The 144,179-nt window shown below is 44.4% G+C and overlaps 2 protein-coding genes across 4 annotated transcripts; both read left to right on the top strand.

Annotated features, from left to right (window-relative positions):
• Positions 1-10,882: 10,882 nt before the first annotated feature.
• SPSB1 (splA/ryanodine receptor domain and SOCS box containing 1) lies at positions 10,883-40,877 on the top strand. 3 transcript variants are annotated; one of them, XM_030185850.1, is made up of 3 exons: positions 10,883-10,965; positions 36,910-37,731; positions 39,561-40,877. In XM_030185850.1, the coding sequence occupies exons 2-3, from the start codon at positions 37,038-37,040 to the stop codon at positions 39,686-39,688; spliced, it is 822 nt and encodes a 273-aa protein (XP_030041710.1). In that variant the 5' UTR covers positions 10,883-10,965; positions 36,910-37,037; the 3' UTR covers positions 39,689-40,877. The 3 variants fall into 3 exon arrangements, with proteins under 3 accessions (XP_030041710.1, XP_030041711.1, XP_030041712.1); XM_030185851.1 differs by lacking the exon at positions 10,883-10,965 and adding an exon at positions 11,010-11,092; XM_030185852.1 differs by lacking the exon at positions 10,883-10,965 and adding an exon at positions 20,856-20,877.
• Positions 40,878-71,901: 31,024 nt separating this feature from the next.
• On the top strand, positions 71,902-135,675 carry SLC25A33 (solute carrier family 25 member 33). Its single transcript, XM_030185647.1, is given in 8 exon segments — positions 71,902-72,273; positions 110,411-110,516; positions 110,518-110,594; positions 120,863-120,940; positions 123,547-123,647; positions 128,684-128,750; positions 132,375-132,658; positions 135,244-135,675. Coding segments are annotated over 8 exon segments (960 nt in total). The 5' UTR covers positions 71,902-72,229; the 3' UTR covers positions 135,447-135,675.
• The last annotated feature ends 8,504 nt before the right edge of the window (positions 135,676-144,179 follow it).

The raw sequence follows: 144,179 nt of genomic DNA, 5'->3' as shown, positions 1-144,179 counted from the left end.
TAGATTTGCAAAAAAAATGTTACTTACATCTTTCAGTATAGGTTTGGTCATATGAATATTCTCCTTAGGCAAACAACCTCAAATTGAAACCATACAGCCTCCATGAACCCTGTTTCGCAATTAGCTTCTCGAGGGAGGCACTGGCCAGTTGTATAATGAACATAGATGTCAAACACAATATAAACTACATTCCCTGGACACAGTGAAGGAGTTTGGGGCTGCTCAGCACCTGCTGGCTCATATGTTAATGACACGGAGGAATTATTATTAAAATTAATGTTTGGCAGTAGACATGAAACTTGTAAACAATGCAAACAACTGCTTTCCAAACTGTGTGGGCCACACTACATTTTTAACACATAACTAACTTGTATAATGTGTTCACATTATGCAACTGAGATTTAGCTAGTTTCTGGAAAGATGTAAAGATTAACGTACACAATACCACAGTTACACTGCTTGCTCCTAATTCAAAGCAGCCAGACAGTCTAAGGTGAACTGACATGGGGCATTCTATGATAATATGGTGAGATTAGGCCCTCAGATACTAGGTCCAGTATTCAACCAGATGTTGGTGGAATTAGGTGGTTAGTTTCTGTGGAGTATTTTGCAGTATATTAGCAATTTCATTACCCTGCTGAACTTGAGTTGATTTTGTTTGTAATCACTTCATTTGTTGCAGCTCTATCTTACACATATGTTGGAAGTTATAACTGAACCCTCTGCAAATAAGTACATCTGGACCTTGTTAGCCTAACACCTGGGTATATAAATTGCCCCTAAGCTTTTCTCTCTCATGTCTGTGGGAAGTTTCAGACTTGTGCTCATTCAGTCCCTGTTGGTGTCTCTATCTATGAGACCAAAAACTGAGTGAACCAGGTCCCAAATTAATCTAATAAATTGCATCTTTTTGTTAATCCTTCTGCTTATGAATGTAATTCTCAGGAAGCTACAATCTCTCCAAAATACTGCGTTGAAACTCTTCTGTCATGCCCGCCGCCATGATCATATTTTCCCCTTATTCAGATTCCATCACAGGCTCCCCATTGAGCAGTGTATTAGTTTCAAGCTTGTCATGATCACTTTTAAGGCTTTTAGGACTGGCTTACTACTCTACCTGTCTTCTCTCACCATTCCATACTCCCCCTGCCATACTCTTCGCTCTCTAACTGACCATAGATGTGCCACTCTGGAATCTACCAGCCGTCAAGCATTCTTCTTTGCTGCCTCTTACTATTCACTGTGAACTGTCCCTGAAAAAAAAATGCCAAGACTTTGGGTAAAACATGGCTGTTCCAGCAAGTCTTTCCATCATCATCATTCTAGGTGTTGTCAGTTTTTTGCAGTTTGGAGCAGCCCTCTCCCTCTTGTTACCTCCTTATTCTCTCTTCCCTCCCTTCTGTTGTTGTAATGTCAGTTAATGTTGTCATATGTGCGAGGTTTCTCTTGTTCTTTCTTATCTACCTTTGTAGTTATTTCTTTACTTTTGACTACTGTTTTTCGAGTATTATAAACCGCTTTGAACTGCTCGTTGCAAAGGCGGTATTAAATAAATATAGATGGGTATGACACTAGATGGCGCTCCACCAGCATGGAACATTAGTAGGCTAGAGACCAAGCTCATCCAGTATGACCTAGAAGCTGCCAGACTGCACCTTAAAAATGTTTTCAGGAAATCGGAAATTAGCAACCCACAAAAGTATGATGAATTATATTTCTGGGACGAAGCAAATGCTGGCAGATTTGGCCAAGTTGTTTTGTAAATGAAATAAACATGGAAGACCTGGCACCAGAACTGGGGCTATATTAAACACAACTGACCTCAGCACTGATTCATGAGGGGGATCCACTTACCACCAACAATATCTAGGTCTGACTCTGGCATTTGGTCTCCAAAATCTGGAATTCTAAATTACAAGCATTTGTTTACTTCAAGTACCTATCCATATTACCTGCATCTTGAAGTTGAAGACCGACTTTGAAGCTAGTATTTTAACATATGAGTTTCAAAGGAAAGACTTTGTCAGGTGCTTAAGTGCTTCCCTTAATTTTTTTGTTTGTTTGTTTTTGACACAGCCATTTCCTCTTGGTTCTTTGGCCTTTCAGTTCAATTAGAACCAGTACTGGGATTTGGAGCCATGAGCCTTCATTTACAACACCCCGGGGACTTTCCTCTGTTTTATAATCCCTTCCCAGCAGTTAAATTGTAACACAGGGCTGTACCAAATATTCATATTTGATTGGTCCCAAATACATTATTCGTAGTCTTACAAATGATTTAACTTCAAATGCAAATCTGGGGCTGTACTGTGCTAAACCCTACTGAAATAAACACTTGATCTCTGATCAGCTCTAATTGTAATGAAAAAAAATGTAATGATGTATGACTTTGTGAAGAGAGTTGATTGTTCTGATGAAATTATTGCATCCTTTTGTTGTGATTTGGTTTGATTGTTGTCAATAAAAAAAAGATGTTAAAATAATCCCCTTCCCAAATTCAGTTCAATCATTTTATAACAGTGGCTCCCAAACCTGGTCCTGGAGGCACCGCATCCAGTCTGGTTTTCAGGATATCCACAATGAATATTCATGGGAGAGATTTGTGTGCACTGCCTCAACCTCCTGCAAATGTCTCTCATGAATATTAATTGTGAATATCCTGAAAACCTGACTGGCTTGGGTGCTTCCAGGGCCAGGTTAGTGTAATGGGCTGAGATCCTAGGGAACCAGATTTGATTCCTACTGCAGCACCTTGTGACCCTGGGAAGTTACTTATCTAATCTAACATGAGCGCTTCTATTGCGCTTAACCCAAGTGCGGCTCAAGGTGGATTACAGGAGACTAGTAAGAAGAAAAGTTGGGTCAATTTCCCAAAATTATAACATCATAATCTTATACCACAAACAATTAAATATAAACATTCATTTGTCTGATTAAAGTAGTAAAAATCAAATAAGTGAGCTTTAACCTACTTCCTAAGCATATAGTAACTTTTTATCCCTCTTAGGCAACGCAGTAATTTGTTCCACAGATCAGGGCCACAGCCTACAATACATTCTTCCTAGTGCTAGACTTTTGGCAAACTGAATTCAAAGGAATTATTAATCTAATTTCTTGTGGCGAACATAGCAGTTGAATTTAGTGAAATTGTATCACAAAAATAATACAGGGCTAGACTACACAGAATTTTGAAAACAAACATGAATAACTGAATATGTATTGTAGCCTTTAATGGAAGCCAATGTAACTTAACTAGGAACGGAGTAGCATGATCAATAGAATCCCCCCCCCCCCCGATCAATTTGGCTGCCTCATTCTGCACCATCTTTGTATTAATGAGTCTGGCAAACCTAACAAAACAATATTACAGTAATCTAGTTGACTCATAATCACTGCTAACAAAACAGTTTGTAATTGAGAAGGATCTATAAATGGATTGATTTGGTGCAACAATTGTTTAGTAAATGCTTTCCTAACTGTTTCAGTCATGTTTGTCCATACTGAGTGCAGAATCTAGTGTCACACCAAGAATTTTAATATGTGACTGGAAGAGAATTTCCACCATAGCTAACTTAATTTTAAGCTATGGTACTTCCACATCTCTACCCCTACCCACTCTTCAATACCTGGGAACAGATATTCCCGTAGACTTGTATCAGTTGTTCCAAACACTATGCAGCTTATTTTCGAAAGAGAAAGACGCCCATATTTCAACCCAAATCGGGAGATGGGCGTCTTTCTCCCGTGGGCGAACAAATCGGTATAATCGAAACCGATTTTGGTTGTCTTCAACTGCACTCCGTCGCAGGAACGAACAAAGTGGACGGGGGCGTGTTGGAGGTGTGGTGAAGGCGGGACTGGGGTGTGGTTATCGGACGAGGAGAGATGGGCGTCTTTAGCTGATAATCGAAACAAGAAGGGTGTTTTGGACGAGAATTTGGTCCACTTTATTTGGACCCTTTTTTTTCAGGTCCAAGTCCCAAAAAAGTGCCCCAACTGACCAGATGACCACTGGAGGGAATTGGGGATCACCTCCCCTGACTCCCCCAGTGGTCACTAACGCCCTCCCACCAAAAAAACCCCACTTTACAAACTTTTTTTGCCAGTCTGTATGCCAGCCTCAAATGCCGTACCCACCTCCATGACAGCAGATTGTGTTCTATCCTCTGACAGCCTTTCCCTGGTTCTGATGTGGCTCTCGGGTGAGTGTGACACCTTTTCTGTTATGCGCACTTCAGAGTCACATCAGCAATGCATTGTGGTGGGTGTAGGGTATTGGGCTCCGTGATTCCACTAGTTTGTGTTAAATGCTCACGATGTTGGTAGTTGGTAGGTTCTACTCCCATGGTGCTTTTCCCTCTGCTTACTGGGTCAGAGTGTGCCAGGGAGACTCTTTGCCAGTGGGGCACAACCTCTGATCTGCAGTTAACTGTGAGTAAACGTGCTTATTCGAATAAAGGACGTTTTCAGAGACATTAGTCTTCAGGTGTCAACTGGTGTGCCAAGGTTCTATAGCAGCAACAAGTCCTAGAGGCCTGGAGCACTTTTAGTGGGTACCGCAGTGCACTTAGGCAGGCGGACCCAGGCCCATCCCTCCTACCTGTAACACTTGTGCTGGTAAATGGGAGGCCTCCAAAACCCACTGTACCCACATGTAGGTGCCCCCTTCACCCCTAAGAGCTATGGTAGTGTTGTACATTTGTGGGTAGTGGATTTTAGGGGAGGGGTTGTGGGGGCTCAGCACCCGTGGTAAGGAAGCTATGCATGTGGGAGCTGTTTCAGAAGTCCACCACACTGACCTCTAGGGTGCCCAGTTGGTATCCTGGCATGTCAGGGGGGCCAGTGTACTACGAATCCTGGCCCCTCCCATGACCAAATGGCTCGGATTAGGAAGTTTTTGAGCTGGCCGGTTTTAGTTTCCATTATCGCAAAAAAAAAAAAAACGCCCAGCTCAGAAACAAACAAATCCATGGCATTTGGTCCGTACAAACCGTATTTTTGAAACAAAACAAAGACGTCCATTTTTTTTTTGAAAATACGGTCTGTCCCTCCTCTTCACGTACCCGTTTTCGGACATAGACGCCCATGGAGATAGGCGTTCGTGTTCGATTATGCCCCTCTATATCTGTCACAACTATTACATATTGCAACATCTTTATTAGATATTATAAACTATTCAAAATATTTTTCTTAAAGCCAATACATACAAATCGCTCACCACTCCCATAACATGAAACACCTACTGTTATTAGGATGTGTTTTGGTTTGTTCTTTTAAAATAAAGGACAATAGGTGTTTCATGTTATGGGAATGGTTGGTTGAGTGGTGAGCAACAGTGTGATTTGTATGTGTTGGTTTTAAGAAAAATATTTTGAACAGTTTATAATATCTAATAAAGATGTTGCAATATGTAATAGTTGTGATAGGTATAGTGTACCCCCTACCCAAAAGATATTAGTTTTAGCTGGATATATCTTCATAATTTAGGGGTCCTTTTACTAAGGTGCACTAACAGCTTTTAGCACACCCTAAATGATAGGACGTCCATTATATTCCTATGGGTATCATCATTTAGCGCACCTCAGTAAAAGGAACCCTTAGTAACATCCATTGGCTGACTTTATCAAATACCTTTGTCATCTCTATTTCTGTGGATAACACTCTCATCCTTCCTGTCTCATCAGCTCATAAGCTTGGGGTCATCTTCGACTCCTCCCTCTCCTTCTGTGCACATATTCAGCAGACTGCTAAAACCTGTCATTTCTTTCTCTATAATATCACCAAAATTCACCCTTCCCTTTTTGAGCACACTACCAGAACCCTCATCCACACTCGTATCACCTCTCGCTTAGACTATTGCAACTTGCTTCTCACTTAGCCATCTTCTCTTCACTCTGTTCAAAATTCTGCTGCATGACTAATATTCCACCAGTGTCGTTATGCTCATATTAGCCCTCTCCTCAAATCTCTTCACTGGCTTCCTATCCGTTTCCACATACAGTTCAAACTCCTCTTATTGACCTATAAGTGCATTCACTCTGCAGCTCCTAAGTACCTCTCCACTCTCATCTCTCCCTACTTTCCTCCCCGGGAACTCTGTTCACTGGGTAAATCTCTCCTATCTGCACCCTTCTCCTCCACTGCTAACTCCAGACTCCGTTCCTTTTATCTTGCTGCACCATATGCCTGGAATAGACTTACTGAGCCGGTATGTCAAGCTCCATCTCTGGCCGTCTTCAAATCTAAGCTAAAAGCCCACCTTTTTGATGCAGCTTTTAACTCCTAACCCTTATTCACTTGTTCAGAACCCTTATTTTATCATCCTCACTTTAATATTCCCTTACCTCTTGTTTGTCTGTCCTAATTAGATTGTAAGCTCTGTTGAGCAAGGACTGGCTCTTCATGTTCAAGTGTACAGTGCTGCGTACGTCTAGTAGCGCTATAGAAATGATAAGTAGTAGTATCAAGAGGGAGGATTCGTATAATGATTTTTCCACAGGGAATAGTAAAATATCAGCATAAGAAAAATACCTAATCTTAGAAGAGTTAAGTGCTTGTTTCTGTCCATTCAGATACACGTTAAAGAGAATATGGGAACGCAGAGAACCCTCCGGTACCCCCTGCGACATACGCCAGGCATTAAAGATGGATTTATTCCATACAACTTAGAGGGTTTGATGTTGTAAGAACCAGTAAACCATCTAAGAACTTTGAAACAAATAGGAATCTTAGATAATCTATGAGAATCTCATGGTTTACCAAATTGAAAGTGGCTGATCTAGTTGCATAATCAAAATGAATACACCCTTGACTAAATTGTTCCTCAAATTAATCATTAATGCTAGTAGGACTGTGTCTGTTCTATAATCAGGATGAAATCCTGTCTGTAGGCTCCAGATTGGAACCCTCCAATAAAGGTGTTACCATAATGTAACCTAATTTATTTGGCATATTTCCTTCCGTCAAAAGGTGGTTTATTAGATGGGTAAGTTTGGGTGGAAACTGTTTTGGAAGCTCTCTCATAATTTTGGCTGGACATGGGTCTAATTGGCAAGAGCCTTGTACAAATTTCTTTAAAAGTGTACTTATTAGTTCTTAATTTACAATTGTAAATGAATTGAAAACAAAACCTGAAGGGATACCTACAGATTGTTGAAAGGCAGTGTTCTCTGCAATAGTTTCTGAGAACCTCGGTGGGTCTTGTTCCATATTCAATTCTGTTTGAATTTTCAAAATATTTTCTTTGAAAATATAATGCCATATCATTCTGACTGATTCTTAGATTTGAAACATGTTTGATGCTTTAAATAGATTAACTGTGTTAAAAAGTTCTTTTGATGAATTACAGCTTTCAGATATTTTTCTACAATAATAGACCTTTTTCTGAGATTGAACTGCTATTTTGTACTGGTCAATCTGCTCTCTTCATAGTTGTTTGAGTTCATCAGTTGGTGAGAGAGTTCAAGCTCTCTCCAATTTTCCGCATTCCTTTTTTTTCTGCCTAATCTCTGTATACCATGAATCTGTAATTGATCTTGTTGTGGGAGCTTTCTGAAAGGGGCCACTTAAACTATGGCAGTATTTCCCAAGTCAGTCCTGGAAAACTCCCTTGCCAATCAGGTTTTCAGGATATCCACAATACTACTACTTAACATTTCTAGAGCGCTACTAGGCTTATGCAGCGCTGTACAATTTAACAAAGAAGGACAGTCCCTGCTCAAAGGAGCTTACAATCTAAAGAACGAAATGTCAAGTTGGGGCAGTCTAGATTTCCTGAACAGAGGTATAGTGGTTAGGTGCCGAAGGCGACATTGAAGAGGTGGGCTTTGAGCAAGGATTTGAAGATGGGCAGGGAGGGGCCTGGCGTATGGGCTCAGGGAGTTTATTCCAAGCATGGGGTGAGGCGAGGCAGAAAGGGCAGAGCCTGGAGTTGGCGGTGGTGGAGAAGGGTACTGAAAGGAGTGATTTGTCTTGAGAGCGGAGGTTACGGGTAGGAACGTAAGGGGAGACGAGAGGTAAGGAGGGGCTGCAGATTGAGTGCATTTGTGTACAATGGAGGCAGTATATACAGACTGATCTCATGCATATTCATTGTGGATATCCTGAAAACCTGACTGGCAACGGGGTACTTCACACTGACTTTGGAAACACTGATCTATGGCTATCTGGAAAGAATCATTCCATTGCTTCAGTAAAGTGTCTGAAGAAGTTGCCACTGGTTGAAGTAACTCATGCATTGATGATCAAAAGCCCTGCGCTGTTCCAAACAGTGCTATAAAATAGCGCTGGAACAGCGCGGGGCTTTACCGCACCGATGATCAGAGATAATTGCATGCACATTTAAGCACGCAATTATTTCTGATCATGGGGTAGAACTGCGGGAGAATTGTGCCTGAGCATGCGCTCAGCACAATCCTCCCGCACTTGTTTTGACAGGTTTGAGCTGTCAAAAGCCCAAACCTGTCAAACATGGGCTGGAGGTCCATGGGATCACGCGGACCTCCGGTCCCCCCCCCCGATGATCCCCCCCACAAGTGGGTGACCAACCCCCCCCCCCCCAGTGACAGGGGCCCTGGAGGTCTGTTGGACCTCCGGTCTCCCCCCCAATGATCTCCCCCCACCCCAGGTTCAGAGAGGGCTGGAGATTTGGTGGGTCTCCAGCCCCCCCTTGGTCCCCCAGCAAGGGGTACCTGGTGGTCCAGTCCCCCCTACCTTGTGTGTTGGAGGAGGGAGGGTAGCCTGCTTCCTCCTCTGCCTATGATGCCACAAAATGGTGGCGCCCTGCCCAGCGCAGCCCAGGATACACTGGGCAGGGCTGGGTGCTGCCATTTTGCAGTGTCGCAGGAAGAGGAGGGAGGCAGGCTACCCTCCCTCCTCCAACACACAAGGTAGGGGAGGCTGGAGACCCACTGGCTCTCCAGCCCTCCCTGAACCTGGGGGGGGGGGGGGGATCATCAGGGCGACCTGAGGTCTGCTGGACCTCCATCCCAGTCGCTGGCAGGTTTGTTGTGGGGGGGGGGGGGGGAATGGGGGCCTGCCAGCATGCAGATGCACGCTGGACAGGGCTTACCATTCCTCCCCAATGATCTACAAACCCTAACGCCAGCTTGGAGCTGGCGTTAGGGTTTGCCGCAGCCAGCGACCCAATCTTTGGCGCACTGGCCGCTGATCATTGGGGATGAATATGTTTAGCATGCATTTGCATGCTAGTTGCATTCAGAGCCCTCGAGCGCGTTGTTTCATGTGCTCAAGGGCTCTGATCATGGGGTGTTAGCAAACGCTGGTGCTAGTATGGTGCTAAGAGCCTCTAGCACCGGCGTTTGCTTCTGATTATCCCCCTGTCATTGCCTACTACTGCCCATAGGTGGGGAAGATCAATATTACCTCAGAAAAAAAATGATTCTTTTTCATGGTTATAGTGAGGGTTGTTTGCCTGTACATACAATATAAATTCATGTGAAAAATGATCGGACACAAAGATTTAGAAGTGGACCAGTGATCAATCAAGGCCCTTTATCAGTGCAAGTTATAATAACATCTACTTTATGTCCTGCATCGTGAGTGCTACCAATGTTAAATATTAAGGCTGAATTTCTACAAAAATTCCTAAAAAGGATACCACCTATCTTCAAAGTCCTCCAGCTGCTAAATTAAAAGCACCAGCAATTATAATTGACTGAAACAGACTTCATTAACAACATATACAAAACGTCAATGCATTTTCCCCAAGTCAAAGGGGCCCTATAAATCACGAGGGGGTTCTTTTACTGAGGCAGGCTAGCGTTTTTAGCGTATTAAACATGTCCATATATTCATATGCATGTCTCTGTTTAGCGTGCACTAAAAATGCTAGCGTGTCGTAGTAAAAGAGGTCCTAGGAATCCCACAACTGAACCTTTTGTTGGTATCCTAATTTTAAACAGATTAGCCTTCAACTCATCTTAACCCGCTATTGCCCCAGATTAAAAAAAAGTGAGCCCACTAAAATGTGTACACACACACACACTCTCTCTTCTATTTCATAAACCCAAGTTATGTGTTTAGCTGTCTTTATACACAGAGGCAACTACAATAATCTGCAGTAGCCAAGTGCTATCTGATTCAAAGAAAGAGCAGCTACGTGCACGTCATGTACCTTTAAGGCGGGCACATGCCAATTTTATAAAATAAAATACACGGGTCTAACAACAGCTCTACCCAAATGCAGATCTCAGGATTACCTATAAGCATACCTCTTAGAAATATACTCCTTATACATGCATACGTTTTTGTAAAAGCAATTTGTACATGTAGAATATGACCTACACCGAAAGTGCTGTATTAAATTATGTTCGAAGTGGTTAAGAGGGAAAATCCTCTTTCAAAATTGCCACAAGAGGAAAATAAAGCTACAGTGCACAGGAATGTCTTGCATGTGCAGATTCAAAGACAGTAAGTGCATATGCAGGTCCATGCAAACGTGCATAAACTTGAGTGCAATGCAGAAGTCTAGGCGATACTTCGCAGGCTCCTAAATGCCCTTTACTAGACACAGGCAAGACCTATGGTGAACTGCGGCTCGGGACGAGCGCTCTCGCTCGTGCGTCCTTCTTCCCGATAGCACCAAGACAACCCCAACACAGGGACTCAATTAGGTCGAAGCGACCCTAAGTATCAATGTCTCAAGTGCAGTAAGAATAAGGGTTAAACAACCTCCTTGAGGAAGAAGGTACTGAACAGTTCGGCCAAGCTCAAGGGAATATTCCCCCATCCCACCTCCCTTCCAACTTGTCTTAGAGATTTAAGATCGTCGTCAATCACGTGACGCCCATTGCATTCTTTCCTGGCGTCCCGCGGTTCCCCTCCCCCTCGACGCAACTTCCTTTTTCTGACAGGGCGTGGCGCGGCATTGCGTCAGAGGGGGAGGGGCGCTGGAGAAGGAACTCGGCGGGGCAGATGGTGAGGATCTCAGACATGAGTTTAAAGGTAGGATGGGGGAGAGAGGAAGAGATGGCAGACCTTGGGGGAGTTGGGACTTCGATCCCCGAATGTATGTGAAGAAGGGTGTTCGGCGTGTGAGAGTGTTCAAACGCGTGTGACTTGATATGTCTAGGTATTTTCTTAGACGTTGGTCATGTGAATTCTATGATTCCTTTTTTTTTTTTTACTTAAATCATGGTTTATGTATGTTTGCCAACCAAAAAAAAACCAAACAAACAAGAAGGGAGACAAAATACTCTACCTAAAGATATCAACAAAGTCTTCTAGAGTAGGGTGGACCATGGGGAAAAAAAAAAAAAAAAAAAGGCACTAGAGGTGAAAGCTCCAATAGAGCTTTAATAAAAAGCCATAACAAAGACAGTTTCTACTGAATGATAGACAAAAAGTCTAACTGTGCTTTAGTGCTTCTTGCTGCCACCATAGAGGTGTTCTTTGCACATTAGATCTAACACTATACTACTTATCATTTAGTGTCACTATATCTGGACTTTATAGATATAGTACCACTTGAAGCAGGTATTCGTGCCAAAACACGGATCTGTGTTGGGTCCTTCTTGTTTGAATGTTCTATCCTCTAGTGGATTTTCATAGCAATCAGACATTGTCATAACACTTGGAGCTTTCACTTCTAGTGCCTCTTCTCTTTTTCAGGGAACCCCATGGTCCATCCTTCATGTATTTTTGCACCAACTACATTTTTTGATATTTGTGGTGTAGGACTCCTGTTCCAAATTTGGGGTTGATCTGGTTCCTTGAGTCCTAACAGACCAGTGGGATTTGCCTTCCCTATAAATATGTTGATGCAGCTGGGAAGCCAGTCAGTATGCTATTGGCAAAGTTTCCTTCCTGTGACTTGAAAACTCATTGTTAACATAATACAGCACTTAAGTTCTAATATAGCTTCTTTTTTTTGGTGTGGGGGGGGGGGGGGGGGGGGAGAGGGTATATCACCAAATACTATTCCGTGATTAAAAACGCACACTTCTAGTTGATGCTTTAGAAGTTCAAGTCCAGATTCTCAGTCTGGCTGACACATTTGTGAAGGATTGTGGACTAGTTTTGCAAGGACTCAAGGAATGACAGCAGATAAGGCCTCCCTTCTTCCTTTTCTTGTCTATTCCAAATTTTGAGCTGGACCATAGCTTCCCCACTAAGCCATAATTGCCTTTTACAATACTCAGCCTTTTCCACTGGTCGAGACACAGGTTGTCTTTTCAATCCCAGATGTACAGGCACCTTACTGGTACATTCTGGCAGAATCTCTTTTTCAGACATGTAGCCACAGATGTTTCTATTTGGCAGTCTCATATTGCTTATTGACCTTTGGTAACGCAGGTCCCAGTGCTAAGTGGCTTCGTAGGTCTGAAAATGGGAACTTCCAACACCAGTTCTCTTTTCTGAAACATCAAGACTAGCAAGGAGCCCTTGCTTAGCCTGGGGTACTTTGTCCTTCAGCTAAAGCATGATATCCTCTATAGCAGTCCCAGCTCCTTCACAGTGAGGAGCAAGACCAGTTACCTGAAATGACACAGAACTAGCTCTAAGAGGGGGCAGGTGCAGAGCTGCCAAATTACCCATTCCAAGAGGGAGACATTTTGGCCGGGCCTGGTTTTAAATTTACATCCCAAAGCAGTGTAGTATCTTTAGTCCATGATTCTGTCAGTTGAAATCAGTTCTGCAGGCAGAAATCCAGGAACGGCAAAAAAGTCTCCCTCCTGGAATGGGTAACTTGGCAGCTGTGTAGTGTCTTCTTTCAGGTTTCCCTCCATGTACCTGCTGATCCCAAAATGGCCATGGCTCAATCTATAGCCATGATCAAGAGATCTAGCAAAGATATCAAGTTAGCAAGAGTTGGCTTGTTAGGCCCTGAATTCCAAGGTCGTGAACTGCCTGACCTTACATAGTAAAGCTACACTGGGAATGTAATCAACAGGTTTTAAAATGTGATCAAGCCACAGCTTTTTCAGCCCCCTGTGCAAAGGATGCTATGGTTGTTTCTCATTGCTGCTAGCACCTGTTTCTATTTATTAGAGCTGCCAAAAAGGCAGGTCTTAAAGAGCACATCACTTCCAAAGTAGACTCTTCCAAAATATGTTGGTAATAGTATTTTAATGCCTTAATATAAATGAAGTGCAGTCTGAAAAATTCTTGAAAAGGGTGAAAGTTTCTCTGCTGACAGCAGCAGTGAAGCTCTAACTACTATCAAACAGAAAGCCTGAAGCCTCCTTACGTACTTAAGGGTCTCTGGGAGTAGCGCTTGTTACTGGGAAGCAGCATTAACAAGCTGCTGTCAGAGGCCTCCACACTGCAAGAGAGAACACAGGCCTCGCCTGGCTGTGTTTCTTGTTCTTCATGGTGTGATTTGTCCTTGCCAAACTGGCCTGTGTTTGATATACCCCAGTTGCCCACCGGTCCTTCCAGAGGGGAGGCTTCCGCCTCTGGGGTCTTTTGGGGCCTGCAGCTGCACTGTTTTTATGTTTTCTCTCTCTCTGTTTTTTTTCGCATATATTAACAAATTGTATGTACAAAAACTGTAGGCAGAAATCTTCTGAACCTAAGGGTTAACGGTAATGGGATTTGATATACCTCCTTTTTGTGGTACAATCAAAGCAGTTTACATTTATTATATGCAGGTATTTCTTGCTGACCTCAAGGGCCCCTATTGAAAGTGGCCCCAAGGAGGAACAGCCCACCATTTGGATGACTTCTGGAGGGAACCCCCTACAGTCCCTGGCCCCTGTAACTGCAGAACAGCTTGAAAGTCAGCCCACAATGCTGGATTTTCTTTAGTCTTGCTTCACCAGCAAATGTCTCTCACTTGTAGGAGACAGAGCACTACTGATGGGCTTACTGGCTGCACCAAAATGTATGGGGAAGGTGAGCAGATTTGCTCTGTCTCTCGTCTACTAGGAGGAGGGCAAATCCCACTGGTTTGACAAGGATGAAAAGGAACCTAACCTGGCTGAAGGAGGCAAAGGTAGCTTCCAGGCTCATACATAACAACAGTGCCCACATGAGCAAGCACTTAGCATGTGGGCATTAGAAGCTGCATATAGCACATTCTTACTGGCCTTCCTCCTTCAGTGAATTCCCTAAGGCTCCCTTGAGATTGAAAGACACAGGGGTCGATGCAGAAAGCTACTGCGGGCCTAACCACACAGTTACCGAGGGTTGTATGCATCAAGCAATGCAGAGGGGGACTGAGCACGGGTGTTAGGAATAATGGCTGCACATTGCATTAAAATGAATGCCGATGAGACTTGCGTATTCCATGGCAATACAGAGAAGTAAATGAGGGCTTTGGACGCACGATTGCTGTGAGGACTTTCACCAAGTCTGGGGCTGCGTACAAGGGTTTGTGGCGAGGATTTCATGATGGTTTTTGAGATTTAACTGCTGGTTTTGTCTCCTTTTGCAACCGGAAGGAAGCCCCTGCTAGGGTCAGAGGCAGACAGGAGGTTACAGACAGCTGCACGTGTCTGAACAAAACTGAAAGTTAAAGCATACATGGGTGCACGTTCTGCACCTAAATATGAGCCTCGCAAAAATTACTTGCACATAAATTAGTGCAAGGCACAGAAGACAGGTGCCCATGTGTGCTGGTACTTCTGTTTTCTTTCAGACATGCACACAAGAGCATCCTCTCTAGGCATCTGGCACACTTTTCTCCCCCACCCCCACCCCATTAGCTGTAAGTTCTGCATGACATGGTATTATGTTTGCGGGTCAGACCTCTGCGTTTTTCTACCTGAAGCCTCTATGTATGGGTCCCACAGTGATTCTACACTTAGGTTTTGAGCATCTGGGCCAAATGCTGGCAATAGGAACGATTAGCACCAGAACTGCACGCATGTTAATATGCACAGCATGCACATGACCCTTCAGTGCGCATGCTGATCTGTGCGCTGAAGATCAGCACAAATTGCATTTAAATGCATTGAAATTGATTCAGATCAAGTGATTTTATATTCACTCCAGTGCTCAGAAGGCAGCACAAAAACTAACACTAGCCTTAATGTTGAAAACACACTGCCGGGTCAGGGATGGCATTTGGGTTTTGAGAAGAGAATTTCTTTTGCATTTTTCTCATGACATTTTTGGCTTCTTTTGAAAGGAGAAAGAAGTCCGTGCAGCCTGTAGTGCTATTAGAAAAAAAAACATGTCTGTGAGTCCATGCAAAGCCGGGGTGGGGTGGGGGGGCATTGGCGCCTGTTTTCCTGTGTTTTGTGATGTGAGTCTCTTAGGGGATTTAAACTGCAAAATTTTGGGAGGGTTTATATTTCATGGTGTGAGGGAAAGGTGCCGATGTGCTCTTGCACTTCTGTTTTTGCCTGGCACATGCGCACAGGAGTTTCACGGTGTTTGCATGTGTCAGTCATGTTCCTTCCCCTTGCTTTCGCTTTTTTAATGTGCATAATATGTACATCCAGTTTGCTTTGGGCATTGGGGGAGCTAGTTTTCAGCGCTGCTTTTGCGCTTTGGGATGCGCGCCCTCGCCTCTAGTGCTGAAGTTGTGAGCATCGGGCCCTTTGTAAACAGATTACAGCCAGGGGACTTCCCTCCACTGGCACAACAGCTTGGCTGAGTCTGTATTAGTTTATCAGAAGCAAGTTAAGATAAAGCAGAATGAGGAATCTGTAGAGGTCCTTTGGGGTATCAGTGCTACACTCCAAAAGCAAACACTGATTACCTTATCTTGAATACTTTATTTCTTCAGCTTTCCAGTGGAACTTGCATTCCATTGACAACACCAGACCTTATTCTTCAGTACTATAGTATCCACTAGCCTAGCACTAAGATGGGGGTGGGCAACCACAGTTTCTCGTGTGCCACAACCCAGTCAGGTTTTCAAGATTTCCACAATGAATATTCATGAGATCTCTTGGTTTTGGTCACTTTTTTTTTTTTTTGTATTCTAAAATGTTATTTCAAATTTTAGACCGGCACATTTTAATTTTTTTGTGCTAAAACAGCCCTGTTTTAAAATTATTTGAAATCACTTTTCACTTGTTTGTGCTGTATTCATGCATGTGTTAGTGTGATATCTGCATATGGCTCTGCGTGTATGGTCTGCCCTTCAGCTGTCTGTGCTGTATCTCACTGTGGGAGGAGCTGACCTGGCAGAGCTTTAAAAACTTTACTTTCCTCAGGAGTGAAAAGTATATAGACTCTCTTTACAACTGCATAGGTATCTTTTATTGATGTATTGTGGTATATCAAGAACAATAAATAATATATGGACTCGATTATTAACTGATAAATGAAACATGCCAACATTTTTTTCCTCTATCTGCTGCGTATCTGCCTTGGTTTCTAAGGCTTGGGCTTCCTGATCTCTCAGCGGAGAGGGTTAGCAAAAGTTTTACAGTACATATGGCTTTTCCTTAGCTCAGAGAAGGCACACAGAAGGTTTTTACTTGGCTAACTAATGTTGGAATTTCCTTCCCTTGGTGGCATGGCCTTGTGATACCTGACATAAGATTTACTACTGCTACTTCTTACCATTTCTATAGTGCTACTAGACATATGCAGCCGCTGTACACTTCAACATGAAGAGACAGTCCGTGCTCAAATGTACTTACAATCTAATCAGGACAGGCAAATAAGAGATAAGGGAATTACTAAGGTGGAAATGATGAAGCATACGTGGATACTGTACAAGGGAATAGGGGTTAACAGCTAAAGCTACGTCAAAAGGCGGGCTTTTAGCCTAGATTTGAAGACGGCCAGAGATAGAACTTGACATACTAGCTCAGGAAGTCTATTCCAGGCATATGGTGCAGCAAGATAAAAGGAACAGTCTCTTGAGTTGGCAGTATGATAAGTAGTAGTAGTAGTAGAGGAGAAGGGTACAGATAAGAGATGAGTGGAGAGGTACTGAGGAGCTGCAGAGTGAAGGCACTTGTAAGTCAATAAGAGTTGTTTTAACTGTATGCGGAAAGGGAGGCCAATGAAGTGACTTGAGGAGAGGGCTGATATGAGCATAGCGACACTGGCGGAATATAAGTCGTGCAATAGTGAGATAAGAGTGTGAAGGGTTTTGGTAATGTGCTCAGAAAGGAAAGGATGAATTTTGGTGATAGAGAAAGAAATAACAGGTTTTAGTATTCTGTTGGATATGTGCAGAGAAAGAGAGAGAGGAGTCAAAGATAAGGTTACGAGCTGATGAGACAGGGAAAATGCGAATGTTATGTACAGAGGTATAGAATGGGGGACAAGGAAAGGTGGGTTTATGGGGAAAGACAAGAAGCTCAGTCTTGGCCATGTTTAGTTTCAGATGGCGGTGAGACATCCAGGCAGCAATGTCAGACTGGCAGGCTGATACTTTGGCCTGCATTCCTACTGAAATTTCTGGTGTGGAGAGGTAGTTCTGGGAGTCATCAGCATAAAGGTGATACTGAAAACCATGGGATGAGATCAGAGCACCAAAAGAAGAAGTATAGATAGAAAAAATAAGAGGTCCCATGACCTAGCCCTGAGGTACACCAACTGATGGTGATATAGAAGTGGAGGAGGATCCGCCAGAGTATATACTAAAACTGTGATGGGAGAGATAAGAAGAAAACCGGGAAAGAACAGAGCCCTGAAATCCAAGTGAGGACAGCGTATCAAGAAGTAGGCGGTGATCAACAGTGTCAAAAGCAGCAGATAGATTGAGAAGAATGAGGAGAGAGAGAGAGAGATCTTTGGATCAGACCAAGAACAGGCCATTGGAGACTTTAGCAAGGGCTGTTTCAGTTGAGTGAAGAGGGTGAAAGCCAGATTGAAGTGGATCAAGAATAACTTGAGATAAAGAAATTAAAGACAATGGCAGTGAACAGCATGTTCCAGTATCTTGGATAGGAAAGGGAGGAGGGAGATGGGGCGATAGTTGGAAGGACAGGTTGGGTTCAATGAAGTTTTTTTTTAAATGTAACTATGGCTTGTTTGAAGGCATCAGGAACAGTTGTAGTGGAAAGTGAAAGGTTGAGAACATGACAGATAGAAGGGATGACAGTAGGAGAGATAGTGCTAAGTAGATGGGTGTGAATAGGATCAGAGGAAGAGGTAGTTAGTTTGGAGGAGTTAAGAAAATGTTCAGATTCCTCTTCAGTGATTTCAGAAAAGGAGGCATAGATTGAAGGAGGGTTGAGAGAATGGACTGAGGGAATGAGAGGTGGAGGTGACTTGGTTGAGAATTCAAGATTAATCTTGTGAACCTTATCATGAAAGTACTCAGCCAGAGTGTGGGGAGAAAGTGAAAAGACACTTTGAGGAGTGAGTTCAGTGTGGCAAAGAGATGCTGAGGGGGTTTGAGCCAAGAGAGTTTGTCAACTGGATGTAGTAGTCCTGTTTGGCAAGTGAAAGAGCAGACTGGAAAGAGGCCAACAAGAATTTGAAATGTATGAAGTCAGCATGGGCACGGGATTTTAGCCAAAGGAGTGTAGCTAGCAGATTCTAGAGGTCAGCCAAGGCTGGGATTTGGTATGCCTTACAGAACTGGGAATAGAAGGAACAAGAGTATCCAGAATTCAACCTGTTTTCTGCTGTCTCCCTGTAACTTTCAGCATTCTGTAATGCTGGTGCTGTTTGGGCCTGGCCTAGAAATTTAGGAAAGACCAGTTGAGCTTGCTTTAGTTTTCAGGTTATAAGGTGTGGCTCCTGCTAACTGTTAGGCGTTTGTGATTCTGGGAATGGCTTTCCTCATTTCTGTTGGGAACTCTTGCCTTTTCTCAAACTCTGGCCTGTCCTTGCTCTGACTTTTGTTTTTGGGCAACAATTCTCAGGTGAGTTCTGGCACATATAGCTGTAGAACAGGAACACCAAAACAGAAAGAACCTCTACATCAAAATGGCCAGTCCAATCAGGCAAGAGTAGAGGCTGACCAAAAAGACAACTCCAATGCTGGAGAAAGTGCTTAAAAGACACTTTCTTGCTTGTTCATACAGAAGGACCCGATATGGTCCGTGTTTCGGTGTCAAAAAATGCCTATATCAGGGGTCTCATTTAGTATTCAGAAGTATATGCTGTATAAACAAAGCAGCCCAAAGGCATACTGCTCTTAAAGATATACAAAGGATGCTGTCCAAAGGCATTGATTAAGAAAAACAGCCTTCCCCCGATGGGGTCTGTTCAATATATAATAGCTATGGATCACTTGCAGTTCTGCAGTGCTAACCCCAAGGTTAATGTTTTCTGCACAGGGGGCTGCAATCTGACCCCTTCCCCCTAGAACTGAGACAGACCTGTAGTTCCGGCTTGTTTGAATGCAAGTGTTCCATCAGGAATCGCTCGCCAGTAGAGACCGTTTTCGTCAGCATTGAAAATGTCACGAGGTGCAAACTCATTCAAGATGGTAGGAAGAACTGAAACAACCCAATTTTCAGCACCAAAGTCATCAGCGTCTTGTTTTTCACCATGCTGTTTCTTGAATTTTATGTTGTTCCTCTCCTGCCATCTTTCCAAGCATCCAACAGTGGCCTTGAATTCAGTTAGTCCAAGACTTTCAGCTCGCTCGTTAGCTTTCTCCATAAGCAGTGGACCCCTGACAGGAAACTGTCTGCTCCTGACTTGAGAAAACCACCGAAGAAGAGCATCTTCTACCTCCTCAGCTTTTCCCGCCCCAAAATTGTAGCTTTGCTATTTTGCTCTACCTTTACTTTTATGATTTTTTTAATGATTTAATATTGTAAACTGCTTTGAGGGTCTATCTAGAAAGCAGTGTATCAAATGAAACGCAAACTTGATTATTGCTGTGATACAAGGGCTCTCTAAGCTGTCTCATTGCATCAGACTTTCATCCTCTATGCTCTTAGTTTTTTTAATTTAAATTAATTAGTTGCCGTTTCAAAGGGGATAGCTGCCAAACATTAGAGCATGTCTGGGAGCCAGACAGCCACTTGAGAATGAAAGCAATCTGCTGGTAAAGGTGCAGTTTTGGTTTGGATATTTTACGGTGTTATAAATGTTCTATTATGGAAATTCTGGCCCTTGAAGCCTCTGCAGAGAACAGGGCATCTTGGCCCGATGTTGCCAAGACAGGGCTCCAAAAGCTTTGTCCTCTGCCTGCTGGCATTAGGGGACTGGGTGATCTGTCTAGTAAAAAACTAGATGGAACAGGTAACCTTTCCTCTTCAGTGTCTGGTGTTTGTCTTCCAGTCCTTGGGGGGAGGGAGGGGGGTGTCTCATTTAAGCTGCCTTTTTCGATTCAGGTGTTGGTTTGGTCCGCTACCTCCTTCCTTGTGTGATCTCACACCTTGTTCTGATGGTCTGTTTCTTAACATAAGAATAGCCATACTGGATCGGACTAATGGTCCATCTAGCCCAGTATTCTTTTTCCAGCAGTGGCCAATCCAGATCACAAGTACCAGGCAGAAACACAAATAGTAGTAAGACCCCACGGTGCTGATCCTGGGGCAAGCAGTGGCTTCCCCCATGTCTATCTCCAATATCGGTCTGTGGACATTTCCTCCAGGGACTTGTCCGAACCTTTTTTTAAACCCATATACGCTAACCACTGTTAACCACATCCACTGGCAACAAATTCCAGAGCTTAACTGTTGAGTGAAAAATATTTTCTCCTATGCGTGTTTACAAGTATTTTCATGTAACTTCATTGAGTGTCCCCTGGTCTTTGTACTTTTTGAAAGAGTATAAAATTGATTCACTTTTACCCGCTGTATACCACTCGGGATTATAGACCTCAATCATGTCTCCCCTCAGCTGTCTCTTTTTTTTCCAAGGTGAAGAGCCCTAACCTCTTTAGCCTTTCTTCATATGAGAGGAGTTTTATCATTTTATCATTATGGTTACTCTTGTTTGAACCTTTTTTGTAGTTCAGCTATATCTTTTTTTTTATTATTATTATTATTATTTTTTTTTTAGATACAGCAACCAGAATTGAACGCACTACTCAAGGTGAGGTCACACCATGGGATCTTTTTCATTCTTGGGAGTCTCATAATTAAACAGTGCTGTGTGCTGAGCTGGTTGCTTTTATCCCCAGGAAAGAGCACTTCACCTCATGTAGAACCTTGCCTGAGTAAAGTTGAGATACTCTGGAATTTTATTTAATTGGATCTTGTGCACTCTGTGTAAGAAGTGGAGGCGTAGCCTAATGGTTAGTATGGTGGCCTGAGAACCAGGGGAACGAGATTCAGTTCCCACTGCAGCTCCTTGTGACTCTGAGCAAGTCACTTAACCCTCCATTGCCCCAGGTACAAAATAAGTACCTGTATATAATATGTAAACTGCTTTGATTGTAACCGCAGAAAGATGGCATATCAAATCTCGTCCTCTTTCCCTCCCTTTTGAGAAGTGTGAGAATCAAAACCTCCTCACGACATATCGTGTGATATTGCAGCGTCAACAGACTCCAGCTTTCAGAGGAGAAACCATGCTAGTCTGTAGTTGTAAGAAATGCCCCAGATGTCAGTGATACCTCTTGCATATTTAACCAATTTTATTGGGGCAGAAGTTTGAGGACAAGAGTTGAGATGCATCTGATGAACTGGACTCTTGTCCTCAAAGGCTCATGTGTCCATGAACTGCCTCTTCCCCATTCCCCCCCACCCATAATACAAATCTACTATTCTAGATTGTTTCTGACAGTTATATCTCCTCTCTCAGAATCTTTACTAATACATATCTTAAGTTTACAGTTGAAAAGTATGTTGAACAACTGCAGTCTGGCTTATGTGTGGTTAATGTTATTGTTTTGTTCTTTATACAAATTGTCAAAAGCAGCATACAAATAGTCTTTGCAGTGGTCTATGAAGATTAGCACTGGGAAACCTCTTTCTGTCTTTCTTGCTTTCTTTCTGTTCCTGCCAAGCTCTGATAAAGGGGAGGGGCATTTTTACATAGCTGAAACTGCTAGAATTATTGGCAATATCTAGATTTATTCAAAAAGAAAGTTATTAATATCTAGGGTAGTTTTAAAAGTTTAATAAACTGTAAGGTCCTTGATCAGACACTACCATTTGGGTCCATTAAGCTACAGAATTCCCTTGATAGCAGCACTTAAGCTGACCCATTGGGACTTAAGCACCCCCACAGCTGGGGGCAAGCAGGGTTGGACTCAAACTAAAGGACATACCAATTTTACTTCTAACTTCCAGGTACTGGGACTGAAGAACCAAGCTCCTGCAAAAAGGACAGGTTTATTCTGACCCCTAAATCCCATACTTCTCAAATTGGCTGGCTTAGGTGAGAAACTACCTGATATTTTGTCCTAAATATTTAAGGCTTGTTGCTTAATCAATTTAATTAGCACTGGGAAACCTCTTTCTGTCTTTCTTGCTTTCTTTCTGTTCCTGCCAAGCTCTGATAAAGGGGAGGGGCATTTTTACATAGCTGAAACTGCTAGAATTATTGGCAATATCTAGATTTATTCAAAAAGAAAGTTATTAATATCTAGGGTAGTTTTAAAAGTTTAATAAACTGTAAGGTCCTTGATCAGACACTACCATTTGGGTCCATTAAGCTACAGAATTCCCTTGATAGCAGCACTTAAGCTGACCCATTGGGACTTAAGCACCCCCACAGCTGGGGGCAAGCAGGGTTGGACTCAAACTAAAGGACATACCAATTTTACTTCTAACTTCCAGGTACTGGGACTGAAGAACCAAGCTCCTGCAAAAAGGACAGGTTTATTCTGACCCCTAAATCCCATACTTCTCAAATTGGCTGGCTTAGGTGAGAAACTACCTGATATTTTGTCCTAAATATTTAAGGCTTGTTGCTTAATCAATTTAATTAGCACTGGGAAACCTCTTTCTGTCTTTCTTGCTTTCTTTCTGTTCCTGCCAAGCTCTGATAAAGGGGAGGGGCATTTTTACATAGCTGAAACTGCTAGAATTATTGGCAATATCTAGATTTATTCAAAAAGAAAGTTATTAATATCTAGGGTAGTTTTAAAAGTTTAATAAACTGTAAGGTCCTTGATCAGACACTACCATTTGGGTCCATTAAGCTACAGAATTCCCTTGATAGCAGCACTTAAGCTGACCCATTGGGACTTAAGCACCCCCACAGCTGGGGGCAAGCAGGGTTGGACTCAAACTAAAGGACATACCAATTTTACTTCTAACTTCCAGGTACTGGGACTGAAGAACCAAGCTCCTGCAAAAAGGACAGGTTTATTCTGACCCCTAAATCCCATACTTCTCAAATTGGCTGGCTTAGGTGAGAAACTACCTGATATTTGTCCTAAATATTTAAGGCTTGTTGCTTAATCAATTTAATTAGCACTGGGAAACCTCTTTCTGTCTTTCTTGCTTTCTTTCTGTTCCTGCCAAGCTCTGATAAAGGGGAGGGGCATTTTTACATAGCTGAAACTGCTAGAATTATTGGCAATATCTAGATTTATTCAAAAAGAAAGTTATTAATATCTAGGGTAGTTTTAAAAGTTTAATAAACTGTAAGGTCCTTGATCAGACACTACCATTTGGGTCCATTAAGCTACAGAATTCCCTTGATAGCAGCACTTAAGCTGACCCATTGGGACTTAAGCACCCCCACAGCTGGGGGCAAGCAGGGTTGGACTCAAACTAAAGGACATACCAATTTTACTTCTAACTTCCAGGTACTGGGACTGAAGAACCAAGCTCCTGCAAAAAGGACAGGTTTATTCTGACCCCTAAATCCCATACTTCTCAAATTGGCTGGCTTAGGTGAGAAACTACCTGATATTTTGTCCTAAATATTTAAGGCTTGTTGCTTAATCAATTTAATTAGCACTGGGAAACCTCTTTCTGTCTTTCTTGCTTTCTTTCTGTTCCTGCCAAGCTCTGATAAAGGGGAGGGGCATTTTTACATAGCTGAAACTGCTAGAATTATTGGCAATATCTAGATTTATTCAAAAAGAAAGTTATTAATATCTAGGGTAGTTTTAAAAGTTTAATAAACTGTAAGGTCCTTGATCAGACACTACCATTTGGGTCCATTAAGCTACAGAATTCCCTTGATAGCAGCACTTAAGCTGACCCATTGGGACTTAAGCACCCCCACAGCTGGGGGCAAGCAGGGTTGGACTCAAACTAAAGGACATACCAATTTTACTTCTAACTTCCAGGTACTGGGACTGAAGAACCAAGCTCCTGCAAAAAGGACAGGTTTATTCTGACCCCTAAATCCCATACTTCTCAAATTGGCTGGCTTAGGTGAGAAACTACCTGATATTTTGTCCTAAATATTTAAGGCTTGTTGCTTAATCAATTTAATTAGCACTGGGAAACCTCTTTCTGTCTTTCTTGCTTTCTTTCTGTTCCTGCCAAGCTCTGATAAAGGGGAGGGGCATTTTTACATAGCTGAAACTGCTAGAATTATTGGCAATATCTAGATTTATTCAAAAAGAAAGTTATTAATATCTAGGGTAGTTTTAAAAGTTTAATAAACTGTAAGGTCCTTGATCAGACACTACCATTTGGGTCCATTAAGCTACAGAATTCCCTTGATAGCAGCACTTAAGCTGACCCATTGGGACTTAAGCACCCCCACAGCTGGGGGCAAGCAGGGTTGGACTCAAACTAAAGGACATACCAATTTTACTTCTAACTTCCAGGTACTGGGACTGAAGAACCAAGCTCCTGCAAAAAGGACAGGTTTATTCTGACCCCTAAATCCCATACTTCTCAAATTGGCTGGCTTAGGTGAGAAACTACCTGATATTTTGTCCTAAATATTTAAGGCTTGTTGCTTAATCAATTTAATTAGCACTGGGAAACCTCTTTCTGTCTTTCTTGCTTTCTTTCTGTTCCTGCCAAGCTCTGATAAAGGGGAGGGGCATTTTTACATAGCTGAAACTGCTAGAATTATTGGCAATATCTAGATTTATTCAAAAGAAAGTTATTAATATCTAGGGTAGTTTTAAAAGTTTAATAAACTGTAAGGTCCTTGATCAGACACTACCATTTGGGTCCATTAAGCTACAGAATTCCCTTGATAGCAGCACTTAAGCTGACCCATTGGGACTTAAGCACCCCCACAGCTGGGGGCAAGCAGGGTTGGACTCAAACTAAAGGACATACCAATTTTACTTCTAACTTCCAGGTACTGGGACTGAAGAACCAAGCTCCTGCAAAAAGGACAGGTTTATTCTGACCCCTAAATCCCATACTTCTCAAATTGGCTGGCTTAGGTGAGAAACTACCTGATATTTTGTCCTAAATATTTAAGGCTTGTTGCTTAATCAATTTAATTAGCACTGGGAAACCTCTTTCTGTCTTTCTTGCTTTCTTTCTGTTCCTGCCAAGCTCTGATAAAGGGGAGGGGCATTTTTACATAGCTGAAACTGCTAGAATTATTGGCAATATCTAGATTTATTCAAAAAGAAAGTTATTAATATCTAGGGTAGTTTTAAAAGTTTAATAAACTGTAAGGTCCTTGATCAGACACTACCATTTGGGTCCATTAAGCTACAGAATTCCCTTGATAGCAGCACTTAAGCTGACCCATTGGGACTTAAGCACCCCCACAGCTGGGGGCAAGCAGGGTTGGACTCAAACTAAAGGACATACCAATTTTACTTCTAACTTCCAGGTACTGGGACTGAAGAACCAAGCTCCTGCAAAAAGGACAGGTTTATTCTGACCCTAAATCCCATACTTCTCAAATTGGCTGGCTTAGGTGAGAAACTACCTGATATTTTGTCCTAAATATTTAAGGCTTGTTGCTTAATCAATTTAATTAGCACTGGGAAACCTCTTTCTGTCTTTCTTGCTTTCTTTCTGTTCCTGCCAAGCTCTGATAAAGGGGAGGGGCATTTTTACATAGCTGAAACTGCTAGAATTATTGGCAATATCTAGATTTATTCAAAAAGAAAGTTATTAATATCTAGGGTAGTTTTAAAAGTTTAATAAACTGTAAGGTCCTTGATCAGACACTACCATTTGGGTCCATTAAGCTACAGAATTCCCTTGATAGCAGCACTTAAGCTGACCCATTGGGACTTAAGCACCCCCACAGCTGGGGGCAAGCAGGGTTGGACTCAAACTAAAGGACATACCAATTTTACTTCTAACTTCCAGGTACTGGGACTGAAGAACCAAGCTCCTGCAAAAAGGACAGGTTTATTCTGACCCCTAAATCCCATACTTCTCAAATTGGCTGGCTTAGGTGAGAAACTACCTGATATTTTGTCCTAAATATTTAAGGCTTGTTGCTTAATCAATTTAATTAGCACTGGGAAACCTCTTTCTGTCTTTCTTGCTTTCTTTCTGTTCCTGCCAAGCTCTGATAAAGGGGAGGGGCATTTTTACATAGCTGAAACTGCTAGAATTATTGGCAATATCTAGATTTATTCAAAAAGAAAGTTATTAATATCTAGGGTAGTTTTAAAAGTTTAATAAACTGTAAGGTCCTTGATCAGACACTACCATTTGGGTCCATTAAGCTACAGAATTCCCTTGATAGCAGCACTTAAGCTGACCCATTGGGACTTAAGCACCCCCACAGCTGGGGGCAAGCAGGGTTGGACTCAAACTAAAGGACATACCAATTTTACTTCTAACTTCCAGGTACTGGGACTGAAGAACCAAGCTCCTGCAAAAAGGACAGGTTTATTCTGACCCCTAAATCCCATACTTCTCAAATTGGCTGGCTTAGGTGAGAAACTACCTGATATTTTGTCCTAAATATTTAAGGCTTGTTGCTTAATCAATTTAATTAGCACTGGGAAACCTCTTTCTGTCTTTCTTGCTTTCTTTCTGTTCCTGCCAAGCTCTGATAAAGGGGAGGGGCATTTTTACATAGCTGAAACTGCTAGAATTATTGGCAATATCTAGATTTATTCAAAAAGAAAGTTATTAATATCTAGGGTAGTTTTAAAAGTTTAATAAACTGTAAGGTCCTTGATCAGACACTACCATTTGGGTCCATTAAGCTACAGAATTCCCTTGATAGCAGCACTTAAGCTGACCCATTGGGACTTATAATCCCACCCACCCTCCCCACAACCCACCCACCCCAGGGTTTTCTACACCTTTATAGACAAACCAAATCCTCGTTAACTTTACTCCTCAGTCATACACAGGCAGTCTTGCAGGCTATTACTCCAACATAGTACACCTGTTCATACCCATTTCAACCAATCAGGATGACTTTTATTCTCTGCAATAATTGTGCTGCTTTAGTTTCAAGGCAAATCATCTGGAAACTTAAAGCTTGTCCTATCTGTCTTCAGATATCTACTTTAAAACAAGAGCTCTATAAAGTAATGCAAGAATTAGATACAATTAAACCAACTTATAGGACTTTGCAGAATCATAACTTCTCACCACTGCCTCAGAGAATAAAACCACAAAGGAACAGATGGCTCACAGTAGGCTCAGGCAGAATTAGTCATGTGACACAGAAGCATCCACCCGCACAAGTGTTGCCACTACAAAATTCTTTTGCTCCACTACAGCACTGTGATGTTCCTGAAACTAAAATTGAAGCAGAAAAAGCAAGGAAGAGGCAACAAAAAGAAGAGAAGGTACCCAAAGAGAAAAGACACTCACAATTCACTAAACCCAAAACACATACTAGGAAATGTAGTTGGAAAGCAATGACCACAAATGCTCACAGTCTAAGCAATAAAATTCATGACCTTCAAGCCCTGATGTTGGAGACTGACTTGGACATAGTTGCAGTCACAGAGACATGGCTCCATGGTTCCCATGAATGGGATGTAAACATACCAGGCTATAACCTTTTTAGGAAGGATAGGGAGGGACGTAAAGGTGGAGGAGTAGCTCTGTATGTGAGAGATGATATCGCAGCAACTGAAATGACAGGGAAGTGGGGAAAGGAAGAAGCGATATGGATCACCTTAGAAAGAGAGGATAGAACCTTGGTCCACGTGGGTGTTGTCTATAGACCCCCGACACATTTGGAAGAACTAGATAAAGATCTGATCGCTGATATTCAAAAGTTGGGGAAGAAAAGAGAGGTGCTGTTGTTGGGAGATTTTAATCTGCCGGATGTAGATTGGAAGGTTCCGTCTGCAAAATCAGAAAGAAGTAGAGAGATTGTGGATGCTTTCCAAAGTGCTCAGCTCAGACAAATGGTGAACGAACCCACGAGGGAGGGAGCCACGTTGGATCTGGTGCTCACGAATGGGGATAGTGTGTCAAATGTCCAAGTGGCTGCACACCTGGGAAACAGTGACCATCAAACGGTTTGTTTTGATATAACGGCTCATGTGGATGGCAGCCACTCTAAACTCAAAGTCCTGGATTTCAAGCGAGCTGACTTTAACAAAATGGAAGAATACCTAAGGAAGGAGCTGAGGGGCTGGGAGGACATACAAGAAGTGGAAGGACAGTGGTCCAGGCTAAAAGAAGTAATAAACAGGGCCACAGACCTTTATGTAAGGAGGGTAAATAAAAGCAAGAGAAAAAGGAAACCAATATGGTTTTCAAAGCAAGTGGCTGAGAAAATAAAGGCTAAAGAGTTAGCGTTCCAGAAATACAAAAAATCTCAAGTAGAGGAACACGGGGAGGAATACCGGATGAAACTGAAAGAAGCCAAGAGAGAGGTACGTCTGGCGAAGGCGCAAGCGGAAGAACAAATGGCTAGAAATGTACGGAGGGGAGACAAAAACTTCTTCAGGTATATTAGTGAAAGGAGAAAGACTAAAAAGGGGATTGTAAGACTAAAAGATACAGCAAAACGCTATGTAGAAAATGATGAAGAAAAAGCCAATTTGCTAAATAGATACTTTTGTTCTGTTTTTACTGAAGAAAATCCTGGGGAAGGACCGAGAGGGACTGGCAAAAGTACACCTGAAAATGAACTGGATAAAGCACCGTTCACGGAAGAGAGTGTATATGAACAACTTGGAAAGCTAAATGTGGACAAAGCCATGGGGCCGGACGGGATCCACCCCAGAATACTGAGGGAACTCAGAGAGGTTCTGGCGGGTCCTCTTAAAGATTTGTTTAATAAATCCTTGGAGACGGGAGAGGTTCCGAGGGATTGGAGAACGGCGGAGGTGGTCCCTCTTCACAAAAGTGGGGATAGGGAAGAAGCTGGAAACTACAGGCCGGTAAGCCTCACTTCGGTTATTGGAAAAGTAATGGAAGCCATGCTGAAGGAAAGGATAGTGAATTTCCTGGAAGCCAATAAGTTGCAAGATCCCAGACAACATGGTTTCACCAAAGGGAAGTCGTGCCAAACGAATCTCATTGAATTCTTTGACTGGGTGACGGGAGAATTAAATCAAGGACGGGCTATGGACGTCATCTACTTAGATTTCAGCAAGGCTTTTGACACGGTTCCCCACAGGAGGCTCTTGAATAAACTAGAAGGGCTGAAGATAGGACCCGAAGTGGTAAACTGGATTAGGAACTGGTTGACAGGCAGACGCCAGAGGGTGGTGGTAAATGGAGTTCGCTCGGAGGAGGGAAAGGTGAGTAGTGGAGTGCCTCAGGGATCGGTGCTGGGGCCCATTCTGTTCAATATATTTGTGAGTGACATTGCCGAAGAGTTACAAGGTAAAGTTTGCCTTTTTGCGGATGACACCAAGATTTGCAACAGAGTGGACACCCCGGAGGGAGTGGAAAACATGAAAAAAGATCTGAAGAAGCTGGAAAAATGGTCTAACGTTTGGCAATTAAAATTCAATGCGAAGAAATGCAAAGTGATGCACTTAGGGAGTAGAAATCCAAGGGAGGCGTATGTGTTAGGTGGGGAGAGCCTGATAGACACGGACGGGGAGAGGGATCTTGGGGTGATAGTATCTGAGGACCTGAAGGCGATGAAACAGTGCGACAAGGCGGTGGCCGTAGCGAGAAGGTTGCTAGGCTGTATAGAGAGAGGTGTGACCAGCAGAAAAAAGGAGGTTTTAATGCCCCTGTATAAGACGTTGGTGAGGCCCCACCTGGAGTATTGTGTTCAGTTTTGGAGGCCGTACCTTGCGAAGGATGTTAAAAAAATGGAAGCGGTGCAAAGAAAAGCTACGAGGATGGTATGGGAGTTGCGTTCCAAGACGTATGAAGAGAGGCTTGCTGACCTGAACATGTATACTCTGGAGGAAAGGAGGAACAGGGGTGATATGATACAGACGTTCAAATATTTGAAAGGTATTAATCCGCAAACGAATCTTTTCCGGAGATGGGAAGGCGGTAGAACGAGAGGACATGAAATGAGATTGAAGGGGGGCAGACTCAGGAAAGATGTCAGGAAGTATTTCTTCACGGAGAGGGTGGTGAACGCTTGGAATGCCCTCCCGCGGGAGGTGGTGGAGATGAAAACGGTAACGGAATTCAAGCATGCGTGGGACAGGCATAAAGGAATCCTGTGCAGAAGGAATGGATCCACAGAAGCTTAACTGAAATTGGGAGGCAGGGGGAAGAGGGGTTGGTGGTTGAGAGGCTAGGATGGGGGAGGGCAGACTTTTTATACGGGGTCTGTGCCGGAGCCGGTGATGGGAGGAGGGACTGGTGGTTGGGAAATGGGAAATACTGCTGCACAGATTTATACGGCTGTGCCCTGGAAAAGACAGGTACAAATCAGGGTAAGGTATACACATATGAGTTTATCGTGGGCAGACTAGATGGACCGTGCAGGTCTTTTTCTGCCGTCATCTACTATGTTACTATGTTACTATGATAAAGAAATTATTCAGATCTTGGCTTGTATCCTTGGAGAAGTCCACATGGCCGTGTGTAGATGGGTTCTGTTAAGGGCAGATCATGATCCAGTTTTTTGTTTCTTTCGGAAGAGAGGAGAGAGCGGTCTGCCATTGCATTGGGGTTTCCCTTGGGAAGGCTATATCATGTTTATGTTGCTATGAGCAGAGTATCTTTTCTTTGGATTTGGGTGATGACATTGGAGTGCCTGAGGAAGCTCAATATTCTACAGGGCTTTTCTTCAGTTATAACCGGAAACACCAAATTCCCTATCAGAAGTGGGTTTTGGCTTTTTTTCAAGGGGGGGGGGGGGGTCTGGTTATACCAAAAATCAGAAGCCCTAGTTATAATCAGTGTGTGTTTGAGAGTCATTTACAAGTGGTATTCGGAATATTGATGGTTGGCCTATGCAGCCCTGGTTACCATTGCTGTATTAGGTTGAAGCAAGTTAGGCAATTAGACTCTAGAAGACAGTCCTGTTCAAGTTGTTAGGTCTGGAGGAACATCCAAATAAAATTGCTCATGCTTTCAAATTCTACAAGACCTAGAAGACCATGTGGCAGCTTATCAGATTAGTGATCAATAAGGCAGTCGCCTCCAACTAATGCATTTCGAAGTGAGCACAGCAAGGCAATCAAAGCTGAAATTTTGGGCAGGCAGCCAGGCAAATCCAAATGGCCTCATTAAGGCAGGAATAGCTACAGTACCTTCTTGGTAGTGTGGCAGTGCAAATCTAAAACCAGATGTGTGACTGTTCTTCAGTCACTGAAGCTGATCCAAGTTCTCTCATCACCGAGGCTTGCTGTTTCACACCTATCTTTTGCTTACCCTTCAACAGAGATATGGTAACGCCCATTATTTCCATTCCACTGTTTATACTGACTGTGCAAGAAGTATTGCCAGCATCCAGACGGCAGGGGTGGACAACCTTGGTCCTCGAGGGCTACAACCCAGTCAGGGTTTCAGGATTTCCCCAATGAATATTGTAGCTGGGTCGCCCAACCAGGACCCAGCCAGGCTCGACCCTGTTTAGCTGCCTCTTCCTCCACACGACTGTGGCCTCCACTCCACAGCAATCTGGCTGCTCTGAGTCTTGGCTCCAGGCCCTGTGAACTCCCAGGACTACCTCCTCCCTCCATTCCTTTCACAGAGGCACATTCAAAGCCCAATGTTTATAAGTAAGAGCTTTTATTTTCTTGCTTCAAATCAACAAAACACCCTTCACTCCAGGTTGTTTAGGCTAGCAGCCCAGAGCACCATTCAGGATCAACACAGTCAAATTCAGGTTCAAAAACAGTTCATATAACTTCAAACTCAGGTTCAAAAACAGTCCATATAACTTCACCACTTTAGTTCAGATTACTTCACTTAGGGAACAGTACATTATCAGAGGAAAAACCAAATAGCTTGGTAGGTTGCAGCCCAGACCTTTTTAGTATGAAACAGTTTACACAGTCTTTCTTGCACCTTCTTACAGCACGGTTACACAGCTTTATTCCCACCTGGTTCAGGCTGGGGTTTCAATTGTGCCCAGCTCTCTTTCTCTCCCACAGGCTGCACCTGTTTCCTCTTTAGTAGAGATTTCCCCCAGTGCCTCAGCCTCTCTCCTCCGGTCTTCCACCAGTCTCTCCAAGGTACAGCTAGCCACCCTCTTACAGCAGCTTTTTGGGTTTGAGCCAGGGCTCCAATCTCCATCTGTTCCTCCCCTAGTCCTTCAGTAATCTCCATTTTATCCTCCTCTTCAACTTCCCCCGCCCCCAATCTCTCCAGCTGGCCCTCATCACCTTCCTCAGAGACCATTTTCCAATCTTCTATCTCCTCCCCTAACTCTTGCACAGCCGGGTGGGGAAGAGAAGGATTCTGGGACTGGTAGTTCCTCCCCTTCTTCCTTAACCCAGCCAACCTCTCTGCCTCCGGTAGCCCAGCTTTCTGAATGTGGGTGTTGTGCACATGAAATCTGCCCCGTTGGGATTCCCCGGCTCCCTGTACCCCTTTCTTCGTGCCTTCCCGGATCCCCTTTCACCTGCACTCTCACAATATGCATGAGATCTATTTTCATGCACTGCCTCTATTGTATGTAAATAACTCTCATGCATATTCATTGGGGAAATCCTGAAACCCTGACTGGATTGCAGCCTTCGAGGACCGAGGTTGTCTATCCTTGTTCTAAAAGGAAACCATTTGGCCCCTAGTACAGTGCTTCTCACCGAGTCCTTAGGCCACAACAAGCCAGTCAGGTTTTCATGATACCCACAATTAATATACTGTACATGATAGATTTGCATAGCAAAGAGGTAGTGAATGCAAAATTTATCACATGCATATTCATTGCGGATATCCTGAAAACCTGATGGAGTTGAGAAGCACTGTTCTAGTGCAGTAAATGGGGTCTGGATGCGGCTTCCTGCCCAGTGTCTTCTGGGTTAAACACCGATTCAGTTTGTGTCCACTTAGTACACCAGTGTCTACCAGTCTCAATACAATCCATAGCCTCCAGGCCCTTTTGGAAGATTAAAGAAAAAAAAATTAAAAGATAACCACTTCCTACTTCATGGGGCCTCAAATCCATGACCTTTTCCTCTCGTTATTTGCTCAGTTGAGCCTACTGAAAGGTTTTCATTGGAGTATTCATTCTAGAAAGCATTCATCAGTTCACCATACTCCTACTTTAAGCAGGGGTTGGGAATGGGGTTGAGTGAGTTTAACTTAGTGCAAGGACGCACTTTTAAAGGCCCCCAGAGCTCTTGGTGGGCAATGAATTAAACCCATAAAAGAATTTGTGGGAAGGTGTGCTCTATTCTAGACACAGCAGGTGTGTCCTGGTGATGTCGGTAATGCCAAAAGCTTGGGCTGGCGATGTTTGAGCAGTCTGAGCTAGAGCTGCTAAAATCCCTGGTATGTGGGCTACTGTGGGTGACACACCAGTGATTAGTGTAATAACTTCATACCTTGTATGTGACTGCAGTATTTGTGGTCACTGTAGTATTTTCCCCTGCCCTTACTCTGGAACCTTTGTATGTTTTATAGATTGCCTGACTTGACTTCTCTAGTATAGCATCAGTCTTTCATGGTACACTATGGAGTAATGAAAACAGCTGGGTCATGGCACAGAACTGGTTGAAGTATGTGCCCAGTGTTAAAGGTTCTTCTGCCGTCACACAAGCACTGTGCAGCTTGACTGGTCATTTTCTCCTGGGGCTTTGGGGAGGCCCTGACAATCTGTTGACTTTCTCTGATTGAAAGAGCTATGCAGGAAGTGTCTGAGAAAGAGCAGTGTTAAAGCTCCTACAGATGCTGTGCAGCAGATTTGCCAGATAAGGCCATGGAGGCCACAAAGAAGCTGGCAGGTGCTGTATGTTTGCAGGAAAAAAAAGTAGGCACTAAATCCTCACAGACACTACTGCAAAAGAACGCGCTAACACTTCTATACTTCCTCAACCTGGCATTCAGGCTTCTGCATTGTGCTCTCCTTACTCTCTTGAGTACTTCTGTGCATTGGAGTGGAATAACTAATAGCCTAATTACCAATTATTTTAATATGCCATACAATGTTGTGTAATGCAAGGTTAGTGCCAAGAAAATTGTACACAGATGTGCAGACAGTAGCATGAGGTTAGTGTGACAAGCATTTTACATTGGCCCCTGCTGTCGTCAGTTTGAGGGCATGAAGAAGGAATAAAATTTAGATTCCAGTGAGCTGTGGTAAAGAAGCCAGTAGGTCAGTGCCTCCAGGCAGGGCTGCCAAGAGACTAAGCCGGAGCAAGGCCGCCCCCCCCCCCCCCCAATCGCTACTCAGGCTGCCTGCACCACAGTCCCCAGTCTCCACCCACCCACCCCCAGCCCTGTCGACAGCCCCCCTCTGTCCGCCACCGGGGCCCCCTGCATTCAAATCGATTCGGCAGCGCCTCACCTCCGTGTTAAAGCACAGCGACAGATCGCCTCCCTTCGGGCCTTCCCTCCCTGTGTCCCGCCCTCGCGGAAACAAGAAGTTACATCAGACGAGGGCGGGGCGCTGCTGAATCAATTTGAATGCAGGGGGCCCGGTGGCAGATGGAGAGAGGCTGTCGACGGAGCCACGGGCGGGTGAGACCAGGGACTGCGGCGCCGGACTCCCCTTGAAGGCCCCGGGAATTTTGTCCCTCCTGCCCCCCTCTCTCGGCTGCCCTGCCTCCAGGTCACAGGACTGACACTACTCTGTGCCTCTGGTCTCAGGGTAATTTGAGGCCTCGTTTTCCAGCAAAATCAGGGCTCTTTTGCTGGTAACAGGGTGGGGCATGCAGGATTTAGTGTGACCTTTGGTTGCACACAAAGATTTTACAGCTTTCAGTTGGTGGTGTAATTCTGTTCTGGGTTAAATCCATTGGGTGAAGGGTGGACTATTAGTTTCAGACTGTATAAATTGGGTACCAGATGGCTCCGAGGGATCTGAACGTGAGATACTGGAGTATAAGGTGGTTGGGGCCTTGGGCTGCCTCAGGGAGGGGGACACAAGGCTGAAGATTCACCTAGGATGTCAGATACCCTTGGACCAGCCCTAGTTCTGAGTGACCCATGCTGTGATTTACAGAGACAGGCAGGCTTGTAAAGGTATTTGCAGAATTTGGGTTGCAGATGGAGTGGAGGAATAGCCTAATGGTTAGTGCAGGATCCTGAAAACCAGGGGAGTCAGGTTCAGTTCCCACTGCAGCTCCCTGGGCAAGTCACTTAACCCTCTGTTGCCCCAGGTATGAAATAATATGTAAACTGCTTTGATTGTAACCACAGAAAGATGGTATATCAAATTCCATCTGCTTTCCCTTTCTTGTCTGTAGGCTATTTGATCGATTTTGGTCTAAACTTGACAGAGGTGATCAAATAACCCCCAAACATGGAACTGTCCTCATTCCAAAGTCTACAAGGTACCTTTGCCTGTTGTTATAAGTCCTCTGTCATTCGGTTATAGAGAGGGGGCTATTGTGGTATGTTTGTCTTTGCCTGGATGCCAGCTTGACAAGGCAAGTACCAATCCATTTGGAGATGATTCAGACAATAGCAAGTCTGATAAATGCAGTCACAAGGAAAGCAATGACAGGAGTCTCTGACACCTTCCCACCCTAACAGCAAACAGGCCAAGGAACAGTGAATGTGGCGAGGAAGACTGTTACTGCAGAACAGGGATAAAAGATGGTTGTTTGTGGGTTTCAAATTTAAGCAGGTGACTTCTTGTAAAACGTTTCATTGTGTCATCCTACATCAGTGGCATAGCCATGGGGGGACTTGAGGGCTTAGGCCCTCTCCAGAACTGCAGCAGTCCTTTAACTGGCTGGCAGGGTGGCGAAGCCCTGCCAGCCAAAGAAATACAGTTTCCCAGCCACTCCCCTCCTTCTTGCATGCTTCTTTAATGCAGAAGTCAGCGTCGAGAACTGAGCATGCTTGGGGAGTCCTGGAGGCTTGCCACCGATTTCTGCATTAAAGAAGCATGCAAGAAGGAGGGGCACAGCTGGGGAACTGTATTTCTTTGGCTGGCCAGGACCTCGTCAACCCTGCCAGCAAAGGTAGGTTTAGTGCAAGCATGGGGAGGGGAAGAGAGGAGGAATGTATTGACCCCCCCCCCCTTTCCAAGTACACCCCTGTCCTACATTTAAAGAATCTTCTGTGAATGGCGTGTGCATTATGTAGCTTTCCTCTACCACGGGAAGTGGTGGAGAGGAAAACGGTAACGGAATTCAAACGTGTGGAATAAACATAAAGGAATCCTGTTCCAAGGGAATGGATCCTCAGAAGCTTAGCCGAGATTGGGTGGCAGAGCCGGTGATGGAGGGGGGGCTGGTTGGGAGGCGAGGATAGTACTGGGCAGACTTATACGGTCTGTGCCAGAGCCAGTGGTCGGGAGGCAGGGGTAGTGCTGGGCAGACTTATACGGTCTGTGCCCTGAAAATGACAGATACAAATCAAGGTAAGGTATACACAAAAAGTAGCACATATAAGTTTATCTTTAAGGGCAGACTGGATGGACCATGCAGGTCTTTTTCTGCCGTCATCTACTATGTTACAATGGTAACCATCAACAGTGTACAGTGGAACATCAGTGTGTAGCAGAAGTTCAGTGAGCTTCTGCAGTCTTGGGGTTCTGACTACTGCCACTGAATTCCAGCACACCTGTCCCTCCCCGTCTAAAGGAGGCTGATTGTCAGTGTGCTGGAATCCAGTGCATATTCCTTCCACTTTGAGCTGGCTGATACATTGAGTTCAGTTGTGTGCAGCTGTCCTCACACCTTGGTCTCCTGTAAGTAGGCTTCATGCGGTACAAGATTTGGGGCTAATTTTTAACTTGCTTTCTCTTTATCTCCATTAGGAAACCCTGACCTGCCCACATCCTGAGGGTCTCTGAACAGCTGCAGGAGCCCTGCGTACTGTTGGAGGGGCGAACTGGGTTGGCAGTTGTTTCCCCCGGGAACTATAAAAAGGACATTGTAGCAGAACATGGGCCAGAAAGTGCCAGGTGGAATTAAAACAGTGGATTTGAGGGATCCTACTTACAGGCCATTTAAGGAGGAGCTACAGAAGCTGGATTACTGCAGGCCACCACGGCTGGATGTGCTGTTAGACATGCCACCCGCATCCATGGAGGTCCAATTGCAGTACTCATGGAACAACAATGACCGTTCACCCAACATCTTTGTGAAGGATGACAACCAGCTCATCTTCCATCGGCACCCTGTGGCACAGAGCACAGATGCTATCCGTGGCAGGGTGGGGTTCACGCATGGTCTGCATGTCTGGGAGATCACTTGGGTAATGAGAGAGCGAGGTACCCATGCGGTTGTGGGTGTGGCAACGGCAGAGGCACCTTTGTATTCTCTGGGATACACAACACTGATAGGAAATAATAGTGAATCCTGGGGCTGGGACCTGGGGCGCAACAAACTGTACCACGACAAGAAGAACCAGCCCATTAGAACCTATCCTGCATTTCTAGAGGTGGATGAAACCTTTATTGTGCCAGATTCCTTCCTAGTGGTGCTGGACATGGATGAGGGGACCCTGAGTTTCATTGTGGATGGTCAGTACATGGGTGTGGCCTTTCAAGGACTCAAGGGGAAGAAACTGTACCCAGTAGTGAGTGCTGTGTGGGGTCACTGTGAGATCCAGATGCGATATGTGAACGGGCTTGACCGTAAGTAGTTTTTCTGGTGACTTGATTGGTTGTGCCATTCAGTACAAGCTGTTAATTCAGACAGAATTTGGAAACTTGTTGCTTATTTCTTCATCTACCAGATGCATTTCCCGCCCCCCCCCCCCCCCCAAACATTGGCCACATCATTGTGTTTTGACCCTGTCCAAGAGGCACATCATCTACTCAATCTGGTTTTCAGGATTTCTGTAATGAATGTTTACTGGCTCTCCAGTGTATGTAGACTTCTCATGCATATTCATTGACTGGCTAGGAGTGCCGCCAGGAGGGAGTTCAGAATCATTGGTCTACATGGTAGTGATACAAAGTAGCATAATGTATTAAATGATGGTAGAAAAAGATCAGCTGACCTGTCCAGTTTGCTCAGTTGTTCCTGACCACAGTGCAGGATGTAACCCAGCTGTAGAAGCTTGAGCACGTGAAGGATATTGCTTCTTATCTAAGTCCACTTTTGGTGTTGTCCTTTTGGTTCTTCACCATCTGGGTAGATGTGCATCCAAGTTTCATCTTTAATCCGGCCACAAGCAGCCTTTCAAGTCTTGCCACCAGGTGGCAGCGATAAATGGATAACCTGGCATGTAATTAAGCCCTCTTCTAGGTGTTAGGTTATGCATGGAGAAGACGACACAATCCCACTGTATGCTGCTTGGGAGCTCATGTGTGGTGTCCCATCTCTCCCATGCTCTGTGCTACCTGTACATGTCTTGCTGCTTTGTTGCTGCCCATAGAAAGTTGATGACAAAATGTGGATATTCCCTTGTATTTTCCCAAATGAGTGTTAAAGTTTATTGTAGGCATTAGTTACAACTACTGCTACTAATAATTTCTATTGTGCTACTAGACGTATGCAGTGCTGTACACATTATATACAGGTACTTAGTTCCTATAGTGCTGTAAGAAGCAAAAATGTAGACAGTAAGGGTAATCCTTCCCCACCCCATATATTCACGGAAAATATGGGATATAAATGTAACAAATAAAATAAATAAACAGAAGTTGACACAGACCACAAAGCTCCTCCAGTCTATTTTCCTCTCTTGTAATACCATAGACTCCACTTCATCTCCAACTCTCTCTTTCCGTCGTTAGAACTACAGATCCTCTGTGCTTAAATTGTTCATGTTTGTCCCTGCATAGGGCAAGAGGGGCAGAAGGTGGAGCCCTTCGTGTACCCACCAGCTGTTTCTGTGAAGGTGGCTTTCTTGTCACCTTTCAGCCTCATATCATGACACCTTGTTCGAAATAGTAGCTCCTGACCTGTGGTCCATGAGACCATTACATGGGTTCTACAAGAAACAAATCCAAAAGTTCGAGCATGCAGGAATCGGCAGCATGCCTCAAGAGAGATACATTGTCATTTTAGCTTACTTTGGTAATGCTTATAAAGTTATCAGTTGGGCTTGAAGGAGATTGTATGGAAGTGATGAGCTGGAAGGCAGTGGGTGGCAAGAAAAGAGTGGTCGGACTGAGATGGGGAGAAACGAGAGAAGAGCGATTGGTGAGGTTGGGGAAGGAATGCTCTTTCTTTTCTCATAATGTTTGTTTTGTGCAACAGATAAATCCCAGGTCAGAAGTGAGGCACTTTAACAGAACTGGGGAGGGGGATAACTGCAGGGTCCTGGGAAGTGGTGGGGGGGGGGGGGGGGGTTGGTACTGGGTTAAGTGTTCTGTAGGGGGAAAGCATTAATGGTATGGGACTTCATGCACACGTTACTTGGTTGTAGCTGGTGGCACTGGATTTGTGTTCATAGAAGAGTGCAGTCTTTTGCTTCTCTTTTCTGTGTGCTAAAGCTGTTTTTCATTTCTTGCAGCGGAGCCTCTACCTCTCATGGATCTGTGCCGACGGTCTGTGAGACAGGCGTTGGGCAAAGAGAGACTGACTGACATTTTTGCACTTCCCCTGCCAGTGTCCCTCAAGAGTTACCTTCTGTATCAATGACATTCTCAGGAGACAGGCTGAGCTGCTGGCCATCCATTGGGCACCTGTCCTTAATCTCCAGGCTAATGTCACATGTCATGTAGCTGGGAAAAACTGGGCCCTTTGCTCACTTTTGTTTACCTGCACTTTGCCGTTCACAAGACACTGTTACCAGAGGCTAAGGGAGCTGACTTTTCAGTCTCATCCAAATGGCTGTTCATAGATCAGTTGGGTCATTTCATACCTACTGTATCTACCTTTATCCTGGGAGATGATTAAAAAAAACTGCCTTCCAGAACCAGATTTAATGTTGCCTGTTTCATTGGTGCTCGGACACCATTGCCCTCGACTGATCCAAGACCATCTTCTTTAGGAGAAGGGACCACAAGAAGCCTTCATCACTCCCCAGGTTCCCTCTTTGAAGATAACTAATTCTTGTCTCTGCAGAGATTTCTGGGTTTAGGGAAAGGATGATAGTCTCAGCCCAGCTGTGCATTTAGTATTGCTGAATCCCTTCTTACCCCTAAGTAACGGCACAATTTTGAAGGGTTGGTTGATTGGAGGAGTATCGGAAGGTGATTCTGACTGGAACAGCTATGTTGTGGAGGTGGGGGGAGGAAGCTGGATACAGAATTCCTATAATAGCTTATTTTAAATGAGGATTATCTAAAGAGCTTTAGGCTGAAGTCCTGTCATTCTTTTTCTCCCTTTATTTATTCAAAGACGATAATGTAATCCATGTATTAACATGTGTTATCTGTCTATGTGTGCTACTTGTACCACTTCTGTTAGGTTGCTAGTTGGGGCGGGGGGTGTGAGTCCTGATCAGTTGGGACACCTTTTTAATTCCTGGATGTGGCTTTGGAGGAGTGGGTGAGATACACCTGCTGGCCTCAATGCTTCATAAGTGTTTGTAATTTGGTGTTGGAATGTCACAGTATGGTATACATTATATATATATATCCGATTTAGGAGCTGGATATCCTACTAGAATAAGGGCAGGTTACCTAGCTCAGGGTTGTGAACAGAAGATGTATGAGCTGTCTCGGGTCTCTTGTCTTTCACAGCAACCTGTTCACATACTCTAGTGACACATTTTTTGGGCAGTTACTCTTGGGAGCAAGCAGTGCTGTATAATCTGTCAGGCACTGTGGATGGGTGGGTCTGGGGTAATGAGTGACCATCTTTCACGTGTTACGTACAAAAAAAACAGAAGAAACCAGTCTTCGCAAAAAACACCAAAAAAGCAAAACAGCGAAGATGACTAACAAAAACAATCCAAAATTTAAAAAAAGATCAATTTGTATTAAAAAATACAAATACATAAAAGATTAAAAAATGAAAAAGACCACACTTGTTTATAAAAAAATTAAAACACTTTATTAATTAAAGGATAGCAGGGAGAAAGGGACTCGATACAGCTGTGTTTCGGCCATGCAGGCCTGCGTCAGGAGTCTTCTCACCGTGTGTTGATTTTTAATTCTATCCAATTATAAAGAAAATATGTGTGTCTCTTTTAAAGCTGTAGCGTTAAATGATCCTGGTAACAAAGTGAGGCAAAAAGCACCAGAGCAACGTCTCCGCTCTGTGAAATCAAACAGAAATACTAGCTCTGTTTGATTTCACAGAGAGGAGACGTTGCTCTGATGCTTTTTGCCTCACTTTGTTACAAGGATCATTTAACGCTACAGCTTTAAAAAGAGACACACATAAACCCTTTACAATTGGATAGAATTAAAAATCAACACACGGTGAGAAGACTCCTGACGCAGGCCTGCATGGCCGAAACACAGCTGTGTCGAGTCCCTTTCTCCCTGCTATCCTTTAATTAATAAAGTGTTTTAATTTTTTTATAAACAAGTGTGGTCTTTTTCATTTTTTAATTCTTTTATGTATTTGTATTTTTAAATACAAATTTGATCTTTTTTAAAATTTTGGATTGTTTTTGTTTTTGTTAGTCATCTTCGCTGTTTTGCTTTTTTCATCTTTCACATGTTGACATACAGGCCTATGATTTGTTTTTAGGCAGTTGCTGTAAGGTACCTGTTTGTTAGTTTTTTTTAAACTCTAGGTATTTTTAGAGTCCCATGTGGTGGCAAAACTCGGTAAGGGCTGAAGCTTCCTCTTTCTTGGAGCCTGGCAGTCGTGGTCCTTGAGGGCTACGACCCCAGTTGGGTTTTCAAGATTTCCATAATGAATATGCATGAGTTCTAATTGCATACAATGGAAGTAGTACATGCAAATCAAACTTGTGCAGATTCATTGTGAAAATCTTGAAAACCCAACTCGGTTGTGGCCCTTGAGGACTACAGTTGATCACCCCTGCTGTAGCACAGTCTGGGAGTTGTGCTGGGTTTCACTTTAGCTGAGATGCTTTGAGAGTTGCAGAGGACATTTTAGAATTTTGCACAGTGTATTTGTTACCTTGAAACTACAGAGTCACCTATCTGAGAAAATGAGCATGTCTTAAACTTCTATTAACATCTAGCCACACTCCTCTCCTTCCTTAATTTCCCCTCTCCCACCTATTATTTGAATGGTCTTTTAAAATGTCACTTTGTGTTAATGTTGTAAATACTTCTTGACAGAAATAAAGTTTATTGTATCTTGCATGGTGTGCAGAATTCTTTTCATGTGATTGACCAATGTGAGGCCTGGGAACAGAGCCTCTGGCTGCAGAGAGAGGTCTGGACATAGTCCAGAAAAGAAGACGGTCACTGGGTACAGGAGTGGACTGAATACTCAGAACAACACAAAGTTCTAGTCTCTATACGCTTTGCCACCTGGTACCACAGTCAGTCTGAATTCCCTTCACCACTTCCCAAAGATCTCTGCTTGTCCCAGGCTCTCTTGAAATGTCAGGTTGTGTTTTTTTTTTTTTTTTTTGGGGGGGGGGGGGGGTTGTGCCTCCTGCCATCAAGAAACATGGGGAGTGTGGGGATTACTGTAGACCCCATCATCACAGGCACCTAGCAGTGGAGAATGACCTGCAGGACTTAGCACTGAGTGTGAATAGGGACATTAATTCATATCCCTTCACATCCAGCTGCAGCTGTGAAGTGCTTAGCCTCGTTCCATCTGTTCCATGGTTACCATAGTATGGCGCACTAACAAGGTTGCTGGATGCCAGTGGACTTTTCTAATGAGGAGTCTGGTACACTCTGCTCTGGCATCTTTTCCTGCTTTTTTTTTTTTACTGACAGCAGGAAAGTAAGAGCAGAGTCAGGAGACAAATGTTTTCACCACCACCAGTGAGTTTAACAAGAATTTTTAAAAAGGGAGTTAACTACTACTTTGCTGAGGCTTCCTGTAGTCTTGTCACAGTGCCAGTTAAGATCAGCTGAGCCCTCATGTGGAGCAAGCAGGGAGTGAAGACCTTGCTTTAAAGACAGATGTGAGATGTGGCCTCTATGCATTATTTTCCACTTTAAATCCAAAGTGGATTACAATTCCATTTATTTGCTGTGTATGTGTTTGGTGGGGGGGCATAAAGATGCGTGACCATTTTTAATAGTTCCTTTCTGTTTAGCCCAGATTTATTAACTGCCTTTATGAAGAGATTCGCCCAAGGTGATGTACAGCAGGTACAATTTAACATAAAACTTACAATTTTGTTAACAGCATAACAATAGTAAAATGACCAAGAATAAAAATAAATGAGGTAAACTTGAAAACAGTAAATTGAAACATAATAATAGTACTACCGTGAAACAGTATTAGAAATACACACATTTAACAGCACTGGAATTCAAATACCAGAGATGTAATACAATGTTAGCTTAATACTAATGACTCACCTAATAAGCATTCATTAGAACATTCAACTATGATGCTAAAGATTTTCTACAATACAGCTTCCCATATAGCTGAGAGACCAAGAGCAGATGTAGGATGGGAACAAGATGCGTGGTACAGAATCAGTTGGGATAATTTGATGGTTAGTTAAACTCAGGACAAGTTCTCTGTATAGTTAAGCAAGAGATAAGGAAACTGATCTAAGCTACAGTATGTGTAGTAAGCTAGTCCAGGTGCAGAATGAGTGTATAGTCAGTCTCACCCTATGAAAGGCTTGGTGGAAGAGCCAGGCTTTTACCTGCTTCCTGAAATAGAGGTAGTCTCAAGTTATACGTAGCCTCTCTGGGAGTAAATTCCAGAGCATGGGGGCTGCTCCTGAGAAGGCTCGCTGGTGGGTATCACATCGTACAATGTCTTTTGATGAGGGTACAGATAGTGATGGACCTTAGAGGTCTTAAAGGTGTGTGAAGAGTTAACTTACTCTGGCCCGTTTTGTCTGAGGACCTTGAAAATCAGAGAATTTAAAATTTAACCCTGTAGGTACTGGCAGCTACTTCCTCCCACTAACCAGTTCCTCCATTGGGCATGACCTTATTTTACTAAATGATTGAGCCAAACTCAATCACTTAATGCATTCTCCATCAGAATTATTATTATTTCTTAAATCTTGAGCCATAGTCTGTATAATCAGTAAACTATGACAAAAGGTCAGATGACTCGCACATGGCAAAAGTACCATTTTAGTCCAAAGTCACTTACTACTACTACTACTATTTAGCATTTCTATAGCGCTACAAGGCGTACGCAGTGCTGCACAAACATAGAAGAAAGACAGTCCCTGCTCAAAGAGCTTACAATCTAATAGACAAAAATAAATAAAGTAAGCAAATCAAATCAATTAATGTGAACAGGAAGGAAGAGAGGAGGGTAGGTGGAGGCGAGTGGTTACAAGTGGTTACGAGTCAAAAGCAATGTTAAAGAGGTGGGCTTTCAGTCTAGATTTAAAGGTGGCCAAGGATGGGGCAAGACGTAGGGGCTCAGGAAGTTTATTCCAGGCGTAGGGTGCAGCGAGACAGAAGGCGCGAAGTCTGGAGTTGGCAGTAGTGGAGAAGGGAACAGATAAGAAGGATTTATCCATGGAGCGGAGTGCACGGGAAGGGGTATAGGGAAGGACGAGTGTGGAGAGATACTGGGGAGCAGCAGAGTGAGTACATTTATAGGTTAGTAGAAGAAGTTTGAACAGGATGCAAAAACAGATAGGGAGCCAGTGAAGGGTCTTGAGGAGAGGGGTAGTATGAGTAAAGCGACCCTGGTGGAAGACGAGACGAGAAACATCTTTCAAGCTGTGACCTGCTGGCTCAGACATGAGTGGCAAGAGTGTCCACCCTCAGCACAGGGAGAAAAGCCCGCCAGCGCCTGAACTGTCTAGCAGGGCTCCAATTAATTCCAGTTTCTGCAAGGGATGGAAATGGGACTTCAGGTAGTTTAAAATGAACCACAGCAGATCCAACACCTGAATAGTTCTCTCATGGTCTCCTGAACACCATCCTTTGATGTGCTCTTCACCAGCCAATCATCCAAATAAGGGAACATATGGACTCCCAGTCTGTGTAGCAACTCTGACTACTAGAAGACACTTGGTAAACACTCTGGGAGCCAACACAAAGCCAAAATGCAACAAGCGATACTAAAAGTGAAGTGTCCCTAACTAAAACCCAAGATACCTCCTGATCGGGATGCAAGTGTGAGCATCCTTTAAGTCCAGAGAGCATAGCCAATCATTTTCCTGAATCATGGGGAGAAGGGTGCCCATGGAAACCATTCTGAACTTTTCTTTGACCAGGAATTTGTTCAGGGCCCTTAGGTCTAGAATAGGATGCATCCTCCCTGTTTTCTTGGGCACAAGAAGTACCTGGAACAGAATCCCTGCCCTTCTTCTGCTGGTGGAACGGGTGCAATTCTCATGGGCCTTTAGAAGGGTAGAGATTTCCTCTACAAGTAACTGCTTGTGCTGAGAGCTGAAGTGAGATGCTCTCGGTGGGAAATTTGGTGGACGTTAACACCAATGCAGGGAATAACCAAGACACATTATTTGGCGAACACACTGGTTAGAGGTTACAAGGGGCCACCTTCTTGGAAAAAATTCAGCTTCCCCCTGACTGGCAGGTCGTCCAGGACTGTTACCTTTATCGCAGCTAAGCTCATCCTCAGCTTTGACTAGGGAGCTGACTGGGCCTTGGGCGCACACTGTTGACAAGAATGAGCATGCTTGGCCAAGCCTGCTGAGGCTGAGAAGCAGCGTATCTACATATCAGAGTAGTAGGAACCCCCTCATACTTGCCCAAAAACCTACAAGATGAGAAGGAAGGTGCAGAAGATGTCCAGTGAGAGTATTGATGGTGTCAGTGTGTTTCTTGATGAGGCCAGCAACCTCCTCTACCTTGTCGCCAAGTGTACCATCAGGCACATGTTGAAGGCAGCTCTTTAGGAGGTGCCTTTTTTTATCAAGTAACGTAGGTGCCTACTTCTCTTTAGAGCAGGGGTTCTCAACCTACCTTCTGTTTTGACACGCCTGACAGACAAGGTTCATATATGTGAAACACTGTACATTAAAATTCACAGCTGAACAAAGTCCACTGAAATATTTCATCGTTTAGCTTAGTATGAATTTGCCTGTCCCATATCAAAAAGCTGTATGCAACACATCAGTCCCAGATTTCTCACTTGCAATATAATAAAACAAATATACATTCAAATTCTAGTGTCACATCCCTCTACTGCCAGAGACTGTGAAGCAACCTGTAAATATGTTACTCGGAAACTATATTGCAAACAATCTATGGAGAGCAGATCTGCAAGATTTTTCACTTGGAGCCAGTAGTTGTTATTGGGAATTTCAAGAGCCTGCCTCTCAAGATTGCTAGTCTTCCCAGTTTGCAGATACTGATGGTTATATAGGAAACACTGGTTTGCTTTTTACACCTAATTTATTTTTGGAACACACTGGTGGAGAACCACTACTTTAGAGAGTACTGGCCTAACTGGCTATCTAAGCTGGTATAAATATTAAAACCTAATTGATGCATCTAATCCTTGTAACTTACAGTATTCTAAAAGTCTAGTACAGCTGTAGAAATTATAAGTAGCAGTAGTAAGACTGAGCTCTGCCCCTATGAACCTCACCTTGCAAATATGCACTTATCTGAGTTAAGTGTTACTCTGTAAATACCTGTGTGCAAGTGGAATTTTGATATGTGCATAAATGCCATTTGACCTGCACAGCTGGCATGGGTTAGTGCATGCATCCCCATTATCTGCTGGATTCTGCATAGGTTGCCCAAAGATGGGCACAGATCAGAGATCCATGCGTAAATTAATCGAATTAGGTGATCATTGGTGTTAACAGTTTAATTAGCAGTAATTAGGAGTTACGTGTGGATCTGCCCTAAGTCCTTTTCTGTAACATGACAGCCTAAACTTCATAGTGTGTAACTCCAAAGGGGGTGTGGCCATGGGAAGGGCCTGGGTGGGTCCCCCCCAAACCCACCTCCCCGCTCCCCCCGTTTTCTATTTCTGTTGATGGCTCTCTCATTCTCCCTGTCTCCTCAGCTCGAAACCTTGGGGTCATCTTTGACTCTTCTCTCTCCTTCTCTGCTCATATCCAGCAGACCGCCAAGACCTGTCGTTTCTTTCTTTACAACATCCGTAAAATCCGCCCCTTTCTTTCCGAGCACTCTACCAAAACCCTCATCCACACCCTTGTCACCTCTCGTTTAGACTACTGCAATCTGCTTCTTGCTGGCCTCCCACTTAGTCACCTCTCCCCTCTCCAGTCAGTTCAAAACTCTGCTGCCCGTCTCATCTTCCGCCAGGGTCGCTTTACTCATACTACCCCTCTCCTCAAGACCCTTCACTGGCTCCCTATCCGTTTTCGCATCCTGTTCAAACTTCTTCTACTAACCTATAAATGTATTCACTCTGCTGCTCCCCAGTATCTCTCCACACTCGTCCTTCCCTACACCCCTTCCCGTGCACTCCGCTCCATGGATAAATCCTTCTTATCTGTTCCCTTCTCCACTACTGCCAACTCCAGACTTCGCGCCTTCTGTCTCGCTGCACCCTACGCCTGGAATAAACTTCCTGAGCCCCTACGTCTTGCCCCATCCTTGGCCACCTTTAAATCTAGACTGAAACCCACCTCTTTAACATTGCTTTTGACTCGTAACCACTTGTAACCACTCGCCTCCACCTACCCTCCTCTCTTCCTTCCCGTTCACATTAATTGATTTGATTTGCTTACTTTATTTATTTTTTGTCTATTAGATTGTAAGCTCTTTGAGCAGGGACTGTCTTTCTTCTATGTTTGTACAGCGCTGCGTATGCCTTGTAGCGCTATAGAAATGCTAAATAGTAGTAGTAGTAGTAGGGTCAGGGGCGTTCCCTCAAATTAGGCACATGGTTATAGAATACCTGCATTTGTGTGAGGATTTACACCACTATTTAGCAGCCACAAATGCTCATGGCCAAAGTTATTAGCAAAATGCACGATAAGCTAGTATTCTGTAAAAGTTATTCCATGCAGAGCCCCCTTTACAGAAGATCTTAGGCACTTAAATGATGCACTTGATCTTTTGGCGCCATTTACAGAATCTAGCCGTATGTACATAAACTCTTTAAACAACAAAAATTAGGAAATATGCAATTAGAAGACATGAAATGTTTATCTTAAGAATATATATAGTGCTGTTATAAAAAAAAACTTGTAATGAAAAATATCAATATCAGTTGCAATCGAGTGGAGGAGTGGCCTAGTGGTTAGGGTGGTGGACTTTGGTCCTGGCGAACTGAGTTCGATTCCCACTTCAGGCACAGGCAGCTCCTTGTGACTCTGGGCAAGTCACTTAACCCTCCATTGCCCCATGTAAGCCGCATTGAGCCTGCCATGAGTGGGAAAGCACAGGGTACAAATGTAACAAAAATAAAATAGATACTATTGGAGATTCTACACGGAATGTTGCTACTATTGGAGATTCTACATGGAATGTTGCTATTCCACTAGCAACATTCCATGTAGAAGGCTGCGCAGGCTTCTGTTTCTGTGAGTCTGACGTGCAGGACGTCAGACTCACAGAAGCAGAAGCCTGCGCGGCCACATTGGTGATCTGCAAGGGCCGACTTCTACGTGGAATAGCAACATTCCATGTAGAATTTCAAATAGTAGCAACAGTGGAGGAGTGGCCTAGTGGTTAGGGTGGTGGACTTTGGTCCTGAGGAACTGAGTTCAATTCCCACTTCAGGCACAGGCAGCTCCTTGTGACTCTGGGCAAGTCACTTAACCCTCCATTGCCCCATGTAAGCCGCATTGAGCCTGCCATGAGTGGGAAAGCGCGGGGTACAAATGTAACAAAAATAAAATAGATACTATTGGAGATTCTACACGGAATGTTGCTACTATTGGAGATTCTACATGGAATGTTGCTATTCCACTAGCAACATTCCATGTAGAAGGCTGCGCAGGCTTCTGTTTCTGTGAGTCTGACGTCCTGCACGTACGTGCATTACGTCAGACTCACAGAAGCAGAAGCCTGCGCGGCCACATTGGTGATCTGCAAGGGCCGACGTCTACATGGAATGTTGCTAGTGGAATAGCAACATTCCATGTAGAATTTCAAATAGTAGCAACAGTGGAGGAGGAGTGGCCTAGTGGTTAGGGTGGTGGACTTTGGTCCTGAGGAACTGAGTTCAATTCCCACTTCAGGCACAGGCAGCTCCTTGTGACTCTGGGCAAGTCACTTAACCCTCCATTGCCCCATGTAAGCCGCATTGAGCCTGCCATGAGTGGGAAAGCGGCAGGGTACAAATGTAACAACAACAAAAAATCCAAATTATATACATTATTTGCATCAAGTATCTTAAAGCTGTACAACAAAAGAAATGCTGTTGTGGAAGAAGGACCATGTTTCTTTATGAACTGCTTATCTGAAAGCTGTATGGCTAATCTTGAAAGGATTAAGATATTGCCTGCTGGGTCCAATAAATCGTAAGTATGGACTGTCTCCAGCTCAAGCTAACAACTAAAGTAAAGATATGGAAAATCTGATGTGGCTTCTCCCATCATTCATTGCCCTTGTATAAACTCTATTCAGGTTTAAGCTGCCTGGGACAAGAACCATGCACTGTATGTCAACTGAAGATATTGTTTTCCTGCATTGGATATTGTCTTGGTTTCCTGGTAAATCAAGCATTATTATAGAGTATGATGTGCACAGTAACTACTAATTAAGGCGAGTTGTGATAGCATGCTTCAGACGCATTAGAATGTGCTTGAGGTTGTATTTGTACCAGTAGGCTTGGGGTGTGTTCAAGTATGAGATTGTGTGCCAGTATGCTTGAACTGTGTTAAATATGGGTCATAAATGCACAGGAGACAAGGCTCTTTCAACTGAATGGAAGCTCTGAAACGAGGGGGCATAGGATGAAGATAAAAAGAGGACAGACTCAGGAGTAAGGAAATTCTTCTTTACAGAAAGCATGATGGATCCATAGAATGGCCTCCCGGTGGAGGTGGCGGACTAAGACTTTATCTGAATTCAAGAAAGTGTGGTTCAAGGAAGAGATAGTAGATGGTAGGGGATGGGCAGACTGGATAGACCATGTGGTCTTTATCTGCTGTCATTTTTTATGTTTCTATGTCAGTATGTTGGGGGTATCTGGGCACCAGTGTATTGAGCCGTGTTTGAGTTTGTTGAGTGCCGTTATGTGTCAGTATCCTGGGAGTGTGTGTACAGGGATGTACGTTCCAGTGTGCTTGGGCTGTGTTGGGTATGCCTCTGTTTTGGTATGCTTTTTAAAAAGGGTTCCAGGGGTGATCCTGCAAATTACAGACCGGTAAGCCTGACTTCAGTGCCAGGCAAAATAGTGGAAACTATTATAAAGAATTATAAAGAATAAAATTACAGAATACATAGACAAACATGGTTTAATGGGACAGTGTCGGCATGGGTTCAGCCGAGGGAAGTCTTGCCTCATCAATTTGCTTAATTTCTTTGAAAGCATGAATAAACGTGGATAAAGGTGAACCGTTTGATGTAGTGTATCTAGATTTTCAGAAAGCTTTTGACAAAGTTCCTCATGTGAGACTCCTGAGAAAATTGAATAGTTATGGGATAGGAGGCAATGTCCTATGGATTAGGAATTGGTTATTGGACATAAATCAGAGGGTAGAATTAAATGCCATTTTTCTCAATGTAGGAGGGTGAATAGTGGAGTGCCACAGGGATCCATACTGGGACCGGTGCTATTTATTTAACATATTTATAAATGATCTGGAAAACGGAATGACGAGTGAGGTGATAAAATTTGCAGATGACACAAAACTATTCAAAGTTGATAAAACACAGGCGGACTATGAAAATTGGATGAAGACCTTAGGAAATTGGAAGACTGAGCATCTAAATGGCAGATGAAATTTAATGAGGACAAATGCAAAATGATGCACATTGGGAAGAATAATCCGAATCATAGTTACCTTATGCTGGAGTCTACCTCAGGAATCAGCATTCAAGAAAACGATCTAGGTGTCATTGCAGACAATACACTGAAATTTGCTACCCAGTGTGTGGTGGTGGCCAAAAAAGCCAACAGGATGCTAGGAATTATTAGGAAAGGGATGTAAAATAAGACCAAGAATATTATAAAGCTTCTGTATTACTTCATAGTGTGACCTCACCTTGAGTATTGCATTCAATTCTGGTTGCCATATCTCAAAAAAGATATAGCAGAATTAGCAAAGGTTCAAAGAAGAGCAACCAAAATGATAACGGGGATGGAACTATTCCCATATGAGGAAAGGCTAAAGAGGTTAGGGCTCTTCAGCTTGGAAAAGAGATGGCTGAAGGGGGATATAATTGAGGTGTATAATCCTGAGTGGTGAGGAATGGGTAAAAGTGAATCGATTTTTCACTCTTTCAAAAATTACAAAGACTAGGGGACACTCAATGAAATTACATGTAAATACTTTTAAAACAAATAAGAATAAGTATTTTTCTTGCAAAGAATAATTAAGCTCTGGAACAAGCTGCAGTTAACGTAGCTACTACTACTACTATTTAGCATTTCTATAGCGCTACAAGGCTTACGCAGCGCTGCACAAACATAGAAGAAAGACAGTCCCTGCTCAAAGAGCTTACAATCTAATAGACAAAAAATAAATAAAGTAAGCAAATCAAATCAATTAATGTGAACGGGAAGGAAGAGAGGAGGGTAGGTGGAGGTGAGTGGTTACAAGTGGTTACGAGTCAAAAGCAATGTTAAAGAGGTGGGCTTTCAGTCTAGATTTAAAGGTTGCCAAGGATGGGGCAAGACGTAGGGGCTCAGGAAGTTTATTCCAGGCGTAGGGTGCAGCGAGACAGAAGGCGCGAAGTCTGGAGTTGGCAGTAGTGGAGAAGGGAACAGATAAGAAGGATTTATCCATGGAGCGGAATGCACGGGAAGGGGTGTAGGGAAGGACGAGTGTGGAGAGATACTGGGGAGCAGCAGAGTGAATACATTTATAGGTTAGTAGAAGAAGTTTGAACAGGATGCGAAAACGGATAGGGAGCCAGTGAAGGGTCTTGAGGAGAGGGGTAGTATGAGTAAAGCGAGCCTGGCGGAAGATGAGACGGGCAGCAGAGTTTTTAACCGACTGAAGGGGGGAGAGGTGACTAAGTGGGAGGCCAGCAAGAAGCAGATTGCAGTAGTCTAAACGAGAGGTGACAAGGGTGTGGATGAGGGTTTTGGTAGAGTGCTCAGAAAGAAAGGGGCGGATTTTACGGATGTTGTAAAGAAAGAAACGACAGGTCTTGGCAATCTGCTGGATATGAGCAGAGAAGGAGAGAGAAGAGTCAAAGATGACCCCAAGGTTTCGAGCTGAGAAGACAGGGAGAATGAGAGAGCCATCAACAGAAATAGAAAACGGGGGGAGCGGGGAGGTGGGTTTGGGGGGGGAAATGAGAAGCTCGGTTTTGGTCATATTTAATTTCAGGTGGCGTTGAGACATCCAGACAGCAATGTCAGACAAGCACGCTGAAACTTTGGTTTGGATGCAAGGTGAGATATCAGGGGTAGAAAGGTAGATTTGGGAGTCATCAGCATAGAGATGGTAGGAAAAGCCATGGGATGAGATTAATGAACCAAGGGAAAAAGTGTAGATAGAAAAGAGGAGGGGACCAAGAACAGAACCCTGAGGTACGCCTACAGGCAGAGGGATAGAAGTAGAAGAGAATCCACCAGAGTGAACACTAAAGGTGCAGAGGGAGAGGTAGGAAGAGAACCAGGAAAGGACAGAGCCCTGCAATCCAAGTGAGGACAGGGTATCGAGAAGTATGCTGTGATCGACAGTGTCAAAAGCAGCAGAAAGATCAAGAAGAATGAGGATGGAATATTGACCTCTGGATTTAGCCAGTAATAGGTCATTGGAGACTTTAGTAAGCGCAGTTTCGGTTGAGTGGAGAGGGCGAAAACCAGATTGTAGTGGGTCAAGAATAGCATGTGAGGAGAGAAAATCAAGGCAGCGGCGGTGAACAGCACGCTCAAGTAATTTGGAGAGAAAAGGAAGGAGGGAGATGGGTCGGTAATTAGAGGGACAAGTAGGGTCGAGTGAAGGCTTCTTAAGGAGAGGTGTGACCACAGCATGTTTAAAGGCAGCAGGGACAGTCGCAGTGGAAAGTGAGAGGTTGAGAATGTGACAGATAAAAGGAATAAGAGCAGGAGAGATGGCATTAAGAAGGTGGGTGGGAATGGGATCAGAGGAACAGGTGGTACATTTTGAGGAAGAAAGGAGAAATGTAGTTTCCTTTTAAAAAGGGTTGGACAAGTTCTTGGAAGAAAAGTCCATATTCCGCTATTGAGCTAGACATGGGGGAAGCCACTGCTTGCCCTGGGTTTGGTAACATGAAATGTTGCTGCTATTTGGGTTTCTGTCAGGCACTTGTGACCCGGATCTAAGCTAAAAGCCCACCTTTTGATGCTGCTTTTAACTCCTAACCCTTATTCACTTGTTCAGAACCCTTATTTTATCATCCTCACCTTAATATTCCCTTATCTCTTGTTTGTCCTGTTTGTCTGTCCTAATTAGATTGTAAGCTCTGTCGAGCAGGGACTGTCTCTTCATGTTCAAGTGTACAGTGCTGCGTACGTCTAGTAGCGCTTTAGAAATGATAAGTAGTAGTAGTAGGATTGACCACTGCTGGAAGCAGGATACTGGGCTAGATAGACCATTGGTCTGACCAGTATGGCTAATTTTATGTTCAAGGGTGTGTGTCGAGGTATGTTGGGTAGGTGTATGTGTCAATATGCTTAGGGTGTGTTTTAGGAGGGTATGTTTGGTCTGTATTCGGGACACATTTGTGCCAATAGGCTTAGAGTTTGTTTTGGTTTTCTTAGGGAATGGAATGGGAAAAAATCAGAACATCTTTCTGTCTTATTTTCTTGACTTCTGCTGTAAGCACACACACATCCCAGTGTTAAGGCATGACAGGAAACAAGAAGCCTAGGAGAGAACAGAAGCTAGAGGGCAAGTATTTTTTTTTTCCCTTTGGAAACTTATTGGAGCAATCAGAGCTACAAGTCTATGCATGCAATAGGGTAAAACCAGGACATGAAGTGAGATAGCAACTCTAGATTTCTTGTTTCTTTTTTAATTCAAATCTTTTTTATTCATTTTTTAAAGTAAAGTAACAAAACGTATATACAAAATGATGTTCCATCAGATAAATACATTACATGCTCAAATGAACTATGAAAACAATTATGGAAAAACAACACTAAAATACTAAAACAAATTAAAAAAAAAAGAAAGAAGGAAGGAAGGAAGGGTGATGCTATATAGAGACACAATAAACTGGTAGTTTTCTGTGACTATCAAAGGGTATGAGTAGATATAAGACACTGGTTGCCTTGAGCCTTTATATATCCATACATAGAATATCAATGTGATTACAAATCTTGTTTTAAATTTGTATCCAAAGGTTTCTAAAGAATGGCCTGTCGATTATTTGTTTTTCAGCAGATTTTAATTCAAATGTTGATATTATAAATACTGTGTTCCACTAGAATGTAGCATCTAACAACATGTTTACATTTTTCCAGTTGCCTAGAATAATCTGCAGGGCAACGGAGATTAAAATTTCAAAAAGTTTGAGGTCTGATTCCTGCACATCTAATTGAGGATGTGCCAAACGTAAAATTATTATATCGATTGAGAGCTTGGTTTCACAATGAAATATAGCTTGGATGTATTTCCAAATTTGCATCCAGAACAACTTAGTCATTGAACATAAATATATCATATGGGTTAATGTACCTTTGGATTTGGTACAATGCCAACAAGAGTTGTTAGGGAGAGTCCCACTTTCCATTTTTTTCATAGGGGTCCAAATTGCCCTACGTAGTAAAAGGTAAAGGGATTGTGCCATGCTGGTAGAATGAGTTGGTCTATTTACTTTGAGCCATATATGAGACCAATCAATATTATCAATTTATATATCCAGGTCCTTAAGCCAAACATCTTGAATACCAATAGAATGTGGAAAATCAGCTTTTTAATGTTCTAAAAAAGTGCACATAGGTCTATGTGTATTAAAATAACAGATGTAAGAGAAAAACAATAATAATAAAAAGTAGTAAAATTTAGATAGCAGAAAATATAAACAAATGTCAAAATGTAAAAAAAAACCCACATATTCTAAAACATGGTGCATGTATAAAAGATAAGTGGTACGAATACTAACCTTGGTACTTTGTCCCAAAGAACTTGTGGACAAAGTATTCCGGAGTGAGCCTCTTGTTGAAAAACATTGTGTTCTGAAAAAAATGCATAATGAGAGAGAGGTGGAAACAGTCTGAATAGTGAGGGACGTGACGTTTGGGAGAGGAGATGAGACAAGGATGAATAGGAGAGAGAAAATGAAGAAATGAAAAGAGAAATAATATATCTGATAGCTTAAGCTAAACTGCATCCGATAGTAATAAACACCAAAGAAATGTAATGTACATGGAGGGAACCGAGGAATGTGGGTGCAGAACAGATAGTGAGAGGTGATTCGAAGAAATAAACGCTAAATGCTTTTTAAAGAAGATAAGTCTCACCTAGAGAAGGAAACAAACCTCTGGAGAAGAACTGCGATACTGACTATACAAAGAGCAAGTGCGTGATGGTAAAGACATTTGTGTGAAAAAAAACATTGCAAGATACACATATAAAGACGGGTGACAGATAAGATAAAACTGAACGTCTCTGAGAGTGCAAGGAATGAAGAAAAAAAGAGTATCGTAAAGAAACAACTTCCATGTGGTGAGGATAAATAGAAAAAAATACAGTAATAGCTATGCGGGGAAAGGAAGTTAGTAATGACGTAAGTCACCAATGGTCCAATGTCAGCTAGCGGTTATGACTTAATGGGGAAAGGAGCTTGAAATAACAACCGGAAAGTGTGGTGAAATGATGTGAGAAACTAGAGGGAAGGCTGATGGAGTAATATGAAAGTGCCCAATGTTGCGGAAACCCTGACAGAAAAAAATGAAGGAAGCACTGAGAGGACTGAAATGTGTAGAGGGGAATATAGTATACGATGACACTGGATAAGAAAAATATTAAGTGATTGGTGAGAGGCAAAAGGGAAGTAGAATAAGCAACAAAAATGGGTTCTTACCTTTAGAAAGATCTTTTTAGAGTGGAGTTTAAAGTATGTCTGTCCGTCTGTCTATTACTTTTAGATTGTAAGCTCTATTGAGCAGGGACTGTCTCTCTATGTCAGGTGTTCAGCGCTGCGTGCGTCTGGTAGCGCTATACAAATGTTAATAATAATACATGCACTGGGTAAACACAGAACTGGATCATCCTGTTGGGTGAATCTGGAGCCCGTTGACAAGCCCATCTGGCATGTATAACCAGGGCTGGATTTATACGTATGACGGCCCCTAAGCTGTACATTTAAGCTGCCCTCTCCCAATTAAGTAGGAAGTAAGTTCTAGGTTTAATAGCTTTCCATGTTTTGAAAGAGTGTGTACAAGATGCTACATTACATTCAAGCATTTTGTATTCAGTAGTAGTAAAGTAATATATAATAATAACGAGGCCCTACAGCTATAGCTTGTCTAGCTTCTATGTAAATCCAGCCCTGTGTGTAACACTGAACATGGTCATGCTTTTCCCAACCTTGATTCAGCAGAGTACAGGATATCCAGCACTGTTGATATGAGGCGATTACGTACACCTTAAAAATCCGTAAAATTAATTCCATACGTCAACGCTTTACAGCCCCTCCTTACCTCTCTACCCTCATCTCCCCTTACGTTCCTACCCGTAACTTCCGCTCTCAAGACAAATCACTCCTTTCAGTACCCTTCTCCACCACCGCCAACTCCAGGCTTCGCCCTTTCTGCCTCGCCTCACCCCATGCTTGGAATAAACTCCCTGAGCCCATACGCCAAGCCCCCTCCCTGCCCATCTTCAAATCCTTGCTCAAAGCCCACCTCTTCAATGTCGCCTTCGGCACCTAACCACTATACCTCTATCCAGGAAATCTAGACTGCCCCAACTTGACATTTCGTCCTTTAGATTGTAAGCTCCTTCGAGCAGGGACTGTCCTTCTTTGTTTAACTGTACAGCGCTGTGTAACCCTAGTAGCGCTCTAGAAATGTTAAGTAGTAGTAGTACATTGATTTTCTCTCATTTGCAAAAACTTCAGACTAGTTTTTCCTTGTACTGTGTCACAGATATAGTTTCAGTGATTTTCACAATAGCAATACTTAATGGTTCCACTTCAACATTTTCCCCCTTCAGTTATATTCAGTGAGGGTCAACTTCCAAAGAGTTTAAAAGTGCCTACATTTGTCCTTTAAGAAGCAGACGTAGAGTAGAGAAAGAAAAGCTAGATGCTTAGAGCTCATTTTCCTAAAACTAAGCAAATGAATTGCAGCTGTAAGATATAAGAGAATGTTCAGCTGAAAACTTAGCTTCCTAACTTTAGGGATCTAATTCAGGCCCTGAGTATTTCTTGAAAATTGATCCTAAGTCTTTCGAAAAACAATGTCCCCTGGAAGGACTTGTGTGCGGCTACTGTATTATTCCAGCAGAGGGCAGTCAGAGGCAGTATTAATCTGCACTATACACTTAAGTGCTGTTAAAATATTGCTGGATGGCTAGCTCAACTGAGCTTAACCAGGCAGAACCCTGGTTAATATTGGGTCCAAAGTGATTAGAATAAAAGGGAGTCAATAAGACAAACTTCAGACCCATCCAAACACAAAACAAACAGAATAGGTGACAACAGCATAGAGAAAAGTACCAGAATATACTCCTTACCCAATGAAGTGCCTCAAGGTACCCATATCATTTAACATCCTTCTGTCTCTCCTAGCCCTACTCATTCAAACATTGGACCTTACATCTTTTATGTACACAGATGATATCCAATTTCTAAGTCCTTTGAACCTTGCCGATGAGCAGGACATTCTTACCATACATTCTAAGTTCATTAGCATCTTGAGCTGGCTCAGGGAACACAAACTCAAACTGAATCCTACCAAATTCAAGGCTATTTTGTTTTCTGACACTACAACTCCTCCCCTAAGTAGGCCTCTCTGTATAACTGATTAACACCATAAACTTGTGGAATCCCTGGGAGTGATGCTTAACTGTCAGCTGACCTTCCACCCTCACATTTCCTTGCTGGTGAATAAAACTGATTTGATCCATACGATCTCTTCTTGTCTATCAGTCTGCCCAACAAGATAAACTCATACTATAAGGTATGATGTGATAATACATTTGTATATTTGAGCTTGATTTGTTCTTGCCATTTTCAGGGCACAGACCGTAGAAGTCTGCCCAGCACTGGCCTTATTTTCTAGCTACTGAAGCTGTTATCGAAGCCCACTCCAGCCCATCCAAATCTCTCCAGCCACAATCGGGGCACAGACTGTAGAAGTCTGCCTGGCCCCAGCCTTGTTCTCCAACTACTGAAGCTAAATCTGTCCAGAAACCAAAAAGGTAACCGAACAGCAAAGTCCCATGAGACATGCAGCAATACACAAGGAAGTGGGAATGAAGGAAGGCTAGATGAACCCTAGGATCAATAAAGTAAAAAAAATGTATTGCTCTGGCGTGTATAAAAACACAACAGAATTAACAAAAAATCAATGTACAAAATTCAATATGTATAAAACAGTACACAATAAAAATCAACAGTACACAACATAAAATAGACTCGACATGGCACCATGTTTCGGCATGTAACATGTCTGCCTCAGGAGTCTGACAATTAATTAACTGAATCAAAAACGTATTGCTGGGTGATGAAAGCAAAGGGGTCTTTAAAAAGACCATGCATACATAAACTGATGCACTATGCAAACACCTAGGGTACCAGAAAGCAACTACTCCAAATGAGTGAGATAAAGTGTCGGTGCTCATTTACTTGGCTCAATTTTATGTTAATTCTGTTGTGTTTTTATACACAGCAGAGCAATACATTTTTTAACTTTAATGATCCTGGGGTTCGTCTAGTCTTCCTTCATTCCCACTTCCTTATGCATTGCTAAATGTGTCCAGCCATGATCAGGGCACAGACTGTAGAAGTCTGCCCAGCACTAGCTTTGCTTCTCAATTACTGGTGTTGCCATCTAATCACCGCTGTGTTAATTCACCAGATCTGCTTATCTGGCTTCCCACTATTTCTATTACAATATCTACCTCCTTATTCACCAGGCAGAACTTGCGCTCCACCAATCAGCAATTCTTGGTTGTACTGTCTTTTTTGCCACATATTTTATTTATTTATTTGGATTTTGCTCACACCTTTTTCAGTAGTAGCTCAAGGTGAGTTACATTCAGGTACACTGGATATTTCTCTGTCCCAGGAGGGCTCACAATCTAAGTTTGTACCTGAGACAATGGAGGGTTAAGTGACTTGCCCAAGATCACAAGGAGCAGCAGTGGGAACTGAACCCAGTTCCCCAGAATCAGAGTCCACTGCATTAACCACTACGCGACTCTTCCACTAGCAACATTCCATGTAGAAGCCTGCCCTTGCAGCCGCGCAGGCTTCTGTTTCTGTGAGTCTGACGTCCTGCACATACGTGCAGGACGTCAGACTCACAGAAACAGAAGCCTGCGCGGCTGCAAGAGCAGGCTTCTACATGGAATGTTGCTAGTGGAATAGCAACATTAACATTCCATGTAGAATCTCAAATAGTAGCAACAGAATCTCAGATAGTAACAACATTCCATGTAGAATCTTCAATAGTAGCAACATTCCATATATTTATTTATTTATTTTTTGCTCACACCTTTTTCAGTAGTAGCTCAAGGTGAGTTACATTCAGGTACACTGGATATTGCTCTGTCCCAGGAGGGCTCACAGTCTAAGTTTGTACCTGAGACAATGGAGGGTTACGTGACTTGCCCACGATCACAAGGAGCAGCAGTGGGATTTGAACTGGCCACCTCTGGATTTCAAGACTGGTGCTCTAGCCACTAGGCCACTCCTCCACTTACAAGCACATATGCAATTAATTGTTCATTGTTGTTGGTCCCTCATGCTGGGATGCCCTGACACTTTCTTTGTGCTTGGAATCTTCGTTTACAAAATTGAAGTTACGTCTCTGTACTTATTTCTTTGGAAAACACATATGGCCCATAAGGGATGGAATGTCCTCGGATCAGGATGCCAGGTATAGTCCTAATTATAAATTGTATGCTCTTTTTTTCTGCTCATTTTCCTTCTACTTCTCTCTCTCTCTCTCTCTCTCATATGTTTTATTATTGTTAACAGTTTAGCTGGAAATCTGTTAGGTGGTATATTAACAAAGTGAAACCCCTTTGAACTTAATGTTATTTTTGTTATACATCAAAGAAGAAATATTAAAAGAATCTGGAGAACCAAATTTCAAAGGCACATATCTGAAATCTTATATCAACACATATGAACTGTTTTTCATGGATGAGTAGCTTAGAGATTAGAACAGCAAGGCTAAAACCTAGGGGAGCTAAGGTTCAAAGCTCCACTAATCCTACCTTGGACAAATCACCTCGTCCTCTGTTGTCTCAGGTACAAACTTACAGCTTCACTTGACTAATGTGTGTTAGCATGTTAAATAATGCAAGCTCCATTATTCTCAGTGAGGGCTATTTACTAACTATGCAGTTAATCTGGATTAATGTGCGTTAACTTGTTAACAAAAATGAGTAAACGATGCCCTTCGAATAGAAGCTCTCTGAAGATGACTGAATACCTATTATACCTGAGTGTAACGCATCTTGAAAAGGCATGACGTATCCTATATAATAATTCTCACCTCCAACGTTCTAATGTGCCTGGTACTGTGGCTCCCTTGGAGGTGGTCTGCTAGGCAGTTTAGAATGCACTGATGTCAGTGATGTCACTGACAGCTGATTCCAAGGCAAGGGGAGGAGTAGGGAAACACGCGGAGCATGTTTCCCTACTCCTCCCTCTGCCTGGGAAACAGCTGTCAGTGCCCCCCCTCGGCGCAACACCCAAGCCCCTGCCCTGTAAAACCGCGAGCCAGGCAGGGGGAGGAGTCCGCATATTTCCCTACTCCTTCCCCTGCCTACCAATCAGCTCTTAGTGCCCCCCTCGGCGCAACACCCAAGCCCCTCTGCCCGGCGCAGCACCCAAGCCCCTACCCCTCCCTTGACGCATCACCCAAGACCCTCCCCCCGGCCTATCACCAAAGCCCCTACCCCCCCTCTCGGGCACATCAACTCCCTCGCCACCCACAGCCGTCAATACTAATGCTGTCCGGCCACTGCTGCTTCTCCTGTGGCGCAGCAGCAGCCAGTACAAAAAGAAAAAAGCCCAAAAAAGATTTTTAACCTGAAACGCGTCTCCATAGACAGCCATCTGGCATTGGCTGTCATCACTGCAGCCGCTCCTCCTCTCCCCTCCACGTCACTGCCCATGCAGGAAGACCCCGGAGGAGCGCAGTGACATCAGAGGGGAGAGGAGGAGCGGCTGCAGAGATGACAGCCAATGCCAGATGGCTGTCTACGGAGCCGTGTTTCAGGTTTAAAATCTTTTCTTGGCTTTTTTCTTTTTGTATCGGCCACTGCTGCTCAACAGGAGACACAGCAGCGGCCGGACAGAGTTAGTATTGGCGGCTGCAGGTGGCGAGGGGGTTGATGTGCCCGAGGGGGGGGGGGGTAGGAGCTTGGGTGATGCGCTGGGGGGTAGGGGTTTGGGTGATGTGCCGAGGCGGGAGGGGAGGGTCGCTGGACATGGGTGGCTGCAGGGGGAGAGGAGGGTCGCTGGACATGGATGGCTGCAGGGGGGGCAGGGAAGAGGGAGGTGGGGAGGGGGTCCTGAGACCAGATGGGTGGCTGCAGGGGAGACAGAAGGGACGCTGCAGGGGGGGCAGGGGGAGAGGAGGGTCACTGGACATGGGTGGCTGCAGGGGGGTGCAGGGGAGAGAGGTGGGTCGCTGGACATGGGTGGCTACAGGGGGGCAAGGGGAAAGGAGAGGAGGGTCGTTGGACATGGGTGGCTACAGGGGGGGCAAGGGGAAAGGAGAGGAGGGTCGCTGGACATGGGCAGCTGTAGGGGGAGAGGAGGGTTACTGGACATGGGTGGCTGCAGGGGGGGCAGGGGGAGAGGAGAGTCACTGGACATGGGTGGCTGCAGGGGGAGCAGGGGAGAGAGGAGGGCGCTGCACATGCGTGGCTGCAGGGGCGGAGGAGGGTTGGTGGGGAGGGGGTCCTGAGACCAGATGGGTGGCTGCAGGGGGGGCAGGGGAGACAGGAAGGATGCTGCAGGGGGGGGGGATTACCTTGCTAGCGCCCGTTTCATTGCCTACCGAAACGGGCCTTTTATACTAGTTTCTAAATAAATTCTCTCATTTATTTCCTTCCAGTTCATTACCTAGCTGTTGTACCTTCCTGAATGCATTTTTCTTTTCTCAGCTTCAACTCAATTGGATTTTAATTCATCCATATCCCATTCCTAGACTCCACTCCTTCCTCCCCCTCTAATGCTGTTAAAATCCTAAATGTAACTACAAAACCTGGTCTTCCCCACACCCATCTTTCATATCCGATCTCTGCTTTTTTGTTTGTTTCCAGCTACATGTCCATATATGTTATCTGTCTCTTAAATTAATAGATATATGATGACACCAATACAGTGAAACCTCGTTGACTTCGGATTTCATCGTTTTCGGTTTTCATCAAATTTATTAGCGAAAAATTTGTCTCGGTTTTTGTTGGTTGCTTCGGATTTCGTTGGCGTGCCCACGCTGCTAATTTTGCGTTCTCCTGCAGCATTCTTCTGGGGCGTTGTTTCTCGTTGTGTGATCACTGCCTGCTCTCAGACAACAGATTGCAAATAAGAATTTTGTTGTTTGTCCCACACTGCGTTTTTTCTCTTAAATGCCATGTTAAATGTTCATTTATTCTATACATTTGTCTTTTTTATTCATGTAAAATAAAAAATTTCTTATTGCCTCGGTTTTCATCGGTTTCGGATTTCGCCGATTATTTTTAGACGGATTATCAACAAAAACCGAGGTTTCACTGTATCTGCAACAAAGGAACTACACATTTTACTCTAATACTCATAATACATATTCTAGAATAGATTTTATCCTTTTTTTGTCTAGTAGATATAAATATTTGGCAAGAGACAAAGGGACCCTTTTACTAAAGGTTTGCTGTGCAGCAATGGGCTTGTCATGCGGCAACCCAGAACTACCACCAGCCCAATACAGGTGCCAGCAATAGTTCCACCCTCAGCGTGCGCCAGGCTAGCGTAAATATTTTTAAAATATTTCCGCAGGGGGTTACCTGACAGTAATTGGGCAGCACCACATGCTACCTGGTTACAGTGGCATTCCTAGGGGGGCTGACACCCGGGGCGGATCGCAGATGTGCCCCGCCCCCCGGGTGCAGCGCCCCCTGGATGCAGCGCGACACACACCCCCGGCAAAAGGACACCGCCTGCAAAAGAACCCCCCCCGGTACACGCCGCGTGCGCCTGTCCGTCGTTCGTTCCATGCTCCCGCTCTGCCCCGGAACAGGAAGTAACCTGTTCCGGGGCAGAGGGAGCATGGAACAAACGACGGACAGGCACGCGCGGCACCCCCCCCCAGCGGCGTGCACCTGGGGCAGACTGCACCCACCGCCCCCCCCCCTAGGAACACCACTGCCTGGTTACTGTAAGGTTAGCACAGGAGCCCTTACCGCCACCTCAATGGGTGGCAGTAAGTGCTCCCCCTGCAAAATGGCCGCTCAGCCAGCGTGAACTTACCACATGGCCATTTCATTTTTTGGCCTTTATACCCACTGCAGTAAAAGGAGCCCTGAAACACGGCAAAATGCAGGGCCCCTTTTACTGCAGTTTAGTAGCAGAGATAGGGCTGAGAAAATGGTTTAATCATGCCCCTGTTTGGCTTAAATTGAAATAGTTTAAGGGTGAGGCTCTGTTTGAAACTAAAGTATACACTATTTAATGGACAAGAAAGTATTTAACTCCATCCACCAGGAAATTAGAAACTACTGGAAATAGAATGATAATGAGACGGTAGAACTAGGAAAGGTCTGGATTGCCTCAGAACAGTAGTGAGAGGGGAGTGAAAATAAAGAAAGAGAAAAGAAAACAAGAACAACTGAAGAACTTTTGAATATAATATATGGGCCCTGAAAGAGCAGCATAAAACAGATGGAACTAAGGTGTTGAAAGACGAACTGGTAAAGCAATATATATTTTGAAGGAACTTCAGCTAGATGAGATTAATTTTAAACTTCAGTTCCTTAAGCAAAGACACCACGGCACTCATTTTCAAAAGAGAAAAACATCTCAAAAGTGTCACAAAGTGGCAGATGGGTGTTTTTTGTGGGAAAACAGCCAAGCCGCGATTTTCAAAACTCAGATTTGAGACAGTTTTCTCTGCAGTTCATCTAAATCACAAGGGGCCGAATTTGGACCTTTTTTCAGGAATAATGGAACAAGATAAAAACATCTAGGGCAAAAACTGGGACTTTCTTATCTAGACCTGTTTCAATCACGACTAAGTCACAAAAAGGTGGCCTAACTGACCAGATGATGACTGGAGGGCTTAAGGCATGACCCTCCCCCCTTAATCCCCCAGTGGTTACTGACCCCACCCCCACCCCTCAAAGATATGACAGTAGTAGGTACATACCAGGCTCTGTGACACTTACAAAATAATGGTTTTGACTTTCAAAACTTTCAGAGTTGGTATTTCTGACTACCTTTCCCATCTCACGATTCCTTACTCTCCTTCGTTCAATTAACGATCATTGATTAGTGTTACCAAGACCTAAACTTGCTCACTTAGAAACCACTAGACACTGTGCTTACTTTTTTTCTTTCCCCTCATGTTTGGAATAATCTGCCCCTTTCTCTTCGCAGTGACCCCTCATGTAAGACTTTCAAAGCCAATTTAAAGACCTGGCTTTTCAAACAAGCTTTTGGAGAATGAGGCTCTTTGGATTCCCCAGCATGAGATAGTTGGGATTGCTAAATATTTGCATCTGCGCTACTGTTTTGAGTTCCTATCTTCTCACCTTTTCGGTTTGAAAAATATTACTATTTTAGTATAAAACAAATTGTTATTAAAGAAAACGATACAATCAACAAATCAACTGCAGAAACTATTTTGTTGGTGTTGTATTGTACATAATAAAGAATTAAGTCCCCCCACCCTCCCTCAACCTCCCCAGTGTGTTGGTACCATATCAGTGTGTGAGGCACTGGCCCCTCCTCCAAACAGGAATTATAGCAATGGCAAAGGAAGCCTGAGTCTTGTACTCCCCCCACATCCACAGGAGAAAGGACCATACCCCACCCACCGCCAACCCGTGACATGCTAGAAAAGCAATTCTCTAGGCTTTCCCCCTTCTCCAGAACAGGCAGAAGGCCCGGATGATTGTTCAATATCAAGCTCTGCCCCTGGGGGTGTAACGTTTGAAAGTAGGAATCCCAGATCTGTAAAAAAATTTGTCTTTATGTTTTGGTGAGCTTCTGGCATCATGGGCCTCCCACACAGCCAGGAGAAGCACCTGGTTCCTCCAATGCCAGAAATTAGGGGGTTCCTGTGAAGTCCAGTATTGCATACTGCACTTCCTAGCTACCAGGCACAATTTCTGAAGGAGTAAGCCTGCTCCTTCGGCACAACCTGAAAAAGCCCTTGGTTTATCCAAAAGTAATAGATCAATAGAACCAGTTACACTCCATCCCAAGGCTGAAGTAAAATAAGACTCCAGCTGGCCCCAAAACCGCTGAATCAATGGGTAGCCTCAAAGAGCATAGAAATAGGAATTATCCGCTACTATGCACTTAGCGCAGGAAGGCGAGGGTATGCCTCCCTGAGCGATATAGCAGTGTTTGTGCACAGTACACTCTAAGGAGGGTATGGTAATAGCTCTCCTGCAACCAGGTGCAACAGACAAGAGCTGGTACTCTCCGAAGGTTAATGAGCAGATCCTAACCAGAAAAGTTCCTCCCCAAGTCCTGGGACCACCACTCATGTATGTACTGCAGATCTTTGGGCGGTGCCAGCTGCAGCAAAGCCCTGCGCTCTCCTGAAACACTAATCTCCCTCTCAGATAAGCAGTCAAAAAAGGCTCTGAGTTTCTCCCCTATACGCTGTTGAAAGGATCAGAGGAGGAGAGGGCACAAAGCTGAAGATTCACTTGGGATGCTCAGTACCATAGGCGCCGACTCCGTGAGTGCTGTGGGTGCTCGAGCACCCCCAATATTTGACCTGCTGGAAGTTCCCAGCCAGCCCGACCTATCCGCCCTCTTCTCCCTCAACAGTCCTCCGCCCTGCCCCTCGCCTTCCTGCGTGCCGCCTAGAATTTAAAAGTCATCTTACCTCCGGGTCCCAGTGGCAGCAGTGAAAGGCGAGCTTCAGCCTTCCCTTCTCTCTCGTCTCAGCTCTGGTCCTGCCCTCATTTCCTGTTTCTGCAAGGGTGGGACCAGATCTGAGACGAGAGAGAAGGGAAGGCTGAAGCGCCGAGCCTGCTTGCCTTTCACTGCTCCCGCTGGGACCCCGAGGTAAGATTGACTTTTAATTTCTAGGCGGCGCGCAGGAAGGCGAGGGGCAGAGTGGAGGACAAGAGAGAAGGGAAGGCTGAAGCGCCGAGCCTGCTTGCCTTTCACTGCTCCTGTCTGGACCCCGAGGTAAGATTGACTTTTAAATTCTGGGCGGCACGCAGGAAGGCGAGGGGCAGAGCGGAGGACTGTTGTGAGAGAAGAGGGCGGGCTGGGGTCGGACTGGCACTCAGGGGAGATAGGGCGGGAGGGGGCCTTGGACTCGGAGGGGAGGGAGGTGGGGGGCCTGGAACTGGGAGGGAGGGGGGCCTGGAACTCAGAGGAGGGGGGGAGAGGAGGAGGGGGCCTGAACTCGGAGGAGAGGAAGGGGAGAGAGGGAGGAGAGAGGGGAGGGGGCCTGAAACTCGGAGGGGAGAGAGGGGAGAGGAGGGGGCAGAGGATGGGGGAGAGCCCCCAATCATTTTGAAAAGTTGGCTCCTATGCTCAGTACCATTGTACTGGCACAAGGCTATCCAAACAGCTTTTGACTGTGTGCTCAGCCACCCCCACCCTATGGTTGGTTCAAAGTCCAACATTTCTTCTTCCTTTCCCTACCCCATCACCATAGTCCAGCATCTCCCCTTGCCCTCCACCCCCTCATAATCCAGCATCTCCTTACCCCCCTCATAGTCTAGCACCTCCACTTCCTCTCCCTACCTCCCCCCATTCAGCCAGCATTTCCCCTTCCCTGCCCCTTGTGTCCATTATCAGCTTCCCTCCCTCTTTCCTTTCTTCTGTTGGGCCTGCACTTCTGCTGCCTCCATCCCTATTCCAGGCTGATATGATAGAGACATTTAAATAGCTATGCAGCATAAATGCACAGGAGGTGAGTCTCTTTCAATTGAAAGGAAGTTCTGGAATGAGGGGGCATAGGATGATGTTGAAAAGGAATAGACTCAGAAGTAACCTGAGGAAATATGTCTTCATGGACAGGATGTTAAATTCGTGGAATGGCCTCCCAGTAGAAGTGGTCATGAACAGTATTTGAATTCAAGAGAGATTGGGACAAGTACATAGGGTCTCTAAGGGAGCGATAGGGAGAGTAGATGGCATGGATGGGCAGACTAGATAGGCCATATGGTCTTTATCTGCTTACAGTTATCTACCCCCCCCCCACCCCAGATACCACCACAGCTGCCTTTCTGGACACGATGACAGCACTAGGATTTACACAGGTGATCAATTCTCCAACCCATGAAAAGGATGACATACTAGACCTGGTATTCTACAAAGGGGTGGATATACCAGAATTCGGTGATAACAATATTGAAATGACACCCCTATCATGGTCAGACCATTTTCTAATTAAATTCTCCCTAAGTGACCACCTGAAACAAATGGCACCTCCCAGGTTTTGGAAGGAGATCAGAGAAAAAAAAAAAGCTGACCGCTGAGAATTTCCTAGAGGCCTTGGACTATCCGCATGTAGATGAAAAGACAACAGCGGCAGAACAAGTTGACATTTGGAATACACACCTAGCCAAGACCTTAGAGAAAACAGCACCATTAAAAAGGTCTTATGCCCCACTCACAGACGCTCACCTTGGTTTTCTCCAAAACTTCAGATCCTTAAACGCGAACTACTACTACTATTTAGCATTTCTATGGTGCTACAAGGCATACGCAGCGCTGCACAAACATAGAAGAAAGACAGTCCCTGCTCAAAGAGCTTACAATCTAATAGACAAAAAATAAATAAAGTAAGCAAATCAAATCAATTAATGTGAACGGGAAGGAAGAGAGGAGGGTAGGTGGAGGCGAGTGGTTACGAGTCAAAAGCAATGTTAAAGAGGTGGGCTTTCAGTCTAGATTTAAAGGTGGCCAAGGATGGGGCAAGACGTAGGGGCTCAGGAAAGGACGAAAACTGGAAAGGAGATGGCGCAAATCTCCCGCGAAGGACGAAAACTGGAAAGGAGATGGCGCAAATCTCACCTGGATGAAGACAGGCTAAACTGCAGGAAGCACATGGCAAAGTACCGCCAACCAAAAAAACAGCATTTCTCTCAATGTATTGCACAGGCTGCCAATTCAACCAAGCAGCTGTTCAGTATAGTAAACAGCCTACTGCAACCCGCACAACAAAACTAGCCTGCCCAGTCTAAACTGAACTGCAATGATTTTGCTGCATACTTTGCCAACAAAATTAAAAGTCTCCACCAGGATTTACATGCAATCCCACTCAGTGCCCAACCAGTCAACCAGGGGTGCACAAACTTGCCCCCTCCTAACAGAGACAGATAGAACACTTTTAACCTAATGACAGAGGAGAGCCTTGACAAAATCCTAAGAAACCTTCGACCAACTACCTGCTCCTTCGATCCCTGCCCATCAAATATAGTGCAGCAGGCAAGTATGGGCCTTATAGAAGGCGCCACAAAAATTGTGAACACCTCTCTTTCTAATGGGCAACTACCAACAGCATTAAAAAGGGCAGTGGTTTGCCCTCTGTTGAAGAAAAACAACCTAGGCCAGTATCCAACATCCCGTTTCTAGGGAAACTAATAGAACAAACAGTCTGTGTTCAACTTAATGAATGTCTAGAAAAGAGTAACTGGCTAGATCCATGTCAATCTGGATTCAGACCTGGTTATGGAACAGAAACGGCCCTCGTATCCCTGCTAGATGATCTTCACAGAAACCGAGACAAGGGATTTGCCTCGATGTTAGTACTGCTAGATTTCTCAGCAGCTTTTGACACTGTGGATTATGATATCTTGCTAGCACGACTGACAGAAACAGGTATCAATGGAACAGTACTTGCCTAGTTCAGATCCTATCTATTAGACAGGCAACAATCCATAATGATTGGCAGCAACTCATCACCACCATAGACACTGACCTGCTGGGTAACACAAGGATCGATACTGTCACCTATTCTGTTCAATATCTACCTCAAGTCACTAGCTGAGCTGATTCGGTCAATGGACACTCAGTTCTATGTCTATGTGGATGATGTGCAGCTACTCATACCCATTGAACCTGACTTACCTACAGCCTTGAATAAACTGATTACTTGTCTAACATCAATTCAAGAATGGGCTAAACACAACAAACCTTGCCTGAACCCAAGTAAAACCGAGCTTCTCTGGGCTCCTAACAGTGGATACATACCTGACATCAAAATCCCTTTTGGGAAGTATGAACTCCCTCTCAAATCACAAGTCAGGAACCTTGGAATACAGTTAGATTCAACACTTACTCTGATTCCCCAAATCCAAGCAACCTTCAAGAGCTGCTTCTACTATTTGTGACAGCTACGCTGCCTCTCTCCTTACATCGAGAAGGTAAATCTTATTCCAGTTGTGCATGCCATGGTAACATCAAGATTGGATTACTGCAATGCACTATACAATGGTCTGACTGCAAAGGGCCTGCACCAGCTCCAGTTGATTCAATGCAGCAGCAAGACTCATAGAAGGTTGCAAGTGACGTGACCACATCACACCATTTTTGCAAAAACTTCATTGGCTACCAGTACAATACAGGGCTAAATTTAAAACTCTATGTCTGATCTTCAAGGCCCTGAAAGGAAATGGCCCCGAGTATCTGAAGAATAGGATGATCCTCCACACACCGCCAAGGACTTTCACTAACTACACCCTCTCCAAAAGATATTACACGATGTGATACCCATTATGTAAAGTACGTAATGGACATAACACAACTCTTCCACTGACTGTTCCACGTGAACTTTATCTTACCATAACATCACTTTGTGTTTGTTCACACAGGAGTCTGCGAACGCCTCTCCGGTACTATGTAAGCCACATTGAGCCTGCAAATAGGTGGGAAAATGTGGGATACAAATGTAATAAATAAAGAAATACCTGCAAGCGAGCCTTTTCCAGAGTAGCCCCCACTAACACTCTCTCTCTCTCACTCACTCACACACACTCACACTCACACTCACTCTCTCTTTGACCTCACATGCAACTTTCTTCAAATCAATCACCTTACTTTCTAATTCTTTCTACTTTCTTACTCATCTATATGTTACAACTTTGCCTTACCCTTTGCTACCAATTCTAGTACATATTGTGTTGTCATTGCAAGTAGTATACCATGCCATACTTCGTATTGTTGTTCGAATATTTTTTACTATTTTAATAATTGCCTATTGCTCATGTTTGATCTATTCTTACTGTACACTGCCTTGAGTGAATTCCTTCAAAAAGGCGGTAAATAAATTCTAGTAAATAAATATGTTTCGGTGTTACAGATCACTAACAGCAGATCAGCAATTTCATGTTTGAGTTCTTTCAGTACCTTAGGGTGCATACCATCCAGTCCAGGTAATTTACAATTTATTTTATTGATTTGACTCAGTATGTCTTCCAGATTCCCTGATTAGTGAGTGGCTGTTATACACATGTGCTGGCACTTTCTCTACCAAGCGCCTTGCTGTAATTGTGAGCAGCTCATGTGCATGAGATTTCCTTTGAGCATCACTGGCTATTTCAAACTCATTAACTTTTACTAGGGATCTAAAAGCAATGCTTTTTTTTGTTAATAGGGACTTCTGTTCATCAGTGCTGGGGAAGCCCACTTTGAAACACACTGCCTCTGTCAAAACTGTCTTATCTAGTGTCTGTTGCCTTGTTTATCTGCCTTTGCACTCTTAGTGAACAGCCTTGGTCCTCGAGGGTCACAACCCAGTCAGGTTTCCTCCAATGAATATGCTGTAAATAGATCTCATGCATAATTTATTGGGGAAAATCCTGAAAACCTGACTGGGTTGTGGCCCTCAAGCACAGAGGTTGTCCACCCCTGGTTTAGAAGATGCTTTATCCTGTAACCCATTAGGCAACACTAGTCAGTCCCCTAGTGTAGCAGTTTCTTCAGGGTAGCAAAGAGCCTCTTCAGCCAAGGTAAAACGGCAGATCAGTGCATACCTGCATTTTTATTTGCGTGATGCTCTTGATTGTTTAGTTTAATTATCAGAATCTTTGGGGTCTACGAAGGGTCTTAACGTTAAAAGGGGGAGGCTAAAGGTTCGCCTTAGGCACCCATGATTCTTGCACCAGCTCTGCCTGTACCGTGTATTTTTTTTACAGCCCTATAACCTGAAGTAATTATTAATTAGCCACTTGCACGCATCCTGCCTTGTGTGGGTGTGTTCTTCTCTGAGGCTCGGGGCTGCCAGAGGCTATTCTCAGCGAGTCACGATGCACTTCGCATTCTTCGCAGCTCAAGGCTGACACCGGAGCCTCTGCCGACGTCACGACCAGCGCCCCCTACACGCCCTCTCCTGCCGACACGCTCGCGCCTCTCTTTTCCCCTTTAAGGCTCTCGCTCCACCTCTCGCCACCTTAAATACCCCATGCGTCACACGCCACGCCCCAACGCGTGACGTCGCCTCAGTCACCGGATCATGGCGTTAGGGGAACCGGCTTTTGCTGGCTGAAGAAGAAGAAGAACCCCTGACAGAGCGTGGAGACAGAAGCGTGACTGCATCGAAAATCATCGGAATTGGAACGGTGGGGGCGAAGCACCGTTGCATCAAGAATAATCGGGATCGCAACGGTGGGGAAACGCTGAGGGGCCGCCTAGACGTGCAAGAGGAGTTTACCGGTCCGAGGCGGCCGAATGGCTGCTGGACTTTGAAGAAACTTGGAGAGCCGAAACGCCAGCCGACACCGACCTAATCAGTACGAGAGCCATGGCCGAGAAAAGGGACACATTGCTCCATCTCTTCGCTGGGGGGTAAGAAGCCAGTGAGGGAATCATCTAGCCCTGCTCTCCGCATCAGAAACATAGGTGACCCCCCCCCCCACCCCCAAAGTCCCACATCACAAGTTCGAGATCCATAACCCCTTACATCATAAAGTTCGGCATCTTTTAAGCTTCCCCTCCCCCAACACAAATTCAGGGGGGTCCTGATAACTTAAAAAACAGATTATATTCAGGAGACCTCTAGCTCCATCTCTTCGCTGGGGGGTAAGAAGCCAGTGAGGGAATCATCTAGCCCTGCTCTCCGCATCAGAAACATAGGTGACCCCCCACCCCCAAAGTCCCACATCACAAGTTCGAGATCCATAACCCCTTAACATCATAAAGTTCGGCATCTTTTGAGCTTCCCCTCCCCCAACACAAATTCAGGGGGGTCCTGATAACTTAAAAAACAGATTATATTCAGGAGACCTCTAGCTCGTACTCTCTTCACATACACAGGGGAGGGCCTTGTAACATAGGTGCCAATATTTCAAAATGATTTAGGGTGCCAAACACAATACAGATTACGCCTGCCTGGATACAGTGAAGGAGCTTGCTCAATTTGGGGGATCCTCGGCATCCACAGAGCCTTGTAACATTACTACATAATACAGGTGGGACACAACAATTATTCTATAATCACAGTTGCATCCCCGTCTCCACCCCTAACATCATAATTACAAGCAAACCCCCCCTCTGCCGAAGCCTTGGGTTAATGGTCGCCCTCCCCCTCACCCCCAACACACATTTTATGACCTTTTACATTTATCACAAGATGTGGCTGAAACTCCTCATCTATCCCCTCCCCCAATACATATAAACTTCTTACTCTGATCCTCAATAGTATAAGATCATGGACTTTCCCCATGCTTCTACTCACACTTTCTATAATCATAGAAGAATTCTCCCAGAATCAAAGTACTATTGTGTAGAGCAGATTTAGAAATCTTTGCAGTAGCATTCCTCCTTGTTTGCATGACTGCTATATTAATTTTGAGCCCTTATTCTGGAAGAGGAGAGGTGATTATTTCTGGGGATGGGCAGTGAGCCTGGGAAGGAGGTCTAGGGAAGCCCTTGGACCATCAGAAAATGCTCTGGGTGAAATCAATATTTATTTTATTATTTGTTACATTTATATCCCACATTTTCCCACCTATTTGTAGGCTCAATGTGGCTTACATAGTACCAGAGAGGTGTTTGCACACTCCGGTGTAAACAAATACAAAGTGATGTTGTGGTAAGATAAAGTTCATGTGGCACAGCCACACTAGGGAATCGTACAACGGAAGAGTTGTGTTATGTCCATTACGTTCTTTAGTTTTGTTGTGTTGCAGAGATCAGGCATTTATGTTGGATCGGTAGGGTATGCCTTTTTAAACAGGTTAGTTTTTAGTGTTTTCCGGAAGTTTAGGTGGTCATTCGTAGTTTTCAAGTAGAACCATCCATGTCATTGCATTTCAGCTGAAGAATTAAGCTAGAGAAGACTGAAATGTAAAAGCAATGAATTGCAGATCGGTGTTAAAAGAGAATTAAAGATAAGAGGAAGTTGAAGTGGGCTTGATTAAAATACACATCAAAGAATAATGATAGAGTATGAATTTTTTGCTGAGTATGGAAAAGGAACCAATATCAGAAAGTCTGTAGGCAGGGTGGGAGGGAGTGTGTCAGCCTAGTGTCTAGAAAGAGCCAATAAATTGGGGAGCGTGCCAGGTGCCCTTGACCTGGATTGGCCACTGTCGGTGACAGGATGCTGGGCTAGATGGACCTTTGGTCTTTCCCAGTATGGCACTACTTACAGTGGGGGAAATAAGTATTTGATCCCTTGCTGATTTTGTAAGTTTGCCCACTGACAAAGACATGAGCAGCCCATAATTGAAGGGTAGGTTATTGGTAACAGTGAGAGATAGCACATCACAAATTAAATCCGGAAAATCACATTGTGGAAAGTATATGAATTTATTTGCATTCTGCAGAGGGAAATAAGTATTTGATCCCCCACCAACCAGTAAGAGATCTGGCCCCTACAGACCAGGTAGATGCTCCAAATCAACTCGTTACCTGCATGACAGACAGCTGTCGGCAATGGTCACCTGTATGAAAGACACCTGTCCACAGACTCAGTGAATCAGTCAGACTCTAACCTCTACAAAATGGCCAAGAGCAAGGAGCTGTCTAAGGATGTCAGGGACAAGATCATACACCTGCACAAGGCTGGAATGGGCTACAAAACCATCAGTAAGACGCTGGGCGAGAAGGAGACAACTGTTGGTGCCATAGTAAGAAAATGGAAGAAGTACAAAATGACTGTCAATCGACAAAGATCTGGGGCTCCACGCAAAATCTCACCTCTTGGGGTATCCTTGATCATGAGGAAGGTTAGAAATCAGCCTACAACTACAAGGGGGGAACTTGTCAATGATCTCAAGGCAGCTGGGACCACTGTCACCACGAAAACCATTGGTAACACATTACGACATAACGGATTGCAATCCTGCAGTGCCCGCAAGGTCCCCCTGCTCCGGAAGGCACATGTGACGGCCCGTCTGAAGTTTGCCAGTGAACACCTGGATGATGCCGAGAGTGATTGGGAGAAGGTGCTGTGGTCAGATGAGACAAAAATTGAGCTCTTTGGCATGAACTCAACTCGCCGTGTTTGGAGGAAGAGAAATGCTGCCTATGACCCAAAGAACACCGTCCCCACTGTCAAGCATGAAGGTGGAAATGTTATGTTTTGGGGGTGTTTCTCTGCTAAGGGCACAGGACTACTTCACCGCATCAATGGGAGAATGGATGGGGCCATGTACCGTACAATTCTGAGTGACAACCTCCTTCCCTCCGCCAGGGCCTTAAAAATGGGTCGTGGCTGGGTCTTCCAGCACGACAATGACCCAAAACATACAGCCAAGGCAACAAAGGAGTGGCTCAGGAAGAAGCACATTAGGGTCATGGAGTGGCCTAGCCAGTCACCAGACCTTAATCCCATTGAAAACTTATGGAGGGAGCTGAAGATGCGAGTTGCCAAGCGACAGCCCAGAACTCTTAATGATTTAGAGATGATCTGCAAAGAGGAGTGGACCAAAATTCCTCCTGACATGTGTGCAAACCTCATCATCAACTACAGAAGACGTCTGACCGCTGTGCTTGCCAACAAGGGTTTTGCCACCAAGTATTAGGTCTTGTTTGCCAGAGGGATCAAATACTTATTTCCCTCTGCAGAATGCAAATAAATTCATATACTTTCCACAATGTGATTTTCCGGATTTAATTTGTGATGTGCTATCTCTCACTGTTACCAATAACCTACCCTTCAATTATGGGCTGCTCATGTCTTTGTCAGTGGGCAAACTTACAAAATCAGCAAGGGATCAAATACTTATTTCCCCCACTGTATGTACTTAGTAATACACTCCCTCTTCATCTGTCGTTAAATCACCAGTGAACTGTAACATGTCCTAGATAGAATGAGAGGCTGCTTTTATTGGTATGATTATTTGGGTGTCAGCTGTGCATAAACCTTATGGATGTCACGTTTTCTAATGTAGTAAATGACAATAGATAACGACCAGTCAGCACATCCTACCTGTCCAGCAGCCATCTTCTGTGCCTGTGGGAAAAAGTCTGTATTGAATAAGATACTGAGGGTCTGATGCACAAAGCTTATCTGGTTGTAACCAGTCTAAAGCAAACGTTATTTAGCGTCTAATGTACAAAGGGGTTCTGTGTCCTTTTAACCGTTCTCTGTAGCAGCTACAAATAACCCTATGCAAATATATTACAACAAGCTCATCAGTATTAAAATGAGCACTCCAGCTGATGCAGAGATATTTCTTTGCACTGAGCGCCTACCTTTAATGTGCAAAACTTAACGGCAGGTCTAGAGCTGTTCAGTTTTGCATGGTATCCCTGGTGGTACAGCAGACCCCCTCCGGCTCCAAAAAATCCCTGGTGGTCCAGTGGACTCCTCTCTCAGGCCCCCCCCAATGCAACTCAAATGCCATGGTGGTCTAGTGACCTCCCTTCCCCTCCACATACCTTGTAAGCATTGGAAGCAGGAGGGCAGGAGCAACACCTACTTCTTCCTGTCCGCAGGCCCTGCCGGTGCATCCTAGGATGCACTGGGAGGGGCTAAGCACCAATTATGTGCTTAGCCCCTCCCAGTGCATCCAGGCAGGGATGCATCAGGCTGGGGCTTGGTGCTGCCATTTTGAGAAGGTCGAGCCCAGAGGCAGGAGGGAGTAGGCACTGCTCCTGCACATTTACAAGGTATGGGGGAGGGGGTTGGGTCACTAGACCACTATGGAGTTTGAGTTGTACTGGTGGAGGCTCAAGGGAGGGGTCCACTGGATCACCAGGGATTTTTTTGGTTTGGGGGGGGGGGACCTGGGAGGGGTCCACTGGACCACCAGGGAGGTTTTAAAGGTGGCGGGGTCGGGGTTTGCTGGACTACCAGGGAGCTTTAAAGATTAGGGTGGTCGGGGTCCACTGGACCACCAGGAGCTTTAAAGGTTAGGGGGGAATTGGGAGGGTTCCAATCATCCCAGGACATAATTCCGACTCGTTAATGAGCTGGTGTTTCTTCGGCGCTGTGCCTTACAGTGCTGGAGTTTATATTTAAATCTTTTTTATTAAGAACAACAACAGTTAAACATGTTATACACTGAGAGATATTCAACCAAGTAACAATATGCTAGTTCAAATCAGCTTGTGAACATTTTCTTTATTTCCCCCCCCCCTCCCTCCCCCCGTCCCCCTCCCATCCACTCGTCCCCCCCCCCTTCCCCCCCTTCCCTTCCCGCTATGTTCAAGCCAGTTTCAAACAGTGCTACCATCCATAGGGCATTCGTTCAAGACATTGGGATTAAGAACATTCTTCCTCCTGAGGCAGTAGCTTATATGCACGACCTAGTGCCCAGGGCTTTGTTTCTCATAGCCCTTCATCTACCATCTCCATCTTTACCACGAATCATACAGCTTTATTGTTCATATCAATATCCTTAGCAGACTAAAGCCATTCCCATATGGTCAAATGTCGGCGGTGCATGTCTCAGCATCGTCCCCCCTCCTCCACCCTCCCCCCCCCCTCCCTCTCCCCCCCCCCCCCCCCCCCCCCCCGTACTTCTCCCTACTCATCATTCTCTCTTGCTCCACATTCATTCCCATTCATTCCAACTCATTCAATACCTGACTTCTAACTCTGGGCGCTACAACATTCAGGTATGCAGTCCAAATGTTTATGAAATGCTTCCTTCTTTTGGGGGTAAATCGCGCACCTCTGGCTTCCCACAGCATAAGCTCGTGCAATTTATTCCTCCAATACCAATAGGAGGGCGGTATGTCCTTTATCCAATGATTCAATATGCATTTCTTCCCCAGAATGCAAGACTTACTCAGAAATAGCTTCTCTTCTTTTGTACCCCGTGCCCATACTCTTGGCGAGCTAAACATGATTCGTTCAAAAGTGAACTGTATTCTACACTTCAGAACCCTCGACACAAACCGGGCAAGAGCTGTCCAGAAACCCCGAATTCGCTGACACTGCCATAACCCATGTGCCAAAGAAGGCATTGCCGCTCCACACTTCCGGCATCTATCGGCCTCCACTATCCCTGCATGCCATGCTTGCTTGCCAGAGAAGTATGCTCTATGTATTGTTCTAAAATGACATTCTTGCAGTTCAGCACTATGCACTACTCCTGTCATCCCTTTTAGTGCTATGATTACTTTCTCTATAGCAAATGAACTTCCCAGCTCCTGTTCCCATCTCCCCACTACCTCCTTGACATCTTTGGGGGGTTTTAGATCCTTCAGCGCCTTGTGAAACCAGGAGATTGATGTTTGCCCTAATGCATCCCCTTGCAGAAAAACCCTAATCTTCTTCCCAAACTCCAATGTGATCGCAGATCTAGGCAAGCTTCTAAAGTAGTGTTCCAGTTGTAAATAGGCCAATCTCGCCAGTGAGCCGCCTGCGCACCTCCTTTCAAACTCCCCATAGGTCAGCAGCGACCCATCTACTTGAAGAAAACTCTCCAGTAACATCACTCCCTGTCTCTCCATGTCCTTAAAGATTCGGTTTTCCCTGCCCGCTGGGAAATCTACATTCCCCACTATCGGTAACAGCACACTGGCCTCTGGGTCCTGCCCCCAGAGACCCAACAGCATCCTCCAGGCGTATCGCAGAGGTTGTAAAAGCACACTATTTTGGAAAGGAGCTGGTATCTTCACTCTTCTAGTGTGTAATAAGCAATTCAAAGACCATGGTCTAAACAAAGCTTGTTCCCAACCTATGTCAGTGTATGTTGTCGAGTGCAAAACCCAATCTCTTAAATGTCTAGCCATGCATGCCCAGTTATAATCTTTTAAATCAGGCATGCCTAATCCACCTTCACGTTGAGTCCCATACACATATTTCCATTTCATTTTCGATTTTTTCCCCGCCCAGCAAAACCATGCTATGTGCCTCTGCAGAATTTTCAGATCTCTAGCCAGCAGTTTAAGAGGTAAAATCTGCAACATGTACAACCATTTCGGGAATATGACCATACGATATAGATGAATCCTACCAAGAAAAGATAGCGGTAATGAAACCCAGGTTGTTAGTTGTGTTTTAGTTTCCCCAATTAATCGAGGGACATTACTTTTATATAAATTTGCCGGATCCATCGACAGTTGCACTCCCAAATACTTAAATTCCATGTGCGCCTGTCGAATCTTTGTCCTAGTCCAAATCTCTAGATCTACCCCAGCACTTATTAGGGCTTCTGATTTCTCTAGGTTCAATTTAAAACCCGCAAAATCCCCGTATTCCTCCATGCTTTCCAACAACCGGGTCAATGAGTTCTTCGGCTCGGTTATCAGCGCCAGCAAATCATCTGCAAATGCTGCAGTTTTAAATTCCTGACCCAGGATCCGAACTCCTTTGATCTCTACATTGTTGTTAATTTCCCTCAGTAACGGGTCCAGGGTCAATACAAACAGCAGCGGCGAAAGCGGACATCCCTGCCTAGTGCCCCGCTTTATATCAAACCAGTCGGAGAATAGCCCATTGACACTAATTCTCGCCTTAGGTTCCGTGTATAACGTTTTTACCGCTTTTTCGAAAAATCCTTTTATGCCATAGGCCGATAAGGTCTCAAACAAAAAGCCCCAGTCCACTCTGTCAAAGGCCTTCTCGGCATCAAAGCTTATTAACATGGCTGGCAAACCTTCGTCTCTTACTCTTTCCAGTGCCCCAAGTATTCGTCTCAGATTCCTAACCACTTTTCGACCTTTCACGAATCCCACCTGCGATTCTTCCAGCATTGTCGGCAGAAACCGGGCCAGTCTATTCGCCAGAATCTTAGCTAAAAATTTCGTCTCCGAATTCAACAAAGAGATAGGCCGGTAAGATTCCGGTAAGTGTGCCTGCTTATGTGGCTTCAGTATTACCGTAATATTAGCCTTATTCATATGTTCAGGCATCTGCCCCCTTCTAACCACTTCATTGAATACTTCTGTTAGCTGTCGTCCAATTCCTGGTCTAAGTAATTTATAGAATTCATTACTGAGGCCATCCGGCCCAGGTGTCTTCCCCAGGGAACTCTGCTGCACTACCCAATCTACTTCGTCTTCTGATATTTCTGCATTTAAAATCTCTAGGTCTGCATTTTCCAACTTTGGTATCTCCACACTATCCAGATATGTTGTACTCGGGGTCACCACCTCTGCTTGCCGCTTATACAGCTGTTCATAAAAATGCCTAAAGATCTCCGCTATCGCACTATCCGTGTGTTTCAACTCTTTTTGGCTATTAGCTAGGGATAACACTTTTCTAGACCCCGCCTGTCTTTTCAGTAGCCTAGCCAAGAATCTCCCACCTTTGTTAGCAAATTTATATAATTGATATTTGTAGTACATTGCGGATTTTTGCGCTGTCTGCTGCAGCAGTTCATTTAAGGCTTGCTGCGCCTCTAACAACCGGGCCCGCGCTTCTGGTGTCTGAGTGTGGCCATATTCTCTCCTTAAGGTTGTTACCCTCTTCTCCCATCTCAGTACTTCTCGTTTCCGTACTTTCTTTTGAAAACTATTATAGGCTATTGTCTCACCTCGGAAAACCGCTTTTGCGGTTTCCCAAAAAAGGACCGGATCACTCCTATGGGCCTCATTTTCCCCTTGATACTGTTCCCATCTCGCCTTTAATTGCAGCTGAAACTGTCTATCTCGATAAAGATATGTCGGGAAGCGCCAAGAGAAAGTCCTCTGCGCGCTATTATCCAGTCTCATCTCCATCGACACCCAGGCATGGTCAGAGACAGCTATTGGTCCTATCTCAGCTCTGTGCACTTGTGTTAGCAATTCCCTTGCAATCAATATGTAATCAATGCGGGACAGTGTGGAGTGGGCCCTAGACAGATGCGTGTAATCTTTTTCCAATGGATGCAAGGTTCTCCAGACATCTATCACATCCAGCGCCTCCTCTAGTACCCCCAATCCCCTCTGGCCCCTGGACAGCTCCCTCCCCGTCGGCCTTGATCTGTCTAGTAGCGGGTCTCTGACTTCGTTGAAGTCGCCAGCCATCACTATGAGGTTTTCTCCCATATCCTGCATTCTGCTCAAGAGCGTCTTATAAAACACCTTCTCAAAGGTATTAGGTGCATATATGTTGCATATCAACATTGGTTGCCTCTCTATTTCCAAGGCCACCAGAACATACCGCCCTCTGGTGTCCTTTACCGTTTTCCGTATTTTTACATGCAGTCCCTTACGAATCAAAATTATCACTCCTCCTTTCCCTCCTACTGCCGGGGAATCTATGATCTCTCCCACCCACCATCTCTTTAGTTTCTCATGTTCTATGTGTGTCAGATGCGTTTCTGGTAGGAGGGCTATTGTCGCTTTCTGGTCATTAAGGACCTTCAATATTTTTTGTCTCTTTATTGGTGAGTGAATGCCCCCCACATTCCAAGTCACAATCTTTAAAGTTGTCATCCCTGTATATTAGTGTGTGACTCCAATTCTGCTTTCCATTTTTTATACACCCCGGAGGTGTCCCAGCCTCCACCTCCCGGGTTCAGTTCTTTGTCTACATTTCGCCCACCCTTATTATCAAACAGCCACATCTTCCTTACATACATCTCACTCGCCCACATTCGCTCATTCTTCTTAGCCTTCCTTTGACCTGCCCCTCGCTTCCTAATCCTCCCTCCCCTCTGTCCCTTGAGCTCTTCCCCCCCCTCTCCCCCCCCTCGAATACTTTACCCCCATCATGCCCAATGGCACGTGAGCTTCCGTGTCCCCAGGATTAGGACACACTCTTATTGTTCTGAGGGCTGCCGCCCTCTGGTGTCCTTGACCAGTAAGCAGTCTACTCATAACCACAACCAGAAGTCCTTTTGACTCGCAACGGCGAGTCACCATCAACATGTGTATTAATCAAAGCAAAGTCTCCTCCATGTTTCTGCTGTCTTTAACCCCCATCTTTCTGTCAGCTTTTCATCACGATCCACTATTTGGCGTTCACTTCAACCATTGTTCTCTCCAGGTGTTCCTCCGCTTGCTCCTGTCAGTGTATTCACAAAATCTTTAGCCTCCCTCACTGTTCAAAAAAGACTGCTTGGCCATTGTGAATCACCTTCAGTCTTGCTGGATATAGGAGACTAAACTTATATTTGAGATCAAACAAAGCTGAGCAGATGGGGCAAAGTCCCTTCTGGCTGTTGATACTTTTCTGGGAATAGTCTTGGAAACATAAAATTTTTTTCCCCTGGTATTCCAGTTTCTTCCCTGCTCTCAGGCTCTGCAGAATCTCCAGTTTTGTGAGCATAGTTCAGGATCTTTAATATGGTCACCCGTGGTCTCTCTGCGTTGTCACGTCTGGGTCCCAGCCGGTGTGCCCGTTCTATTCTCAGCTTGCCTTCAAGATCTGGCTGTTCCAACGCTCCCGGCAACCATTTTTCAAGGAAAGCACTCAGATTTTTGTCCCCCAAGCTCTCTGGTAGACCACTAGTCTCAGGTTGTTCCTCCTGGAGCGATTCTCAAGATCCTCCAGTTTCGCTTCTAGCTCTCCAACCTACGGGTCATTTTCGGGTGCTCTTCTGCAACTTTCCGGATCTCCTCCTCTGCCTGCCCCACTCGCTGTTGGTACCTCGTTGCAGCTCAGTCATCAGTGTGGTTTGCCTCTCCTCCATGCCGTCCAGCTTATCTAAGATCAGTTGCAGCTTTTGATCGATCGTCTGCTCCACTGCCGCCTTCACTTCCTCAGTGATCTCCGCGGCCCATAGCGAACTAGGCGAGGGCGAATCAGGCGCTCCTTTGTCCGCCATTTTATTTTCGCCAGGGCGCGCTCGATCTTTGGGCTCTTTCCGCCCTAATTTCGCCGCCATGGCTCGCGATTTCCAACTTTTGGCTCTCGCCCGTGCAGGGTTCTTTCCCGCTTCCAAATAACCGTTTTATTCTCGTTTAGGACGCTGTTTACGAGTGCGGATCACTTCGTGTCCCGGAGTAGCTTCACCTTCCGCCTCTCTACTCCATTCCCCAACCGGAAGTCTACAGTGCTGAAGTTTTGTGCATCGGGTCCTGAGTCTTTTGTTTTTAAAGAATAATGTATTGAGTGAGTAGCTCTTCTACATTGATCAGTTTGGGAATTGCAGAATCCCACTAGCCTATGTTAATTTTTTAATCTTATTTTATTTCATATTCATTTTAACTTGTCCCAGTTAAATGACTAAAGCTAATTTTCATGAGAATTTATATTACATTTCATGTTACAAACTATCCTCTCATACTTGGGAAAATTGACCATTCTGTTTGAATTTCTGGCATACATGAGGCACCTAGCTGTTCAGGATGTTTTTAGTTTCTGAAGTCCTGTGGTTTGTGCGTGATAAGTTAATTATTAATACTAGATGATTCTGCAGATGACCTGGAAGGCAAAACAGAGAACTCTAATGTTACAGCTTTCTATAACATTTTTATGAGAAACAAGATGAGGCAGATTTGGAACTGTTAGGTGGTTAGTCATGTTGGTGCTCACAATTGGGAGTAAGTGATTCAGGAAAGAGTCCTGATAAGCTGGAATTGGAAGCTGCAGCTGGACCTCTGAGCAGAAACTTGAGTCTGAGTTGGAATTTGGAGCGGGAGCAGAGACAGAACAGGAAGTCGGACATGGAGCAGCGCTCAGTATGAGAACTGGAGTTTAGAGCAGCAACTGGGACTGAAAACTGCAACAGGAGCTACAGACTGGAGCAAGCAGGGCTAGAATCAGAAGCTGTGGGTTAAAATTGTAACTTGGAGCCAAAACCCAGAATTTGAGGTTGGGTAGAGACTGAAGCCAGAATATAAACTTGGAGCTGCAGCTCAAGCCTGAATCAAAAGGTGGAGCAAAAGAAGTGAATTCACTTCATCAGAGATTATGAGTAGCCTTCTGGTTGCTGTGAACAACATCTGTTTTAGTTAACCCCCCTTTTAGCCTGGCTTTGGCTAATCTGACTCACCAGAGGTTGGAGAGGGACCATCTTCTCCTTTCTTGGCATTTGATGGTTTTTGGCCTTTCTATCTCCAGCTTCCCAGTTAGATCTGTTGTTGACGCCTGGCCCTTAATCTATTGACTGCTGCTGGTTCAAAACTGCCTTTCCTAAGACTCGTGACTTGGAAATTCCGCACAAGAATAGAGTCTCTGGGAGTACGCCCACCAGGATTCAGAATAGCAGTTGGCCACTTGAAACAGGTTTTTTCTAGTCTGACCAGCTGGAATGACACTTGAGTCTCTTATTTTCTTGGGCCCTTTGATATGAGTTCAAATTATCAGGGAGACTGGGATCTAGCTTCAGTGACGTCCCTGAAAGTTTGTCTGTGGGGTAGCAGCCTCCATAGGAAATGGACTGTATTTGCAGGAGACCCTAGATGTGAAACATTCTAGGGTACCTAATGCTCTCTTCAAGACTGAAATATGCAAACTGTAGAGGAGACCCACTTTGGCCTCAATAAAAATCAGATAGAAATCACTGCATCTTTTTGCAAACCAGTGTCTTCCAACCCCTGTGGGATGTAGAGTGGTAAATTTATGAGCACAGTAAAGTCCAGGGGGGAACAGGACGAAACCCTTTATGAAATGCAATGAAGTAGAAGGAGACATGACTCTCGGGGAGAATTCAAGTTGAAACTATAAGGTACCAAAGTTGAAGGTCCGACACAGGCTAGTTACGGCAAAACCGCCTTCATCATTTTGTAATAACAGCATTTTCAAACGCAATTTTTTGGCGGTACACACGTGGCTTTGGCTGGGTGTCAATTTTGAAAGTGAAATATCCAGTTATAGGTACCATACACAGTTGACTTCCTTTCGAGTCTTGTGACCCCCTGATGCAGGCGGTTTTCCCGCTGAAACACTAGCCCATGTCTGGTCTTCAGCTTTGGTGCCTAATAAAGAGTTTCAGCTTGAATTCTTCCTGCCTGAGAGTCGTGTCTCCTTCTACTTCTCTGTGATATCCAAATGTATGAGCACAGCAGAAAGCAGAATGCATGCTGTAGGAATAAGAGTCTTGTACATGATACGTCTTTCTGGAGAACTGACTTGGATATTATAAATCTCCAGTTGCTTGCTCTGGGTGGCTATTAAAAGAATTTATAGATTAGAACTGGATGATGAAAGACTTCCTACAGATTGTATCAGAATCAACTGTTGAAGGGTTGACTTTTAATTTATGTGTGAAGGAAGCCTTGTAGGGACTTCTGAGGAGCTATGAACAACAATAAAGAAAAGAACGCTGAAATGGACAGAATAGAGGCCACGGTGGTTTGCTGGCGAGGAAGAGGATACTTTGAACAAATACTTTTCTTTGGTATTCAGCAAAGGAAGAATGAACAGTCCCCAGTTTCCTACACTAGTTCAAGGGTGATTCTGCGCCAAGAGTTGGAAACTTTGGTGGCAAACTTTGTGGCACGTTTCTAAATTTGCGTATGTTTGTACACATCAAATGTCAATTGTTAGTACATAAGCATCGCCATGCTGGGACAGACCAAGGGTCCATCGAGCCCAGCACCCTGTCACCGACAGTGGCCAAAAGAACAAGCAATTTGTCCTGCCCATCCTAGAAATACTGTATTCCCTCGTCCATTCAATAACATTCTATGGCTTTTTCCTCCAGGAAGCCGTCCAACCCTTTTTTGAAGTCCGCTAAGTTAACCGCCTTAACCACCTTTTCCGGCAGTGAATTCCAGAGTTTAACTACGCGTTGAGTGAAGAAAAATTTCCTCTGATTCGTTTTAAATTTTCCACACTGCAGCTTCATCGCATGCCCCCTTGTCCTAGTATTTTTGGAAAGCGTAACAGACGCTCCACATCGACCCGTTCCATTCCACTCATTATCTTATAGACCTCTATCATATCTCCTCTCAGCCGCCTTTCTCCAAGCTGAAGAGCCCCAGCCTCTTCAGCCTACCCTGATAGGGAAGTCGTCCCATCCCCTGTATCATGTTTGTCGCCCTTCTCGGCACCTTTTCCAATTCCACTATGTCTTTTTTGAGGTGCGACGACCAGAATTGAACACAATACTCGAGGTGCGGTCGCACCATGGAGCGATACAACGGCAGAATAATATTTATTTATTTTGGTACATTTATACCCCGCATTATCCACAAAGCGGGCTCAATGTGGCTTACAATGTTACAAGAAGGGTACAGTTCAGGGAGGGTACAAGATCATGAGGATAAGACAAGGGAGCATGACAAGGTTGATGTAATCGGTGGTGAGGCGGGTACAGTTGATAGGAGGAAAGTTAGGGCTTAGTATTGTCAGTGGGATAAGCTGTCTCGAATAAAAATGTCTTAAAAATTTCTTGAATAGCTGGTGGTCATCAGTCTCTTTCAGATGTCTGGGCAGAAGATATCCTTATTTTTGTTTTCAATCCCTTTCCTAATGATACCCAACATTCTATTCGCTTTCCTAGCCGCAGCAGCAGCACATTGAGCAGAAATTTTCAACGTATCATCAACGATGACACCTAGATCCCTTTCTCGGTCCATGACTCCCAACGCTGAACCTTGCATGACGTAGTTATAGTTTGGGTTCTATAGTACTATATAAAAAGTCATTTCTGACATTTCTGTGTCCAGATAATTTTATTTGGGTTTTCATTGGGTGGAAATGGATTTTTAGTGACCAGTGCTGAGGAGGGGAAAGGAACCGGGAGATAAGAAGGGTAAGGGATAGGGGAAGGTGGGGGAGAATTCTTTCATGATGCTTCCCTCACTTACACTCCTTTCAGCCCTACCCGCGATCCCCTCACTAAGCTTTCCCCTGTATCCCTCATTCTATCTCTTTCTCCTCTTACACCCCCTCCCCCTTTGATCCACTCACTACTCTTGCCCCATCCGTTACTTCATCTCCCTTACTCTCCTGCACACTTTACTCATTCTTCCTTACCCACATCCCTTCACTCCCCTGCCCTTTTCTGATCCCTTCTTTTATGCACTTGTTCCTTTCTCCCCCCCCTTTATATAGTACTATAGAACCCAAACTATGTGTGTATGAACAACTTGAAAAGCTAAAGGTGGACAAAGCCATGGAACCGGACGGGATCCACACCAGGATATTGAGGGAGCTCAGGGAGGTTCTGGCGGGTCCTCTTAAAGATTTGGCCAGACTTATACGGTCTGTGCCCTGAAGAGGACAGGTAGCACATATGAGTTTATCTTGTTGGGCAGACTGGATGGACCGTGCAGGTCTTTTTCTGCCGTCATCTACTATGTTACTATGTTGTTTGGGCTTGGCTACAGGTGGGGGAGGTCAGCAGCACAGTGTCCTCAGACCTTGGGAAATTCCAATGAAAAGGGATGGATTTTGTGGCTCTTGCCAGAGCTCTGGAATCATGGGAGACCATAAGTTTATAAGTATCACATGCTGAGACAGACCAAGGTCTATCAAGCCCAGTATCCTGTTTTCCAACAGTGGCCAATCCAGGTCAGAAGTCCCTGGCAGATCCCAGAAGAGTAAAATGGATGCCATGCTGCTTGTCCCAGGAATAAGCAGTTGATTTTCCCCAAGTCCACCTTAATAACAGTTTATGGCCTTTTCTTCAAGGACATTGTCCAAACTTTTTTTTTTTTTAAGCTGTTGTACTAACTGCTTTTAACACATTCTCTGGCAATGAATTCCAGAGTTTAATTATAGGCTGAGAGAAGAAATATTTTCTCGGATTTGTTTTAAATGTACTGCTTAGTAACTAATTGGAGTCCCCTAGGCCTTGTACATTTGGACATAGTAAACAAACAAGTCATACCTACCTGTTTCACACCTCATTATTTTATACACCTTTATTGTGTCTCCCCTCAGCTGTCTCTTCTCTAAGCTGAGGGGCATAATCTCTAACCTTTCCTAATAGGGTAGTTATTCCACCCCCTTTATCATTATGGGTTGCTCTTCTCTGTATTTTGCCTAACTCAGCAATACTATCATTTTTCAGTTCCTGGATGCACCCATTAATAACAGTGGAAAAGATTACCACCTAGTCAGTTGTTTCTCTATCTGGAGAGTGAAGGCTTAATGTTAAGAACATATTAACTCCGTTAAATTTACATGGGTCCCTTATCTTTGCAATTTGAAAGAGGAAAAATTATTGATTTATGTATACCCATTCCATTTCACTCAAGATTGTACAGACCTCTTTAGCTAACTCTTCTTCCAGACTTAATAGCCCCCACTAACTTCATTAGTACTTTCCTCAGATCAGAATTGTTTCATCCCCTTAATTATTTTGATTGCTCTTCTCCATACCTTTTTTAATTCCACTATATCTTTTTTTGAGATGTGGCTACCAGAATGACACACAATACTCAAGGTGTGGTCATATACAGAGAGATACAGGGTCATTATGCTATTCTTTGTTTTATTTTTCATTCTTGGCCTAAAATTTCTAACATTCTGTTTGCTTGTGTGGGCCACTGCCCACACACTGAGCAGGTTTCAATGTTATATAATTTATTTATTTATTATTTGAGATGCAGTGACCAGAATTGCAACGATATCAGGGGTCCTTGCAGAAGGCATGGACCTCAGGGACTATGGTCTGAGCATATTATTGTTATGATTCTGCCGGGTTTGGCTGAGGGGGAGGGGGGACGTCTCTTCTGATTGGCTGCCAGGGGTTGTTGCTGACGTCAGGGGATAGTACTTTAGCCTGCAGCTGAAGAGTTTCTCTGCTTTTGCGTTACTTATCTGGTGGTAACAGGAAAGCCTGATAGGTTTCTCTCAGAACGTGCTCTAGGTTCTGACAGGGATCTGTGTTGATTTAGAGTATTCTTTTCCTTCCCTCTGGGTTAGCTGCTGCTGTGTGTGTGTGTGTGCGCGCGCGCGTAGCTCTGTAATCAGGGTCAGCTGCTCGTTTGTTTTAGTGGGGGCTGGGCATTGCTCAGCCTCCGGGGCTCTGGGCTGAGTGAGAGTGTTCTCCTTTGTTTGTTTGTTTTAAGGATTTCTCTTCCCAGTGTCCTGGCTGCTGGCTCAGTGAGTTTAACCCTTTGTGTACTGTGTGTATTGTATTCCTGCCTCTGCCAGTGTGTTTGTTTGGATGGGCCCCACTCCTCTCGGGAGGGAAGCGTTCTCTCTGATTGTTTGTTGATTTATGGCACTCTCTCTCTGCTGGCTCTACAAGCTTAACCCTTTATGTTCTGTGTGCCTCTGTCTACAGTGGGTTTGAGGCAAAGGCTTTCTGCCTTCCTTGTGTTTGGTTCCTCTGGTTCTGCCTGGGGCTCCTACCCTGGTGGGGAGGGGGTTGCTGTGTTAGTTTCCCTGTCCTGCGCTAGTCCCCTGCGTGGGCGTGGCCCGCTCTGGTCCTTTGTTTCCCCCTCTGCCCTATTGCTGGTGTTCAGCGCGTCTGGCATCTTGGGCCCTCTGGGTTCTTTCACCCCTCCCTGTGTGTGATTGGGTCCAGTTCAGCCGTGAGGCTCGCACGAGTGGCTCTGTCTGCGTGGGTTCCGGTCTCGGCGCGAGGCCCGCCTGTATGCCTATTTCCCTTCTGCCTGAGGGACTGGGGGGAGGGGTAGCTTAGGGGTATTGTGTAGCTGGGGTGTGCGGTGGTGGGTCGGTCTCCCCTTGGCCTGGGTCGGCGCCTGCTGGCCTCGGCCAGGGCCCAGGGCTCACGACCAACCCACGGAATTACAGAACGCAAAAGCCATGAGCTCGAACCGATCCATCTCCCATGCAGCTGCTCCAGCATTTGCATGCTCAGCTACAACAGGTATCGGGAGTCGTGAACGCACTGTCTCAACGGGTAGACTCGCTGACTGTCACGGGGGCTGCGGAGGTCCCCGCCAGCAGCTACTCCGCCTAGTTCCCACGCATGTGGCCGAGGGATTCGGGTGGCTACGCCCCGAGGTACGAGGGCGACAGTAAGACTGCCGGGGGTTCCTCAATCAATGCCAAATTGTCTTCGAGTTGCAGGCCCGGGATTTTCCTTTCGGATCGGGCGAAGGTGGCTTATTATCTCTCTACTGGCAGGCCCCGCTCTGGCCTGGGCCCGCCCTTATGGGAGAAGAAGGATCCCCTCCTGGATAATTTGGCAGAGTTTTTGAAACAATTTCGGCTCATCTTTGAGGAAACCTGGGAAGCCCTCCTCGGCGGCGACTCAGCTGTTGAACCTACATCAGGGGCGACTCTTCTCTGGGTGAGTACGCCATCCAGTTTCGGACTTTGGCCGCAGAGCTAGGTTGGGATAACCCAAGCCTGACTGCGGTATTTTGGCATGGTGTCTCGGCCAACATTAAGGACGAACTCACAGGCGGGAGCTGCCCTCAGATCTGAATGACCTCATCCGTCTCTATACCCAGGTGGGACATCCGGTTCAGGGAGCGGGCCTGTGAACGTCGCGCTGGTCAGCAGGTTGCAGGGGCTAACTCGAGGAGCTCGCACAAGAGCCCTGCTTCCCCCGTCGCTGGGTGTGCCCGATGGGTCTGAACCTATGCAGGTTGACCGGGCGGCCCAGGAGAGACAGCGGAGACCGCTCTAAGGGGCTGTGCCTGCATTGTGAGTGAAAGGGCACTTTGTCGTGAGTGCCCGAAGAGAAAGAAGTCGGGAAACCAGCAGCCCTGATACCGGCTAGGGAGACCGGGTCAGGGCCAAAGTCCTTCTCCCCTTGGATGCAGGTTTTGGTGCCAGTTCTACTGGCGATTAAGGATACCCCTTGTTTTGAGGCGCTAGTTGACTCGGGGGCGGGAGGCAACTTTATCAGCGCGGACCTGGTGCGGGTTCATCAAATTCCTACGATGGAGTTACCTCAGCCCATCACCGTGTCAGCGGCTTGGGGACTGGTTCGGGGAGTTCTCCGCTCCAGAACCGTGCCTATGACCATACGGGTAGGAGTCTTACACAAAGAAGTTATCTTCTTCTACGTCCTTCCGTCGGCCACTGAGGCCATAATCCTGGGATTACCCTGGCTTCGCCTGCATAACCCTTGCATTGATTGGGCCCGGGGTGAATTGACGGCGTGGGGCCCGGGCTGCCAGAAGGTCTGTTTGGATAAGGTCTCGCCAGCCCAGTGACGCTTCCTTTGATCGAGCCAATGTTATGTTACCGGGGCCCTACAGATCCTTTGGAGATGTTTTTTCAAACAGCAAGCAGAGATTCTGCCTCCTCATCGCTCCTATGACTGTGCCATAGAGCTACTACCTGGCACTGAACCTCCCCGTGGCCAGCGGTATACCCCCTATCCCGCCAGAGACGGACGCCATGTCCCAGTATATTCGAGAGAACCTAGCTCGAGGCTTCATCCGGCCCTCTAATCACCTGCGGGGGCTGGATTCTTCTTCGTGGAGAAGAAGGATGGGGGGTTGCGCCCCTGTATTGACTACAGGGGACTCAATGCTATCACGCGGAAGGACAAATACCCCCTTCCTTGATTTCTGAGATGTTTGACCGCCTCCAGGGGGCCAGATCTTCTCCAAGCTCGATCTCAGGGGGGCCTACAACCTTGTGCGGATCAAGGAGGGGGATGAGTGAAGACGGCGTTTAAACACCCGCGACGGGCATTACGAATATCTGGTAATGCCCTTGGACTTGCTAATGCTCCAGCCGTCTTCCACGCTTCATGAATGACATCTTCAGGGATCTCCTGTATAAGTTTGTGATGGTCTACTTGGACGATATTTTGATTTTTTCAAGGGCTGAGGAAGAGAACCAGGAGCACCTGAAGACCGTATGCAGCGGTTGAGGGAGAACCACCTCTATGTGAAATTGGAAAATGTGAATCCATCACTCCGAACATGCTCTTCCTGGGGTACACTCATTTCTAACCACGGGCTGCGTATGGACCCCAGTAAGCTGACAGCCATCCTGCACTGGCAGCAACCTACGGGGCGTAAGGCTCTACAGCGCTTCTTAGGTTTTGCCACTACTATAGGCCGTTTATTTGGAATTACTCGTCCCCTGACTGCCCCTCTTACTGCCTTGACTAAGAAGAACGCTGACGCTCGCAACTGGTCGCCTGAGGCGTGTCAGGCCTTTGAGAATCTGAAACAGGCATTTGTTGGAGCTCCAGTGTTGCGCCATCCCAACCCGACAAATAAAGTTTTTCGTGGAAGTGGATGCATCATCGGTTGGCGTAGGAGCAGTGCTGTCCCAGGCCCACCCCAGTGGGAAACTTCTCCCCATGTGCATTCTTCTCTAAAAAGTATACCCCCTGCCGAGAAGAATTATGCCATCGGGGATCAGGAGCTATTAGCCATTAAATTGGCCCTGGAAGAATGGCGTCATCTGCTGGAAGGGGCGCAGGAGCCCTTCATGGTGTTCACGGACCATAAAAACCTGACTTATTTACGAGAAGCGAGAAGGCTGAATCCTCGCCAGGCCCGGTGGGCACTATTTTTCTCCCCGCTTTGATTTCATTCTGACCTATCGTCCAGCGGAGAAGAACATCAAGGCAGATGCCCCTCTCCGGTCCATGGAGGCTGACCTGGAGGAAGAACCCCTGCAGTATGTAATTAAACCTGATGTCATTGTGCCGCGATGACGCTAGCAGTACCTGCAGGTATGACCTTTGTGCCACCCCGGCTGAGAGAAAAGACACTCCAATGGGTGCATGCCTCTCGAATGGAGGACATCCCGGGAGTCCTGGGAACCAAGCGGTTCATCTCCCAGCAGTATTGGTGGCCTTCACTTGATCGGGATGTGCAGGAGTTTGTGGGCTGCGTTGTCCTGAGTGCGCCCAGCATAAGGCTGACTCTGTCGGAGACCCAGGGGTTGCTGATGCCTTTACCGGTACCTGAGAGACCGTGGACCCACATTGCCATGGACTTTGTTACGGATCTGCCTAACTCTGAAGGGCACACAGTTGTCTTGGTAGTGGTGGACCGGTTTTCTAAAATGCCCACTTCATACCCATGCCTACCCTTCCTTCGGCGGTGAAGCTGGCACAGTATTTCATCAGCTCTATTTTCGTCTCCATGGTCTGCCAGAATCTATTACCTCTGATCGAGGAGTACAGTTTGTCTCAAAGTTCTGGAGAGCCCTGAATCGGGCCCTTGAAGTAAAGCTGAACTTTTCGTCGGGATATCACCCACATCCAATGGCCAAACAGAACGAGTGAACCAATGCTTGAAGCAGTTCCTACGGATGTATGTCAATGAGCACCACAACAACTGGAGTCAGCTGCTGCCTTGGGCAGAATTTGCTCATAACAACCGAGTGAGCTCGGCCACGGCGCGTCGCCCTTTACATCGTATATGGACGACACCCGCGGATACCAGCCCCCTTGAAAACCAACTTGGATGTCCCGGCAGCGGTTGATGCGGTGACCTCGCTCCAAGCAATTTGGTCATCAGTTCAGAAAGCGCTGCGAGTGACCTCCACTCGTATGAAACGCCAAGCGGATCGGTCTCGCAGAGTGGAACCGCACTTCCAGCCTGGCGACTTGGTGTGGTTGTCCACGCGTAATCTTCGTCTGAAGATTCCCTCCTCCCGCCTTTGCACCTCGATTTGTGGGCCCGTTATCCCATTGTGAGGCAAGTGAATCGGGTCTGTTATCAGCTAAAGTTACCACCTACATTACGGGTACATAACACCTTTCATGTGTCCTTGCTGAAGCCTGTGATTCTGAGAAAAGGGGGCTTTGCCCGCGTTGCCTGCTAGTCCGCCATCTCAGCCTCCCAGGGGGAATACGAAGTCCGGGATGTCTTGGATGCAAGGCGCTTCCGGGGACATCTCCAGTATCTTCATTGCGTGGATGGGATATGGACGGCAGACAATTCCTGGAGTGACGCTACTTCATGTCCACGCGCCAATCCTAGTCAGACGGTTCCATCGCCCTTTCCCCTCACAAACCTAAACCTCGGGGACGGGGAGTAGGGGGGGCCCTTGAAGGGGGGGTGATGTTATGTTCTGCCGGTTGGCTGAGGGGGGAGGGGGGACGTCTCTTCTGATTGGCTGCCAGGGGTTGTGCTGATGTCAGGGGATAGTACTTTAGCCTGCAGCTGAAGAGTTTCTCTGGCTTTTGCGTTACTTATCTGGTGGTAACAGGAAAGCCTGATAGGTTTCTCTCAGAACGTGCTCTAGGTTCTGACAGGGATCTGTGTTGATTTAGAGTATTCTCTTTCCTTCCCTCTGGTTAGCTGCTGCTGTGTGTGTGTGTGTGTGTGTGCGCGTAGCTCTGTAATCAGGGTCAGCTGCTCGTTTGTTTAGTGGGGGCTGGGCATTGCTCAGCCTCCGGGGCTCTGGGCTGAGTGAGAGCGTTCTCCTTGTTTGTTTGTTTAAAGGATTTCTCTTCCCAGTGTCCTGGCCTGCTGGCTCAGTGAGTTTAACCCTTTGTGTACTGTGTGTATTGTATTCCTGCCTCTGCCAGTGTGTTTGGTTGGATGGGCCCCCACTCCCTCTCGGGAGGGGAAGCGTTCTCTCTGATTGTTTGTTGATTTATGGCACTCTCTCTCTGCTGCTCTACAAGCTTAACCCTTTATGTTCTGTGTGCCTCTGTCTACAGTGGGTTTGAGGACAAAGGCTTTCTGCCTTCCTTTGTGTTTGTGTTCCTCTGGCTTCTGCCTGGGGCTTCCTACTCTGGTGGGGGAGGGGGTTGCTGTGTTAGTTCCCCTGTCCTGCGCTAGTCCCCTGCGTGGGCGTGGCCCGCTCTGGTCCTTTGTTTCCCCCTCTGCCCTATTGCTGGTGTTCAGCGCGTGTCTGGCATCTTGGGGCCCTCTGGGTTCTTTCACCCCTCCTGTGTGTGATTGGGTTCCAGTTCAGCCGTGAGGCTCGCACGAGTGGCTCTGTCTGCGTGGGTTCCGGTTCGGACCGCAAGGCCCGCCTGTATGCCTATTTCCCTTCTTCCTGAGGGACTGGGGGGAGGGGTAGCTTAGGGGTATTGTGTAGCTGGGTGTGTGCGGTGGTGGGTCGGTCTCCCCTTGGCCTGGGTCGGCGCCCTGCTGGCCTCGGCCAGGGCCCAAGGGCTCACGACCAACCCAACGGATTACAATTATTTGCTGAGTAGGTACTGGCACCATTGATAGGGTATATTAGAACATAAGATGAGCCATAATGGGTCAGACTAAAGGACCACTGAGGCCAGCATCCTGACTCTGACAGTGGTCAATCAAGTTACAAATACTTGGCTGGATCCCAAAGAGTACATCTATCCCTTGTTGCTCTCTCCCCTGGTGTAATACCACAGGACTATCACTAGGGGGACAAAGATGCCATTTGAACCCAGGTGCCCAACAGAGCAAGATCCCTGTTGTGGACTGAGAACAGAATAAGTTAAATGGACAGTTCTGTCAACGGAGGAGGTTGAATAGTGGAGTACCACAGGTATCTGTACTGGGACTGATGTTTTTTTTTACCATATTTATAAATGATCTAGAAATGGGAATGACAAGTGAGGTGATCAAATTTGCAGATTACACAAAACCCTTCAAAGTTATTAAATCACTTGGTGGACTATGAGAAATTGCAGGAGGACCTTGGGAGACTAGAAGACCGGGCATTCAAATTGCAGATGAAATTTAAGTGGGACAAGTGCAAAGCGATGCATATATTTTTTTTATTTGTTACTTTTGTACCCTGCACTTTCCCACTCATGGCAGGCTCAATGCAGCTTACATGGGGCAATGGAGGGTTAAGTGACTTGCCCAGAGTCACAAGGAGCTGCCTGTGCCTGAAGTGGGAATCAAACTCAGTTCTTCAGTTTCCCAGGACAAAGTCCACCACCCTAACCACTAGGCCACTCCTCCACTCTATAAGAAAGAATAATGCAAATTATAGCTGCACAATGCTAGTCACCATCCGGAAAAAGCTCTAGATGTCATTGTGGACAACATGTTAAAATCTGCTCATTGTGTGGCAGTGGCCAAACAAGCAAACAGAATGTTAGAAGTTATTAGGGCAGAATGGAAAATACAACCAAAAAAGTAGCATAATGACCCTGTATCTCGCTATATGTGACCACACCTTGAGTATCGTGTGCAATTCTGTTTGCCACATCTCAAAAAAAGATATAATGGAATTAGAAAAGATATGGAGAAGAGCAACAAAATAATTAAGGGGATGAAACGACATGAGGAAGGACCTAGCGAAGCTAGAGGAATGGACCAATATTTGGCAACTAAGGTTTAATCCCAAAAAATGCAGGGTCATGCACTTGGGTCGCAAAAATCCGAGGGAATGGTACTGTATAGGGAGTGTAGTGCTTCAGTGTGCGAAGGAAGAGCGGGACTTGGGGGTGATTGTGTCTGACGACCTTAAAGCTTTCAAACAGGTAGAAAAAGTGACAGCCAAAAGCCAGAAGGATGCTTGGGTGCATAAAGAGAGGCATGGCTAGCAGGAAAAAGGAGGTGATAGTGCCGTTGTATAAGTCTCTGGTGAGGCCTCATTTGGAGTACTGCGTGCAGTTCTGGAGGCCGCACCTACGGAAAGATATAAACAGGATGGAGTCGGTCCAGAGGGCGGCTATGAAATTAGTAAGCAGCCTTGAATGCAAAAATTATAGGGACAGGCTTATGAACCTCAACATGTATACACTGGAAGAGAGGAGACATGATAGAAACGTTTATCTCAAGGGCATTTATGCACAGGAAGAGAGCCTTTTTCAAATGGAGAGCTCTGGAATGAGGGGGCATACGACAAAGTTAAGAGGGAATAGGCTTAGAAGTAACCTAAGGAAGTATTATTTCACAGAAAGGGTGGTGGAGGGATGGAATGGCCTCCCGGTGGAGGTGGTGGAGTTGAGGACTGTTTCAGAATTTAAAAAGGCATGGGATAAGCATGTGGGATTGCTTAGGAACAAGAAGAACTAGGGGTTACAGAGGATGGGCAGACTGAATGGGTCATATGGCCTTTATCTGCTGTCATGTTTCTATGACCTGAGGAAAGACTAGTGAAGTTGGGGCTCTTAAGTCTGGAGAAGAGTTAGCTAAGAGCTGATATAAAGAGGTCTATACAATCTTGAGTGGATTGGAATGGGTAAACATAAATCAGTTGGATTGGGTCATAGGGATTTTTATAGTTGTGGGCATGCCATTTTATAATGAACAATTTAAGGGGTTCTCTGGTGGGAGGGAGGGAGCATGGATAAGGAGACTTTTAAGCAGACATGAATTGATAAACCCAAAAAGTGAGGTAAAATTACTTGAATGTATCTGAGTATGTTGCACAAAATATTTGGGGAGCCCAACCTCATCACATTGTGAAAGTGGAATAGCAATTTAACTTTTGAATTGGACCGTGATGACTTCTCAGAGAGTATTCATGGGGTATATGGTTTAGAGAGAGCTGCGTCTGTTGTACATTTACTTCAAATCGGCTTATAGGGCAAAAGTGCTGGAAACGAAGGCGTAAGGGTTCATTTGTACACTGGGTCTGGTCTTGCCCAAATATAGCCTTATTCTAGGAAGTTGTAATAAATCAAGTATCCAAAATGCTGAGGGTGTGAATGGAGAAGAATGTGGAAGTGTGTCTGTTGGATAGGGTGGATGAAGTGTCTGTGGGGGATCAAGCAGAACTTAATTTTAATCAGAAGGCTGCCTTGGTGGCTTAAGAAGCATATAATGCTAAGCTAGATTGGGAATGTTTCACCCTTTCCAGACCAATGGAGGGAACAGATGCATTTTGTTAGATATGGAAACCGCTTTTATTATTTAGTACTTGATACTCCTCTGCCTTTCAGGAAAAAAATATAAGCATATATGCTGTCACAAACAGAGAAGTTGATGGCCATGAATAAAGACAATGGAGGAAATGTCAAATTTTGAAAGTATGAATTCTATTCACAAACAGTCAACTCAACTTAAAACCACATTCCTTAAGCAGTTGGAGGACTGCCGAGACCACCGTTATGGAGGGGAGGAGAGGCAGTTGAATTATGGATTTAGGATAGAGTGGGACATGGGAATATTGGGATGAGGTGAATAGAAATTTTTATGCTAGTTCTGATTGGGGAGGCAAAGGGACGATAAAGGCTTGTTTGACCATTTATCTGTGATGTAAAAGTTACTTCAGTGGAACCAAGGTTGACAATAAAAATGATTTACCCATAAAACATGAAGTACATGTCTTTTTTTGCAACATACCCAAACCTAGAGACTGACCAAAACTGGGTTTCTTTTCAGTTTCAGCCGAAACTGCTACCGACACTTATTGCCTGGTTTTGGCCGAAAACTAAAGATAGGTTGTGTGAATGTAGACCAGTGAGGCCCACTGGGGATTGTCAGTAGCTCTGTGCTAAATCCACATTGTGAGACTCAAAGGTAAAGGGGAAGAATATGTAGAAGCTGATAGAGAAGGCAGATTGCTTAATAATATATATATTTTTTAATTAACATGTTTATTAAAAAGTTTTACAATAAGAAAAAGAGTACAAGTAAACTGGATCACAACAGTACCATTGTGAAAAGTACATAGAACAGAAGAGCATACCCTGCAATGTAACGCCTAAAACAAATTATACCGTGCCCAAGCCCTCCCCCCCCCCCCCCCGAACCTATTAAAATACTTGATAGGTATCCAACGTGTCCTGTTTAGATTGAGTAAGGTGTCTTATTCAGCCTTAAAGTCGTGAGGGTTTCCAGAAGTACCATCTCCCATAAATAGGACCTTCATACTCTGAGGAGGAGTCTCACGGGACCTCCAGTATTTGGCCAAGACCCACCTGCTGCCACCCAACAAAGGACAATATGCTCTGAAAAATGACAATCAAGAGCAAAACGTTTCTCAAATTATTTTCTAATATATAAACTTCATTTCACTGTAATATTATTTCCCTACTAACACTATGTTTTCAAGTACATGGACTGTTAGCTTAATCACTGCAGGTTCCTTTCTAAAACCACAAGTTTGATTACAATGCATCTTCATCATAACCAGAGCCTGGAAATTCTTTAGAATCCAAGCCAGAATGTATATAACAATTTAAGTAATGAAAGACCATATTTTACTTCCAAGCAAATAGGCTGTGCACAGACGGACCTCAGCTAATGAAAACTGAAACTAAAAGCCACAGTGCTTTCACAGTGGTTGACTTTGTGCCACATTTAGAGTGACAGTTGATGTCGTATCTCCACAGAGAGGCTAATTCCTAAGGAGCTTATCGTCCAAAATTTGCAGACTTAAATTCCTACTAAAGTTTTATATGAAAACTATATATTTGGGGCACTCTATTTACCATATAAACTACTATTCAAGATTATAACTGCATTATTTAGAATTGCATTGCACAAAAAAAGAATGCAAAGAGTAGGCCCCCTCCCCAGACTACCTTAGAATCCCTTGTGGTCTAGTAGTTTAGTAAGGGCAGGAGTGGTCCCCAGTCGCTCCTGCCCACGTCAGTTCTCAAAATGGTTGTCCTGACTTCTTGCAGCAGTCTTGTGAGATTGCCACTAGAGGCCATAGCAGCCATTTTGAGAGCAGAACCAGCATGGGCAGGAGTGACTGGGGATCACTCTTGCCCTGACTACACCCCTAGACTACCAGGGATTGTAAGATAAGCCTGAAGGGCACACCTACAGGTAGGTAGGGGGGGAGAGGCAACACCTGTTGAGAGGGAGACAGGATAAAGCACAAATAAATTTTCGGCTTCCACTGAGAAAACACATGGTCATTTTCAGCTGAAACAATGGCTATAGCTTTCGGCCGAGGCCGAAAGCACGAAACCAGGCAGAAAGGAGTTTTGAGCCAGTTTCGGCACCGTAACCAGGACCGAAATTTAGTCGGCCTCTACACAAACCATGCCCCCGCCATACCCCCTTTAAAGCTCTGTGTCTCAGGGAATGTGCAGGTGGAAACTAGCTTTCTAGAATGCTCTTTGCACATATAATGCAATCTAGACATGTAAATGTTGCAGTTTATACATCTAGATGCATCTAAAATGACCGCCACATATTTTAATACTATCTGTAACAATGCCAAGAGTCTAGGCGGGAGAGGGGAAAGATAAATGCAGAGTGATTTTTATAAATTGGAAGAATGGTCAAAGTTTGGAAGCAACATATTTAATAAAAAAAAAATCTAATCATGAATTTGTAGGTGAAGAACTCCAAGGACAAATACCTGTTAGAGGGGGAGAACTAGTAATCAATAAATAAAGAGACATAAGGGATCTTGGGTGACCTTAAGATGGCCAATGTGACAAAGCACTGGGGAAACAGTTTTATAGAGATAGTATCACTAGATGAAGAAGAAAGCAGTATTACCATCTGACCAGGTCTCTGGGGAGACTTCAAATTGATCATGGGAGGAAGCATTTTCCATAGTATGTAAAGCTCAGGGTCAAGCAGTTGTCATATGAAGCTGGATGGAAAGAAACTTCAAAATCCTTCTAGTGAGAGGGTGGGGCATGTCAGGAACAGACTTCCGATGCAAAAACAGAAGAAACAAATCTTCGCAAGGATATAGAATATGGAACAATCAACGAAGTAGACTAAAAATAATGGCGCTCCAGGTCAAAACTAAAAATTGAACATTTATTGGTTGTTGAACACGACTCGACACAGCTGTGTTTTCGGCCCGAGGGGGTCTGCATCAGGAGTCTAGCTACAAAACAGCATATAAGAACATGACATAATCTAAATGTCAAACATAAAACAAATATAATGTAAAATATAAATATTGACACAGTAAAGAATAAGAATTTTTAGATGAACTAAAATTGCTAGAGATACTAATAAAAAGCCTATAAATCCAAATGATTGTAAAGAAAGGACTATCGTAAACTTTTTGTTAAATTTGAAAGGACACTGTTTAAAAGGGGGGGGGCGTATCTTGCATCCACAAGATGCAATATTTGTATACATTACATCTTGATTAAATTTATAATGAACAAGGTCTTATTTAATGACGTAGGATGACTCAAAGTTCACTCGTTTTGTCTATTAGAGAAATATATCCATATATCAGTTACCATAGATACACCATGACATCCTGTTAAAAGTAATATATAAACAAGAAAATACTATTGAAAGATTGTTGCAGAAACATTTGGGGTTCTGTAAACGTGGTATTGTGATGCGATAAACATTGATATCCATCCTTAAGAGGTATAGGTGCTTCAAAATATTAAGGGTATTATTGAGCACCAGAATTCCTAGAACAAAAATGTCCAGCAAATAAGATACATGCAACTGGTGGGAATGTTATTTTGGTGCTAATGAACTTACTCGTAATCCAGTAGATAGTGTAAAATGGAGCTGTAGCATCTTGTATCTCAATTTGAAGTTTTGCTGTGCAAGAAAATGTCATTTAAAATGGCGTCGGTACAGACAATGCACTACTCGGATGGCTACGTTGTTTTAAAAAATTGACTACTTTATTAGAGATGTTCTCGTTAAATATGTGTTGCCACATAACAGAATTTTATTATTCTGTTCGGGACATTCACTGTTTCTCGTATTTAATCGTAAGGTAAAAACCCACAGACTTCCAGCAGATGTGGTTGGATCCAGAAGAATGGTAGAATTTAAGCAGTGAACACACAAAAAGGGACTTTTGTGCAGAAGGTAAAAAGGAGAAGAGTACAGCTGTTGCACATAAAAATGGGTAAATTTGGTGGGTCTGACTGGACCTTACTTGTGGTCATATTTAGTCTTTCTGAGCTGAATGATGGAGGTTTTGTGTGAGATATTAGGGAGACCATGAAGAATAAAGGGAATGATGACATTTTGCCAGTGCGTTTTTCTAGCGAAAAAGGTGCTGGTACTCAAATGCCAGGCCATCCTTCAGGGATGGGGTGATCACTGAGAGACCTACCCCAAAATAGCCAGGCCCTCTGCAATCAGTCACAGAATCTATGACAAGGCAGAATTGGTGTGTAGAGACTGAAATCTTAATTAAAACTTGGGGACTATGGGTCAATTTTAGTAGACAACGGAAAAGGTGCCGTACTCAGTACCCCCAAGTACCCCCTCAAAAAAGCCCTACATTTTGCAGTCCTTGCTGACAGCTTATAGCCTTTGGGTTTCAGAAAGCTGAGTTTGCAAAGAGCAAACACAGTCTGAGAATGAATATTGCTTTGCTTTCTGCAGTGCTCTGAATACCAGGATAGAGCAGTGAAACTGATCTTTCTTTGGGACAGGAATGTGGTACGTGTATAAAATCCAAATCTGCCTGTTAGTCAGTTCCAAAGCACAACACGTTTGAATTATACTGAGCCATTGCTTTCATATCTTTGTAAAAATGTGTTCTCATTTTAAAGGGATACACTTGAAATATTTCAGTATAGTACTGTAGAAGCAAAAAGCAACCAGGTTAGGAATAATTTTTAACATTTTATTATAGAACTTTATATAGTATCTTAACAAATGTAAAATGGCCCATTCAAGATGGTGACAGCCAGAATAAAATACATGTATACATAAAAAAAACATAAAGAACCCCATAAAGTAGCATTCCCCCCCCCCCCAAAAAAAAAAGAATTTAAAACACTAATAAAGATGTCTAATATGGCATCTGATGCTGTGACCAGGTACCCACAATGCATTGCACGTTATGTAATTCTGAGGTTCGACCTTGTCTTGCTCCAGGCTCTACCTCTGAAATTTATGGTTGCTTAAGTCTTATATTTGGGGCAAGTGTCAGCCTGTTTTAATATGTACTGCAGTTGCTTTTCCATGTCATCTAGGGAAGGGAGGACTAGGCCTTGTCTTATTCTGAGAACTGCATGTAGTGTTTTTAAAAAGCACATAAATTAGGGGCAAAGGCACAGGTTTTAGCAGGCTGAAATAGCACATTGCAGCCCTGCTGTGTGGTTAGGATTCTTTGGTTCTGTGATCTTACGCCATCTGCCAGTGGCAAGTCTAAGAGCCATTCTGTTAGACCTTCACAGAAGCTACATGAGAATTCTCCTGCCCAGATACTCTATGTACACTCGGACACTGCCAAACACCCTTGCATTTCACTGTGTCGTTTGCTTTGTAGCTAGAGTTAGTGAACCTTGAAACCAGGCCTCATACTGGATGATCTTATTCCATACATGCTTCCACAAACTGTGTGTGTGTGTGTTTCTGTTTGCTCCCGAGATCCCCAAAACTCTGTGTGTACTTGCTCCTGAGATCCCCAACTGCTGCTGGCCTCAATGCCATGAGCCTTCAACTCACTGCTGCCTGGGGGTTTTCCCATCTACCCATCCAACACCAAACCCTCAGCCAGGGTTGCAGCCCCTGGCTCTTTTCAGACCCCACTAGAAGGTCCAGTTCTATAATTTATGTGCCCCTCGTGCATGTAAATGTCTACAATACTAGCTCTTTTATGCATGTATGTCTATGCTTACCCTTAACAGGGAGCCTAAGTGCTAGTTTGCAAATACTCATTCAGCTTACATAGCACATATTTGCAAAGAGGTGTGTACATGGGTGTAGAGAATGCTAGAAGTTACATGCATCCCTGCCACATTTAGGTGCCTAGCAGGCCGTGATCGATGTTGGTTCTCGAGGTCCGCAACCCAGTCAGGGTTTCAGGACTTTTAGATTTGTAAACCACCCAGGTTTGCAAGTCAGCTTGGGCGGTATAGCAAGTGGAAACTTTTGATACTGTTTTCAAGGTAGTTTCTGTTATTAGGGTTCAGTTTACTGTTTTCAAGTTTACCTCATTTATTGTTTTTATGTTTATTTTAGTTATTTTAATATTGTTATGCTGTTACAAATTGTTAATTTTATGTTAAACTGTACCTGCTGTACACCGCCTTGGGTGAATCTCTTCATAAAGGTGGTTAATCCTAATAAATAAGTAAATGAATAAATAAACACGCAAACTATAACCTTGAGCAGCACCCCTGTATTATAGAACAGGCTCCTAGTCCACACATCCTCAGGGCACCAAAATGGAGGCAACCAGTTCTAGACTTGCCCCCTACGTGTGACAGTGACTGTTGCCTTTTCCCCAATGGCTGTGAATGCTGTCTCTAGATCGTCCTCTGTGTTGACGGGCCTAAGGAGCAAGAAAGTGATTCAGAAATTGAAGCCAGGTCTCCTGCATAGTAGCATGTTGTATTGCTGTGGAGCCACCAGTGGGCCCCGGGGTATTTTTTTTGTTCATTTAGGGGAGCCACGTAAGGAATTAGAACCCATGTTTTCTAGAAGCAGGTAGCTTTTGTCTTTTTAAATCATAGTGTCCATCTGAAGATAGAGATTTATGTAAGAGCATTAAGTATGAACAGAAATGTTACCTAGGTCAGGTTTAAAAGGCTTCCCATGTCTCACATATATGGTTTTTTTTTTTGCAGTAGTATCTCGTGTTGCTGTTCTGTTTTGGACTCTGTTGGTGGCTGTTTTGCTGTGACCCAGACTAGTATTTCTTATAAGTTCTTTTGGATTTTTTCCCTTTGCCACTGCCACACAGGCAAACTTGGAACATTTTTTTTTCTGACTGTATTTGATGCAACGTTGCTGGAATATTGTATCATGATCATGCAGCTAAAACTTTCAGGTTAATGGCTTCAAATTGTTATTCACCACTCAATACGAGCCTCAAACAGCATTAAGTTAGCTTTGAGTCAGCTGTCAGCATAGGGCTGGTGTGTATATCGGTGTACTACAACCCTGGCTTCATTGCATAAGCCAGAGATCCACTATAAGAATTGCAGTGGTCCATATTTGTCTTGTTTGTCTTGAATAGTTCCTGCTCGACAGAGCTTATAATCTCATACTTGTTTAGTGTACAGCACTGTCTACATCTAATAATGCTGTAGAAATAAGTAGTAGTAGTGATGTATGGAAATATTGTTGTGGCTTGTCTGTTGCTTGTAAAGAAACCCACCCATGTACACAGTAAATTATCCCAATCTCAAGTGTCATAGTTTCATTGGGGTCAATATTCCAAATGATTTAAATGGCCTGGAGAGGCCCCTGGCTGTTTAAATTGCTTGGCCAGAGCTAACCGGGCATATTCATGGCGCTTATCTAGATCGTCCAAATCTCAAAAAAGGTTTGAAAATATGTTTTTTTTCAGATCACCTTGTACCTGCAGAATCAAACCAGTAAGATCCTTATACTCATATTAACAAACAAGGAACCTCAAACGCTCCAAATAGGGAAAACACTGCAAATATTGCTAAATCCACTATTATATTAAGGAGTAAATAACTAGATAGTGCCACTGAAATGCCTGGTTAACACCCAAACTGAAATTGGCTATTTTGTGGGCGTTTAGGGGGTGGTGTTGGCATTTAGCCAGTTAAGTGCCAATATTCAGCACTTAAACGACTAAGGTGACCACATAAACACAGACCTTTCTTTATACGGTTTACCTTAGCTTGTTAATTACCAAATATTGCACTTAACAGGCTGTATTTTTTTTAAATCTAGCTGTGTATGATATTCAGTGCTGGTGTCCAGACATGACCCAGCATTGAATATCCAGGCATAAGGCTGGCAGCGGCCAAAAAAAACCTGCTACCCGCTGAATATATACCCTGTTGTGAGAACAGGCCTTTAATAAGCATGACCTCATCCACCTAATAATTGACATGAAGAGTGGAACTTTGCCACAAGTCAGAGACAGTTGGATTTCATATGAAACAGTTGCAGGTGGCAGTGGCCGCAGTGTTTTGTTTTGCTGCAGTGGGTGAACCTGCAGCGTCGTGTTTAAAGTGGCATCATGTTTGCATTCTCATGCCTCATTTGGTCAGAGGAAGCCGAGAAAGCTTTTTTTTTGTGCATTAGCTGCTTTATTTAGAGGCTTATGTAACAGCAGAAGGCATTTGTGTTCATGTGGAGATACAGCCTTGGGAATAAATTGCCTAAAAGCATTGTCAACATTTTCAGCATAATGACAGAGAAAATGAGTCTGAAATAGGAGAGCTAGCTTCTCCTGTTACTTAACCCTCTGCCTGTGCTGATGTGAAAACCAGCTTAGTCTGTGCTGAACTACTTTTTTTAGTTTTGTTTTCTGAGGTGCCTTATTGTAATTGTTTAATATCATACATCTACAGTGATATAAAAGGACTTGAGTAGACATTTAAAACTATCTAGTTGCTGCTTACCAATTTCTTAACTGCATTCTTCTATTCAAGCCACATCTGGATGTAGTCTGAGTATATATGGGGACAGACTTATATGCATAATTTGGAAGAAAGGCGGGAGAGGGGAAATATGATAGAGATGTTTAAATACCTCCATGGCATTAATGCACAGAGCCAAGTCTCTTTCAATTGAAATGAAGCTCTGGAATGAGGGGGCATAGGTTGAAGGTGAAAGGGGGACAGACTCAGAAGTAACCTAAGAAAATACTTCTTCATGGAAAGGGTGGTGAATTCACTGAATAGCATGCCAGTGGAGACAAAAACTGTACCTGAAATCACAAAAACTTGGACAAGTACATAGGATCTTTAGGGGAGAGGAAGGGGATGGTAGATGGGCATGGATGAGCAGACTGGATGGGCCATGTGGTCTTTATCTGCCTTCATGTTTCTTTGTTTCTAATGTGGATGCCCAGGCTGGAGAACAGTTTTATAGAGTTGGTGTCATGTTCATGAGGACTCCCATGAATCATGGTACCAGAGGGTGAGTAGAAAGACTTTGCTTCAACTTGGTGATGGTATGCCACGATGACTGACAGGTGAATGTGCCCTGAAGTCTTTAATCCTGACTCAGACAAGTGAAGGAGATAGGGGAGAACTTTGATATTTACACAAGAAAAGTTCTTGTTTATGAATCTTTACCCATTTGGAGAAACCAGGCCACTTAAGCTGATAGAATTTTCGTGTTGCAGATCTCCTGGAAGCCTGCAACAATTTCTTTCACTCCTTCCATGATGAGAAGCAGTTAATCATATTCTGCTCAGTTTCCAAGCAGTAGGAATAGATTCGTCAGGCTAGGGATATAAGAGGAGACCTTGATGATGTCAAAAATGAAGGATGGTAACCAAGGAACAGGGGATGATCTCCTTAAAGAACAATAAAGGAAACCATATCTGCCTTGACCAGTGTAGGGCAGTGAGAATGACGAACTCTGTCCCTGCATATTTTCTTCAGAACCCTTGGAATTAAGGGGAATGGAAGAGAGGCATGTAGAAGTCCCTGGCTCCAAGATATTTCAAAAGCAGTAATATTTCATATTTCTGCAGATGCAAATAGATCTATATTTGATGAGATGTTGTGTTATTTGTGGGTTGAGTGTCCGTTCATGAGAATCCAGTTTTCAACTTAGAGGGTCTGCTATTTGGTTTCCTTTAAAAGACACTGGGGTGATCCGAGAAATTATAACCAGTGAGCCAGACATTGGTGCTGGGCAAAATGGTAGAGACTATTATAAAGAACAAAATTACAGAGCATATTCAAAAGTATGGATTAATGAGACAAAGCCAACATTTTTTTATTTTATTTTTGTTACATTTGTACCCCGCGCTTTCCCACTCATGGCAGGCTCAATGCGGCTACAGGGGGCAATGGAGGGTTAAGTGACTTGCCCAGAGTCACAAGGAGCTGCCTGTGCTGGGAATTGAACTCAGTTCCTCAGTTCCCCAGGACCAAAGTCCACCACCCTAACCACTAGGCCAACTTGAATTTAGTGAAGGAAATCTTGCCTCACCAATCTATTACATTGCTTTGAAGGGGTGAACAAACATGTGGATAAAGGTGAGCCCGTCGATATTGTGTTTCTGGATTTTCACAAGGCATTTGACAAATACCTCATGAAGGACTCTAGAGGAAATTGGAGAGTCATAGGATAGGAGGTAGTGTTCTATTGTGGATTAAAAAACTGGTTAAAAGATAGAAAACAGAGAGTAGGATTAAATGGTCAGTATTCTCAATGGAGAAGGGTAAATAGTGGGGTTCCCCCAGTAGTCTGTGCTGGGACCACTATTTTTTAAACATATTTCTAAATGATCTAGAGATGGGAGTAACTAGTGAGGTAACTAAATTTTCTGACGACACAAAATTATTCAAAATTGTTAAATCAGAAGAGGATTGTGAAAAATTACAAGAGGACCTTACGAGACTGGGCATCCAAATGGCAGATGACGTTTAATGTGAGCAAGTGCAAAGTGCTGCATGGAGGAAACAGGTATCTGAACTATAGCTACGTGATGCAAGGTTCCACATTAGGAGTCACCGACCATGAAAGGGATCTAGGTGTCATCATTGATAATACGCTGAAACCCTCCGCTCGGTGTGCAGCGGCTAAGAAAACAAATAGAATGTTAACTTATTATTAAGAAGGGAATGGAAAACAAAAATGAGGATATTATAATGCCTTTGTATCACTCCATGGTGCGATCACACCTTGAATATTGTGTGCAATTCTGGTCACCACTTCTGAAAAAAGATATAGTTGAATTAGAAAAGGTACAGAAAAGGGCAACGAAAATGATAAAGGGATGGGACGACTTCCCTATGAGGAAAGGCTGAAGCGGCTAGGGCTCTTCAGCTTGGAGAAAAGACGGCTGAGGGGAGATATGATAGAGGTCTATAAAATAATGAAGTGAATGGGTAGACGTAAATCATTTTCCAAAAATAGACTAGGGGCATGCAATGACGCTACAAAGTAGTAAATTTTAAATGAATCGGAGAAACGTTTTCTTCACTCAATGTGTAATTAAACTCTGGAATTCGTTGCCAGAGAATGTGGTAAAGGCGGTTAGCTTAGCGGGGTTTAAAAAAAGGTTTGGACAGCTTCCTAAAGGAAAGTCCATAGAACATTATTAAAATGACTTGGGTGAAAAATCCACTGCATATTTCTTGAATAAGCAGCATAAAATGTATTGAACCTTTTGGGGATCTTGCCAGGTATTTGTGACCTTGATTGGCTATGGTTGGAAACAGGACACTGGGCTTGATGGACCTTTGATCTGTCCCAGTGTGGCAATACTTATGTGCTTAGTCTACTCTGTATGACACAGGGAGCATCTTGATAGAAAAGCAGTGCAAATGTATCAGCTAAATCTCTGGGTTTTTGGCTGGCCTGTTCAAAGTTTGAAGAAGCCTGGGCTGCTGATAACTGTTGTAAAGCAGCAGCTGTCAGCTTCTGTGTAGTTGTTGGAGGCCTGTTTGCAGAAGCCAATTGCGTTGCTCTGCTTTTCTTCCACCAAGGTTATGTCAACTAATATAAAAAGCCAGAGGCAAATTTTGGTTTGCCTAATACTTGTTTTTCAAACTAACATCCTGATTGCTTCAGCTTGCCTCTTATGAACTTGCTATTACTTCATTTCTCAGAAAGAACAAAATTCTAGAGAAGGAGCAGATGAATGAAGCGAACACAGCCTAATTTTCTGTTCTTTGTGGCGCTATGATAATTATTTCTGACAGCTGCAATGAACTGGCAATCCAGTCCTTGAGTTTCAGTCTGATGCTTTTGCTTCCTATTAACTCACAGTGGGGGCTGTTTCATTATAGAATGAGGGCAGCAATTGTACAACCGAGGGCAAGAGTCGAGTAGTAGAACGTAAAGATTTTCAAACACTGGTACCACTGAACGCTCTATCTCACGTTTGGAACTGAGCAAAGGAAGAGGGGTGGCAGGAGAAAGCACCAACCACAGGAATAAATATGAAAATGAAATAGGTAAAAAGTAGAATACAAAAAAGCTTTGGGTGGTACAGATATAATAAGGACCTGGTGGTTATAAATTAGAAATTGCATGCGCTTGGGTACATGATGTCTTGGATCTGAATCAAGGCATTTTATTTCTTTGCTAAGATGTACTTTTGCCCAGTGCTCCTTCATCATTTCCTGTGTCCAGCAGCCTATTAATATTACAAAACAGTAGGTTTATGTGTTAAGCTGCTTTATCTACACATTAGCCAAACTGCTGAATCCTTGAAGAAAAGGTAAACTTAACCAACTGAGGGGGTGGAATAAGAAATGGCAATATGATGGCAGAAAAAGACAAGACCTGTCCATTTTCCCTCCATACCACTGTGTCAGACCCCACAAAATCTCAAATTTCGGGGGGAACTCACCAGGTTTTCCTCTTGTTTCTTTGGGCTTCTAGCTGAATGGTAATCCGGGTTGGAATCTGGTGCCGTCTTGATTCACAACTGCCTGAGAATTTTGTCTCCATTGCATATCCCCTCTCAGCTCACTCAGCCTAGTCAATGCGGTGATGGTTTTCTATGCCAAACCATGCACTGGGGCTCATTTTGGAACCTGCAACTGTGGACTCCTAAATCTGACCACTAGGCATCGCTGTTGTATATTGGCTGTGAAGCCAACACCTACAGAAGCTGATCTCTCCACAGGAGAAACGGAAGACAAATATACGAACAGTGGATCCAATAAAGACCTTGTTTGGGAAACATCATTTGTGAGAGCACTTCTTTTGGATCCACTGTTCGTATATTTGTATACTGGTTGTGACCCAAACACTTCCTTTGCAGCATCCCCAGTGCTATGTTACCTGGAGAGAGGACAATGTGATAGGGGAATTGGACCCAGTTCTCTGCATGGATCCTACCTCAGAGTCATGAGGTGGATCTGTGCTTCCATAACGCCTCTCTGTTTATTCCATTCTTTGTGAGTTCCATTATTGGAAGCACAAATCGTCATTGCTCACTGTGATTTGTTTTAGAAAACAGGGCAGGCAGATACCTAATTTTCTTGTTAAAACCAACCTTCTCAGTGATTGGAATAGAAGCTTTGAACCAGATACTTTTTCATTGATTGGTGGATAGAAGCTTTGGTCAAACAGGAATTACACCAGAATCTTTTTGTGTGTTCTGCTATGAAATTCTGCTTAACTAACTTTTTTTTTTTATGCTTTACAGATGTGGAGGCACAGTGGGTGCCATTCTCACCTGCCCTCTGGAAGTGATTAAGACAAGGCTGCAGTCCTCTGGGCTCACCCTCCGCACAGTGTACTTTCCTCAGGTGCCAGCTGGGCACCATCAGTGGGGCAGGGGTGGTCCGACCAGCAGGAACTGTGTCTCCTGGCCTTCTCCAGGTTCTAAAGTAAGTAGCAGTTTTAGCTCTCTTCGTTCCTTCTGATGTGTTCATGTTTGGAGGTATTCACTGTGTTTTGTGTGGTGGAGTTATATCCAAAATGGAACAATCTCAGCTGGGCAGACTAGATGGGCCAATTTGTTTATTTATTTATTTACTAGCCGTTCAGCCCGTAAAACGGGCTAGTATAGGAGGGGGGGTTGAAAGGCTCCCCACCCCGCCGCCGAGTTCGTCCCCCCCCCCCCCTGGAGCTGTTGCCACCCACCTTCCACCCAGTCGGGCCCTCGCTCCGCTATTGAAACAGCGAGAGCACACAGCTCTACTGCTGAGCTGCCGTGGCCTTCCTTCTTCTCTGCCTGTGTCCCGCCCTCGTGTGACGTAACGTCATCGAGGGCGGGACACAGGCAGAGAAGAAGAAGGAAGGCCAACGGCAGCTCAGCAGAGCTGTGTGCTGCGTGCCCTCGCTGTTTCAATAGCGGAGCGAGGGCCCGACCGGGTGGAAGGTGGGTGGCGGCGGCGACTCCGGGCGGGGGGAGCGTTAGCGACGGCGGTGTCCCTCGCAAATGCGCAGTAGTGATGACGAGGGCGGGGCAGAGAGGTCTCTACTGCACATTTGCGAGTGAGTACGACACTCGCCATTTATATTATTGATGATTTGGATGTAGCTCAAGGAGAGTTATATCTGGGTGCAGTATTTCCCTATCCTTGAAGAGTTTATAATTTCATGTTTGTATATGAAGTGACTTGCCCAAGGAGCATTGGTGGGATTTGAACACTGGCTTCCTTGGTTCTGCTTCTGCTGCTCTGATCACTAGGCTGTCTCTCCACTTCGATCTTTATCTACTGTCTTTCAAGATGTACCCGGATGACCTGAGCTCCTTGGCACCTTGCTTAGCATTCTAATTAAGTTACTCTTCCTTCCTTGGACAAACTCAGGCTGTTAGACTGTGCAAGAGCCTGAGACCACAAAACATTAAGGTGCTAAAACTTCATAAATGTGAGAAGTAGCAAAAAGAGCTAAATAGATGCACAGGAAGGGCAGGAACAGAAGCACTCTTGAAATTCCTTGAGCCCTTGTCACAGGATTCAGAGAGACATATAGCTTCTTGAAGGGCTTTCCCTCAACTGCCCTTATGCTCCATCTATATATATATACTAGCCGTTGAGCACGTGTAAACGGCCTAATTTGGAATGGGGGGGGGGTTCCGAGGCCCCCACCCGAGGTCGCCGCTGCTCCGCTCCCCCGGCCCGAGCACTGTCTTTCTTATTGAACTTACACCGCACCACGCAGACGCAGCAGGCACATCAGCAAAGCTGCCATCGAGACGGGCTTCCTTCTCTGCCTGTGTCCTGCCCTCGTGTGACGTAACGCGGCGAGGGCGGGACACAGGCAGAGAAGGAAGCCCGTCCCGACGGCAGCTTTGCTGATGTGCCTGCTGCGTGTGCGTGGTGCGGTGTAAGTTCAATAAGAAAGACAGTGCTCGGGCCGGTGGAGGGGCGGCGGTGGCGGCGACTCCGGGTGGGGGGAGCGGTAGCAGTGACCTCGGGGGGGGAGGGGGAGGGCGGAGCAGTTGCGAGTACATCTGCGGCATGCGCAGTAGAGACTTCCTGCTCTGTCCTGCCCCCCTCATCACGTATTGATGCAGGGGCAGGGCAGAGAGGGAAGTCTCTACTACGCATTTGCGAGTGAGTACGACACTCGCCTTTTATATGTTTGATATCTCTTGGAGCATAAGGGCAGTTATGTAAGGAGAAATGAGGGTAAAAGAGAAAATCTCCATTGAACCCAAGGGAAAAGGAGGCATTCAGAAAACCCAAAGAAGTCTTGCCCTTTAAGAGCTGGGGGAGAGAATACACCAGCAGGATCATGAAATTGTAGGAAGCTGGGTTTCTTTACTCTGCCCAGGAATTGACAATACCCCAATCAGGACAAAAAGAAGAGGGAGCCTACATTTCCGAAGAGCTCCTATAACTTTCTTCCTCGGGATAGTGGAAAAGCGGAAGGTGCAGCCCTTCTCACTTGAGCCGGCTCTGCAGGAACTCTGGGCTAAAGACTGAAAGACAAAATGATGGACCTGGACAGCCTCCTGATTTTTGTGCAGCTCAAGGAAAGGAGCAAAGGGTAGGAATTGGGACAGTGGCAAAGAAGTGAAACTAGGTGAATCTATCTTGATTGTTTTGGTTTTTTTTTTAATCTTCAGTGTAAAACATTCATGGGGATGGAGGATAGTAACATTTGTTTGCTGCTTTTTACTATCTTAGAGGAGGGGCTGCTAAATGCTGGATGTAACCCTTTGAAATCAAGCCAGTCTTTTTTTCATACACTGAGGACTGCTGAAAAACCAGAACAGATATTCAGATGAACTGTTACTAGGCAAAGGAGAATTATACTTAATTACATTACATGAAGTTGAGCTTCTTAGGAGCAGTCTTTCCCAGCTGCAGCCCCTAAAGGTTTTGCTTTGGAAGTCATCATTAAGTTGAGTTTTGAGGCTCGTTTGCATAGAACTTCTGATCTAATTTATCTGACTCTTCTGTGTTTAAAACCCTGGAAGAAGAAACTCGGAACCTTATATGTTAGAAATGGTGAACATGTAGCTCTGAATCTTTTTATGTTTTTGTCAAGCACGGTAGATTGGACTTTAATCTGGTGTTTCACCTTAAGTTAACTGGGGACATGAAATGAAATAAAGAGCCCAGAGCACCATAAAGAATGTCGTCAAATGCAAAGCGCTGATAAGGAAGGCAAAGGGGGACTTTGAAAAACGTTGGAGGCAAAAACACATAGTAAAATTTTTTTTAGGTATACTAAAAGCAAGAACCGGCAAAAGAATTGGCTGGACCGTTAGATGACCAAGGGGTAAAAGGGGCAATCAAGGAAGACAAAGCCATAGTGGAGAGATTAAATGAATTCTTTCCTTCGGTCTTCACTGAGGAAGATTTGGGAGAGATACCGGTGCCAGAAATGGTATTCAAAGCTGATGAGTCGGAGAACAAGATGCTGGGCTTGATGGACCTTTGGTCTGTTCCAGTGTGGCAATACTTATGTACTTATGAGAGGGGAATAGCCTACAGGGTGGATGTCTGCTTATTGCCGCCAGGAGTCCTTTTCACATCTCCTGAGATCACCTTCGGGCAGTACTTATTACAATATCGATCTCTCTATAATAGAATAGAACATAAACCATAAGCCATTATTAAAAAATGTACTTGGGAAAATCCACTGTTTATCTAGGATAAGCAGCATTGAACCTGTTTTACTATTCTGAGATCTTGTCAGGTACTTGTGATCTGGATTGCCACTGTTGGAAACAGGATACTGGACTTGGTGGAACTTTGGTCTGCCTCAGTATGGCAATGCTTATGTTCTTATGTAGGTAATGCCCCAAACATAGACAACACAATGAATTATGTAACTGTTCTCCCTGCTTCCTCTTCATCACCTAGGTTGTATTTTCCTTTACTGTTTACCCTCTCCAATTTGTGTCTCAAACCAGTGATAAGACTAGTGTTGAGACTCTTTGGATCATTTTGAATGGAACCGTTCATGGGACTCGGAAGAGGATTCTTATTACTTTTCAGAAGAGGAGTCTTATGGGATACCTTCTGATTGCTTCTCACCTCGAGAGATGTAAATCTCCACGTGAGGGTCTTTTTGTCAGGGAGATGACTTCTGCCATCCCATTTAAGTTAGAGACAGAGGAAGAGCCCAGAGCAGAAATGTTAACTGTCCTGGACTAAGAGTCTCCACCTAAGGAAGGGTTTTCGGTACCATTCCACCCTATCCTTAAAGATGCACTGATGAAGAACTGGGAATCTCTGTTAGTGCAGATCACGCAGTATCGTATTCAGAAGGCTCCTGGATTCAAGAGGGCTCAACTGCCACACTATTCTCTGGTGGTTGAAACCACCGTCAAATGAGTTAGGAGCTCTAGGACTCATGCCTCGGGATCCCCAAGTAGTAAGGCTTGGACACTAGACTCATTTGGGAGGTAAGCAAAAAGGCCTTGAGTTCATTGCCCATATCTAGTCCTACCAATTCTACAAGAGCCTTTACTTTCAGTCTTTGGTCCGCAGTACACTAAGTCTTGTGGATTCTGTCCCACGGGAGCAGGCTGCAGAGCTTTGTAAGTTGGCCAGTAAGCTGCTGGAGTATAGTAAGCATCTGGCCAGGGGCATATACAACTCTTTTGACATAGTCCAGACTCTCTGCCATGGGTGTGGAGATGCACAGACTCTTCATGGCCGCATGTCTCTGACCTAGAACCAGCAGTTCAGGAGAGATTGGCGGAGTTTGTCACCTTGGCAAGAATCTGGAGATAAGGTAGAAGGGGTTGCAGACCTCATAAAGAAACACACTGATACCATCCGTACCCTGTCTCAGCAACCTTCTGCTGCAGCTCCTCTTCTAGGAGGCTTTAGAGTGGGCCTAGGCATTGACCCAACTACTCTCAAAGGCATAGATTTCCACTGGCATAGAACCCCCAGGCCCAGCATTCTCAGCATCACCATTCTCATCCTCAGTAGCCCCAGCCAGCTCCCCAGTTGAAGCAAGGAACAAGCTTTTGATTGGCTCCAGAAGACCATAGCCACACTCAAAGTAAGCATCCTGGACAGCTTACCAGTAGTAGAGAGGCTGAATTTTTACTAACATAGGTGGCCCCTTGTAATCTCCGACCAATGGGTTCTTTAAATAGTCCATCTCAGTTGCACCCTGCATTGGCGTCAAGACCACAAAATTGCCCACTGAGAGCATCATATATCAACTCTTGGCTGTATCACTAGGAGAAGAAGGGAAGGGATTCTATTCCAGGTACTTCCTTGTGCCCCAAAAAACGGGGGGATTTCATCCCATCCTAGACTTGAGGGCCCTGAACAAATTCCTGATCAAAGAAAAGTTCAGGATGATTTCCATGGGCACCCTCTCATGATTCAAGGAAATGATTGGCTATGCTCTCTGGACTTTCGATACTTCCAGTCATAGGAAGTATCTCAGATTCTGGATAGGAAAAGACCAGTACCACGTTCTATCATTTTGTCTTGCATCAGTTCCCAGGGTATTCACAAAATGTGTCTAGTGGTAGTTGCGGCATATTGTGCATATTGGGAGTATATGTGTTTCCCTATCTGGATGATTGGCTGGTCAAGAGCACATCGCAGGAGAGGGCGTCTGAGTCAATGCGTCTAGCCATTTAGGTGTTGGAGCTATAAGGGTTTGTTATAAACTCCAAGTCCCAACTTTTCCAGGTCCAGTGAATGGAGTACATAGGAGCCCTGCTCGATACATTGCCAGCTCGGGCTTTTCTTCCCCAAGCAAGAGCAGAGACCTTATCAACACTCGCCTCGCAAGTCCAAAGCAGCAAGTAGGTCACACCTTTGCAAATGTTGAGATTGATGGGCCTCAACAGTGTATGTCACTCCTGTGGCACGTCTCCATTTAAGAGAGGCCCATTGGACTCTAGTTTCCAGAGGTCTCGGGCAGCTGGGAATTGAGCGGATGTAATCCATATTCCTCTAGAGTTGACTTATGCCCTTCTCTAGTGGACTATTCGAACGAATTTGACTGTGGGCCTACCATTCCAATTCCACCTCCTCTGAAGGTGCGAACAGATGCACCCAACCTGGGATGGGGAGCTCATGTGGATGGGCTTCACACTTAGGGAAGTTGGTCTGCTCAGGAAACAGATCTCCACTCAACCTTCTTGAGCTTAGGGCCATATGGAATGCTCTAAAGGCTTTCAGAGATCGGCTACAGAACCAATTTATTCTCATTAAAATAGACAACCAGGTTGCAATGTTCTATATAAACAAGCAGGGGTGTACGGGATCCTACCCCTTGTGTCAGGCAGCAGTGGGAATGTGGCAGTGGGCCCTTCTTCATGGAATGGTATTCCTGAGCCACATACCTACCAGGAAAGGACAACTGCCTGACAGGCAGACTGAACAGGGGTTTGCAACTGCACGAGTGGTCTCTCAACATGGGTGTGAGGCACCCCCTCAGTGAATCTTTTTGCCACTCATCTCAACAACAAAGTCCCCCAGTTCTGTTTCAGGCTTAGATAATATGACAGACTAGCATGGGATGCCTTTCTGCTACATTGGGGAGGAGGGAATTCTGTATGCATATCCTCCAATATCTCTCATAGAAAAGACTGCTGAAACTCAAGCAAGACTGGGGAACTGTGATACTAATTGCACCTCAATTGTGAAGCGCTGCGTACGACTGGTAGCACTATAGAAATGATTTATAGTAGTAGTAGTTGTTATTGGATGAGGCAGATCTGGTTTCCTCTTGTCCTCTGAAGATCCATGGAAAATGGAATATTTTCTGGCCCTCATCACGCAGAATGAGGGATGTCTCTGCATTCCAACCTCTATTCCCTGACCTGAGCACAGAATCTGAATCGTTGAATTTGCCAGAGGGAGTCTCCTGCATCTTGCTGGCTTCCAGGAAAGACTCCACTAAGAGGTGTTACTCATTTAGATAGAGGGGGTGTGCTTTCTGGTGTGAGGGCAAGGTCTTACATTCCCTCACCTGCCCTACACAAAAACTGCTTGAGTACCTCCTACACCTCTCTGAGTCTGGTTTGAAAACCAACTCTGTAAATTAATGCTTATCACCATGTAGGAGGTAAGCCCATCTCTGTACAGCCTCTAGTTGCTCACTTCATGTGAGGTTTGTTAACAAAGCACCCTGTGAAACCTCCAACTCTGTCAAGGGATCTCAACGTTGTTCTCACCCAGCTGATGAAAGTTCCTTTTGAGCAACTAGATTCCTGTCAACTGAAGTATTTGACCTGGAAAGTTGTATTTTTGGTGGCGATCATTTCAGCTCACAGTCAGTGAGCTTCAAGCCCTAGTAGCTCATTCAACTTCTAAGTTTCACCACAATAGAGTAGTTCTCCGCACACACCCAAGTTCCTTCCAGAGGTAGTGTCCGAGATCCATCTTAATCAGTCAATCATCCTTCCAACATTTTTTCCAAAACCACATGCAAATCCTTGTGAGAGTGTATTGCATACCTTGGATTGCAAACAAGCCTTAGCCTTCTATCTGGAGCGGACTAAAGCCCAACTTTTTGTTTCTTTTGACCCAACCGAATGGGGTGACCATCGGCAAATGCACAGTTCTAATGGCTAGCATTGCATCTCCTTTTCTCATGCACAGGCTGGACTGACTCTGGAGGATCATGTCAAGGCTCATAATGTCAGAGCTATGGCTACTCAGTAGCCCACTTGAGGTTAGTCTCCATAGAGAAGTTTTGCTAAGCTGGATGTAATCTCTGTTCACAACATTCACATCTCATCACTGTCTTGAGAAGGATACCCAACTTGACAGCCAGTTTGAACAGGCAGTCCTGAAGAATTGTTTGGAGTCTAGACTCCAACTCCCCCCCCAGGCCCAGTTTTGTTTAGCTCCGGGCTGCACCTTCACAACAAGCATGTAAATAGTGTCAGGTTAATTGATTTAAACGGCCTCGACGTTTTAAGACCCTATTGTCCTAGCATTGTTATTAAAGAATCTTTTGTTGCGTATAACGTACATACAACATCAATGGTATGATAACAACAAGATAATACATCATACAGAATGCATGGAAAACATCTCCATCCCACCCGTGTGTAGCATTGTTGTTTTTGGTGAGGCCTGGTAGCTAGGGATTCCCACCTAAGAATACAATGGCCTGCTTGTCCTTGGAGAAAGCAAAGTTACTCACCTGTAGCAGGTGTTCTCCGAGTATTCTCACATACTCTCCCACCTCCCCTTGGAGCTGTATTCTTTAGCTTTTGATAAATGGCTGATGTCGGATGGGAAGGCACCAGTGCATGTGTGGTGGGATGCTGCTAGGAAGTTCTAAGTTATCTCACTAATCAGCATGTGCATCACCCAGCTGTGAGAATACTTAGCCTGCTGTCCTCGGAGAACAGCTGCTACAGGTGAGTAACTTTGTTATATCCCCAGTCCTTGAGCTCTCAGTTGTAGACTTGTGTTTAGCAGTCCTATGTAGAGAGAGACACTTAAAGCCATAGGAGCCAACTTTTCAAATGATTGGGGGTGCTGATTTTATTTTTATTTTTTACAGGCAATGCGTTCTCTCCCCCCCCCCCCCCCCCCCACCTTAAAATCCTGTCTGCTGCAGTGTTCACCTCGGCAGTGGCAGCGCCACTCATAGGCTGCCTGCAACCTGCACCAGGACTTCTTCCCTGAACAGTCCCACCCCTCAGTCCCAATGAGATGCAAATTTAAAAACTGACATATTCAATCACTATACTATAGGTAACAAATACAAATAAAACAAAAAATGGAAAATATAATATCAGGTCAGGACAGTATACTGCTGTTATGGTATTCTGTTCTGACGCGAGAAAGGAGGGTTTGGTCTCCAAACATTAGTCAAAAATGTATTAAAATTAGTCCAATAAAGATATCCCCTTACTTCCATTTCTGTATTTATTAACACAGCTACCACACTACTTTATCCTAACTAAAAATAAAATTCATTTTTCCTACCTTTGTGGTCTGGCTTTTTACTGTTTATAATTGTGTTGGTCCCAGTCTCTTGTTTCTTCTTTCCTCGATCTTAACTCTCCCCCCTTTCCATCCAGCGTCTGCCCCTCTCTCTCCCATTTCCATCCAGCGTCTGCCCCCTCTCTTCCCTCTTTCCATCCAGCATCTATTTTCTCCATCCATGTGTAGTTTTTCTCCTCTTTTCCCTTTCCCTCATCTCTGTCAGTATGCATCTCCTTCCTTTCTTCACTCCCCTCCATCCATATGCATCTCCTTCCTCTCTCTCTCTTCTCTTCCCTCTCCTCCATCCATGTCCACCATTTTTCCTCTCTCTCTGCCCCGCCATCCATGTTCATCTCACTTCCTCTATTCCCTCCCCTCCATCCATGTCCAGCATTTCTCCTCTCTTCCCCTCCATCCATGTGCATCTCCTTCCTCTGTTTTCCCTCCCTTCCATCCATGTGCATCTCCTTCCTCTGTTTCTATCCCCCCTCCATCCATGTCCAGCATTTCTCCTCTCTCCCCTCCATCCATGTGCATCTCCTTCCTGTCTTCCCTCTCCTCCATCCATGTCCAGCATTTCTCCTGCCCTCCCCTGCATCCATGTCCAGCATTTCTCCTCTCTCCCCTCCATCTATGTGCATCTCCTTCCTCTGTTTTCCCTCCCCTCTATCCATGTGCATCTCCTTCCTCTGTTTCTCTCCCCTCCATCCATGTCCAGCATTTCTCCTCTCTCCCCTCCATCCATGTCCAGCATTTCTCCTGCCCTCCCCTGCATCCATGTCCAGCAACTCTCCTCTCTCCCCTGCCCTCTTCCTCCATCCATGTGCAGCAACTGTCCTCTCTCTCCCCTGCCCTCTTCCCCCATCCATGTCCAGCGATGCTCCTCTGCCCTCCCCTCCATGTCCAGTGACGCCCCAAACCCCACCTGCCCCCCGAGTTCCAGTTCCAACCCGCCCTCTTCTCCCTCAACAGCCCTCCTTGCCTTCCTGCAGCCCAGCCAGCGCTTAAAACTCATTTACCTGACTGAAGTTGTGACTGCAGAAGAAGCAGAGTAGAGCAGGGCGGCTCACCTTCAGCCTTCCCCTTCTCTCTCAGCGCTCCCGCCCTCATTTCCTGTTTCCGCAAGGGCGGGACGCTGAGAGAGAAGGGGAAGTCTGAAGGTGAGCCTGCTCTACTCTGCTTCTTTTGCAGTCACAACTTCAGTCAGGTAAAATGAGTTCTAAGCGCTGGCTGGGCGGCAGGAAAGCAAGGAGGGCTGTTGAGGCAGAAGAGGGCGGGTAGGTCGGGCTGGGGACGTTGGAACCGGAACTTCAGATGACTGACAGCCGGGAAAATATTGGGGGTGCTCAAGCACCCACTGAATCGGCTCTTATGCTTAAAGCAACCAATTCTATGTTAAAGCCCCAGACCTCTAAGATTTTTGTGAGTACATAGTGTCTGATGTTTTGCATGCTAGTTTACTGTTCCATTCTGAGAAATGCCTAGTTAGGTCACTTCCTGTGGTCTCAAGGAGCAAAGGTACATTTCAAGCAATAACTTGCCCCTGTACCTCTCCTTCACTGGGTTATACAGTAGCCAGTATTTGAATTGCAAATTGTCATCTTTCAAGAAAGGCTGATTGTGTGCTTTTATATGATTAACCATAGTGTGGGCCTGAACTTGCTGCTGTTTCATCTGCCTTTGTCTGAACTTTCCTCCACTTCTTCAAGCATGAAACAGCTTGTACCCATTTCATCATCTTTGTTGGTGTATTTTTTTTCTCCTAGGTCAATCTTGGAAAAGGAAGGACCAAGGTCACTGTTTCGAGGGTTGGGTCCAAACCTAGTCGGAGTTGCTCCATCAAGGTAAAGGTGCTTCAGTTAACTGTTTATGTCCAGACACGGACTGTAGTGTAGTTTGTGCAAGCCCTGTGTGGCTTGAAGTGATGTATCTGCTCACTGTTCTGGGCTTTAATCTCCCAGCACTCGCACAGCTGCCACCCGGCCCTTTCAGTTCTACCCCATACATTTAGAATATGTTGACTGGCATGCTCAGAGGCAGAGGCCGCATTTTCAGACCCTGCTTTTTAAAGCATTAGGCTGCAGCAAGATACACTTATTTCTAAGAGTTCAGTAGTTATTCTTAGACACTTAAACTAGTCAATTAAAAAATCTAGGTGTTCATTAGGCAGTAAATATGATTCTCCCTCCACAACTTTTCTAAACTTGTACAAACATGGAGGTGATTCTGAAAAGCAGTTATCAAAATGGTGTTTGGTAAGCACTGAAAGCTCTTTTAAGATAAGATTAAAGGACCTGAACATGTAAAGCAAGATACTGAAATACCAAAGAGATGTTAATGCATTAGAAATAGATATTTTAATGAAAGGAAAGCCTAGAGCAAGGGATCATGATATGAGGCTCCAGCAGGTAGACTGAGGAGCAACATTTGAAAGAGAGCAGTGGATCCACTGAACACCCTCTCAAACAATAACAGACTTTAAGAATGCATGGAATACGCTTTGCAAATAGTGTGATAGTGGAAGTATAATCTAGAGATACTACAGGCCATGGGGGAGATGGGGTGGATACCAGTAGACTATAACTCCTAGAGTAAGGATAGTAAGATAAAAAAAAAAAAAAAGCCAATCACCAGGTTGTTTTAGCAGCTCTAAATTAGGGTATGGTGGGCCTGTCTGATAGGCTTCATAGAACTAGTCAGGGCTTAATTTCTGGGGGGAACGGCCTGGAACCTAGTTATTTTCAGACTCCAGGTGGTCTGTTCCCACCCTTCTTTTCTAGGCAGCCTGCAGGAAAGAGGAGAGGGGGGAATATGCCTGGAGCTGAGCAGAGAACGGTCACGCTACTCCCTAATCCAGCCCCCTTCTCCTGTTGCTCCTGCCCCAACTCACCTGTCCTGTCCCCCACCTCTCCCAATTCCACTTTTGTCTACAAATGAAGCACTGGAACTAGTAGCAATCAACTGAACTTAATCTGTTTAGAAACATGATGATAAACTATGAAAGTAGGGTCCCATCTACTGTGTATAAAAATGTAATACGGCAATTTGATATGTGATAATTATCAACAATTGTTAAATATGCCTTTATGTGAATACAGCTACAACTTTCCAGAGACCAGTTGGGTTGGAGCAGTAGGTTAGTGATGGCAGGGTGCCACCCAGAAAGGTCATGAGGACGTAGAAGGCTGGATATTTGGGCAACAACCATGTAGTATTGGTAGTTTATTTAGGGAGTCTTTTACTAAGGTGCGTTAGCATTTTTAGCTCGCACAAAAAATCAGCTGGCGCTAAACGCAGAGACGCCCATTATTTTCCTGTGGGCATCCCAGCGTTTAGTGCCACCTGATTTTTAGCGCTCGCTAAAAATGCTAACGCACCGTAGTACAAGACCCCTTTAGATTGTTACAAAGTTACATGGTAAGAAATACAATGGAAGGAGTGCCGGGTGTGACCTGAACAGGGCATCTTGTGTTCTCATCTACCCAAAATAAAATAGTAGGAAGATATTTCTTATCCAACAAAGTGTGTGTGTGTTCGGGGGGGGGGGGGGGGGGGGGGGGGGTGTCAGCTTCATGCAGTTACACTCTGAGTGGCAGCTGGGATATATTCTTATCAGCAAGGCCAGGAGTAAGTGGGCAGACAAGTTAGTCTTGCACTGTGAGCAGATTCCTTCAAGGTTTCCTCTTCTGCAATAAAGTGCATCACACCAGTGCATATTGGACTATCCTATCAGTAAATTCTGATCCAGGCAGCAGTTAGCCACAGTCATTTTGCCTTTCATGTCTCCCCGATGTGTGACAGATCAGCTGGGAAAGCTAATAATATACTGTGATGCATAGGGTAGGTATAGAAAAAAAGGAAGCCATCTTGTCTCTCTGTAGGTCTGGTGAGTACAGTGAGCAATTGTGAAGACCACATCTACAAAAGACATTGATGAGGTACAGAAAGTTCAGAGTTACCAAACTAGCATATAGCCTGCACTATAGCCATGCACAGAAACTAAGTCCGCAAGATTGCTCTAGAAGAAATAGGATCCAGTAGATTCAATCACTTACCAGAAGGTAGCCTTTTCCATAGATTAAAAAAGAACAAGGAGTCAACATATGTAGCTGAAGAGAGTGGGGTTCAAAATAAATGTGAAAAAAAGAAGCTTTTTCATCGCGAGGTTATGGGAACAGATTCTGTGAAGGTTCCTGGTGCCAAAACAGTGGCAGAATTAAACCATTTGAGACAAACATAAAGGGGCCTTAGTGGTGGACAGCAGGAGAAGATGGCATATAGAATAAGATCTGTTGGTATTGATGCTAATATACAGTCTATGGGTTGGACCAGAGTGGTTTCTTTCTGCCACTATTTTCTGGGCTTATGTGCCAGCTCTGGAGGGCAGCAGTGTCGCTTGCTGTGAGTTTTAATGTTCCATTGACATTAATTTGTCTTCTTTTGCACACAGGGCTGTTTACTTTGCCTTCTATTCAAAAGCCAAGGAGCAGTTCAATGCTGTTTTTGTTCCCAATAGTAATGTGGTGCACATGTGCTCAGCTGGGACTGCAGGTAAGACTCCTGACTCTGTAAAGCTCCTCCGTTAAAGGGAAAGGTATTGTTGAGCTACATGATATGAACGTGCTGTTTAGACGAAGCTTCCCTGTTGCAGCTGCGGGGATAAAAAGGGGGAGGGGGGGAGATCATAGATTTGATATACCACCTTTCTGTGGTACAGCCAAAACAGTGTACATATATTCAGGTACCTTCTTTGTCCCTAGTGGGCTCACAGTCTGTTTTTGTACCTGGGGCAATGGAGGGTTAAGTGATTTGCCCAGAGTCACAAGGACCTGCAGTGGGAATCAAGCCAGTTCCCTGGGTTCTCAGCAGACTGCACTAACCATTTGGCTACTCCTCCATCTTCAGCCTCAGCAGTAATATTGGCATGCTCTCCACATAATGGGAAATGGTCTGACAGCTTTGCTACTACGGGCACAAACCTGCTGCTCTCTCTCTCCCCCCCCCCCCCCCTTTACGTGTAAATCTCTTTAGTTATAGAGTGCTGTGTATCAGTTCAGCCATACAGCTGAAGCCTGGCTTTGGTGTGGTTTAGGTGAGAGGCAGTGCCGTAGCGAGGGTGCCTGACACCCGGGGCGGGTCGCCGCTGCGCACCCCCCCCCCGGGTGCAGGGCACGGCGCCCTCCCCCTCCGGAGCGCACCCCCCCCCCCCGAAACGCACCCTACCTTGCAGCGGGGGGCAGGCGGGAGGGCTGATCCGCCCCCAGTGATGTCACTGGGAGCTGCGTCGGCTCTGCTGCTTCCCTGCTTTCTCTGCCCCGGAACAGGAAGTAACCTGTTCCGGGGCAGAAAGAGCAGAGAACCAGCGAGCCGACACCGCCCCACTGCCCCCCTTCCTACGCCACTGGAGAAAGGGAATACAAATGTTTTCTTTGTACAGTATCCACCTGTCACCAGGCTTCCACTTACTGTGTGTAAGGCAGCCTTAGATACATTAATGTTCAAATTTTGGAGCCCAAGTTATGGCATCTGGTTTGACCTGGATGGCTGGTGGGCATGTCCTGAAAGTCTTTGATAATATGTTCTGTCGTATGGCTTTTGTTGTTAGTATTTATTTGCAAATATTTTTATTTGTCCCATACACTGCTCTAAGCATTAACAATGGCATAAATAAAAGTAAAATTCCTCATTTATGTCTCCAACAACAGAATCTAAATATAGCCTAAGTAACAGATGTTGAAAGCTTGAGTTAATAAGTCAGTTTAAGCCTAATTAACTAGGATTCAATATGTTTCCCTTGGTGTGAAAGGTAACCTTTCCTATGCAATTAAAGGTGAGCTCCACACCTGCAATAATTGTTCAGGAGTATATTTCTCTCCTGGAACTTTTGAATGAGTGTGATATCTGGCCTATTTTGCTGACTGCCTGACTAACTTAACTATTTTATAATACGTGCTCAGTACTCCCCCACCTCCACCCGACTACTCCTGTAGGCATTTCTTCAGGCTCTAGCAGAATTCCCCTGCAAGCTCCTTCTGATCAGGATTTAGTCTGAGGTCCTTGCGCTGTGCAGCTGGTTACTCTGTATGTAGAAAGCCACAGAGCGTCCAAGAACTTGGCCTTGGGCTGCATTAAGCCCAAGGAATTACAGTTTGGACAAATCAGTCTCTCTCTCCTGAGAGAGACTCATACACCATGAAATCTTCATTTCTCTCTTGTTCTTCTTTCTCTCCCTCCCATGCCCAGCATTGACACTGCCGTTCGGGTCCACAGGCGACCATCATGGACCAATCGCGAACCATCTGTCCAGGTTACATACGTTCATGACAATGAGGGGCCTTGTGGGCATCCTGCAAGAACAGCTTATCAGTAGTACCAAACTCCCCTTCATGGTTCGCAGATGTTCCCAGAGACTCTTTTTTCTGTGAGGCGTGCTCCTCCACACCTTCCCAGGAGATAAACAGGAGACTAATTTCAAATAAACAGCATGTCCTTGGATGAAGTCACCAGCACAGCTGTGCCAAAAAGTAGTTTTCTTTGTAGAAAAGCTGGTTCATGTTGAATTGAGGCTTCAGAAGCCATATTGGTTTAGCAAAGATGGATCAGGCCTAACCAGGCCCCAGACCAGCAAAGAAATACCCTACACTCTTCATACCACCCAGCTGGCAAAACGTTCTGGGGAGAACACTATTCTGTGGAGATCTCCATTTTCCCTTGCTATCAAATGACATATTTTTTGGTTTTGAGTCTCTCTCCTGGAGGTGTTGTTGATTATAAGCTGTGATTTACATGTAGACAGTGAGATCGGTGTAATTAGTGGCCTGAGCAGAAACTGCAAATACCTTTCCAAGGAGCAAGGAGTTCCTCAAACCGGATCTCTGCAGAGGACTCTTCATTAAACTTGAAACAACAACAAACTTGTTTTATAAACTTATTACATTCCTCAGTTTGGAAGATGAAGCCATTATTTCAGGAGTTCCTTGTGCTTGGGAAAGGCCCACACTGGAGAAACTCCTGCAAGATTGGGTGAGTTGACTGCATGCACAGGCACAGTCAACACTGATGGGCAGAAGAGGTACCTACCTAGTTACATCAGCCACACACAAAGGAATAATATATAGCAGGAAATGTGGAGGGGCAGTAGATAGAAGGGGAAGAGAACAGGGAAGAAGATGAAACAAGGAAAGGTAAATGAGAAGGGAAGAATGTGAAACCTGTGAAACCTTTCAAACCTCACTTCCTTCCTTCTTTATAATCTGCAATATTGTGTCACCCCACCCATCCTTTGGTCCTACCTGTCATAATCCTTGTGTAAATAGGTTAAATGTTGGCATATATTAAATTCTTCAACTCTGTGCTGGTGTGCTAGACATTATTTCTATTATTTTTAAACAAATGCAAGTCTAGTTTGCATTTTAAAGTAGTCTAACAATGTTTTGGCTGCATTGAATTCTTGATGTAACTAAATACACTGCAACTTTTTCCTTTGAGGTTCCCTATCTTTGGAAAACTCTACCTCTGACTTTACAAATTTAAACGTAGTGATAACAAATTATGTATCACTTGTGACTAATGGGGGAAAAAAGCCTCAAGGTGCCTGGATCAAAAACGATCACACAAGCAGCAGTCGATCCCGTTGACCAATCACTCGGTCTTAAGAGGATCCGCTCCTCATCATGGGCAAAAAAACACCCCAAAGTCTCAAATGAAACACACAGGAGAAATGGTACAGGGAAACCTCCTCATTAATATTCCTGGTGTAGGTTGCTGCTATGTGTCAACCAACTCTTCATATATATAAATCAAAAAGAAGATGAATGGCGAGCTACTTAGCTTTATGACGGTCTTTAGTATACACAGTTGCCACAGCTTCCTTGTCCCCAAGCTGTGGCAACTGTGTAAACTTAAGACCGAGTGATTGGTCAACGGGATCGACTGTTGCTTGTGTGATTGTTTTGGATCCAGGCACCTTGAGGCTTTCCCTCCCATTAGTCACAAGTGTTATATAATTTATCGCTACGTGTGAGTACACACCATCCCCTTCTTTCTATGCAGTGGGAGTTGTGAGTGCCAGTACATGTGATTTATAGCCACTTCCACCACCTTATAATATATTTAGAGGATTTTAGAAATTTAAATCCCTGTTGAAAGCGTGGTTATTTCAACAGGCTTATACTAGCAATTGGGAAGGCACATTGGACGTCTTGTACCTGGGAGAGAGAGTAAAGAATAAACTGTACAGCCGTTACTTGGTATAATTGTGGTCTTATGTTTCTCTTCTTAATGTATGTATTACCTTTCCTGTCAGTTATTGGTGTTCTTTTCTGTTACTTTTTACATTTTTTTAAAAGTAGTACAAACCACTTTGCTCTTCTCGACAGTTAAGGCGGTATATCAAGTTATAAATAAATAAAACTTTATGCTAAGCTATGCAGCCAGAAGGCTCTTTCATCTGTCTTCTAAATGTCAAGTTCACTTTAAATCAGCTGAATCCATGACATTGTAGTATTTGACTGGCATTCAACTCCTATGCCAAAATATGTTTGGACTTGTAATCCTTTTTTTATCTGTGCTAAAGTCATGTTTCTGAAAAGCACCTCCTAGAGAACCCTTCTTTGTGTCATTTATCAGTGGTAACTGAGAGACCCAAGACTGAGTGTTAATAAATTTAGATTCAGGTACTGTGCGATACTGAAGATTTAGCAGATGGGCTAGACTAGTTCTTCTCCTGCAGCTGTTAATCTCTGTAATGGAAGGTGATGCGGGGTGCAAAGGGTCTGAACGGTGGAGGAAGCTACCTTCCACGTCAATGACTTTTTTTCAGAGCTGTACATACATTAAAAAGTGAAATAAAATTGAGTTCATATTCCAGTATAGCCTGCCTTAAGAGTGCATTTTATTCACACTATGGGTCTAAAACAATTGCATGAGAAGGCAGGGAGAATGCTCAGAAATGCATTTCAAATGTGAGTGTGTAATTTGAATCAGTAGCGCACTCTAGTGTCTGGGAAGTATTGCTGACGTTCATCCAGCTAACTCCAAAGCTTTTTTTCTGACCCGGCAATACCCAACATATTTATTTGAAGCAGCCATTTTTTATGGCCACAGTAACCTGCCCATGAATGTATACGGTCAGGTTCCTTACACTGAATAGTCCCTACTTCAGAATCTCCTGTCTAGGACTGAGGACAGCAAATCTACAGATGACTAGTGGTACAGGGCCTAGTCTGCTATAGTAAGTGCACAGGCACATTTCTTTATTTTTATTTATTAGGACTTATTTACTGCCTTTTTGAAGGAATTCACTTGAGGCAGTGTACAGCAAGAATAAGTCAAACCTATAGTCAATACGTAATTACAGCAGTAAAAATATTCAAATAACAGTACAAGGTAGGGCATAGTATATTACTTTCAGTCTCAACAAAATACATAATAAAACATTGTAATAGATAGCATAGGGTATAAGCAACGATGGAACATATAGATGGATAAGACAGAGTAATAGGAGTTAGAAGGGGACTAATTTTAAAGAAAGTTGCACATGATTTAAAGAGTGCAGTTTATAAATTCTGTCTTTTTTTCTCTTGTAGCATTCGTTACAAACTCCCTGATGAATCCCATATGGATGGTAAAAACTCGAATGCAGCTGGAACGAAGGTAAACTTCCAAGTTAAAACCAGCCTGTAATAGAGTGTTAAGAATTATTAGGCAAGGAATGGAAAACAAAAATAAGAATATTATAATGTGTTTCTATTGCTCCATGGTGTGACCACACCTCGAATACTGTGTGCAATTCTGGTCACCGCATCTAAAAAAAGATATAGTGGAATTAGAAAAGGTACAGAGAAGGGTGACGAAAATGATAAAGGGGATGGGATGACTTCCATATGAGGAAAAGCTAAAGTGGCTAGGGCTCTAAAGCTGGGAGAAAAGATGGCTGAGGGAATATATGATAGAGATCTATAAAATACTGAGTGGAGTGGAACAGGTAGACATGAGTCGCTTGTTTACTCTTCCAAAAATACAAGGACTAGGGGACACACACATGAAGCTACCAAGTAGTAAATTTAAAACAAATCTGAGATGGGGGAGGGGGGTGAGTAGGGTAGTTAACTATACATTGTAACCGTTGAACGTTTTTGCCATTTCATGTCAGTTTGTATCTTTATTGGATTGTTCAATAAAAGCTGCTTTAAATAGAGTGGGGGGATGCAAGTTGTGGGCTTTAGGGGTCAGGATTTATTCATTGCACTATTTGTTACCTCATTGATATGTTATTTTTTGTATGGGAGGGCAATTCAGTTTATCTATTTTGTCAAAAAATAATAATTTTGAGCCATGTTGAGCATGTTTTCTGCAGTTTATTCAATAATTGTTGAAAGCTAAAACAAACTGGAAAAAAAATGTTTTCACTCAATGTATTAAACTCTGGAATTGTTGCTAGAGAATGTGGTAAAAGTAGTTAGCTTAGCAGGGTTTAAAAAAGGTTTTGATAATTTCCTAAAAGAAAAATCCATAAGCCATTATTGAGATGGACTTGAGAAAATCCACTGCTTATTTATAGAATAAGCAACATAAAATCTGTTTTACTGTTTTGGGACCTGGATGGCCACTGTTGGAAACAGGGTACTGGGCTTGATGGACCTTCGGTCTGTCCCAGTATGGCACCATTCATGTTATGTTCTCATAAAATGTGTTGCTCTGTGAAATAAGATTAAGCTGCTATCACAGTAAGATGTGAAGTTATTAACTTACTTGATCAGGTCCTGTTCGATATGCTTTTGCCAGACATTGAGCAAAGTATTGTGGTTTTTGTGTTTAGTCCACTTGATGAATATGTAAATGTTTTGAACTTCAACAGCCCCAGGACACCTTTCTTCTGCCCCCCTCCCCCTCCCCCCCACACACACACTCCATATGTTTGGCCAGTATTCCTCCTTCCTCACAGTGGTGAATAGCTGATCTTACCTTTATTGCTATGAGTCTGGAAGTTGGGCCTGTGGCAGTATTATTAAACAAAAGTAAAAGTAAGGTCAGCTATTTGCAGCAACAGCTGATGGCAGCTGAGGAGAGGTGTACAAGCAACTGGAGACACTTCTGTACTGCCTTTTCTTTGCCCCCTTCTCCCAAAATGCAGAAAGGATAGTGTACTCCTGCATACTTTCAGGACAGGGAGGGGGGACAGGGAGGACAAGATTCCCCAGGCCTGGCTTCCAAGGGGGGCTCGACCCTCTCTCTCCTGCTCCTGTGTGTTGGGATAACCCAGGTCCAGGCACACAGGAGGAGGAGAGTGATGGACCGAGGGAGGAGCAGATGCAGGAAGGTAAGGGGGAGGGGGCGGTGGCAGCCCTGCCTCAGGCCCAGCTCAGTGTCTCGGTGGCCCTGGCTTTGTGTGGCCCAAAACAGCTGATTGGGCCATGGTCTAACAATGAACACTAGATTAGGCTGAGCCCTGACTGCCCCCCTCCATTGACCACCAAACAATAGACAAAGGAGTGTCCCTCCTCTCTCTGTTTCCCAAAGCAAGCCAACCCTAGCCAGTCCCTACCGCCACTCCCAACCAGTCAGCCTCAGGAATTCACCCACCCTCTGCTTCAGCCAGAGGACTCCCTAACTGACATTACCTGACTCTTCTTCCCCCTTTCCCTCTCTAAGTTCCCCCCAAATGTTTCCTACCAAGGATCCTCAGAAGCTTAGCCAAAATTGGGTGGTGGAGCAGGTGGGGGAAGAGAGGTTGGTGGTTGGGAGGCGAGGATAGTGGAGGGCAGACTTATACGGTCTGTGCCAGAGCCGGTGATGGGAGGCGGGAAATACTGCTGGGCAGACTTGTACGGTCTGTGCCCTGAAAAGGCAGGTACAAATCAAGGTAAGGTATACACATATGAGTTTATCTTGTTGGCCAGACTGGATGGACCATGCAGGTCTTTTTCTGCCGTCATCTACTATGTTACTATGTTACCTCATTATAACACAATATCACTTTGTATTCATTCATACTATGTATTTGTTCAAACCGTAACCGGCTAACGCCATTAACAGTTACATGTAAGCCACATTGAGCTTGCAAAAGGTGGGAAAATGTGGGATACAAATGTAACAAATAATAATAATACTATCCCAGGGACAAGCAGTTGTTTTCCCCATATCTATCTCAATAACAGATTTGGACTTTTCCTCCAAGAACTTGTCCAAACCTTTTCTAAACCCAGATACACAAACCACTGATACAACATCTTCTGGCAATGAGTTCCAGAGCTTAACTATTCATTGAGTGAAAAAATATTTCCTCCTGTTCGTTTTTAAAAGTAATCCTATATAATAATTCTCACCTCCAACAGGATGTGCTTGGGACCGTGCCTGCCGGAAGTGGTCTGCTAGGCAGGCATGCTCTGACCTCAGTGACATCAGTGACAGACAATTTGGCAAAGCAAAACAATCTGAGTGCTGGCCATTAGGACACAGGATTGATAGGAGAGTTTTAAAAGACTGAAGGAACCGAAAGTGTTAAATGGGGGGAGGGGGGAGTTCTGAACCACTGAAAGACATGAACATTTGGGAACAATCTGAATGCTGGCCATTAGCACACAGGGTACATAGGAGAGTTTTAAAAGACTGAAGGAACCAAAAGTGTTCGGGGGGGGGGGGGGGGGGGGGGAGTTCTGAATGAATGAAAGAAATTAAAATTTACGAGAGGAACACAATCTGAATGCCGGGCATTTGTACACAGGGTAGATAGGACACTTTTTAAAAAAAATGAAGTACGTGAAAGTATTACATCTTGGGGGAGGGGTGAGGAGGAAAGCGTTGGGGTATCCGGATACTGGGCGTTAGGGCCACGGGGGTACATAGACTTTTGAAAGCCTTAAGGAACCCAAAGTGTGGGAAGGAGGAGGAAAAGGAGGGGAGGGAACGGGGTGAGGGGCATTAGGAACAGGGGAGGGGCCCTGTCACACACTCTCATTCTCACACACACACACACTGTCACACAGACAGTCTCACTCTGTCACACACCCGCACATTCACTCTGGCTCTCTCTCTCAAACATACACACTCCCAGGAAAACCTTGCTAGCGCCCGTTTCATTCGTTCCAGAAAAGGGCCTTTTTTACTAGTACTATATAACTTCCTTGAGTGCCCCCTAGTCTTTGTACTTTTGAAAGAGTAAAAAAAAATTGATTTATGTTTACCCGTTCTGATTAACAGAACAAAGCTTTACAGAGCTGCAGTGTTTGACAGTGGATTCTGCGATTCTCATCAATATTTACCTCTCTTGCTTTGCAGAGTGAAAGATTCCAAGCAGAAGAATGCCCTGCAGTGTGCTAGATATGTGTATCAAACAGAAGGAATGCGTGGATTTTACAGAGGCTTAACTGCTTCCTATGCTGGCATTTCAGAGACTATTATTTGCTTTGTCATTTACGAGGCTTTAAAAAAGTATCTGAAAGATGGACAGTTACCTTCCTCGCCGTCATCTGGCAGTGAGAAAGGCTCCACAAACTTTTTGGGGCTGATGTTTGCAGCTGCATTTTCGAAAGGCTGCGCCTCCTGCATTGCTTACCCACATGGTAGGTGCTGTCTTTTTATTTCATCCTTTGAAAGAAGAGCCATGCCTGTGTCAAACTTCCAGCTAATAACATGTATTAGTAGGTGGAGCATTTATAAAGATCAAACATTCATGAGCAAATAAATAACCCAAGCTGAGAATGTGGTGGTGGCAAGTGATGACTGTAGGGTCCATTTTCTCTTCCTGTTGCAATATTGCAACATCTACTGCATTTTATCTCGTATGTTCTTATCTCATGCTTCCTTGCACTCCAGTGCTTTATTGCCATTAACACTTTTCTGGTGAGAGACTATTCCATGCACTCATCACCTTTTTTTCTGAAGAAATATGGAAGCTGTAGATTCCAGGGTCTAATACAGGGGGGTCTTTTACTGAAGCTTAGCGCGAGTTATCTGCAGCAGGGTCCATAGGAACAAAATGGGCCCTGCTGCAGATAAGCTAAACCTTAGTAAAAGACCCCCTCAGTAAGCTGTTCTAACATTTAGTGCAGTGCTTTCTTTATTTGTTTGGACTTTTTCCTGCCTTTTTGAAGGAATTCACTCAAGGCAGCATATAGCAAGAATAACTCAAACATAAGCAGTAGACAATTCTGGCAGTAAAAATATTCAAATAACAATACAAGGTATGGCATAGTATACTACATTACAATATCAACCAAATGTGCAATAAAACATTTTAATAAACAGCATAGGGTGTAAGCAAAGGTGGAACATATAGATAGGTAAGAGAGTAAGAGGAGTTAGAAAATAGGGGACTAATTAAAAGAAAGTTGCACATGAAGTCGGAGAGGTGCTTAAATATTATCTCAGCTAGAGTAGGCATGGTTAAACATGTCCTGGCACAGTACTTGCAGCCGGTGCCACTCCTGGTGTGTGTGTGAGACTAGCAAATTATTTAGTTCTTCCATTAAAGGCCTGGTTGAAGAGCCCAGCTTTCACCTGCTTCCTGAAGTAGAGATAGTCTTGTGTTAAGCGGAGCCTTTCAGAGAGAGCATTCCAGAGTGTGGGGGCTACTCCGGAGAAAGCTTGCTTGTAATGCCCTTTGGAGAGGGTGAGGTTAGGGATACTCCTTGGGAGGACCTTATGTTTGAATTTCTCACCCTAATCTTACTCCCTGATGCGGGAAGAAAGATTGCCCCATGTAAGCCGCATTGATCCTACCATGAGTGGGAAAGCGCGGGGTACAAATGTAACAACAAAAAAAATCGGTAAAAAAGCACTGCACTAAAGTGTAATGCAGTGGGCATGCAAAACACATGCAAATAGCTGCATAAGATACAGCTCCCAATGGTGTAAAAGATTTGCAGTAAAATCTGCTTCAAGCTGAAATGAATATGCAGTGCAGGAGCAAAAGGATCATATGAGGTAGTGCAGCACTGGGCCCTGGACTCCCTAACCAACTCTCCTCCCCCCAGCTTCCCCTACCCCAAAGATTTTTCTGGTGGCTCCTGGGCCCCATCCCCACCCTGAAGCACACCATTTCAGTTGATAGGTAGGAGCAATGCCCATTCATTCTTGCCTCAGTGCCACTGTCTTAGAAAATGGTATTGCCTGACCCCAGATGATGCATGTGGTCAGCCCACCAAATAAGTCAATGCACTATGCTAGTCATGTGCCACCATTTTTCAAGATGGTGGCCTGAAGGCAGGAGTGAGTGGACATTGCTCCTGCCTTCTGACTGAAAAGGTGCACTCAGGGAGTTGGGGGTTCTGGGAGGATATTAGGAAGGGTTCCACTTGGGCTCGCAGGGTCATTTTAGTGGAGGAGGTGGGACACTTGAGCAACCAGGAAAATCTTGGGGGAGGGGGATTAAAAAACAGAAGCTATTGGGCCACCAGAAAAAATTTGCTGGATTGGGGGGTGAGGGTCTGAGGATTTCAGCCTGTTTTTAATATCTGCCTTCTGACAGTGTGTGAGCTCACTCTGACAGGAAGAAAGAGATTGTACTCTCTGATGCTGTGATGTGCACAATTTTTTTTTGTACGTTTTTGTTTTTTTTACAGTGCGTGCTTTTTAATGCAGCAGTAACTTGCATGGTATTTGTGTATTGCATTGGAGAGCAAGTTTTTGTTCCACTTGTGTTAGGCAACTGTGCACTGAGCTTTGATGCATGGCTCTAACACAAGGTAACTGCATCGCCACCTCCATCCCCAATCGCACGATATAACAGCTTCAGACAGCAATATCAATGTACCATAAATACAGCAACCATAGCTCAGAAGATTAGGATTTTGGAAAGGGCATGCATTAAAGCCTTCTATAACACAATGTGATAGTGGCCATTTATCTTATAGTAGTATTGAATGCATACATTTCCAGTAGTGATAGAAGGGCAGTCTACCACATAGATATTAAAAAAAAAAAAAAAAAAAGGTCTGGTTTACAACTAATCTTTAGAATACTCTCCAGGGTCCCAATTTAAGCTCTCATTTTGGTGACAGCCCATTGTAGGCATGATTTGTGTGGAAGGTGCCCCTTGCAGTTTGTGTGCTGCAGTGTTGTAAGCCCTTAAGATCTTTGGGTTCTGTGCAGTAGCCCTCTACTAGTCATAGAAACTGAAGCTGTTCTGTTTTACTTTTTCTTGCAGAAGTGATTCGAACAAGACTGCGTGAGGAAGGTACCAAGTACAAGACATTCTGTCAGACTGCACGTTTGGTAGCCTGTGAGGAAGGTTACATTGCCTTCTATAGAGGACTCCTGGCCCAGCTTTTCAGACAGATACCAAACACTGCTATTGTGTTATCTACTTATGAACTCATAGTATATTTGTTGGAAGACCATGCAAAATGACAGAGGCAGGACACAGACTGCCCAACTGCTGAGAGACTAGAGACTGGCAGCCTCTGGCTAGAAGGAGGGGGGGCTTTTGACCTACTGGACAATGCCTTCTGGCTGGCATCTTTCTGGAAGGTTCTATCTATAATGTTGTTAGTAATATTTTGGGGGTTTATTTTCAAAGTTACTGACACCCAATTTATTAAGCTGCTAGTAAATTAAATCATACTGTTTAATGTTTGTATCTGTTGTGTTGTATCTCTGTTCAGTCTTATTCCACCCATACCTTCTAATTGGTGATGTCTGACAATTTCTTATCGAGGGGCCTCTAGTGTAAATTCCACTCAAGCAGCCGTATGGTGTAGTCGGCTCAGGAAAGGATGGGGCCCACCTTTAGCTGCTCCTGTATTGTCTGAGGTGGTTCCCCCCTCCCAAAATTCAAATTCCTGCCAGTTGGTGACACACTTTTTTTGGTTATTTTTTTTTTTTTTCTTGTTGGCATTAAGAAGAAAAATGACTATGTTTACAAGTTGCCGAATGATTCTGCAGACCTTTGCCCCCATTTATAGCTTTGATCCCAATGCTGTATAATGTAGACTCCTGTAAGCAAATAAACATCCCCCTCATACACAATGAAATTTACAGTTGCAAAACCAATCAAGCCAAACTGATCAGCACATCCCAGGAGAGTCTGATAACTATGTTTTGATGTTCCTCCTCATAGAAATCTCTCACTATTCCTGTACCTGGGAACAGGTTACTTAATGACCATATGATGGACCACATGGAGTCTTTAAATGCATCTAGAATGTTCTTTTGTGACTTTTTCGGCAGTTGGTCTACGGACTCATTCCATACAAGAATGCAATGATCCACTTACCTTCTTGAACAAAATGCCTGTCCATTTCTAGTAAGAACATTTCCTTGCAACACAGCTAAGTTTCTGCATATTTCCTAATTCTTCTTTCTCCATAACATGAAACTCCTTGTGATCAATATTCAGCCAGCAGCAGCTGAGGGTTTTTGTTTTGGGTTTTTTGGCCTGCCACCGCCAGTATCCCCTGGATATTCAATGCTGGGTCATGTCTGGGCACTGGTATTGAATATCTGGTTATACATAAACAGGTAACGCTTACCCGGTTAAGTGCGATATTCAGAACTTGATAAGTTAAACCAGATAAATATAGAACTGTGTTTTATGTGGTCCTGTTTATCTGATTAATTTATCCGGTTCCATGCTGAATATCGTCACTTAACCGGATAAGTGCCGACTCCACCCTAGACTACCCACAAATTAGCTGCTTTCAGCTTAGGCACTAACTGGGTATATTCAGTTGCATTATCCAGTTAAGCACTGCCGGATATACCCGGTTAACCCTATAGACATGCAACTAGCCGTTTAAATTGCTTTGAATATTGACCCCCCCCCCCCTTGTCTTGATTGTACTGGTAGCAGAATAATTGTACATGGTCCCAAAAAATGCAATGCCATGGAGTGATCGTGCAACTGGAGCAAGAAATTCTGTGCTCCCTAGCATATATCGGGCAATTAGATAACACATTCTAGAACCCCTTTCCTAACCAATGTGACAACTGCAGATGATTTTATACTGTATCTCAGGTATTGAGATAGAGGTTTCCTCACGTTCTGCCCTGCAACACAGAGATCTTGTTGCTATTTATTGACTAACATATCCAAGGTCACATATTTGGCTGTACTGCCCAAAAGGCATAACCAGATGTCCAGTATGTTCAAAATGTGAGGACATCCCATCTGAAAGAATTAAGTGGGTTTCATATCAGTATAATTGTGCTTGGAGAAAACGTTTTCATTTTGTTTCACTTTAGCACATGCTGTTACATGTTGGCACACTCTAAATGAAACAGCATACGCTGAAATGAAAGACAAGACAAAAATGCACATTCTTACTGAAGAGAGAATTAGCTTTTTGCAAAACTCCTGGATTCTATATATGGCAATAAAGTTGCTCATAGAAATCAGTGTGCATTGCTGATTTGTATGCATAACTTAACTGATTAAGGAGCCAATCAGCACCAATAATTGGTTGCTGACAACTGATTATTTGGTGTTAATTGGCCGTAATTGGGATTTACACACACATTGTATTCTATAATGATGCGCTTAGAACTCCTATAGCACGCATATTCAAGGGGGGCATGGCCAGGGGCATTCCTACAGTTTACTCAAATTATGATCCCGCAGTGGCATTTATGTACTTAGCACTATTCTATTAAGGGCACAAATCCTTTGTAGAATAGTGCTCAGTGCTTACATTTTTTGGTACAATTTATAGAATCTAGTCCAAACCGTGTAAAAGCCTGAGTTTCTTTCACCTGGGCAAAAGATACCATCAAGAGGGGCCATAACATCATTCAGAATTTGTATGTTTTTCCCCTACCTGTGAGAGAATGCAGTGAGTCTTTCTGGATATAAATCCTCCATAGTGACCTATAGAAGATAGGAATAAAAAATATTGGGCTATGAGATTAAAGAGGAGATTTTTGATATCCATGTACTTTCAGTCTGTACAAACCTCAACCAACTTTCAAATGTAAGGTACTCGTGTACATTGCAAACAAAACCTAATAATGTATGTATAGACTCTGATGGTGTTAAACAATGGCAGAAAGTCTTCGTGTTACATGGTAAACAACATTGTATGAAGTACATGTGTCGGTGACATGGCTGTTATTCACATACATTATTTTAGCTGGAATGTATGCAGGCAGTTTTAAGTCCTACTTCTGGAATGTCTCTCCTTCCCCAGAGTGCTTCCCTTTGTGGTCAAAAGCAAGTGTTTTTGGAAGTATGTTTTATCTGTGTAAAAGATGCCTAAGCATTTGAAGGTGTAAACTAAGCAGCCCCTGTAGCTCTAGCCAGACAGTTACACTAGAGATCCCTGCTTATCTTTAGAGTTTACCTTCAGATAAGCAGAAATACTGGAGGGGAGTGAAACAGAAACACAGCAAAGAATGCAGCTGCTGCCCCTTTAGCCACCTAATAATACCACTGCCAGTATTTGCTCTTAAGTCTCTTATTGTCCTGTCCTTCTCATTCCCTTTGTGTTGATTAGGGGGCCTGAGAGGCACTAAGCATGTCTCCTCTTCTTGAAACACAGTAGAAACTAACTGGAGCCTATCTGTTAAAATTATTTTGCATTTGACTAAAAAGGTTGTCAGCCAACCCCTCACCTACTGATACCAGGCCTTTTATTTACTCTTTTCTTTCTTGGGGGGGGGGGGGGGGGGGGAACGCATTGCCTGCCTGCCTCCACCAATGTGGTAATAAATGTCCCTTTCTGACAGGTTATTTGCCAGAACCTTTGTTGGTAGTGTTTTTATTCATCTTTTTTTTGTTTTTGAGTACTCTGCACTAGAGCCATCTGTACCTGGGGTCTTATACAAGTTAGCAGAAGGGAGTCCAGTGTACAATGTTCAATAGAAGGTAGATTTTGCAATGTAAAGAATTTGTCTCTTGACAGTTACTTATTTATTGTCTCTTGACAGTTATTGTCTCATGAAAAGTATAGAAATCCTTAAATACCATAAGTTTTCAAATATTGTAAACATTTTACATTCAAAATGTCAAGAATGAGACGTATATTCCTGCTGAAAGCATAACAAATGTTTTTCTGTACTGGAAAATGTAATTTGTTGAGCAATGCATACATACAAGAAATGGATTTCTATGCAATTTATTTCTTATTCCCATGAGAGCAATGCTACATGTAGATATTCAGACTCTGAAATCCTAGAAAATGAAAATATGCAGCCTTTTAATTCAACGCTGATACTTGTATACTTGTCTTCAAAATCATCAGGCAGGTTTTGAGTAATCCAAGCATGTCAAGTTATGGATGTGTTGCTCCCTTGCATATAGAAATGGTGCCATTTTTGGAAGTGTGTTGTTTTTCTTTTAAGCCACTAGTAGTGTTCAAATGTTTTGTGATGGGAAGGACTAATAAATTTCTATGTGGACCGTCCACTCGATGACATATATATTTCTTAAATTATGCTCAAACTAGGGCTGCTGAACCTTCCTCCTGGGACCAGGTATCTTGATTAGGGACTACAGAGAAATTCAAACAGTACTGGCTAAAGTCAACCATTAGCCTCATATTTACAAAGCATCAGTGACTGTATTAAGTTGTATCAATGGAGAAAGGTGAATAGTGCCCCAGGGATCTGTACTGGGACTGCTGCTATTTAACATATTTATAAATGATTGGGAAATGGAAACAAGTGATGTGATTAAATTTGCAGATGACCACTCAAGAAAAAGATCTATCTGTTAGTGGGGACAGTAAGCTGAAATTTTGTGCTTAGTGTATGGTGGCAGTGGGGCTGATTGACAGTGAGCTGGGCCCCCAGGCAGAAAGGGTCATTGGGCTCCCTGCTGGCACCCCCACCTTTTTTTCCAGCACCCCTCCTGCACACTACAGGACCCCAGGTCTACCTTGAAAAGTCCTGGTGCTCTAGTGGCCTCTTGGGGAGCAGGAAAGAACCCCACTTTTTCCTGCCCGCCACCACTTCCTAATTGCTGCTGAAACTTCCTGCGGCAATCTCGTCTCAGCAGCCATTTTGAAGATGCAGTGGTGCCAGACAAAGCAGCAGCCAGGAAAGAGTGGGGTTCTTCCCTGCCCCTGCAGAGGCCACTAGACCACAAAATTAATTTACTTGTAGTATATTATATTATGCTGCAGTACTGTATTGTATTTGCTTCTATGAAGTGATTGCTTCCTCAGGAGATAATGAATGTATATAAGGAAAAATTAATAGAGATAAGAATAGAAAATGATGATGGGTGGGGTGGCATATGAAGGGCCTTACAATAGAATTCCTTGTTTTGGTAGCAGTGGTTTTGAAGGGAGGGGGAGATTTATAGATTTAGTTTATACCTTTTCAGCAATAGGTTAAGGTGTGTTACATTCAAGTACACTAGGCATTTCCCTGTCCCTAGTGCATTCACAATCTAAGCTTTATGTACCTGAGGTCATAGGAGCCGACTCTGTGGGTGCTTGAGCACCCCCAATATTGAGAAAATTCCTTGTATGTGTCCAGGGAGGGGTTATTTCCACTGGGCTTAGCACCCCTAATAATTTTGAAAAGTTGGCTCCTATGCCTGAGGTAATAGAGGGTTAAGTGATTTGCCCGGGATTATAAAGAGCCACCATACAATTTGAACTCTGGCTCTGCAGGTTCTCAACCTGCTACTTGAACCATTCAGTGGTGTAGCCACAGGTGGGCCGGGGCCAGTGGTGTGCTGGAGCCAGCTCACACCGGCTCGCAAGAGCCTGTTGTTAAATTTATTGGCATCTTGCGAGCCGGTTGTTAGCCAGTGTGAGCCGGCTCGCCTCTGCTCCCCTGGTCGTCCATCATCCATCTGTCCTCTGCAGCTCTGCTCCGCGATAGCCCTGGTTTCCTTCTTGCGCCACTGCCCTGCCTTTAAAAATGTTATTTTCCCTCGAGGCGCGCCGGAGTTGAAGCGAAGGCAGCAGGCTCAGCTTGGTTCCAGCCTTCCCTTCCTTCGCATCATGGCTCCGCTGTCACCTGATGTATTTCCTGATTGCGTGAGGGCGGAGCCATGATGCGAAGGAAGGGAAGGCTGGAACCAAACTGAGCCTGCTGCCTTCACTTCAAAGCTGACGCGCCTCGAGGGAAAATAACATTTTTAAAGGCAGGGCGGCGGCGCAAGAAGGAAACCAGGGCTATCGGGGAGCAGAGCTGCAGAGGGATGATGGACGACCAGGGGAGCGGGGGCAGGAGGGAGACGAGGGTTGCTGGACCTGGGTGGCTGGAGGGCAGGGTCGCTGGATGTGGGTGGATGGAGGGCAGGGGAGAGGAGGGTTGCTGCTGGACATAGGTGCATGGAGGGCAGGGGGGAGAAGAGGGTTGCTGGACATGGATGGAGGGAAGGGAAGGGAGAGAGAAGAAATGCTGGACATGGATGGAGGGGAGGGAAGAGTGAGGAAGGAGATGAGAAGAGGGAAAAGGAAGAGAGGAGAATAACTGCACATGGATGGAGAAAATAGGCAGAAGCTGGATCCACTGGACAGTCAAGTCTGCGGAGGACCCAGCTTTTACTTACAGATGTAGGGCAAGAAATGAAGAAGAAAGGCGGAAAGTAAAGAAATAAATGGAAAGGAAGCCCTGGAAATTGAGTTAAGAGGACAGATAGCAGCAGAATTGGATACTGGGCCGGCATGATCAGAAAAACAAAGTCACCAGACAACAAAGGTAGAAAAAATCATTTTATTTCATTATAATGGTTGGGAGGCAGGGATAGTGCTGGGCAAACTTATACGGTCTGTGCCAGAGCCAGTGGTTGGGAGGCGGGGATAGTGCTGGGCAGACTTATACGGTCTGTGCCCTGAAGAGCACAGGTACAAATCAGGGTATACACAAAAAGTAGCACATATGAGTTATCTTGTTGGGCAGACTGGATGGACCGTGCAGGTCTTTTTCTGCCGTCATCTACTATGTTACTATGAATATGTCCTCTTTGAGAATCAGGTGCTCAACATTAAAAGTTTATTTTTATTTACTTATTTATGACATTTTATCCCACATTAAACATGAATTAGATTGCCCCCCCCCCCCAGGCTCTCTCCCCGGCTATAGCCAGCTCTGCAATTTGGGGGGGGGGGGGTGCAGAGGTGGAACGGGGAGACAGCCTGTTGTTAAACATTTACCAGCACACCACTGGCCGGGGCCCACTCATGTAGGGCTCAGGCCCATCCAACAGTAGCACATGGTATTAAAAATGCTGCTCTCCACAATACTGGCACCTTCGCATGCTCAGTTTTCAGCGCATGCCTGCTGCAGACTACCAAGGTGAAGACTGGAGAGAAGCATTTTCCCACCAGCTGAGATTTTTTGATGTGGGGTGGGGGAGAGAACATTTGGTACCCACCCACTTCTTGCCTAGGCCCACCCAAAATCTGCTGTCTGGCTATGCCCCTGGATCATTAAGCAACTCTTCCAGTCAATGGCTATAAGGGTCAGAATACTCACAATGGCTGAGAGCCAGACAATGGCTGTATACAAATAGTAACTAGAAAGGCAAAAGCAGAACACCCCCATTAGCCTCACTGCAGACACTGTTACAAATGACATAAGTCAGAGGGTGAAAACTGCAATCAGAACAAAGGTTCTTGAGGTGGGTCTATTCCCACATCTTGGAGATTGCTTGAAGACCAGAATATTTAAATACAGAATTAGGGCAGCATCATTGACAAATGGGCTGGGTGAACAAGGGGCCCTTTTACTAAGCTGCATTAATTAGTTTTGGTGCGTGAAATTGATGCGTGCTGTGCCACTTTTTACTGTGGCAGAAAATTGGCCTTTTTTTAAAATGAGGCAGCAAATGTGTGCTAATATTAAAATTAGTGTGTGGCTATTTAGTGCCTGAGCCCTTAATGCCACCTATTTAGAAGGCAGTAAGGGTTCACATGCTAATCATGTGGTAATCGGGCAGGGCACAGCAATGTGGCTACGCTGACTATTACTGCTGGGAATGCTCCCGCGGTAGAAAATTATCTTCTACTGTGGGAAACTGTGTGCTAATTTCAGAACTACCGCCAGGCTCCACACTACCCTAGCAGCAGGGCTGATTTGGTGCGTGGTAATCCTACCATGGCTTAGTAAAAGGACCCCTAAATTGCTAAGAAAAAAAGATATTCTTGTAGATTGCAGCATGAGTTTATATAGACCAGACGGGATCCACTTTTTACTTACAAGTTTGGATATTTTTATCCCTAGAACTGGCATTTGTCAGTTGAAGAGTAAATGGAACTCTACTACAGGTATTGGGGGCAGGGCTCTAATAAGATGCTACTGAGTACTGATCCATCACTTGGCAGCAGTTCACCAGCCAAGAACAGATAACAGTTAATCATGAGCTTGCTCAGATGGTATTAGACTGGAAGAGCTTGGGCTGATGTTGGTTAATAGTTTAGTACAAAATCAGGTGGCTGGGGGAAATATAAGGACAAACATGAAGCAGACTTAAAGGTGACTTGGTACAAAAGGGCTGCCCAAGGATGTATTTAAAGGAAATTAATAAGGCAGCATAGCATGGTTGTCCCATGCCCCAGATATCCAGCATTGTGGCAAAGGAGGATAATAACAAGGAAGGAAGAAAATGTACCCTTGACCATGCACTGCATTGGTATAGGTTTTGGTTATAGCTAAACCTATTTGTGATGTTTATTCCAGTTAGAATGTGTTATGTAATGATAAATTAAATGTTAAAGAAACTGGTCAGAAATCTTGAAAGGGCAAAGTGGAGGTATGGGGAAGCACTGCAATATGCCTGTCTGTGTTAAACTATTTTTTTTACACGATGACATTGAAATAGCTTTAATGACTCCAGATAAAGCCCCTGTTTTCAGATTTGTTTTCTTTACTCCATTTCATAATGCCTCTTAAGGAATTCTCTACTGTAGAAGAATACAGGGATGACCTTGGCTACCCGCGTTATCTATCTTCCGATGGCTTCAGCCTGTTCCACGGAATGCAGGTCTTTCTATATACACCAGCATTTCCAGAGCGTCAGGCACTGTTGAATTTGATAGAGGAAGATCTATTATACACGTCATGTAAACGGGACTACAAACTCAATGTAATAAAAGCCTTATGAACTTTAATCTTTGAACATGTTTGGGTGCTAAACACAGTTAACCTCCATGGATACGAGTCTGCTCAATTTATGTTAAAATATATTAC

Source organism: Microcaecilia unicolor, chromosome 13 (assembly GCF_901765095.1).
Source record: "Microcaecilia unicolor chromosome 13, aMicUni1.1, whole genome shotgun sequence".
Lineage (NCBI taxonomy): Eukaryota > Metazoa > Chordata > Amphibia > Gymnophiona > Siphonopidae > Microcaecilia > Microcaecilia unicolor.
Note: the sequence above shows the minus strand (reverse complement) of the source record. Positions and strands in the feature narration are given on the sequence as shown.

Coding starts and splice junctions, on each gene's coding strand:
- SPSB1 (XM_030185850.1), top strand. CDS start 37,038: ATGGGCCAGAAAGTGCCAGGTGGAATTAAAACAGTGGATTTGAGGGAT. Junction 37,732..39,560: donor ATATGTGAACGGGCTTGACC/GTAAGTAGTTTT, acceptor CATTTCTTGCAG/CGGAGCCTCTACCTCTCATG.